This window comes from Heptranchias perlo, chromosome 20 (genome assembly GCF_035084215.1).
Source record: "Heptranchias perlo isolate sHepPer1 chromosome 20, sHepPer1.hap1, whole genome shotgun sequence".
NCBI classification, from domain to species: Eukaryota; Metazoa; Chordata; class Chondrichthyes; order Hexanchiformes; family Hexanchidae; genus Heptranchias; species Heptranchias perlo.
The window spans coordinates 14,927,412-15,063,295 of NC_090344.1; the positions used below are offsets into that span (position 1 = coordinate 14,927,412).

At 44.9% G+C, this 135,884-nt stretch overlaps 1 protein-coding gene and 18 non-coding genes across 19 annotated transcripts; 12 read left to right on the forward strand and 7 right to left on the reverse strand.

The window, feature by feature from the left end:
- Nucleotides 1–8,731: 8,731 nt before the first annotated feature.
- On the reverse strand, nt 8,732–8,823 carry trnar-ucu (transfer RNA arginine (anticodon UCU)). Its single transcript is given in 2 exon segments — nt 8,732–8,767; nt 8,787–8,823. It is a non-coding gene; the product is annotated as a tRNA-Arg (tRNA).
- A 2,621-nt stretch (nt 8,824–11,444) lies between these two features.
- trnar-acg (transfer RNA arginine (anticodon ACG)) lies at nt 11,445–11,517 on the forward strand. The gene has a single exon. It is a non-coding gene; the product is annotated as a tRNA-Arg (tRNA).
- Nucleotides 11,518–19,459: 7,942 nt separating this feature from the next.
- trnav-cac (transfer RNA valine (anticodon CAC)) lies at nt 19,460–19,532 on the forward strand. Its single transcript has one exon. It is a non-coding gene; the product is annotated as a tRNA-Val (tRNA).
- Nucleotides 19,533–27,875: 8,343 nt separating this feature from the next.
- On the forward strand, nt 27,876–27,949 carry trnat-ugu (transfer RNA threonine (anticodon UGU)). The gene has a single exon. It is a non-coding gene; the product is annotated as a tRNA-Thr (tRNA).
- A 3,387-nt stretch (nt 27,950–31,336) lies between these two features.
- trnas-gcu (transfer RNA serine (anticodon GCU)) lies at nt 31,337–31,418 on the forward strand. The gene has a single exon. It is a non-coding gene; the product is annotated as a tRNA-Ser (tRNA).
- A 9,342-nt stretch (nt 31,419–40,760) lies between these two features.
- On the forward strand, nt 40,761–40,834 carry trnat-cgu (transfer RNA threonine (anticodon CGU)). The gene has a single exon. It is a non-coding gene; the product is annotated as a tRNA-Thr (tRNA).
- Nucleotides 40,835–46,879: 6,045 nt separating this feature from the next.
- Nucleotides 46,880–46,961, reverse strand: trnas-cga (transfer RNA serine (anticodon CGA)). The gene has a single exon. It is a non-coding gene; the product is annotated as a tRNA-Ser (tRNA).
- A 4,217-nt stretch (nt 46,962–51,178) lies between these two features.
- On the reverse strand, nt 51,179–51,252 carry trnat-agu (transfer RNA threonine (anticodon AGU)). Its single transcript has one exon. It is a non-coding gene; the product is annotated as a tRNA-Thr (tRNA).
- Nucleotides 51,253–55,374: 4,122 nt separating this feature from the next.
- trnap-agg (transfer RNA proline (anticodon AGG)) lies at nt 55,375–55,463 on the forward strand. Its single transcript is given in 2 exon segments — nt 55,375–55,410; nt 55,428–55,463. It is a non-coding gene; the product is annotated as a tRNA-Pro (tRNA).
- Nucleotides 55,464–60,665: 5,202 nt separating this feature from the next.
- On the reverse strand, nt 60,666–60,747 carry trnan-guu (transfer RNA asparagine (anticodon GUU)). Its single transcript has one exon. It is a non-coding gene; the product is annotated as a tRNA-Asn (tRNA).
- Nucleotides 60,748–68,333: 7,586 nt separating this feature from the next.
- Nucleotides 68,334–68,404, forward strand: trnag-gcc (transfer RNA glycine (anticodon GCC)). The gene has a single exon. It is a non-coding gene; the product is annotated as a tRNA-Gly (tRNA).
- A 2,940-nt stretch (nt 68,405–71,344) lies between these two features.
- On the forward strand, nt 71,345–71,415 carry trnag-gcc (transfer RNA glycine (anticodon GCC)). Its single transcript has one exon. It is a non-coding gene; the product is annotated as a tRNA-Gly (tRNA).
- A 2,941-nt stretch (nt 71,416–74,356) lies between these two features.
- trnag-gcc (transfer RNA glycine (anticodon GCC)) lies at nt 74,357–74,427 on the forward strand. The gene has a single exon. It is a non-coding gene; the product is annotated as a tRNA-Gly (tRNA).
- Nucleotides 74,428–77,349: 2,922 nt separating this feature from the next.
- trnag-gcc (transfer RNA glycine (anticodon GCC)) lies at nt 77,350–77,420 on the forward strand. Its single transcript has one exon. It is a non-coding gene; the product is annotated as a tRNA-Gly (tRNA).
- An 8,422-nt stretch (nt 77,421–85,842) lies between these two features.
- trnar-acg (transfer RNA arginine (anticodon ACG)) lies at nt 85,843–85,915 on the forward strand. The gene has a single exon. It is a non-coding gene; the product is annotated as a tRNA-Arg (tRNA).
- A 7,312-nt stretch (nt 85,916–93,227) lies between these two features.
- On the reverse strand, nt 93,228–93,312 carry trnak-uuu (transfer RNA lysine (anticodon UUU)). Its single transcript is given in 2 exon segments — nt 93,228–93,263; nt 93,276–93,312. It is a non-coding gene; the product is annotated as a tRNA-Lys (tRNA).
- Nucleotides 93,313–98,211: 4,899 nt separating this feature from the next.
- Nucleotides 98,212–98,285, forward strand: trnat-agu (transfer RNA threonine (anticodon AGU)). The gene has a single exon. It is a non-coding gene; the product is annotated as a tRNA-Thr (tRNA).
- Nucleotides 98,286–101,209: 2,924 nt separating this feature from the next.
- trnas-cga (transfer RNA serine (anticodon CGA)) lies at nt 101,210–101,291 on the reverse strand. Its single transcript has one exon. It is a non-coding gene; the product is annotated as a tRNA-Ser (tRNA).
- A 13,509-nt stretch (nt 101,292–114,800) lies between these two features.
- On the reverse strand, nt 114,801–122,948 carry LOC137335936 (zinc finger protein 154-like). The gene is made up of 3 exons (XM_068001448.1): nt 122,863–122,948; nt 122,492–122,529; nt 114,801–116,723 (listed from the first exon to the last, which is right to left on the reverse strand). The coding sequence occupies exons 1-3, from the start codon at nt 122,946–122,948 to the stop codon at nt 115,948–115,950; spliced, it is 900 nt and encodes a 299-aa protein (XP_067857549.1). The 3' UTR covers nt 114,801–115,947.
- Nucleotides 122,949–135,884: the final 12,936 nt, after the last annotated feature.

Below are 135,884 nucleotides of genomic sequence, written 5' to 3' on the forward strand. Positions count from 1 at the left end.
ACTGCCCCGTTTTCAAACCTGTGGGCAGGACCCTGAGCTGCTGTGAAAATGATATCACCGCAACGTGATTCGATCACGCTGCGTTTTGACGTTGAGTCAGATGTCTGTCTGTCTATCTGTCTGTCTGATTATCCGTCTGATTGGGTCTCGGCCTTATTCTCAGGCCAGGCTTTTTGTTTGCTGGCTGCAGGCCTCGCTCCCCGACTGACTGAACAACTATCGGGCCGTGTGTCAGAATCAATGACTGTGACTGACTGTCTGCCCATTTATGGCCACATTTCTGAGTTCCTGCCTTCGCTTTGTGTCGCAGGCCTGTCTCTGTCCCTTCGGATCACAACACACCCACAAGCTTCACGACTGAACGCAGGTTTGGTCAGTCTGTCCTCGCAGGTCCTTCGGAAGCTAATGATTTTGAACTGAATTATTGTTCCTGAGTGACTTGTGAAGTTTGGTTCAGTGATATGTTTGCGAAAGAGAACGGAGGAAATAGTTAGTGTGCAACTCGACATTTCTCCACATCGGAATAGAAAACGTGATTGGATGGATAGAAGAGGTCTGAAAGGATGGCCGATCGGCTGTGGGTGGCACCGAATTATGCAGTGGCTGCAGTGGTTCATTACCGGTAATGAAAATGAGGTAATATACTACCACAAGCTGCCGGTGAAAATCATTCAATTTCCCAAACTTGACCCACCGAATCAAATGAAGCTGCTGGGAAAGCTACAAGACAACGCCGGTCTATCGGGCATCGTTTGAAGCAACTGGCAGTTTAAAGTAGCATCTACAGCCATGCAAGTACTGCCATGTGCCGCTGCGATCGCCGAGTGGTTGTAGCGTTAAATTCAAGATCAAATGGAGTTTGTGTTTATTTTTCACCAGCTGACAGGGTTTTTGAACGAATATTGAATAAACAACATCCCTTAAACATTGTTACTTGTTTCTCTGTATACTGTCGAGGATGTAGGTCAAAATTAACAAACAAAGAGCACTTTAATGTCACAAATTAAATTCCGATCAATATTATTTACTAACAATGAACAGCCCATCCATAAAACAGTGCCCCGCTTTCAAACCTGTGGGCAGGACCCTGAGCTGCTCTGAAAATGATATCACCTCAACGTGATTCGATCACGCTGCGTTTTGACGTTGAGTCAGATGTCTGTCTGTCTATCCGTCTGATTGGGTCTCTGCCTTATTCTCAGGCCAGGCTTTTGTTTGCTGGCTGCAGGCCTCGCTCCCCGACTGACTGAACAACTCCCGGGCCGTGTGTCAGAATCAATGACTGTGACTGACTGTCTGCCCATTTATGGCCACATTTCTGAGTTCCTGCCTTCGCTCTGTGTCGCAGGCCTGTCTCTGTCCCTTAGGATGACAACACACCCACAGGCTGCACGACTGAACGCAGGTTTGGTCAGTCTGTCCTCGCAGGTCCTTCGGAAGCTAATGATTTTGAACTGAATTATTTTTCCCGGGTGACTTGTGAAGTTTTGTTCAGTGATATGTTTGCGAAAGAGAACGGAGGAAATAGTTAGTGTGCAACTCGACATTTCTCTACATCGGAATAGAAAACGTGATTGGATGGACAGAAGAGGTCTTAAAGGATGGCCGATCGGCTGTGGGTGGCACCGAATTCTGCAATGGCTGCAGTGGTTCATTACCGGTGATATATTACCGGTGGCTCTTATTTTCGGGGTATAATTCTCGCTTTGGAATATTTGACGATTCATTCTGAGCGAGGTCCCGTTTCTTAATGTTGTTTAAAGCTCAAATAATTATGAACCAGATTTAACCAACAGCATTTCTCTCCTTCAAAGAGATATTTCAGCAGACGTGTTTAATTCGAGAGCCCAATGGTCTCTTAAAAAACCTTGAAAGGAAACTCTCCCGAGCTCCGTGTTAAATTCTTGCTCGTTTGCAGAACTTGACATTTGTTTCTTTACTTTAATCTGTCTCTTGACTCTCTGTGTTTTCCCCTCATGGACTTCTTAGGCTTTATTAAACGGCCAAGGATGATCGAAGCTGCAGAGAAGTGTAAAGATAGGAAGACGGAGAAGGTCAGAGAAGCAAAGGTGCAACCCAGCTGATGAATTCATAACGGAGGTCCACTAAAGTCTCTTCGCCGTCACAGTGAAAAAATCAGCAATTCGAGTACAGTATACTTTTGGTAGAGTGTATAATAGGCAGATGTTGAGACAGACGCCAATCGAACTGTTGCCGTGGCGATGAAAGCGCCAAATGCGAAACACTAGACCACAAGGTAACGCTGAACATTCTTTGCTGTGAACAAGCAGACAAACGCGGCCTTTCCCACTTGCCCCTTTGTAATTCCGGTCATTTTCGGGCCAGACAAGCTGCTCGCACAAAATAGCATTTTCTGTTCGAACTACTATTGGGACAGAAGTTGATGTTCAGGTAATAACAGCACCAAGTGCAAGTCGACATGTACATGAAATAGCAAATGAGGTGATATACTGCCACAAGCTGCCGGTGAAAATCATTCAATTTCCCAATATTGACCCACCGAATCAAATGTTGATCCTGGGAAAGCTGCAAGACAACGCAGTCGATCGGGCATCGTTTGAAGCAACTGCCAGTTGAAAGTGGCATCTCCTGCTGCTTCTGTGGGGAGTGAGAGGGAACTGAGCATCGATTTATTGGTTATTGGTGAGTTCGTGCCGCTTGAAAGCACTGTCGACGATATCTTCCATCACTTTGCTGACGATTGAGAGCAGACTGATGGTGCGGCAATTGGCCGGATTCGATTTGTCCTTCTTTTTGTGGACTGAATAACGGAACAGGCTCGATGGGCGAAATGGCCGAGTCCTGTTCCCGTGTTCCTCATTGGTTCAGAATGTAAAACGATCCTGCATTGGCCACGTATCAAGCTCGAGTCGCATGATAAGTCGGCGAGAATTCAACGCCACCACCACCAATCCTCGCATGGCCACTTGCTGCATGTGTCCATTTGGAATCCTGTTTGAAAGAATATGCAGTCTGGCGGAGGTACTGTGATAACCCTACGCAGTCACGCAGTCTGACCTACAGCTGTGCAAGAACTGCTGTGTGCAGCTGCGATGGCCCAGTGTTTGAAGCGTTAGACTCATAACCCACTGGGGTTTTCTTGCACCGGTTTGAATTATACTCGGTGAGTTACTGTTTAACGATCTGTTCAATGTCCAAATCTATAAAGTGGAGCTAATTGAACGCATTTACCCTTTTCAAAGCAGGAGAGACATTCCACCGTGGCGGGCGCCCAAAGTTCTCTTTCAAGTTTTCAAGACACGAGAAGGAATATCTCCCAATCAGCAATTTAAATTCTGCTAGTTTGCTGAACCTGGCATTTATACTCTTCGTTTATTTCCTTGCATCTCTCTATCTGTCACTGAATCTGTCTCTTGTCTCTCTGATATAATTCTCAGGCTTCCTTGAATGGCGAAGGCTGATCTAACCTGCAAGACAAGCAGGCTGAGATGGTCGGAAAAGTAAAGTTACAACCCAGCTGATGAATTCGTAGCCAATATCTCCACATTTATGTCGCTTCAGAGCAATTCATTCTGCAAAGTGTTGCAGGATAATGCAAGTCGTACATTCAAAACGAATTTGGTGAAGAAAGGCTGATATTGTTAACTCGAAATAATTAGTGTTGAATCTGATCTCGCTGTACATCATATTTTGTACAAGAAAACGAGATTGGATGGACATTCTATTCTGAAAGGATGGTTGATCGGCTGAGTGGCAGCGAAATTTTACATTGCCTGCACGGCTCTGTTGCCAGTTGCTCTTTGGATCTGATTCTCGCTCATGGAGTTTCACTGGTTCAAATCCTGGAGCTCTGATTCACTTTCACTGGATTTCCCACGAAAGCCAAATAAAGTTTCACTCTCTCCGGTCCTCCATAAATCCTGATGTCGCAGCCTCTCTCACTCCGGGAGCTGGGGAATAGCGGAAAACTGATGAGTTTGTTGTCCCATCTGGAATGCGGTTTTGAACTGTTGTTATTCGCCGAGACAGCGTTGCTGAAGCCTTTAATGATCTCTCACAAATCAGCTGAACACGGTCGGAATGTGCAAACCATGTTACTTTTCCGAAATAATGGAGTGACGTTCATTGTAGAAACACGGTAGAAGACTGCTCTCGCTCACTGCACAAATATCCATATCTGAATGAACCAGCTCTCCGGCAACCATTGAGTCCTCCCTTCGGACCTTGTCTGTGAAGAAGAATTCTGAGTTCCGTGCAGCCAATCTCGGATTTTTAAATATTTTTCATGTGCCTGCTATCGGACCGCAGGGTCACTGGTGGAATATCAGCCGTGCTCCGCTGGCAATTTTTACCCTGCATTTTCTTGCAGACAAAACACACATTGGAAACCTGGCGCTGTGAGGCAATGAATTCTGAGGTAAAAGATATCCAGGGCGGGCTGAAACCACCAACCTTTCAATTAAAAGCCGAACGCCCTGGCCGATTACACCACAGAGACACTATGTTCTTTATACTAAACCATTAATTCACCGCGCTAAAGTTTGAGTTTGCAGCGACCAATACAGCAGCTGTCCATCATCAGTTTACTTTTCTAAAATAAAAGGTGTGCAGCTTGCACGAGTGAATATTTTTGCTGTATTATTTCTGAGCATTAGGCTCATAACTGCCTGTATGTTTGAAGGCTCAGTCCGCAGTGGGAGAGAGAAGTGGTTTTTTGAACTGTTATTTGACCAGGTTCTATTTCAGTAAAATTCCCGTGACCAGAAAATGACATGAGATGAATCGAGCAGGTCCAACCTGCCGTTCTGTAACACGACACGGCATCTACAAAGTTGCCTCTTTGCACGAACAGTGAAGCGGAAGGCAGTTTTCACCCTAAAACCAGCAAGATAGTTGGCGCAGTAAATAGTGTCGATGGGAGCAGAAAGCAGCAAAGGGCCATTGATGATTAAATGTGAGGGCAAAACTGTGACAGATGGAGTTCAATGTGGGGAAGTTTGATATAATCCACTGAGAAACGAAGATAGATCAGAGTGTTTTCTAAATGGAGAGAAGTTAGGAACTGTCGAGGAGCGGAGATATTCAGGGGTCCAAGTACAGAAATCTTTGCGTCAACTGATTTTTTGCTGATCTGCTGGCTGGCAGCTGGTGTTTACGATATAATTGTTTCACTTTCATACTGCGGGTTCGATTCTCGGTCAAGGAAATCATTTTAACAAAACAATTATGAACATTACCAATTTAATACATGAAACCGATGATTCTCTGTGAAAGATGAATGTTTGTGATCGTCATTAATGAACCGATAACTTTCTGCTGCAGACCGGTGGAAATATTAACATGGTTAACGAGTGACAGCGAAACTTTGTGCTTTGCATGAGATGAACTTCCATCCATTCTCATTTCCCAGACAGTATTTTAAGAGTCTGGTTAAAAATGTTCAGTGTTTATGACACCATGACTGTGATAGAGCCGTTGTTAAATTGAACAGGAACAAACAATTGACGGCGCCTTTTCACAGGTGAATCTCAGCCCTGGAGGGTTATCAGGAGTAACTTCCCAAATAACGTTTCCGCCTCCGATCTAACCGGGGACTTTTCGCATGTGAGACGAACGTGACGACCGCTAAACTAGCGAAACCTTTGCTCAGTTCATAGCACTGTGTCGCTTCTCCGTTAGACAACATCACTTCTGTCCCACACTAAACGCCGCCAATCCTCTTCCGCTTTCCTTCACAAACATCTCAATGATCAAAACTTCACAAGTTACACAGGAAAAAATCTTCAAAATTTCAAAATCATTAAACTCCAGAAGGAACTAAGATGTTAATTCGTGGGATTTAGGTGTCGCTGGCAAGGCCAGCATTTATTGCCCATCCATAATTGCCCTTGAGAATGTGGTGGTGGGCCGCCTCCTTGAACCGCTGCATTCCGTGCGGTGAAGGTTCTCCCACAATGCTGTTGGATAGGGAGTTCCAGGATTTTGACCCAGCGACGATGAAGGAATGACGTCACCATTCCAAGTCGGGATGGTGTGTGACTTGGAACGGAACGTGCATGTGGTGTTGTTCCCATGTGCCTACAGCCCTTGTCCTTCTCGGTGTTGGAGGTCGCAGGCTTGGGAGGTGCTGTCGAAGAAGCCTTGGCGAGTTGGTGCAGTGCATCTTGTAGATGGTACACACTGCAGCAGAGTAAAGTTGCGTTCAGTCAAAGTCGGTGTGTGAATGTTGTGTGTGTATTGTCATCCTGAGAGACAGAGACAGGATTGTGACACAGAGCGAAGATATGAACTCAGAAATGTGGCCATTCAGGTTCATAAAAAGGAAGACGGTAAGTCAAAGTCATTCATTCTGACACACGGTCCGGTACTTGGTCATTCAGTCGGGGAGGGAGGCCTGCAGCCAGCAATCAAAAAGCCTGAGAATAAGGCAGAGACGCATTCAGACGGATATACAGGTAGACAGGCAGATGGACAAACAGACAGACAGGCAGAGAAGCAGACCGTGTCCTTTGCCTTTTATCCTGATTTGTCAGTAATAATTTTAAACAGCTTCTGGATCGGTCCATTCCTTTAATCCTGTGCAGCAGCAGTGAAAATAACTTTTTGGATTTGAGGGTTGAGCCGAATCCGAGTCCGTACCCCAGTCCCCAGGAGAAATTCCCTCATTCCTGGGCACTTTGTGTTAAGCAGAGGTGAGCAGCAAAAAGTGTTAATAATGGGAATAGTGGGACTGAGATTTGCTTAAACAGCCGGAACCCTGTAAAACAGAGCTCCAAGTATCGGTTTAAATAAAGTCCTGAACTGACAGAGGGGAGGGCAGATGAGGATTGAATTAAATCCCAATTCACTGAATCTAAACAAGGTTTAAAGAAGTGAATCTTTCAGGAGTTGGATTCCTGAGCCTGTGTGTGAGCTGAAACTGGATCGGTCCCGTTCAGTAAAAGAGACCGGCAGGCGGCTCCCAGACAGGGCTCAGGCCGGGACCGGGCAGCGGCTGGATGAGAGAGCGGGGCTCCTGCGCTGTTGCTGCGACTGCTTCCGCCTCTGAGAGTCCCTGCGGCGGCCGGTACTGATTTCCCTCTTATGGATCCGGCTCCAACCTTTCGTTGTGATCCTCGTGGCGCAACGGCAGCGCGTTTGATTCCAAATCCCAAAGATGCGTGTTCGAATTACGTTGGGGTTGTTACATTTTCACCACGTTTCAGTGTCACTCTGTTTTAACGCGGGCCAGTCTTTCAGGGATGGTCCATTCACTGCATGTAAAATAATATTGATCATAGAATGAACACACCACAGAAGGAGGCCATTCGACCCATCAATTCCTAACCTGCCTTTTGTAAGAACAATCCCATTGGTCCCATTCCCCGTCCCTTTCCCCGTGGCCCTGCGTTTTCCCCTTCAAGTATTTATCAAATTCCTTTATGAAAGCCACGATTGAATCTGCTTCCATCACCTTTTCAGGCAGCGCATTCCAGATCATAACCATTCGCTGCGTAAATAAAATTTTGCTCATGTCGTCTTTGGTTCTTTTGCAATCACCTCAAATCTGTGTCCTCTGGTTCTTGACAGTTCCGCCAACGGGAACAGCTTCTCTTTATTAACTTCATCTGAACCCTTCATGACTTTGAACACTTCTATCAAATCTCCTCTGAACCTTCTCTGCTCTCAGGAGAACAACCCCAGCACGGCGTAAATGCGGTCAATCAGCTCCAATTTATTTATTTGGGCATTAAACAAAACGTGAAAGACTGGCAAGGCGTTGTCCGAACAGAAGTCACTGCTTGAAGATAATAAATCCAATCGCTGCGTGGGCGCTGGGTTCAAATGCTACCACTGATAGAATTTCTGGCAATGTTCATTTTGACCTGTTCGCAGATGGAGCAGAGGATGTGAAAGAAACTTAAAGTGGAAGTGCCGATATTAGTTTCAACACAGTGACTGGACACGTTTCCACAGGTAAGGGCCCCTCACCTTCAGATGCTTTCCAGCAGAGTGGGACAGGTGATCAGAGTGACCGGGCTCTAGCGGCGCAATCGGTCAGTGCTCGGTCCTGACATGACAGTACAGGATCGGGAAATACCGAGGTTGTTAATTCGAGTCTCACCGAGATCAAACAATCATTTTGCTTGTGAACATTTCGACCGGAGTTAAAGGTACAATTGGTGTGTTCCAAAATGCATCCATTCATTTGTATTGCCACGTGGCTCCTCCGGACGACGCTGTTGTATTAGCAGATGAGATGTTCAGTATTACTTGTTTACAGGAGGGAGGCTGCGGTTTTGGAGACACAAACTATGATTTTGATCCATCGACAAATCGTGCGATTTAACTAGAGCTTTAAATCAGCGCCTTAGACCGCTCAGCCAGGATACTTTCCATCCGACACTTCTGGAGCTAGTTTTCCAGGAATAGAATTACTACAAGCAAGAATTCTACCCCTCAAGCACCAATGCTGCCACGGCAGCAGGATGCATGTGTCCAGTTAGAAACCTGTCTGAAGGAACATTCAGTCTGACAGAGCCGGAAGTCCAGCAGATTGACTTTCGGTCTGAGATGATGTTGAGTCTCCATCTTGAGAGTGTTTCGCCAATCCAGCTCAGAGTGGATTTAGAATCATAAATTCTGGTTTGACTGGAGCCACTTGTGTAAGATGAAGTGCAGGGAGCAGTTTCCCGTCCTTGACGGACATTAATGATCCTGTTGCGGTTTTGCTGCAAAATATCACTTCCCAGCTCCCGAAACTAAAACTCAACTCTGGTGGGACTCGAACCCACAACCTTTGAATACCTCCTCCAATCATTCAGTAGAAGTCCAACACGCTATCCATTGCGCCACAGAGTCAGTTATGCAACATGCGGGAGAGCGGGGGTCTTGTGCTGTGGTTGAGGCGGTCAGGCTGCTCCTGCTTCCGCTTCTCACATTCCGAGAGCCGCGGCGGCAGTCTGCACGGATCACTCTCCAATGGATCCGGCTCCAGCCGCTTGTTGTGGGCCTGGTGCAAGAACAGTCGCGTCTGACTCCAAATCAGAAGGCTGCGTGTTTTGAACCAGGTTGAAATCACAGCATTTTCACTGTGGCTCAGGGTCCTGCCGACTGATTTTAGATCGGGACCGTGTTTCATGGATGGGATGTTCAGTGTTTGTGCAACAATATCAAAATTAAGTTTGATACATTAATGAGCTTTTTTTCTGTTACTTTCTATTCACACCCTCTCCAGTTTTATGTAGAAACAGTTAACAATGTTTAAGGGATGTGGTGGGCAGTGTTTGTGGAATCAGTGTAATTAAATTGGATACTTTCATCAGTTCCTTCTCTAACCCAGACTCTTATCATTAGATTTGTAGCTTCACCCTGTTTAAAATAGGTTACTCAGTGATATAAATAAATCAGTTACAACCCCGAAACCTCAGTGGGTATATTTGTTCCAATGCTTTATGATGATCTCGATTTCCATTGAAATTTTCAATCAGCAAATCCAAACGGGTGTTTTGGGTTTGACAAACTAACTTTTTACTTGCCTGGTTCCTGGAAATGATCCAGTGGGGATTTGCTTACCCGTACAGATATAGAAATAAATACATTCCATCATTTCACAAATGACAGTTGTGTAAATAAATATACCGCGATATCCAACAAGGAAAAGCAGCTCTTCATGTTCTTAAACAAATTTCCTCATTTTATTTTATTAATCCACTTACGTTTCAATGTAAAACATATATTCAGAGCATCTCTCTAAACTTAAAGAATGGTAAAACAATTGCAGGTTTTACAAACACATAACATGCGATCGTATAAGTAAGATTAAGGCTGACTTTGTGAAACTTGTATTCTAATTGTCTTTCTGATGGTGCGCAAAATATTTCTAGATGTCCGTCCCCAACATAACAGAGAAACTAAGATGAAAACCAAAAGGATTTTTCAAAAACTATTTGGAGCGATTTGATCGGTTTCCCTTCTCCTTTCTCCTTTCTTTAATTGTTACCTTTTGATAATTGTTGATCTTGATCCGTTTGCTTCATTTTTTTCAGTCATTTATGGTGAATTTTCTATCCGTTAACGTTCTTAAATATTTGATTTGTTTGTTCCCTACCTCTTGACTTGTGATTTGTCGACCTTCAGGTAAAAATCTGAAACAGAAATGTGTTTATATGCAGGCGTGACTCTGAAGTGTGAGACCGAGAGGTGATGCCGGATGTGTGACCGAGAGAACAACTGCTGGAGGCAGAACTGTCTCCTAACATACCCCGTGTGGCATTGCTCATGGTAGGTCGGATGACAATGTTTTATATTGACTGAACGGCTATGTACATAACGCAGAACGGATTTTACTGCTGCTTTAACTCCACAAAATTTAATCACCATAAATGACCAAAGTCTCAGATCAGTAAGAATTGAATTACTGTTGGTGAGGGGAGTTTGTACATTGGAAGGAGTTTATACAATTACAGCTCCAGGTAAAACCTACAAACCTCCCTCGCCTGTTGGTGACGTCACTATGAGATGTCCAGCTTTCTTTGCGCTCCTGGACTTCTGAAGTGTGATTGAACCTTCCCAAAAGTTTCCTATAATTAGTGAGGAAGGAAGGTATCAGTGAAAATGGGAGATATAAACGTGGATATTTCACTGGGTACCATGGGAACCTGATACACTGCTCTTTCCAGTTATTTGTCCAGCAGGAAACAGAAATCATTCTCTTCAACTGTACTCGCCCGAAGGAAAAGGAAACAAACAAAACTGCTCAGTTCTTTGTTTTAGCTTCTTCTGTTGGTTTACGTTCACTCACCGAGAAAGTGACAGAGAGACTGAGAGACTGGATTGGCTTTTTCACTTTGTAATCGATTATACTTTGTACTTATTGTAAGAGACGGTTCCATCCCAATTGTCATGTGCCTGATATTCTCATTAATACTATGATGTGTTCAAAATGAGTTTCTGCTAATTTTACAAAAGCTGATGAGCGAAAACTGCTCTGAAACGAGTTTCGCTTCGCAAATTTAATGGAGATGGGTTGCTGGTTGTGAAATCAGCCTCTGGAACAGTATCCTCGAAACGTGTTTCGGAGACATTGTGTGAGAGCTCCATCTGTTCAATGAAGGAACACTTCCGCACTGCAGTTCTGGAATCCTTTCCTTGTTGACTCCGAAACTAATACAAATATTATTTTGTTAAAGATCATTTTGTTGTTGAACTCACAAATTGGGTAAATATCACATCGGAGGCTTAAGACAATAAAGGACCCGACGAAACAGGCCCTTTGAGCAGCGAAGCCACGGAGCCAAATCAAGCTGCAAATTCACCATCTCCTCTCACTGACACCTGTCAGATACTCGCCACTGTGTGTTGGATTTTGAGGCGGTTTGGTTCATTTCGATTTCGCTTGCACATTTCGCTGTTTTTATCTGTCAACCTGTCGGTTGATTCTGAATGAAAAGTGAAATAAAATACAACAACTCCCATGACTTGGGCCAGTGGCGCAATGGATAACGCGTCTGACTACGGATCAGAAGATTGTAGGTTCGACTCCTACCTGGCTCGGGTTCATGCAATTTTATCTCTGACACTGGGGAACGAAGAATCAAATTTCGTAATAAGATATTGTTTTTGGTGAAGCAGGAAAGAAAACATTCCATCTTGAAAGATTTAGGTTCAATTACAAAAAGAAACTGTGACCACAACGTTTACCAACAAGCCGCCTTTTAGTTTGATGTCAGACACACGAACATTGCAGCACGACGTGGAGGCACCGCGCTGATGACCTTCAGGTGTATCCGGGCCGTTCAGACACTTCGTGTGACACAAGAGCTTTCCAATCCCCGCCAGCTCCTGGACGCCGAGACGTTCGTTGAAAGCAGCATTCACCGACAGGACCGCTATTCCGCTCCCTTTGCCGGTCTGCAGGAAATCCGATGCTGAAAATACAAAGTAGGACGGACAGTATCTGGAAAACAGTTAAACTTTCAGTGTTCAGACATTGGTGAGAACCATAAACAGGACTTTGGATACATTTAAATTGGGTGTGGAGGAGGAGTACGCTGTTTTTTTATAAACTGTGGGAGTGTAGATATGAGTGTGATGTTTATATATGAACTGTGGGTGAGTATATATGAGTGCGATGTTTATAAATGAACTGTGAGTGTGTATATATGAGTGCGATGTTTATATATGAACTGTGGGTGTGTATATATTAGTGCGATGTGTATATATGAATTATGAGTGTGTATATATGAGTGCGATGTTTATAAATGAACTATGAGTGTGTATAAATGAGTGCGATGTTTATGTATGAACTGTGGGTGTGTATATATGAGTGCGATGTGTATAGATGAACTATGAGTTTGTATATATGAGTGCGATGTTTATATATGAATTATGGGTGTGTTTTTATGAGTGCGATGTTTATATATGAAGTGCGGAATGACCGGGAGGGGCAATTCCCCCTGGGGTTTTATGTTCTTCCAACATAAGGACACAAAGATCAATTAACAGTGGGGTGGAAATAGCTCAGTTGGGAGGGCGTTTGACTAAAGATCTCGGGTTTCGGCAGTTTGAGTTATTTGGTTTCTGCTTCTTTGAATCCTAGAATGGTTACAGCACGGAAGGAGGCCATTCGGCCAATCGAGTTCATGCCGGAACTTTGCTAGAGCAATCCAGCTCGTCACACTCCCCCGCAGTTTACCCGTAGCCCTGCATTTTTTCCCTTCAAGTACTTATCCAATTCCCTTTTGAAAGCCACAATTGAATCTGCCTCCAGCACTCACTCAGGCAGTGAATTCCAGATCTTAACCACTCGCTGTGTAAAAGCGTTTTTCCTCATGTCGACTTTCATTCTTTTGCGATCACCATAAATCTTTGTCCTCTGGTTCTTGACCCTTCCGCCTATGGGAGCAGTTTCTCTCTCTCTACTCTGTCTGGACCCTTCATGATTTTAAATACATCGATGAAATCTCCTCTCAACATTCTCTGCTCCATGGACAACAACCCCAGCTTCTCCAGTCTATCCACGTTACTGAAGCCCTTCATCCCTGGAACAATTCTAATAAATCTTTTCTGCAGCCTCTCTAAGGCCTTCACACCCGTCGCAAAGTGCGGTGCCCAGAACTGGACACAATACTGCAGTTGTGGCCGAACCAGTGTTTTACAAAAGCTCATCGTAACTTCCTTGTTTTTGTTCTCTTTGCCTCAATTTGTAAAGCACAGGATCCCATATGCTTTTTAAAACCGTTTTCTCTATCTGCCCTGCCACCTTTAAAGATTTGTTCACACAAACCCCCAGATTTCTCGGTTCCTGCAGCTCCTTTAGAATTAAACGCTTTAGTTTAATTCGCCTCTCCTCGTTTTTCCAACTAAAATGTATCGCTTCGCTTTTCTCCGCGTTAGATTTGATGTGCCATATGTTCGCCCATTCCACCAGCCTGTCTTTGTACTATCACTATCCTCTTCACTGTTCATTACACTTCCAAGCTTTGTGTCATCTGCAAATTTTGAAATTGTGCCCTGTACACCAAAGTCCAATTCATTAATATATATCTAGAAAAGCAGTGGTCCTAGTACCGACCCGTGGGGAACACGACTGTACACCTCCCTCCAGTCTGATAAACAACCGTTCACCACTGCTCTCTGTTTCCTGTCACTTAGCCAATTTCGTACTGCCACTGCCTCTTTTATTCCTTGGGCTTCAACTTTGATGACAAGCCTATTAAGCAACACTTCATCAAACGCCTTTTGGTAGTCCATATATACATGTCAACCACATTGCTCTCATCGAATATCTCTTACCTCAACAAAAAACTCAATCAAGTTCGTTAAAAACGATTTGCCTTCAACAAATCCGTGCTGCTTTCCTTAATTAATCCACACTTGTCCAAGTGACGATTAACTTTGTCTCGGATTATCGTTTCTAAAAGTTCCCCCTTCACCGAGGTTAAACTGACTGGCCTATAGTTCCTGGGATGATCCATACACGCCTTTTTGAACAAGGGTATAATATTTGCAATTATCCAGTCCTCTGGCACCACCCCCGTATCTAAGGATGATTGGAAGATTATGGCCAGTACCTCCACAATTTTCACCCCTAATTCCCTCAGAAAACTAGGATTCATACCATCCGGACCAGGTGACTGATCTATTTTAAACACAGCTGGAATTCCTAATAGCTCCTCTTTATTAATGTATATCCCATCTCGTATTTCAACTACTTCTTTTACTGTAACTTTGCAGCATATTCTTCCTTGGTAAAGACAAATGCAACGTACTCATTTATTACCACAGCCATGCCCTTTGCCTCCATGTGTAGCTCTCCTTTTTGGTCCCTAATCGGTCCCACCCCTCCTCTTCCTACCCGTTTACTGTTCATGTGCCAAAAGAAGACTTTTGGATTCCCTTTTATGTTAGCCACCAGTCTATCCTCATACTCTCTCCATGCCCCTTTTTTTCCATTTTCACTTCCCCTCTGAACTCTCTACATTCAGCCCGGTTCTCACTTGTATTATCAACCTGACATCTGTCCTACGCCTCTTTTTTCTGTTTCACCTTAATCTCTGTCTCTTTCGTCATCCAGGGAGCTCTGGCTTTATTTGCCCTACTTTTCCCCCTCGTGGGAATGTACCTAGACTGCACCTGAACCATCATTTCTTTAAAGGCCGCCCATTGTTCAGTTACAGTTTTCCATGTCAATCTTTGATTCTAATTTACCCTGGCCAGATGCGTTCTCAACCCATTGAAATTGGCCTTCCAGCAGGATTAAGCGAGAACCAGAGAGAGTGAAACTGCCTCACTGAGAAAATCGGGGTCAGTCAACTCGAGATTCTGGAGTCAGGATGAGCCAGCGGTTGAGGGCGCTGTATTCAGATCGCAGTTTCGCCTGGTGGTGTGGTTTTGAATCCTCAATCTTCACATTCAGTCCTTTGCTTGTACGAATTTTTTTCTTGTGCCTTAGGATGGAGGTGATTTTTCTGCCCAGTTGATTTGCTGCTTCCAGAAAACAAACCCGACATCCGTCCACGGCAGGTTTGTTTTTATTTGTTCTGAGAATGTGTCGTGCTTGGGGTCAGCAGAACACGGCCCGTGGAATCAATCCATTGTGTCTTTGACCAGTTGTTCCAATATCTTTGCCACGAGCCTCATCTGGCTAAATGGGAATCCAGATATGGCTAATTGCAATTGCGATTATTAATGCAAAATGAGTCATGGACACAGTCTTTAGGCCTGTGATCTCAATACTCATATTCGCATGTGGACTTTAAACTTTTTGTGAGTTGTTGATAAAATGGTGAAAAGCAGAGTGTCCGAATGTTTTTGATTGTTGTGAGTGCTTCACTTCCTAGGTTACTGAATGGTGGGAGATGTTTGTAAGGAAATATACACATGTGAAGTACACCTCACTGTATATTGTGTGTGTGCAAGATGTTTTCGTTCATGTGACTTAAACAATGCCACCATGGCCACACCTGCGGCTAGTCAGCAATTTCTCTTGGACAACACTGACATAGAGGATGGCCGAGTGCACTGAGCATGGACATTGATTCTTCAGGACTGTCAGGGTGGGATTCGATTTTCGTCTCTAACAAACTTTCCATAGCAACGGAAAGATTGGCGGCGGCCGCTGCATAAACATTACAGTCAAACAAACGCACACTCTTTGTATATACTCACTTGAGGTTGTACAAGAGTGGGGGGCACTAGTTAATGTACTTTAACTGAGGCGGCACTAGTTGGGGTTGTATGATAGAGTGGAGCAGACGTTGCCCTTCTGTCTTACTGAGGCGGGGAATTTAACAAAGGCTGCACCAGATAACTTGCATCACAAGCACGGAACATTTTTAACCAAGTCCTAAAATTCCGTCTGTAAAATGAGAACGGGTGACAATTCAACACAGGGAAAACACAACAAACTCATTAAAGTTTATACTGTCACTTGGTAACCAAGGTGGAAAGCCAACAAAGTGGAACATTGTGCAGGGATATCCTGCTCACAAAAGGCTGGACAAAGCCAATCCGGCAAATTACCACCCTATCAGTCTGCACTCTATCATCAGCAAAGTGATGGAAGTTTTCGTCGACAGTGCTATCAATCGGCACTTACTCACCAATAACCTGCTCATCGATGCTCCGTTTGGGTTTCGCCAGGACCACTCGGCTCCAGACATCATAACAGCCTGGGTCCAAACCTGGACAAAGAGCTAAATTCCGGAGGTGAGGTGAGGGTTACCGCCCTTGACATCAAGGCACCCTTTGACCGATGTGTCTTCAAGGAGCCCTAGGAAATTTGAAGTCAACGGGAATCAGGGGGAAAACTCTCCAGTGGCTGTAATCGTACCTGGCACCAAGGAAGAATGTAGTCGTTGTTGGAGGCAAATCGTCTCCGCCCCAGGACACCACTGCAGGAGTTCCTCGAGGCAGTGTCCGACGCCCAACCATCTTCAGCTGCTTTATCAATAGCCTTTCCTCCATCATAAGGTCAGAAATGGGGATGTTCGCTGATGATTGCACAGTGTACATTTCCATTCGCAATCCCTCAAATAATGAAGCAGTCCGTGCCCGTGTGCAGCAAAACCTGGACAACATTCAGCCTTGGGCTGATGAGTGACAAGTAACATTCAAGTGCCAGGCAATGACCAACTCTAACAAGAGAGAGTCTAACAACTCCTCTTGACATTCAACGGCATTACCATTGCCTAATTCCCCACCATCAACAGCCTGGGAGAGGCCACCATTGACCAGAAACGAACTGGACCAGCTGCATAAATACGGAGGCTACAAGAGGAGGTCAGAAGCTGGGTATTGTGCGGCGAGTGACTCATCTCCTGACTCCCCAAAGTCTTTCTACTATCGACAATGTACAAGTCAGGAGTGTGATGGAATACCCTTCACTTGCCTGGATGAGTGCAGCTCCAGCTTCAATCAAGAAGCTCGACACCATCCAGGACAAAGCAGCCCGCTTGATTGGCACCCCATCCACCACCCTAAACATTCACCCCCTTCACCACCAGCGCACCGTGGCTGCAGTGTGTACCATCCACAGGATGCACTGCAGCAATTCGCCGAGGCTTCATCGACAGCACCACCCAAACCCGCGACCTCTATCACCTAGAAAGTCAAGGGCATATGGCACATAGGAACAACACCACCTGAATGTTCCCCTCCAAGTCACACACCATCCTGTCTTGGAAATATATCGCCGTACCTTCATCATCGCTGGGTCAAAATCCTGGAACTCCCGACCTAACAGCACTGTGGGAGAACCTTCACCAGACGGACGTCAGCGGTTCAAGGAGGTGGCTCACCACCACCTTCTCAAGTACAATTAGGGATGGCCAATAAATGCTGGCCTTGCCAGCGACACTCACATATCATAGAAATCGTAGAAAGTTTACAGCACGGAAGGAGGCCATTCGGCTCCATGCAATCGTAATCCAGCTAGTCCCACTCTCCCGCCCTTTCCCTGTAGCCCTGCATTTTTTTTCCTTTCAAGCACTTATACAGTTGCCTTTGAATCTGCCTTCACCACCCCCTCGGGCAGTGCATTCCAGATCCCAACCATTCGCTGTTTAAAAAAGTTTTTCCTTATGTCACCTTTGGTTCTTTTGCCAATCACCTGAAATCTATGTCCTCTGGTTCTCGACCCTTCTACCATTGGGAACAGTTTCTCTCTATCTATTCTGTCTCGACTCATCATGATTTTGAATACCTCTCTCAAATCTCCCCGCAACCATCTCTGTTCCAACGACAACCAACCCCAGCTTCTCCAGACTGTCTAAGTAACTAAAATCCCTCATCCCTGCAATCATTCCAGTAAATCTCTCCTGCACCCTCTGTAAGGCCTTCACATCTTTCCTGAACTGCGGTGCACAGAACCGGACACAATAGTCCAGTTGTGGCCGAAACAGTGATTCATAAAGGTTCATCATGACTTCCATACTTTTTTACTCGATGCCTCTATTTATGAAGTCCAGGATCCCGTATACCTTTTCAACCGCTTTCGCAACCTGCTCTGAAGCCTTCACCGATTTGTGCACATAAACCACCAGATTTCTCTGGGCCTGTACCATTTTGGAGTTGTTCCCTCTAGTTTATATTGCCTCTCCTGGTTCTTCCTACCGAAATGTATCATTTCGCATTTTTTTTTGCGTTACATTTCATCTGCCACGTGTCCGCCCATGCCACCGGCCAATCTATAACTTCTTGAAGTCTGTCACCATCCTTCACACTGTTTACTACCGATCCAAGTTTTGTGTCATCTGCAAATTTTGAAATTGTGCCCTGTACACCCAAGTCCAAGTCATTAATATAAATCAAGAAAAGCAGTGGTCCCAGCGTTGACCCCTGGGGAACACCATTGTACACCTCCCTCCAGTCCAAAAAACAACCAATCACCACTACTCTCTGCTTCCTGTCCCTTAGCTAATTCTGCATCCATGTTTCTACTGCCCCCTTTAATCCATGGACCTCAATCTTACTGATAAGCCTACCGTGCTTCAATTTATCAAACACCTTTTGAAAGTCCAGATGCACCGCATCAACTGCGTTGCCTTCATCTACCCTCTCTGTTAACTCAACAAAAAACTCTATCATGTTCGTTAAACACGATTTGCCTTTAGCAAGCCCATGCCGGCTTTCCCGAATCAATCCACAGTCGTCCAAGCGTCTGTTAATTCTGTCCCGGATTATCGTTTCTAAAAGTTCCCCCCACCATTGAGGTTAAACTGACTGGCATATAGATGCTGGCTTTATCCTTACAACCTTTTTTGAACAAGAATGTAACGTTTGCAATTCTCCAGTCCTCTAGCACCACCCCCGTATCTGTGGATGTTTGTAAGATTATGGTCAGTACCTCCTGCTATTTCCACCCTTACTTCCCTCAGCAGCCTACGATGCATCCCATCCGGACCGGGTGACTTATCCACTTTAAGTACAGCTAGCCTTCCGAGTACCTCTTCTTTATCAATGTTTAGCCCATTCACTATCTCAACTGTATTTAACTTTACTGAAACTCTGGCAGCATCTTCTTCCTTGGTGAAGACGTATACAAAGTATTTATATAGGATCTCGGCCATCTCCTCTGCCTCCATGAATAGCTCTCCTTTATGGTCCTTTTTCAGAGTACGGCTCCTACTGCCCGTTTAATGTTTACATGCCAGTTTATGTTGGCCGCCAGTTTATTCTCACACTCTCTCTTTGCCCCTCATTTCCTTTTTCACTTCCCTTCTGAACTTTCTATATTCAGCCTGGTGAATGAATGAATGAAAAACATGTTGGGTTTCCGTCAGTCTGAAACAGAAAGTTATTGGTTGATATAATGGCGATTTGAACAACTATTCGTCTTTTTATTGAGTTTGATGAGTTTTGCAAAATTGATACAACAAACTATTTTGTAAAATTTAATTCCCTGAAGGGGACCCGGCCCCGTCTCCCAGCACTGAGAACATTTGTAGACGGCAACTATCTTCCGAGCATTTCCTACAAGCATTTGAACAGCAGAGTTTCCGTAGTGTAGTGGTTATCACGTTCGCCTCACACGCGAAAGGTCCCCGGTTCGAAACCGGGCGGAAACATTTTCAAAACGGAATCCACTAAAAATCAATAAATATGAAAAAACACAAGAATTCACTCTGTGGTGAAATATGAATAAAATACAGATCCGGTATATTTTCCTTTCTCTGTCCAGTTCTACACACACTCAAACATTACACGGATACCGAAAATGTCTCTCCCTCACTCCAGTTTCCTGCCCTGACTGTGCAGAAATCCCCTCTCAAAGCGACTCTTTGCAACTGGTTTTAGTTGATTTGTGAGAGATCATTGAAGGACCCTGAAGAGCTGCCTCGGTTAATAACGACAGTTCGAAACAGCGTTGCAGCCGCGGCAACAAACACATCCGTTTTTCGATGTTCGATATTCCCCAGTTCCCGGATTGAGTGAGGCCACGACAGCAACGACATTCAGGCCGCCTGTCCGGCCCCGCTCCCTCCAATCACAGGTTGCTGGCGGAAGGCCGCAAATGCCGCCTCAGACAGCGCAATACTGCCCATCCCTGGGAAACAATTTCCCACCGAAGCTTTGACAACACATCGCAGGCATCATCTGTCCCACAGTGTTCTTACTTCGCTGCAAACACAGAACTCGCCAGCTGTTTCAACGTTCATTGTCTGAACAAGGATTTGAATTCTGCACACTCAACTCACTGGCCACTTTAAGGAAGTCCAGTAGTCTACCGACTGAGCTACCCAGGCTCATCATTAAAAAGCGATCCATTATACAGATTTATGGTAGGACTCTGAATTATCCTTCGTAGACGTCGAACTGAGGTGAAGATCCCTTTTATAAATTTTTCAGTAACGTGTTGAGGAGAATCCTTGTTCCTGTTGAACATGATGCAAGAAACATGGGCAGTGAACTCGTGAGTTTACAATTCTTCTTGTTTTTGCCAAATGTCTTGTCATTCGTTAGCACCAATTAAAATAACACTTTACCCAGTGGCTCAAAAGCTAAACTTGTCCCACACGGGAGCTGGAAACGGCCTCTCGACATCTGTAAGCTGAATAATTTCACCCGTTACACAGTGACACCAGGCAGCAGATTTCCCTTCCAAATTTTCCCCACACTAAACTTCCACCCGATGAATATCTGCTAAACGAAAAAAAGAATTGTGTGTTTGGTTCTTTAGATTTCAAGATCTCGGACCGGGCCCTTTGGCACATCAACTGCCGCTTATAGCCCCCCTCTCCCACTATAAACAAGCAAACTGGCACCTGCTATTGCAAGATGGTAGGCCAGAGGAACCCAAGGGCCCACATGGGAACACTAAGAAGTAGATGCGTTATGGAACAGACCAGTTGTACCTTGAACTCCGGTCAAAATGTTCGGAGTAAAATGTTCGTCTGTTCTCGGTGAGGCTGAAACTCACAACCTGGGCATTTCTGAAGCTGATAAAGGTGCCGCACGCTGACCGCTTGCGCTTCAAGAGCTTCGTGATCTTTCTCCAATTTCTCCAAGAAGCCTCCAATCAAGATGCGCTTCGATAAATATCCGCAATGACCTTTAAAAGCCCTGGAATCTGAAAAAAAACCCCAGAAGATAAGAACTTTTAATTATATTTTTATTAACTTAGGGACAATTTTTGATGGAACTTTAAGGAGGACTTGGCGAAAGTGTGAGACGAAACTGGGAAACTCTCCCTGGGCTGTCGTTGATTGAAGAGATGGGCGTATTTCATTTGAAAACCGAGGCTCGGAACTTTCTGATGGAGAATTGTGACAGAAGATTGTGGTTCGTGACAGTTGCCGGTGAGATCGAGAGGAGAGGGAGAAAAGTCAATGTCACAGCTGTGACAGCTCAAGTGCTCTGCTTATCCGTAATATTTAAAAAGTAATGTACAATACGGGGCAAACCGATTTGGTATCGGTTATCAAAAATACTAAAAGACACGGGGTCAAACGTGGATTCGTAAAGAGGGAACGGATTTAACCGCCAGAGCGAAATAATTCTACATGAATCTGAAGTGTCTTGCGGAAAAGGGAAGTGCGAACTGTTATGTTCGTGTCATGACTTGAAAGACCCTCCAATTACCGACAGTATCTTTGAACGAGTTGTGTCAGCAAAACCGCGATTGAAGCCGCTTTGCATTTGTCAAACGTGCAGGTGACGATATTGGGATTGATAAAGGTCGATTTCAATTATTTGAAATATCACTGTACGTCATGACCCAAAAATCGACTGTAAAATCGAGTTTTTCCTGTAAGTCGTGAATTGAAGGGAAAGGCGCACCAATCAGATCAGGGAAACGAAGAGCAGAATACGTGAATGAAACTTGCACGATTGAAAATCTCTGTTTGTCGGAAGACTCAGTCCTCAGTGGTAGAGAGGATTGGTGTTTCGAGCAGTTATTCACCAGCCTCAATTTCAGTAATTTCCCGTTTCCTGACAATGAGATGAGTCGAAATGAGCAGGTCCAACGAGCCGGTCTGTAACACAGTCTCAGTGCAGCTCATGACCCAGTCACTGGGCTCTATTATAGCCGCTCCTGTCAGCAACACACAAAGAGAAATTGTAAATCTGAAACAGAAAGTGATAATGTATAAAACTTTGTATCAACCACCAGGTTTTCCATCTTTTCGGCTTTTAAAACAATCTGTTTCACAGTTTGTCAAACCCGAAACAGCCTCTGGGATTTGCTGATTGGAATTTCAATGGGAATTGGGACCGTCACTAATTATCGGAACAAATATACCCGCTGAGGTTTCGGGGTTGTTCCTGGTTTATTTATATCAGTGAGTGACCGATTTTAAACTCGCTGAGGGTCTGAACATAAGGTAAAAGCCTGGGATAGACAAGAGATTCTTCAATGTATCAAGTTAAATTACACTGATTCCACCAACACTGGACATCACATCCCTTAAACATTGTTACATGTTACTGTATAAAATTGGTGAGGGTGGAAATGGGAAATAACTGAAAAAACCTTCATTGTATCAAAGTTATTATTATTATTATTAGACAAACAATGTACAGCCTATACCTTCAAAAAGACTCAATGTAAAACCAGTCGCCAGTTCCAGAGCCGCTGTGCCGGTTGTGTGATTTGCATCCGATTCTGACTGACTTAGTATCAGACGCGCTCCCGTCCACAGTAAACGGATGGGGCCGGATCCATAAGAGAAAAATGAGGACCGACCTCCGCATAACCTGTCTTCATAATTTAACCATTTTAGCCCCGGTATCATTCTGGTGAATCTGCGCTGCACTCCCTCCAAGGCCAATATATCCTTCCTGAGATGTGGTGCCCAGAACTGAATGCAATACTTTAAATGGGGTCTCAGCAGAGATTTCTATCTTTAACATACTTCCCCCCTTTGAATACCAGCTTCCTTGAAATAAAGGCCAACATCCCATGAGACATTTAAATTAATTTTTCTCCCATTCCACTGGCTTTGAGCGATTTCTGTACTTGGACCCCTAAATTTCTATGCTCCTCCACAGTTCCTAGCTTCTCACCATTTAGAAAATACTCTGACCTGTCTTGCTTCAGTCCAAAGTAGATAAACTCACACTTCTCCATATTGAAAGTTTGAACAGACGAGGGCTTTTCTGTACAGAAAAGAGAAGGCTGAGCAGTGACCTGATATTGGACTTTAAGATTATCCAAGGGTTTGATAGGTTGGACGTAGATAAGTTGTTTGCATTTGTGGAGGTGCGGACTCCAAATCATTGAGGCAATGAATATAAGGTATTCACTATTTAATTCAATATGGCATTCAAGAGGAACACATTCACCCAGAGAGTGGTTAGAATGTTCAATTCGCTCCCACAAGGAGTAGTTTAGGCGAATAGCATGGATTCGTTTACAGCGAAGCTAGAAAAACAAATGGAGGAGAAAGGAATCTAAGGGGTTGCTCATAGGGTTAGATTAAATGGGGATGGCGGAGCCTTGTTTGCAGCATAAACACCGGCATTGTCTAGTTGGGCCGAATTGCCTGTTTCCGTGATGTACATTCTGTGTAATTCTATGTTACTCCATCTGCCACAGTTTTGCCAACTCTCTTAATTTATCAATTTCCCTTGGCAACTTTATGCTTCCATCTACACGACTCGCTGTGACACCTATGTTGTTGTCAGCGACACACTTGGATATACGGCTCTCTATTCCTTTGTCTACGTCATTTATATACCGGGACTCTGTCTCCCACCTTCTAACCAACTCCCTGCCCATTTCATTAGGTTGCCTCAAATTCTACGCACTGTCATTGTCGTTAACAGTCTCTTATATGGTACCTTATCGAATACCTCTGGAAGTCAATATCATTTAACAACCATGGATACTCCATTATCTACCACGTTCGTTACATCTTCATAAAGTTCAACTAGTTTTGTTAGACTTGACTTATCCTTTACAAATCCATGCTGGCTCTCTCTGATCAATTCATGTTTATCCAAGTGCTCAATCTTTCTTTCCCTAACAACGGATACTGGCAACTTCCCCACAACGGATGTCAGACTAATGGGTCTATAATTTCCAACATCATCTCTGCTACCCATCCCAAATAATGGAGTCATGATGTGGAGATGCCGGTGATGGACTGGGGTTGACAATTGTAAACAATTTTACAACACCAAGTTATAGTCCAGCAATTTTATTTTAAATTCACAAGCTTTCGGAGATTTTCTCCTTCCTCAGGCAAATGTTTCAAGATCTCCTTGAAGCCTACGCATTTATACATATTGAACAATAATAAATGGTGTTTACAGACTGCCTCTGCAACTGCCCGTTGCCAAGGCAATCACCGTGTTCAGACAGAGAGGTGTTACCTGCAGAACCTCCGAATACACATTCAATAAAAAAACAAACAGGGAAAAAAAAACAGAGAAAAAAAAACACAGAGAGAGGCAGAAACATCCGGAAGGCAGAGAGAGCCAGCAAATGACCCATTATATTAAAAACAGATAACATTTGTTCGCTGGTGGGGTAACGTGTAGCGTGACATGAACCCAAGATCCCGGTTGAGGCCGTCCTCATGGGTGCGGAACTTGGCTATCAATTTCTGCTCGACGATTTTGCGTTGTCGTGTGTCTCGAAGGCCGCCTTGGAGTACGCTTACCCGAAGGTCGGTGGATGAATGTCCATGACTGCTGAAGTGTTCCCCGACTGGGAGGGAACCCTCCTGTTTGGCGATTGTTGCGCGGTGTCCGTTCATCCGTTGTCGCAGCGTCTGCATGGTCTCGCCAATGTACCATGCTCTGGGGCATCCTTTCCTGCAACGTATGAGGTAGACAACGTTGGCTGAGTCACAGGAGTATGAACCATGCACCTGGTGGGTGGTGTCATCTCGTGTGATGGTGGTATCTGTGTCGATGATCTGGCATGTCTTGCAGAGGTTACCGTGGCAGGGTTGTGCGTTGTGCTCACCCGAGCACAACGCAACGCCATCAACGCTCTCAAGACCAACCGCGACATCGTCATCAAACCAGCGGACAAAGGAGGAGCCATAGTCATACAGAACAGAACAGACTATTGCAAAGAAGCATACCGACAACTGGACAACCAGGAACACTACAGACGGTTACCCGCAGATCCGACCAAAGAACACACCCACCAGCTCAACAAACTGATCAAGACCTTCGATCCAGACCTTCAAAGCATCCTACGCATTCTCATCCCACGTAATCCCCGCGTGGGAGACTTCTACTGCCTCCCAAAGATACACAAAGCCAACACACCCGGACGTCCCATCGTATCAGGCAACGGAACCCTGTGTGAGAACCTCTCTGGATACATCGAGGGCATCCTGAAACCCATCGTACAGGGAACCCCCAGCTTCTGTCGTGACACTACAGACTTCCTACAAAAACTCAGTACCCACGGACCAGTTGAACCAGGAACACTTCTCACCACGATGGACGTCTCGGCACTATACACCAGTATCCCCCACGATGACGGCATCGCTGCGACAGCATCAATACTCAACACCAACAACAGCCAATCTCCGGAAGCCATCCTACAACTCATCCGCTTCATCCTGGATCACAATGTCTTCACCTTCGATAACCAGTTCTTTACCCAAACACACGGAACAGCCATGGGGACCAAATTCGCACCCCAATACGCCAACATTTTCATGCACAAGTTCGAGCAGGACTTCTTCACTGCACAAGACCTCCAACCAACACTATACACCAGATACATCGACGACATTTTCTTTCTATGGACCCACGGCAAGGAATCACTAAAGAGACTACACGATAACATCAACAAGTTCCATCCCACCATCAAGCTCACCATGGACTACTCCTCAGAATCAGTTTCTTTCTTGGACACACGAATCTCCATCAAAGACGGGCACCTCAGCACCTCACTCTACCGCAAGCCCACGGACAACCTCACGATGCTCCACTTTTCCAGCTTCCACCCTAACCACGTCAAAGAGGCCATCCCCTATGGACAGGCCCTGCGAATACACAGGGTCTGCTCAGACGAGGAGGAACGCGATGGACACCTACAGACGCTGAAAGACGCCCTAGTAAGAACGGGATATGACGCTCGACTCATCGATCGACAGTTCCGACGGGCCACAGCAAAAAATCGCATAGACCTCCTCAGGAGACTAACACGGGACGCAACCAACAGAGTACCCTTTGTCGTCCAGTACTTCCCCGGAGCGGAGAAACTACGCCATGTTCTCCGCAGCCTTCAACATGTCATCAATGAGGACAAACACCTCGCTATGGCCATCCCCACACCTCCACTACTCGCCTTTAAACAGCCACCCAACCTCAAACAGACCATCGTTCGCAGCAAACTACCTAGCTTTCAAGAGAACAGCGTCCACGACGCCACACAACCCTGCCACGGTAACCTCTGCAAGACATGCCAGATCATCGACACAGATACCACCATCACACGAGATGACACCACCCACCAGGTGCATGGTTCATACTCCTGTGACTCAGCCAACGTTGTCTACCTCATACGTTGCAGGAAAGGATGCCCCAGAGCATGGTACATTGGCGAGACCATGCAGACGCTGCGACAACGGATGAACGGACACCGCGCAACAATCGCCAAACAGGAGGGTTCCCTCCCAGTCGGGGAACACTTCAGCAGTCATGGACATTCATCCACCGACCTTCGGGTAAGCGTACTCCAAGGCGGCCTTCGAGACACACGACAACGCAAAATCGTCGAGCAGAAATTGATAGCCAAGTTCCGCACCCATGAGGACGGCCTCAACCGGGATCTTGGGTTCATGTCACGCTACACGTTACCCCACCAGCGAACAAATGTTATCTGTTTTTAATATAATGGGTCATTTGCTGGCTCTCTCTGCCTTCCGGATGTTTCTGCCTCTCTCTGTGTTTTTTTTTCTCTGTTTTTTTTTCCCTGTTTGTTTTTTTATTGAATGTGTATTCGGAGGTTCTGCAGGTAACACCTCTCTGTCTGAACACGGTGATTGCCTTGGCAACGGGCAGTTGCAGAGGCAGTCTGTAAACACCATTTATTATTGTTCAATATGTATAAATGCGTAGGCTTCAAGGAGATCTTGAAACATTTGCCTGAGGAAGGAGAAAATCTCCGAAAGCTTGTGAATTTAAAATAAAATTGCTGGACTATAACTTGGTGTTGTAAAATTGTTTAAAATAATGGAGTGACATTGAAATTGTTTCCATCAAAGGAACAATTCCTGAATCAAGAGAGTTTGAACGATCATGACTAAAGCATGTACAATGTCCTCACCTCGTCCTCTCAGTCCCCTGGGATGGTCACCATCAGGTCCTGGAGATTTGTCTATCTTTAATCTAATTATTTTCTCCATTGTCATTATTTTACTTATACTGAATCCCCTTGATTTATTTATCGTTTTCCTCATATCTTTGATATGTTAGCCTCATTTATTTCTGTGAAGAACGAAGCAAAGTAAATATTTAGCAACTCTACATTTCATGATTTTCAATTACAATATCACCTCCATCTGTCTTTAAGCGGCCCACATTACTCTAAGCCTCCCTTCTTTCACTTAATATACTGGCAAAAATCTTGACTGTTGTCCTCATTTTCCCGAACAGGTTTTTCTCCTTTTCCCTGTTTGGACCTCTTACGGTTTTTTTATTTTCAGCACCAAAATAAACAATACTTTGCTGTAAAGTTCGTCTCAATAGTTCTTCACTTTCAGACCGAGAATTGTCCAAACCGGGAATTTATTTAATGTAACAAACATAAGTACACGGAATCATCCCTGTATCAACGCACTGATGGACACACAAAGAGAGATGCAGGCAGCATCGGGATGCACAGGTGAACGGACAAGCGAAACAGACAAAGATGAAACGGTCTGAACCCCAAACAGACAGTAACGTATCGCTGATAGATATTAGCGAGAGGAGGTAGGGCTAAGTTATCATGGCTGGGCGCTGTGGCTTAGTTGGTTAAAGCATCTGTCTTGTAAACAGAAGATCCTGGGTTCAACTCCCAGCAGTGCCTTATCCAACTAATTATTTTTACCTGATTTGTGGAATTCAGTGACAAAATGACACTTTGGAATTGGTATTTGTTCAGGTATGAGGAGGAAACGGATATCAGATTGACTCTTCTGAAGCGCCCTTTCATTGTGCAGTCAGACCTCTCATAGAATGTGTCTGTAACGGGTTAACTTGAAGACACGTTCTTGTTTCTGGGCTCGTTGGGGTCAGGGTACAATTCACGATATGAGGTTCAACCCGGAAGTCGTCCAAATTTGGACCGAGACTTGTGATCTTGACCTGCGCTGAAAATCTTTGCAAAGAGGAAAATGAAGTCCCCAAATCACTCCACCTGAATCTCCAGACCCCGAGGAAATATATCCCAGGCTGTTAACAGAAGCAAGGAAAGAAATAACAGAGGCTCTGACCATAATTTTCCAATCCTCCCTGGTTACAGGTGATATGCCGAAGGATTGGAGGACTGCTAAAGTTGTATTGTTGTCCAAAAAGGGAGAATAGGATAGATCAAGTAATTACAGGCCAGTCAGCCAAACCTTCGTCAGGCTGAAGGTATTCTATTAAATCTACTCTGCACTTCCTCCACGGCCAATACACGGAGGAGAGGACTCTTGACTGACAAGCCTCAGCTCTATCAGGAGAGGGAGACTGACCCACGCTCTCTCTTGCTTCTGGGATGTGCCACTTTTGAAAAAAAAAGGTGAATTTCTCTATATCTTTAAACGCTCTGACTCACTGCACATGATTTAAAGTGTATTGTGGGACGCTGTGAGTGTCTCTGTACCTGTATACTCTCTGACTCACTGCACGGATATTTAATGTGTACTGTAGGACAGTATGTGAGTATCTCTGGCTCTCTGCACGGGTATTGAAAGTGTATTGTAGGATGGTGTGTGTGTCTTCATGCCTTTATACTCTCTGTCTCTCTGCACAGCATTGACAGTGTATTGTAGGATGGTGTGTGTGTCTTCATGCCTTTATACTCTCTGTCTCTCTGCACAGCATTGACAGTGTATTGTAGGATGGTGTGAATGGGATGAGGGTCAGTGGGGCGAAGTGCAGCCGATTGGGAGCAGCGCCCGTTTGCGGGGTGTGAATTGCACGCTTGATTTTCTCGCTCCCTTCTATCTTTCTTTCTCTCTTTCTTTCTTTCACCTCCCTTTCTCCCATTCCTCTTCTTTCTTTCTTTTTCTTTCTGCCCCAGCACATTTGTCTGTATCCTGTTTTTGTTCTCACATGTGTCTCTGTTGGATGATCCGAAATTCAGACCCGCCGCTTCTTCCAGCTTTTCCTTACTTCCACAATCATGGTCTATTTCATTGAGACTTTACTGCGGCCTTGCCCACTCAAACATTCACTTTCACATTCTTACGCCTTTAAGTTTGCTCTCCATCGACTGCTGTTTCTCGGGGGCACATGTCCCGTTCGCATCAATGTTCATTTGTGACTTGAAACCAGTCGATACATTTTGATCTGCCTGTCTGCTCCAGAGACAAGCTCGAAGAAAGCAGGGCTGGCATTCGGAAGTACAGCGCATACTTTTCCGTGAAATTTCCATGGGGTATCTTGTGATACGGGGGATGTTAACTGAAGAACTGGGTTTTGTTTTCATGGACGTTGGTGCTTTTCCCCGAGCAGTTGATGTGCGGGAGAGACGGACGGCAGGACACAGCTGCGAATGACGGCTGAAAGGTGCACTTTTGGCAATTTTGGCGATGCAGTCAGGTCGGAAATGTTCCGCTTGATCTTAATGGGTCTGTGGAAATGTCCGATTGAAAAGGAATGAGGAGAAATGAGAAGAGCGGCAATGGTGAAAAGGTGTCGATTACAGGAGATTGACCGTGAGCGAAAGGTCCTTTGAAAGCTCGGCGCGGAGGAGATTTTGTTCGGAAACCACAGACTTTAAGCGCGTGAGGAAAGTGAAGTGCGAGCTGCGTCCGTGGGTCAAATTGGGTGTTTGCAGGAAAACAGCCATTGTGGAATCACAAAAATGAAAATAGAAAATGCTGAGCAGGTCAGGCAGCACCTGTGGCGAAAGAACCAGAGGAAACGTTTCAGCTCCATGACCTGAATCATCAGATCTGAATGGTTCAACATTTGCGTGAGTAATTGCGCTGTCTCAGATGCTGGCTTCCATCTCTGAATTATGTGGTTTCGAATCTCACTGCTGCTAGAATTTGTGCACCCTTTCATTTTGGCCGCCTCACCAAAAACCCTTCTTTGATAAGAAGTGCTTTTCCGCGTTGCTGGTTTAAAGCTGTTTGCACAATTCAGCAAAGTCTGGATTGCCACCCAACTGTTTCTTAGACGGAGGTGTTGGGAGTGTAAGGGGTGATCTCGGCGAAGTATCAATCAATGTGCACAATGGCGCCCTGGTGAACCGAGTACCTCTTATAGTCAGTATAATATAAAAGATATGGACCATAATTATGAATTTCTTCTTTGCATCACACTAGGATTTATTATCAGGGAATGGACATGAGCAGGTCGATTTACGTCACGCTCCGGTCGCTTCGCATCGCCTCCCACAAATAGAATAGAATCAAAGAAAGGTCACAGCACGAAAAGAGGCCATTCGGCACATCGAGTCCGTGCCGGCTCTCTGCAAGTGCAATCCAGACAGACCCACTCCCCCACCCTTTCCCTGTGGCCCTGTATTCTCTTTCGTTTCAAATACTTATTCAGTTCCTTATTGAAGACCATGATTGAATCTGCCTCCACCACCCCCTCGGGCGGTGTATTCCAGATCCTAAACACTCGCTGTGTAGAAAAGTTTTTCCTCATGTCACCTTTGGTTCTTTTGCCAAACACCTTAAATCTATGTTCTCTGCTCCTTGAACCTTCCGCCAATGGGAACAGTTTCTCTCTATCCACTCTGTCCAGATCCTTCATGATTTTGAATACCTCCATCAAATCTCCTCGTAACCGTCTCTGTTCCAAGCAGAACAACCCCAGCTTCTCCAATCTATCCATGAAACTTATACCCCTCATCCCTAGAATCTTTGCAGTAAATCTCTTCTGTGGGGATTTGGTATTAACATCGCCGAACCCCCACCATCAACATACTAGTGGTTATCATTAACCAGAAACATAACTGGACCAGCCACATACATACTGTGGTTACAAGAGCAGGTCAGATGCTGGATATTCTGAGCCAAGTCACTCACCTTCTAATTCCCTAATGCCGTTCAAACATCTACAAGGGGTACAAGTTGAGTGAGTTGGAATACTCATGTGATAGCCATCGACCTGAAACGTTAACTCTGTTTCCATGTCTTAAGATCCTGCCTGACCTGCTGAGGATAAACACATTTCCAGTTTTCACTTCAGGTTGGCAACATAGCCAGTATTTTCATTTTGAATAAAGGAGCTTTCGTTTATTTCAGCATGCGACGAGGTGGCCGAGAGGTTAAGGCGATGGACTGCTAATCCATTGTGCTCTGCACGCGTGGGTTCGAATCCCATCCTCGTCGTTATTTTGTTTAAGTTTTGTTTCTCTCATTCAGTCCACCCAGAAGATCTGGTCGAAGTCCCATCCTTCTGGAAACGGCAGACCGTGGGTATTGCATTGTTTGCTGAAATCAGCTGCAGTTCCTTCCAGGAAGGTGTTGAGATTGTATGGTCCCGAAGTATCAGATTGTACATTGGTGTCATTGTAAATAGAGTAAATCTTATGGTCAACGTAAGAGAAACTTATGGACCACAATGAAGATTTATGACCGGATCATTCCGTGTCTGTGTCCGTTAAAAAGGGACGTACTGTTTGTCCCGGATTATTCCGTATCTGTGTCTGTTTAAAAGGGGTGTGCTGTAAGTCCCGGATCATTCTGTGTGCGTTTTACCCGATTTTCTTGATACCTTTTTCCCTCTGAACTGAAATGACGATCCTCTCTCGAGAAGAAGATTCACCGCCTGCTTCGGGCAACTGGTAGGAAAAATAACAAAAACTGATGAGACCAAGTTCATTTTGCTGGGCTTCCATTCCAATCTTCGCACTCTATCCCCCATTCAGACCCACCCCCGCCTGGACATTATAATCTGCGGTATTCATAAGGGAATGGAGAAGCCGAATATCACGGTTACAATTTTCTTGGTTGCTCAACACTGAATAGCCTCAATTGCAATGATTCAGAAGGTAATCATAGAATCATAGAATCTTACAGCACAGAAGGAGGCCATTCGGCCGTCGTGCCAGTGTCGGCTTTTTCGAAGATCTGTCCAAATTAGACCCACACCCCAGATTTTTCCCCATAACCCTGCAAATTAGTCCTCTTCAATTATGTCCAATTGCCTTTTGAATGATCCTATGGAATCTGCTTCCACCACCCTTTCAGGAAGTGCGTTCCTGATCTTATCAACCGTCTGTGTGAAAAAAATTCTTCTCAATTCCCCTCCAGTTCTTTTCCCAATTATTTTCAATCTGTGATCTCCGGTTACCGACCCACTTACCAGAGGAAACAGTTTCTCCCTACTTGCTCTTTCAAAACCCCTCATTATTTTGAATATCTCTATTAGGTCTCCCGTTAACCATCTCTGTTGTAAGGAGAACAATCGCAGCTTCTCCAATCTCTCCACATAACTGAAGTCCCTCATCACTGGTGTCATCCAGGTCAACCTGCTCTGAATCCTCTTCAATGCCTTTTCATCCTAAAGTGTGGTGCCCAGATCTGTACAATATACTTCAGCTGAGGGCTAACCAATAATTTGTAAGGATTAGTATGATTTCACTTTTTAATGTATTCAATGCCCCTATTTACAAAGCCAATTATCCCATACGCTTTCTTAACTACCTTATCAACTTGCCCTGTTTACTGAATATGCTCCCCCAGGTCCCTCTGCTCTTGCAACCCCCCATAAATTGTTCCATTTAGATTATACTGCCTCTCCATGTTCTTCTTCCAAAAGTGCATCACTTCACACTGATCGGCGTTAAATCTGTCACGTGACTGCCCATTTCGCCAGTCTGCGTTGTCCTCCTGAAGTCTGCTGCTATCTTCCTCACTATTTACTACGTTACCAAGTTTTGTATCATCCGCAAACTTCGAAATTGTACTCCCTATTGCCACATCCAAGTCATTTATATATAACAAGAAAAGCAATAATCCTAATACCGACACCCGGGGGATCCCACTGCATATTTCTCTCCAGTCAGAAAGACATCCGTTCACCACTAATCTCTGCCTCCTATCCTTTAGCCAATTACTTGCCCACGTTACCACCGACCCTTTAATCCCACGTGCTTCTAGTTTTCGAATAAGTCTGTAATATGTTCATTTCTAAAATGTGTCCTCGAAATAAATATATCCCCATAATTTTATTGTTAAACAATGAGAATACACATATTAAATCGCGTGCTAGATCGGGTTCATTCCCATTATCCGCAGGTGACGGGACCCGAGGAGGGGGAATCCCATCTGGGTTTATTTTTTCCGAAAACGGAGACGGAAAATAGCAAATCTCATCCCGTCGAAATCCAACAATTGGACGAAGAACCGACAGCCTTTTCCCATCCCGGGTTTGCAGACCTGTCTGTTGAAGGAAGCCTGATAAGTCCATTAGGAATCAACAGCGAAAGTGAAGAAACGCAGACAGAGATAGATAGATACATGCAAAGAAAAATAGTATAAATCTCCAATTCTGTGATTGAGCAGAATTTAGGTGGCAGCTTAAAGGAAATTCGTCGCATGCCGTGAAATCTTAGACGTGTACATAGGGCTGGATTCTTCCATTATTTCTGAAAAAAGTAAACACTGCCTGGTAACTACAGCTCTTATTTATTTGACACTTTTATAGTGGCGGTGTGAAGTGATTTCGAATCTCAGTGAATTTCAAGACCATGCTTGACCCACTCGTTTGGTCACCCACAGGTAGCACGCGGTTGTAGACTGCGCAGGCTCATCACAGGAACTCTGCCAGACTGCATGTTCCAGACTTGTATCCAACGCTACACGTGCAGCCTGCAGCCCTGTGTGGATTGGTGGTTCAGTGTCGAATCCTCGCCTGCCGACGGGAAACCAGGGGTTTGGTTCCAGGCCAATGCAGCTTCCTTTACCTTTTGTATCTGTACCCATGAGATCGCCTGAATTGGGATAAATTCATGTGCCGGCTTCAATCTGCACAACTTCTTGAAAGATTATCTTCATTTCGTCTACGTGTGTTACGTGGACATACCCTCTGCATTCTCTCCTCTGGTGTTCAAACATGCTCGGCTGGAGATAAGTCAAACCTGCCTTCTGCACTTGCTTCAAAGATGTGAGAAGCCAATTGGTGGTTTTTGACGAAAAATGGGGAAGCAAGGGGGCTCATACCGGGATTTGAGCCAGTGAAACTCCCTGAGCGAGAATCAGATCCAAAGTCCAACTGGTAACAGAGCCGTGCAGCCACTGTAAAATTTCGCTGCCACGCAGCCGATCCGCCATCCTTTCAGAACACCATGGCCATCCAATCTCGCTTTCTTGTACGATATACGATGTAGAGCAATATCAGATTCTAAACTAATTATTTCAGATCAACACTATTCGTCTCTCTTTATCAAATTTGTTTTGAATGTACGACTTGTATTATCAAGTAACACTTTACAGAATGAATTGCTCTGAAACGACATTGTCGTCTGTCTCGGCATCGTCATAGTTTACACTCTACCAGAAGTACACTTTACTCAAATTGCTGCTTTCATTCACTATGAGAACGAAGAGCCACGAATGTGGAAACATTAGCTACGAATTTATCAGCTGGGTTGCACCTTTCCTTTTCCTACTTCCTCAGTCTTTTTTTTTCTTTACCCTTCTCTGCTATTGTTGCAGGATAGATCAGCCATCGCCGTTCAAGGAAGCCTGAGAAGTCCATTGTGGACAATACAGAGAGACAAGAGACGGAGACATGGAGAGATGGAGAGATGCATGCAAAGAAAATAAAGAGCATAAATGTCAGGTTTTGCAAACTAGCAGAATTTATGTTACAGATTGGGAGAGATTCCTTCTTGGGTCTTGAAATCTTGCAAGAGAAGATTGGACACAAGTTAAAATCATAGGCCTCGCTGAAGAATCTCTCATTCTGGGAGAGAGATAAATGCGGTCAATTAACTCCAATTAATCTATTTCAGCACTGAAGGGATCTTTAAACAGTAGCTCTGCGAGCAGAATTCAAACCTGGGCAGGAAAACCTCAATTGAATTTTGAGTCCAACGCTTTAAACACTCGGCCACCGCAGCTGTAAACGGCATGTTCGTTCAGATCGGATTCCAAATGGACACATGCTGCTGTTACAAACGCGCGCATTGATGGTGCTTGGGGTCGAATTCTTACTTGTTACGCTGGAGACCTTGGTTCGATTCCCAATCAATGCAGGATCATTCTGCAACAATGAGGAGCTGAAGAGCAAAAGTATACTATTTCGCCCCTCGAGCCTTATGCGCAATTCAGTGAGATCCTGGTTGACATGTAACCAAACTGCATATTATCGCCTTAGCCCCATGTCCCTTAATGCCTTTGGTTAACAAAAATCTATCAATTTAGTTTTAAAATTAACAATTCAGTTCGCATCAACTGCCGTTTGTGGAAGAGAATTCCAAATTTCTCCCTCCCTTTGCTTGCAGAGGTGTTTCCCAACTTCACTCCTGAAAGTCCTGACCCCAATGTTCAGGCTGCTTCCCCGAGTCCTCGACACGCTAACGGGCGGAAATCTTTTTTTTTTATTCACCCCATCAGTTCCCCTTAATATTTTGAAATGTTCGATCAAATCAGCACTTAATCTACTGAATTCGAGGCAAACGCGAGTTTACGTAATCTCTCCGCGGAATTTAAACTGTGGAGTCCAGGCAACATTCTAGTAAATAGACCCTGCACTCCCTTCATAGCCAATATATCCTTCCTGAGGTGCGTTGCCCAGAACTGAAGGCAATGCTCCAGGTCTGGTCTCACCAGAGCTTTGTATAACTGTATAATAATGCCTATCCCCTTGAATCTAGTCCTCTGGATATAAAGACCAACATTCCATTAACCTTTTTGATTATGTTTTGTACCTGTCCATGACATTTTAATGATGTGTGTTCATGGACCCCAAAGTCTTTTTTGGACCTCCACTGTTTCGAGCTTTTCACCATTTAGAAAGTACGCTGATTTATCCTTTTAGGTCCAAAGTGGATGACCTCACACTTGACGAAATTCATATCGATTTGCCACAATTTTACCCATTCATTTATTATATTAATGCCTCTCTGTAATTTTATGCTTTCATCTGCACTGCTCACAATGGTGTCATCGGCAAACTTGGATATGTGGCTTTCTATCCCGTCATCTAATATCCGCCTGAATTGGGAAAAATCCAAATTCAGTTTCAATCTCCTCATCATCTTGAGACATTTTATTTGCTTCATGTGTATTGCGCCGACGAAACTTCCGCATTCAGTCCACAAGAGCTCAAACATCCTCTGGACATAATTCAGTTCTCCCAACAGCAAAACTGAAAAGATGAGAGAAACCAATTGGTGACTTTTCACTAAAAGGCGAAACACATGCGGGCTCGTCTGGGAATTGAACCCGGGACCTCTCGCATATCACTCAATGAAACTCCCTAAGCGAGAATCATACCCCTAGACCAACGAGCCGCTGTTACTTTAGTTGTGCAGCCAGTGTAAAAGTTGGTTGCGTCTCACAGCCGATCGGCCATCCTTTCAGACCACTTCGATCCATTCAATCTCGTTTTCTGTTCGGGTGGACAGCAATATCAAGTTGTACACTAACTATTTCCATTCACCAATATTAGTCTCCCTTTACCAAATTGCTTTCGAGTGCACGACTTGAGTTATCAAGTAAGACGTTTCAGAATGAGTTGCTCTTAAAATACATTGCTTGTGAGGATACTCAGAGTCGTGTCGATTTATGGCACGCTCTGTTCCCTTTGCATTGCACCCTCCACGTAGAATTGAATCACAGAAAGCTTACAGCACGGAAAGAGGCCATTCGCGCCATCGAGTCCGTGCTAGCTCTCTGCAAGAGCAATCCAGCTAGAACCTATCCCCCGCCTGTCCCCGAAGCCCTGCATTTTTTTCCCTTTCAAGCACTTATCCAGCTCCCCTTTGAAGGCCATGATTGAATCTGCCTCCATCACACCCTCGGGCAGTGCATTGAGATCCGAACCTCTCGCTGTGTAAAAAAGTTTTTCCTCATGTCACCTTTGGTTATTTTGCCAATCACTTTAAATCTATGTCCTCTGGTTCTTGACCCTTCCGCCAATGGGAACAGTTTGTCTCCATCTTCCATGCCTCGATCCTTCATGATTTTGAATACCTCCATCAAACCTCTACAAAACCGTCTCTGTTCCAAGGAGAACAACCTCAGATTCTCCGGTCTATTCACGTAAGTAAAGTCCCTTATCCCTGGAATTATGATAGTATTTTTTTTCTGCACCCCCTCGAAGGCCTGCACATCTTTCCTGAAGTGCGGTGTCCAGAACCCCACACAAAATTTCAGTTGTGTTCGAACCAGTGTGTTATAAAGTTTCATCCTGATTTCTATACTTTTGTACTCGACACATCTATTTATAAAGCCCAGGATCCCGTATGCTTTTTAACCGCTTTCTCAACCTGCCCTGCCACATTCAACGATTTGTACACATAAACCCCTCTTTGTTCCTCTACCGCTTTTACATTTGTGTCCTGGAGTTTATTTTGCCTCTCCTCGTTTTTCCGACCGAAATGTATCACTTCGCATTTTTTTTGCGTTGAATTTCATCTGCCCCGTCTCCGCCCAAGCCACCAGCCTGTCTATATCCTTTGAAGTCCATCACTATCCTTATCATTGTTTACTACTGTTCCAAGTTTTGTTTCATCTGCAAATTTTGAAATTGTGCTCTGCGCACTCAAGTCCAAGTCATTAATATGTATCAAGAAAAGCAGTGGTCCCAGCACTGATCCCTGGGGAACGCCACTGTACACCTCTCGCCAGTTCAAAAAACAACAGTTCACCAGTAATCTCTGTTTCCTTCTGTTCGTCAATTCTGCATTTATGTTGTTTCTGCCCCGTTTATTCCATGGGCCGCAATCTTGATGAGAAGCCCACCATGTGGCACTTCAGCAAACACCTTTTGAAAGTCCTTATACACCACATCAACTGAATTGCCCTCATCTATCCTCTCTGTTACCTCACCAAAAAACTCTAACAGGTCAGTTAACCACGATTTGCCTTTAACAAATCCGTGCTGCCTTTCCCTAATCAATCCACCCTCGTCCAAGTGGCTGTTAATTCTATCCCGGGTTTTCGTTTCGAAACGTTTCCCCACCACTGAGGTTAAACTGACTGGCCTATAGTTGCTGGGTTTAATCGTACACCCTTTTTTGGACAAGGGTGTAACCTTTGCAATTTTCCAGTCCTCTGGCACCACACACATATCTAAGGATGTTGGTGGATTATGGCCAGTACCTCCGCAATTTGCACCCTTACTTCCCTCAGCAACCGAGCATGCATCCCATCCGGACGTGGTGGCTTATCTACTTTAAGTACAGCCAGCCGTTCAAGTGCCTCTTCTTTATCAATTTTTGGACCATCCAGTATCTCAACGATAACTTCCTTTGCTGAGACTCTGTCTTCTTGGTAAAGACAGATACAAAGTACTCATTTGTTACCAAGGAAATCCCCTCTGCCTCCATGAGTAGATCTCCTTTATCGTGCCGAATCGGCCTCACCCCTCCTCTGACTACCCGTTTACTGTTTGCATGCCTGTCGAAGTCTTTTGGATTCCCTTTTATGTTGGCCGTCAGTCAATAGTCATATTTCTCTTTGCCTCTCATTTCCTTTTTCACTTCACCTCTGAACTCCCAAAATTCTGCCTGGTGAATTAACGCATAAAAAAGTTAGCATTTCTTTCAGCCGGAAACAGAAAGTTACTGGTTGATCAATGGCGATTTGAACAAGTATTCGTCTTTTTTACAGAGTTGAATGAGTTTTGCGAAATTAATACAGTGAACTAATACAGTAAAGTTGAATTCCTGATCGGGAACCGCCTCAGACGGCTCATTACTGCCCATCCCTGGGAAACAAGATACGATCGAAACTTTGACAACACATCGCAGGTCCCGCTGCAAAGACACAGCTTGCCAGCTGTTCCGAAATTTGGAGCCTGGACAGGGAGTTAAACGCTGGACCTTCAGCTCACTGCCCACTTTGAAAGTCTGATACTCTACCGACTGAGCTACTCAGGCTCGATACTACATAAGCTCCCATCGTACATATTCATGGGAGGCCTCTGAATCATCCCTGCAGCCGGCGAGCAAGGGTGAGGTCCGTTTGATAAAATTCTCAGCAACGTGTTGAGGAGAATCCTTGTTCCTGTTGAACATGATGTAAGAAACATGGACAGTGAACTCGTGAGTTTACAATTCTTCTTGTATGTGCCAAATGTCTTGTCATTCGTTTGCACCAATTAAAATAACACTTTACCCAGCGGCTCAAATGCTGAACTTATCCCACACGGGAGTTGGAAAAGGCCTCTCGACCTTTCAGCGTATTAACATCTGGAAGCTGAATAATTTCTTCCGTTACACAGTGACACCAGGCAGCATATTTCCCTTCCAAATTTTGCCAACACGAAACTTCCAACCGATGAATATCGGCTTAACGAAAAGAATAATTGTTTGTTTCGTTCTTTAGATTTAAAGATCTTGTACCGGCCCCTTTGCCATATGAGCTGCCGCTAAAAGCCCCCTCTCCCCCTATGAACAAGTAAACTGGCACCTGCTATTGCAAGACGGCAGGCCGGAGGAACCCAAGAGCTCCCATGGGAACACTAAGAAGTAGATGCGTTATTGAACATACCAGTTGTACATTGAACTCCAGTCAAAATGTTCGGAGTAAAAGGTTTGATTGTTTTAGAAGACACTCGAACTCACACCCTGATCATTTCTGGAGTCCATACTGCTATAAATAAGTAACGCACGCTCAATAATTGTGCAACACGAGAGCAGCGAACAACCGACAGCATCAGCGCTCCTGCCAAGCAGCTTCATTTTCGGTCTCTCAATTATCACTTCGAGATCTTTCTCTAACAGAAGCCTCCAATCAAGATGCGCTTCATGAAATAACAATTCTTAAATCAAGAGAGTTTTGATCGATCATGACTAAAGCATGTACAATTTCCTCACTTGTTCCTTTCAATCCCCTGGGATGGTAAACATCAGGTCGTGGAGATTTGTCTATCTTTAGCCTAATTATTTTCTCCATTGCCATTATTTTACTAAAACGAAACCCCTTGATTTATTAACAGTTTTCCTCGTGTCTCTGGTATGTTAGCCTCATCCATTTCTGTGACGACCGATGCAAAGTAAAAATTTAGCAACTCTGCCATTTCCTGATTTTCAATTACAATATCACCTCCATCTGTCTTCAAGCGGCCCACATTACTCCAAGCCTCCCTTCGTTTTCTTAATATATTTGGAAAAACCTTGAGAGTTGTCCTCATTTTCCCTCACAAGTTTTTCTCCTTTTCCCTTTTTGCTCCTCTGACGCTTTTTTTTAGTTTCAGCACGACAATAAAGAACACTTCGCTGGAAGGTTCGGCTCAATCGTTCTCCAATGTCAGAGCGAGAATTGTCTGATCCCCGAATTTATTTAATGTAACAAATACAATCACACATAATCATCCGTGTATCAACGCACTGATGGATACACAAAGATAAACACAGCGAGAAATCCAGTCAGTGTCGGAATGCACAGGTGAACGGACAAGCGAAACAGACAAAGATAAAACGGCCTGAACCCCCAACAGTGAAGTGTCGCTGATAGATATTAATGAGAGGAGGTGGAAATAAAGTGTCATCAATTGGCGCTGTGGCTTAGTTGGTTAAAGCGTCTGTTTCGTAAACAGAAGATCCTGGGTTCAACTCCCAGCAGTGCCTTGTGCAGCTGGTTATTTTACCTAATTTGTGGAATTGAGCGACAAAATAACAATGTGGTGTTTGTTCAGGAGGAAACGGATAACCGAATGACTGTTCAAAAACGCCCTTTCATTGCACAGACAGACCTCTCATGGAATGTGTCTGTAACACGTTAATTTGAAGACACGTTCTTGTATTTGGGGTCGGGGTATATTTCGCGATTTGAGGTTCAAACACGGAAGTAGTCCTAATTTGGATCAAGACTTGTGATCTTGACCTGCGGTGCAAACGTTTGCAAAGAGGGAAAGGAAGTCACAAATCACTCCACCTGAATCGCCAGGCTCGGATGAAATACATCCCAGGCTGTTAACAGAAGCAAGGAAGGAAATAGCGGAGGCTCTGACCATCATTTTCCAATCCTCCCTGGCTGCAGGTGTGTTGCCGGAGGATTGGAGGACTGCTGAAGTTGTACCGTTGTTTAAAAAGGGAGAAAGGAATAGATCAGCCTAACCTCGGTATTGAGCACAATTCTGGGGGAAAGTATTAATCTTCATTTAGAAAGGGACGGATTAATGAAGGGCAGTCAGCATGGATTTGTTAAGGGAAGGTCGTTTGAATTGAATTTTTTTGGAGGTATCAAGGAAGGTGGATGAGTGTAGTGCGTTTTTTGTAGTCTACATAGATTTTCGCGAGGCTTTTGACAAAGTCCTACATGGCAGATTGGTCAAAAGTGTAAAAGCCCATTGGATCTAAGGGAAATTGGCAAGTTGATCCAAAATTGACTGAGTGGCAGGAAGCAATGGTCGACGGGTGTTTTTGTGACTGCAAGGCTGTCTCGAGTGGGGTTCCGCAGGGATCCGTACTAGGTCGCTGCTTTTCGTAGCACAGATCATTGATTTGGATTTAAATGTACGGGGTATTATTAACAATTTTGCAGAAGATGCAAAAATTGGTCGTGTGGTTGATGGTGAGGAGGGAAGCTGTGGACTGCAGGAAGATATCAGTGGAATGGACAGGTGGATAGAATAGTGGCAAATGCAATTCAATCTGGAGAATGAGGTAATGCATTTAGGGAGGGCAAACAAGGCAAGGGAATACACAACAAATATTGAAACTAATTTGCCATTTACACGCCCATTTTGCAAGTTTACTGACGTCTTCCTGTATTTTTCGCTTTGCATTAACTACAGCTCCCAATTATGTGCTGTCTGTCAATTTTGAAATTGTATTTCCGATTCCTATGACTAAATCATTCATGTAAATTGTGAACAACAGTGGTCCCATCACCGATAAATTGTGAACAACAGTTGTCCCAGCACCGATAAATTGTGAACAACAGTGGCCCCAGCGCCGATAAACTGTGAACAACAGTGGACCCAGCACCGATAAATTGTGAACAACAGTTGTCCCAGCACCGATAAATTGTGAACAACAGTGGACCCAGCACCGATAAATTGTGAACAACAGTGGCGCCAGCACCGACATATTGAGAACAACAGTGGTCCCAGCACCGATAAATTGTGAACAACTGTGAACCCAGCACCGATAAATTGTGAACAACCGTGAACCTGACGATACCGGATTTCTTTACCCTTAGTCTGGTTCAGCAATAACTGATGAGAATAACACTTGAAAGTTTAACACAATTTATTAGCTGCAGCTGACCTTATCTATAGAATTGATTTCAACTCTTGACAGAGTCTGGTCAATCTCATAGAGCAGGCAAAATTACATAGGCAGATCCACACAATTATACATTTTCAGAGTGGGGAGGGACATGAGTAGCAAGGGGTTAAAATCAATCATAAACTGAGTCTTGGCAAGCCATGCTAACTGACATAATGACCGATCACTCACAGGTAATACTTGTTCATGCGTGTGACAAGGAAAAGGGAGGCTACCTGATCTCTGGCTTGGGATGTTTTTTGACCTTGCCTGCAAAGGGAGATCCATTCAATAATGCAGCTGCATGACAACTCCTTATACTAGAATTCAACTTTATCATATCTCTTTGCTTGATTAACACAAGGCAGGCTTATACATAAAGAAAATTAATAACGTAAACAGGTGGTCAAAGAAGAAGCTCATTGTTTCTAATTCTAGCCAGCAAAATGGGCTACTTATATTAACCATTGGTTCACCACACTGCTACTTCGCTATGGAGGTATCTCACTATAAACCACTAAAAGCTTACCCCATATGCATTTTTATTAAAAGGGCGCCCCGTATGCATTCTCAAACCCAGCATTGATAAATTGTGAACAACAGTAATCCCAGCACCGATAAATTGTGAACAACAATGGTCGCAGCACCGATAAATTGTGAACAACAGTGGTCCCAGCACTGGTAAATTGCGAACAACAGTGGTCCCAGCACCGATAAATTGTGAACAACAATGGTCGCAGCACCGATAAATTGTGAACAACAGTGGTCCCAGCACTGGTAAATTGCGAACAACAATGGTCGCAGCACCGATAAATTGTGAACAACAGTGATCCCAGCACCGACAAATTGTGAACAACAGTGGTCCCAGCACTGGTAAATTGTGAACAACAGTGGTCCCAGCACTGGTAAATTGTGAACAACAGTGGTCCCAGCACTGGTAAATTGTGAACAACAGTGATCCCAGCACCGACAAATTGTGAACAACAGTGGTCCCAGCACCGATAAATTGTGAACAACAGTGGTCCCAGCACCGACAAATTGTGAACAACAGTGGTCCCAGCACCGATAAATTGTGAACAACAGTGGTCCCAGCACCGACAAATTGTGAACAACAGTAGTCCCAGCACTGGTAAATTGTGAACAACAGTGGTCCCAGCACTGGTAAATTGTGAACAACAGTGATCCCAGAACCGATAAATTGTGAACAACAATGGTCGCAGCACCGACAAATTGTAAACAACAGTGGTCCCAGCACTGGTAAATTGCGAACAACAATGGTCGCAGCACCGATAAATTGTGAACAACAGTGATCCCAGCACCGACAAATTGTGAACAACAGTGGTCCCAGCACTGGTAAATTGTGAACAACAGTGGTCCCAGCACTGGTAAATTGTGAACAATAGTGATCCCAGCACCGACAAATTGTGAACAACAGTGGTCCCAGCACCGATAAATTGTGAACAACAGTGGTCCCAGCACCGACAAATTGTGAACAACAGTGGTCCCAGCACCGATAAATTGTGAACAACAGTGGTCCCAGCACCGACAAATTGTGCACAACAGTGGTCCCAGCACTGGTAAATTGTGAACAACAGTGGTCGCAGCACTGGTAAATTGTGAACAACAGTGATCCCAGAACCGATAAATTGTGAACAACAATGGTCGCAGCACCGACAAATTGTAAACAACAGTGGTCCCAGCACTGGTAAATTGTAAACAACAGTGGTCCCAACACCGATAAATTGTAAACAACAGTGGTCCCAACACCGATAAATTGCGAACAACAGTGGTCCCAGCACCGGTAAATTGTGAACAACAGTGGTCCCAGGACTTTTGACCTTGAACTGCATTTGAAACTTCTGCATAAAATGAAATGAAGTCCCCAAATCGCCCCACGTGGCTCTCAAACGCAATGTGAAGAAGTTCAATGCGAACAATCAGGAATTTAAAGGCAACTCAACGGCCTGCACTTTCTTTGAATAAGTTTTGTTAGCCATTATATTTGACCGTGAAATCGCTCTCGGCTTTCATCTTGCTGAAGCAGAGTGTGGCCGCTTTGTATCTGCGAGCATGTCGGTGACGTGGTTAGCTTTGACACTGATCGCTTCCAATTTGTAAAATTTCACCAAGCGTCAGCGAAATGAAACCGAGAATCGAATTGTCCCTGTAAGTGATGAGTTGAAGGGATTGGTGCTCCAAGCAGATCTGGAAAATGCACAGTGCAATCGGTCAGGAGTTCGAAATCCACCCTCCAGCCACTCGCCAATCATATTAACTGAGCTTTACTCTGGCCCAGTGTCACCGCACTGAAAGCGAGTATTTCTCCGGCATGTTTTTCTTCATAGTTGCTGGTTTAAGAGTGAAGACCGGCTGTTTGGATTTTCACTCCTACAAGCTTCAACCATTCATTTTGGACTGACTGTAGACAGTTGTTATATTGGTCGCTGCAAACTCAAAGTTTAGCCCAATTAATTATTGGTTCAGCGGGTGACCTCTTCACCTGTCTAGTTGGTGCTGTCGGTTAGCACGGAAGTTTGATGGTTCGAGCTGTTATTTGATTTTTCCTCAGGATTCTTCGCCTCAAAGTTCCAGGGTTTCAATGTATTTTTTGGAAGCAAGAAAATTACAATTCTCCTTGGCAGACAAGCCCCCGAAAGGCCCGAAGGGAGGCCGCATCAGCTGCAGGAGAGCTGTTTCGCTGTGACATGGAGATTTCTGTCGTGAGCGAGACCAGACTGTTTCTATGTTCAGAAAATAAATGTCACACCCTTTATGTTGGAAAAGCAAAACGGTGGGGATTTTTGTATCAGATGTTCCTCGTTGCGTTACTTTCATCTTGATCGTAGAACCGGTTCGGGCGTTCTTGCAATAAAAGGCGACAATTTCCTATTCATTTTAAATTTAACAACAGCTGCACTGAGCTTTTAATCATACCCTTAAGATACAGTCTATAAAATGATGAAAATTGATCACCTGCAAAGCATAAAAATCTGATTAAAGTTTTGACTGTCTCTCGGTAACCACGTCAACATCTCCTTCAGTATGAAATAGAAAGTTATCGTTTGATTAATGGTGAATAAAACAGTCATTCATCTACCAACAGGGTTTAATTAGTTTCATGTAATTAATTTAATAACTTTTGCTAAAGTTAATTCGCTGACTTGGAATCGAACTCATTCGTTGGTGGGAGCATTAAATTCTCACCATCAGTCCATCGGGGAGCGCCCAAGATTGCGCACGGAACACAGCAGAACTGGTAAGATTTACTTTTCTTTCACTCTTCCGTGATTCATTCAGCTCTGTGTTTATTTTCAGGCCTCTTATCTCTCCCTTCTTTTCAGCTTCTGACTGCGGATATTCTTGTGGTTAAATAGGAATAATATAGAATATCTCACAGCCCCAGTATATGTGCTCCTTCTCTGTACAGTTCTGTACAAAATCAAACTGTACGTATATAACGACGGTGTCTCTCCTTCACCCCCGACAGAAGCAGGAGGAGATGCCACTTTAAACTGCCAGTTGCTTCAAATGATTCATGATGGACCTGCGTGGCCTTGCAGTTTTCCCAGGAGCTGCATTCAGGTTCGTGAATTTTGGAAATGGAAACATGTCCATCAGCAGCTTGAGGGAGTATTTTACCTCACTTTCCATTTCATGTACATGCCTACTTGCACTTGGTGCTGTCATTGCCTGAACATCACCTTCTGTCGCGATAGTGGTTTGAACAGAAAATGCCATTTTGTGCGAGCAGCTTGTCTGGCAGGAAAATTACCTGAATTACGAAGGGGCAAGTAGGAAAGGCCGCGTTGGTCTGCCTGTTCGCAGCAAAGAATTCTCAGCGTTTCCTTGTGGCCCAGTGTTTCGATTCGGTCATCACCATGGCAACGGATCGATTGGTGTCTGTCTCGACATCCGCATTTAAACACTCTACGATAAGTGCACTGTACTCAAATTGCTGATGTTTTCACTGTAAGGGCGAAAAGACATAAATGTGTGTATATTAGCTAAAAATTCATCAGCTGGGTTGCACCTTTGCTTCTCCCCCCGTCTCAGTCTTTCCATCTTTACCCTTCTCTGCTGGTGTTGCAGGTTCGATCATCCTTGGCCGTTCAAGAAAGCCTGAGAAGTCCATCAGGGGAAAACTCAGAGAGTCAAGAGACAGAGACAGGGAGAGATTAAAGTGTAGAAACAAATAGTATAAATATCAAGCTCTGCGAACGAGCAGAATTTAAGATGGAGCTTGGGAGAGATTCTTTCACGTGCCGTGCAACTTTGCAAGTGACCATTGGGCTCCGAAATCGAAGAGTTTGCCGCGCTGGAGCATCTCTCTGAGGGAGGGAACACGGTCCGTCAACTCCAGTTCATATTTATTTGAGCATTGAACAAATCTTTAAGAAATAGCGCTACGAGCAGGATTCGAACCTACGCAGGAGAACCCCATTGGATTTCGAGGCCAACGCCTTAACCACTCGGCCATCGCAGCTATGAAATGATCTGACAGCTACTGCTACCAAAAGGGTGCAACCAGTGCAGAATTCGGTGCCACCCACAGCCGATCGGCCATCTGACAATCCATCCGATCACTTTTTCTCTTCTGATGTGCAGCAATGTGAAGTTGTACACTAACTATTTCATATCAACAATATTAGGCTCTCCTTTCCACATTCGTTTTCAATGTGCGACTTGTAATGCCAAGTGAGACTTTGCAGAATTAATTGCTCTAAAGTTACATTGTTGTCTCCCTCGGCATCCGCAGATTATCCACTCTCCCACAAGTCTAACAGTGACTACACTTCAAAAATACTTCATTGGTTGTAAAGCACTTTGGGACGTCTTGAGGTCGTGAAAAGCGCTTTATAAATACAAGACTTTCTTTCTTTTTATAGTGGAATAAAATTACTGATGTTTACACTGTGAGGACGAAGATACATTAATGTGTAGACATTCGCTGCGAATTCATCATCTGGGTTAGATTTTTACTTTTCCTACCGTCTCAGTCATTCTATCTTGACCCTTCTCTGCTGGTGTCGCAGGTTCGATCAGCTATGGCCGTTCAAGGCTGCCTGAGAAGTCCATCAGGGGGAAACACAGAGAGACAAAGACAGAGAGAGATAGAGAGATAAAAGTACAGAAAAAAACTAACATCAAGTTAGCAGAATTTAAGATGGAGATTGGGAATCATAGAAGCGTCACTGCACAGATGGAGGCCATTCGGCCCATCGAGCCTGTGCCGGCTCTCTTTCAGTGCAATCCAGATCGTCCCATTCCCCCGTTCTTTCCACGTATACCTGCAAATATTTTCCCTTCAAATACTTATCCAATTCCTTTTAGAAACCACGATTAATTTTGCTTCCACCACCCTTTCAGCCGATGCATTCCAGATTATATCTACTCGCTAGTTTAAAAAAAATTTCCTCATATCGCCTTTGGTTCTTTTGTCAACCACCGTAAATCTGCGTCCTCTGGTTCTCGACCCTTCCGCCAACGGGAGCAGTTTCTCTTTATTTACTTTATCTAAACCCGTCATGATTTTGAACACTTCTATCAAATCTCCACTCAACCTTCTCTGCTCTAAGGGAACAACTTCAGCTTCTCCAGTCGACCCAAGTAACTGAAGACCTCATCCCTGGAACCATTCCAGTTAATGTTTCTGCACCCTGTCTGAGGCCTTCACATCCTTTATAAAGTGCGGTGCCCAGTTTTGGACAGTTGTGGAATATTGTGAAGTTCCCTTCACATATCTTGATATTTTGCAAGTGACCACTGGGCTCCCAGTTAAAATGATCTGCCGCGGTGGAGTATCTCTTTGAGGGAAGGAATTGCAGCCCGTTATCTCCAGATCATATTTATTTGAGCATTGAACAAAACTTTACACAATAGCGCCGATAGCACGATTCCAACTTCTGCCGGAATACCCCGTTGGGTTTCAGATCTAACGTCTGAACCACTCGACTACCGCAGCTGCGAGCGCCTTTGATGCACGGCTTTAAATCAGAATGCACAGGGTACTCACAGGAGATTTGTGAGACTATATGTTCTTTCAGACAGGTTTCCAACTGGACACATGCAGCCGCTACCGTCCGGACGTTGCTGTTTCACTGGTAGAATTCTCACCTGCCACCCGAGGAGACGGGGATTGATTCCCGGCCGATTAAGGAGCATTTTCTTTCTGCACCTATGAGATCGCCTGAAAAGGGATACATTCACATTCAGCTTCAATCTGCACACCACGTTGAGACATTTTCCTTTCCCGATGTGGTGTTGCGTCGACAAACCCTCTGCATTCGAGCCACTGAACGTCAAACATGCTCTAGAATTAAGTCAATCCTGTATTCTGCAACGCTGAAAAGATGTGGAAAACAAATGAATGAATCTCCACTGAAAATAGTGAAACAGGAGGGCACGTCCGGGATTTTGAACCGCGGACCTCTCACATATCAATCAGTGAAACGCCCAAGGTAAAAACCATAATGCTTGACCAACGAGCCGTCAGCAACACAGCCGTGCAACCAGTCGAAAGTTTCCCTGCTCCCCACAACCGATCGCCTATCCCATTGGACCGCTCTGTCCATCCAATCATCGAATCATGGAATGGTTACAGCACAGAAGGAAGTCAATTCGGCCCATCCAGACCGTGCTATCTCTTTGTAAGAGGAATCCAGTTAGCCTCATTCCCCCGCTCTTTCCACGTGGCCCTGCAAATTTTTCCCTCCAAGTAGTTATCCAATTCCTTTTTGAAAGCCACGATTGATTCTGCTTCCACCGTTTCAGGCAGCACCTTCCAGATTATAACCACTCGCTGCGTAAAAAAGTTTTACTCATTTCGCCTTTGTTTTTTTTTGCCAATCACCTTAAATCTGTGTCCTCTGGTTCTCAACCCTTCAGCCAATGGGAACAGGTTCTCTTTATTTACTTTTTCTAAACCCTTCATGATTTTGATCACTTCCATCAAATCTCCTCTCAACCGACTCAACCGACCACCTCATGAGTTCGATTCCAAGTCAAGGAATTAGTGCTGGGACCACTGTTGTTCTCAATTTATCAGTGCTGGGACCACTGTTGTTCTCAATTTATCAGTGCTGGGACCACTGTTGTTATCAATTTATCAGTGCTGGGACCACTGTTGTTCTCAATTTATCAGTGCTGGGACCACTGTTGTTCTCAATTTGTCGGTGCTGGGTCCACTGTTGTTCACAGTTTATCGGTGCTGGGTCCACTGTTGTTCACAATTTATCGGTGCTGGGACAACTGTTGTTCACAATTTATCGGTAATGGGACCACTGTTGTTCACAATTTTGTCAGTGCTGGGACCACTGTTGTTCACAATTTATCGGTGCTGGGACAACTGTTGTTCAAAATTTATCGGTGCTGGGACCACTGTTGTTCACAATTTATCGGTGATGGGACCATTGTTGTTCACAATTTACAAAAATGATTTAGTCATAGGAATCGGAAATACAATTTCAAAATTGACAGACAGCACATAATTGGGAGCTGTAGTTAATGCAAAGGAAAAATGCGAAAAATACAGGAAGACGTCAGTAAACTTGCAAAATGGGCGTGTAAATGGCAAATTAGTTTCAATATTTATTGTGTATTCCCTTGCCTTGTTTGCCCTCCCTAAATGCATTACCTCATTCTCCAGATTAAATTGCATTTGCCACTATTCTATCCACCTGTCCATTCCACTGATATCTTCCTGCAGTCTACAGCTTCCCTCCTCACCATCAACCACACGACCAATTTTTGCATCTTCTGCAAAATTGTTAATAATACCCCGTACATTTAAATCCAAATCAATGATCTGTGCTACGAAAAGCAGCGACCTAGTACGGATCCCTGCGGAACCCCACTCGAGACAGCCTTGCAGTCACAAAAACACCCATCGACCATTGCTTCCTGCCACTCAGTCAATTTTGGGTCAACTTGCCAATTTCCCTTGGATCCAATGGACTTTTACACTTTTGACCAATCTGCCATGTAGGACTTTGTCAAAAGCCTCGCGAAAATCTATGTAGACTACAAAAAACGCACTACCCTCATCCACCTTCCTTGATACCTCCAAAAAAATTCAATTCAAACGACCTTCCCTTAACAAATCCATGCTGACTGCCCTTCATTAATCCGTCCCTTTCTAAATGAAGATTAATACTTTCCCCCAGAATTGTGCTCAATACCGAGGTTAGGCTGACTGGCCTGCAATAATTCGATCTATTCCTTTCTCCCTTTTTAAACAACGGTACAACTTCAGCAGTCCTCCAATCCTCCGGCATCACACCTGCAGCCAGGGAGGATTGGAAAATGATGGTCAGAGCCTCCGCTATTTCCTTCCTTGCTTCTGTTAACAGCCTGGGATGTATTTCATCCGGGCCTGGCGATTCAGGTGGAGTGATTTGGGGACTTCCTTTCCCTCTTTGCAAACGTTTGCACCGCAGGTCAAGATCACAAGTCCAGGTCCAAATTAGGACCACTTCCGGGTTTGAACCACAAATCGTGAATTAAACCACGACCCCAACGAGCCCAGAAACAAGAACGTGTCTTTCAATTAACGTGTTTCAAACACATTCCATGAGAGGTCTGTCTGTCCAATGAAAGGGCGTTTTTGAACAGTCATTCGGTTGTCCGTTTCCTCCTGAACAAACACCACAGTGTTATTTTGTCGCTCAATTCCACAAATTAGGTAAAATAACCAGCTGCACAAGGCACTGCTGGGAGTTGAACCCAGGATCTTCTGTTTACTAGACAGACGCTTTAACCAGCTAAGCCACAGCGCCAATTGATGACACTTTATCTCCACCTCCTCTCATTAATATCTATCAGCGACACTTAACTGTTGGGGGTTCAGGCCGTTTTATCTTTGTCTGTTTCGCTTGTCCGTTCACCTGTGCATTCCAACACTGACTGGATTTCTCGCTGTGTTTATCTCTATGTATCCATCAGTGCGCTGTTACACGGATGATTATGTGTGATTGTATTTGTTACATTAAATAAATTCGGGGATCAGACAATTCTCGCTCTGACATTGGAGAACTATTGAGCCGAACTTTACAGCGGAGTGTTGTTTATTGTGGTGCTGAAACTAAAAAAAAAGCGTAAGAGGAGCAAAAAGGGAAAAGGAGAAAAACTTGTGAGGGAAAATGAGGACAACTCTCAAGGTTTTTCCGAATATATTAAGAGAACGAAGGGAGGCTTGGAGTAATGTGGGCCGCTTGAAGACAGATGGAGGTGATATTGTAATTGAAAATCAGGAAATGGCAGAGTTGCTAAATTTTTACTTTGCATCGGTCGTCACAAAAATGAATGAGGCTAAAAGCAGAGACACGAGGAAAACTGTTAATAAATCAAGGGGTTTCGTTTTAGTAAAATAATGGCAATGGAGAAAATAATTAGGCTAAATATAGACAAATCTCCACGACCTGAAGTTTACCATCCCAGGGGATTGAAAGGAACAAGTGAGGAAATTGTACATGCTTTCGTCATGATCGATCAAAACTCTCTTGATTTAAGAATTGTTATTTAATGAAGCGCATCTTGATTGGAGGCTTCTGTTTGAGAAAGATCTCGAAGTGATAATTGAGAGACCGAAAATGAAGCTGTTTGGCAGGAGCGCTGATGCTGTCGGTTGTTCGCTGCTCTCGTGTTGCACAATTATTGAGCGTGCGTTACTTATTTATAGCAGTATGGGCTCCAGAAATGAACAGGTTGTGAGTTCGAGCGTCTTCTAAAACAATCAAACCTTTTACTCCGTACATTTTGACTGGAGTTCAAGGTGCAACTGGTATGTTCAATAACGCATCTACTTCTTAGTGTTCCCATGGGAGCTCTTGGGTTCCTCCGGCCTGCCGTCTTGCAATAGCAGGTGCCAGTTTACTTGTTCATAGAGGGAGAGGGGACTTTTAGCGGCAGCTCATATGGCAAAGGGGCCGGTACGAGATCTTTAAATCTAAAGAACCAAACAAACAATTCTTCTTTTCGTTAAGCCGATATTCATCGGTTGGAAGTTTCGTGTTGGCAAAATTTTGAAGGGAAATATGCTGCCTGGTGTCACTGTGTAAAGGGAGAAATTATTCAGCTCACAGATGTTAATACGCTGAAAGGTCGAGAGGCATTTTCCAGCTCCCGTGTGGGACAAGTTCAGCTTTTGTGCCGCTGGGTAAAGTGTTATTTCAATTGGTGCTAACGAATGTCAAGACATTTGGCACAAACAAGAAGAATTGTAAACTCACGAGTTCACTGTCCATGTTTCTTACATCATGTTCAACAGGAACAAGGATTCTCCTCAACACGTTGCTGAGAATTTTATAAAACGGACCTCACCCTTGCTCGCCGGCTGCAGGGATGATTCAGAGGCCTCCCATGAATATGCACGATGGGAGCTTATGTAGTATCGAGCCTGGGTTAGCTGAAGGTCCAGCGTTTAACTCCCTGTCCAGGCTCCAAATTTCGGAATAGCTGGCAAGCTGTCACTTTGCAGCGGGACCTGCGATGTGTTGTCAAAGTTTCGGAAGTATCCTTTTTCCCAGTGTGGGCAGTAATGTGTTGTCTGAAGCGGTTCCCCATCAGGAATTCTAGTTCACTGTATTAATTTCGCAACACTCATTAAACTCTGTAAAAAAGACGAATGCTTGTTCAAATCGCCATTAATCAACCAGTAACTTTCTGTTTCGGGCTGAATGAAATGCTAACTTTTTTATGTTCTCATTCACCAGGCCGAAATTAGGGAGTTCAGAGGGGAAGAGAAAAAGGAAATGAGAGGCAAAGAGAAATATGACTATGGACTGACGGCCAAAATAAAAGGGAATCCAAAAGTCTTCTGCAGGCATGTAAACAGTAAACGGGTAGTAAGCGGAGGCGAGAGGCGGATTCGGCCCGATCAAGGAGATCTGCTCATGGAGGCAGAGGGGATGGCCGAGGGACCAGATGAGTACTTTGCATCTGTCTTTACCAAGGAAGAAGATGCTGCCAGAGTCTCAGCAAAGGAACTTATAGTTGAGATACTGGATGGTCTAAAAATTGATAAAGAAGAGGCACTTGAACGGCTGGCTGTACTTAAAGTAGGTAAATCACCTGTTCCGGATGGGATACATGCTAGGTTGCTGAGGGAAGTAAGGGTGGAAATTGCAGAGGTACTGGCCATAATCTATCAACATCCTTAGATATGTGGGTGGTGCCAGAGGACTGGAGAATTGCAAAGGTTGCACCCTTTTTCAGAAATGGGTGCACGGATAAACCCAGCAAATCTTGGCCAGTCAGTTTAACCTCAGTGGTGGGGAAACTTTTAGAAACGATAATCCGGGACAGAATTAACAGTCACTTGGTCGAGGGTGAATTGATTAGGGAAAGCCAGCACGGATTTGTTAAATACGAATCGTGCTTAACTAACCTGTAAGAGTTTTTGATGAGGTAACAGAGAGGATAGATGAAGGCAATTCAGTTGATGCGGTGTATATGGACTTTCAAATGGTCTTTGATAAAGTGGCGCATGGTAGGCTTATCATCAAGAAAGGGACAGGAAACAGAGATTACTGGGGAACGGTTCTTTTTCGAACTGGAGAGAGTTGTACAGTGGTGTTCCCCAGGGATCAGTGCTCGGACCACTGCTTTTCTTGATATATATCAATGACTTGGACTTTAGTGCACAGGGCACAATTTCAAAATTTGCAGATGAAACAAACCTTGGAAGGGTAGTAAACAGTGTTAAGGGCAGTGATAGACTTCAAATGACATAGACAGGCTGGTGGCATGGGCGGAGGCGTGGCAGATGAAATTTAACGCAGAAAAATGCAAAGTGATACATTTCGGTTGGAAGAACGAGGAGAGGCAATATAAACTCCAGGGCACAAATGTGAAAGCGGTAGAGGAACAAAGAGAGGTTTATGTGTACAAATAGTTGAATGTGGCAGGGCAGGTTGAGAAAGCGGTTAAAAAGCATTCGGGGTCCTGGGCTTTATAAATAGATGTATAGAGTACAAAAGTACAAAAGTATAGAAGTCAGGATGAAACTTTATAACACATTGGTTCGAACACAACTGAAGTATTGTGTCCGGTTCGGGACACCGCACTTCAGGAAAGATGTGAAGGCCTTGGAGGGGGTGCAGAAAAAAATTACCAGCATAATTGCAGGGATGAGGGACTTTAGTTACGTGGATAGACTGGAGAATCTGAGGTTGTTCTCCTCGGAACAGAGACGGTTTTGTAGCGATTTGATAGAGGTATTCAAAATCATGAAGGATCCAGACACAAAAGATGGAGATAAACTGCTCCCATTGGCGGAAGGGTCAAGAAGCAGAAGACATCGGTTTCAGGTGATTGGCAAAATAACCAAAGGTGACATGAGGAAAAACTTCTTCACACAGCAAGAGGCTCGGATCTGGAATGCACTGCCCGAGGTTGTGATGGAGGCAGATTCAATCATGGCTTTCAAAAGGGGAACTGGATAAGTACTTGAAAGGAAAAAAAATGCAGGGCTTCGGGGAAAGGCGGGGGAGTGTTTCTAGCTGGATTGCTTTTGCAGACAGCTAGCACGGACTCGATGGGCCGAATGGCCTCTTTCCGTGCTGCAACCTTTCCATGATTCAACTCAATGTGCATGAGGCGATGCAAAGGGAACAGAGCGTGCCGCAAATCGACACACCTCTCAGTATCCTCCCAAGCAATGTAGTTTAAGAGCAAATAATTCTGAAACGTCTCACTTGACAACTCAAGTCGTACACTCGAAACCAATTTGGTAAAGGGAGACTAATATTGGTGATTGGAAATATTTAGTGTGCAACTTGATATTGATGGACACCGGAGCAGAAAACGAGATTGGATGCACAGACCTGGTCCGAAAGGATGGCCGATCGGCTGTGGGAGGCTACGAACTTTTACACTGGCTGGAAAGCTGAAGTAAAAGCGGCTCGTTGGTCTAGGGGTATGATTCTCGCTTAGGGTGTTTCATTGAGTGATGTGCGAGAGGTCCCGGGTTCAAATCCCGGACGAGCCCTCCTTTTAGTGAAAAGTCACCAATTGGCTTCTGACATGTTTTCAGTGTTGCTGTTGGTGGAACTGAATTATATCCAGAGGATGTTTGAGCTCCAGTGGACTCAATGCCGGAGCATCGTCGGCGCAACACACGTGAAGGAAATAAAATGTCTCAAGATGATGAGGAGTTTGAAGCTAAATTTGGATTTTTTCCAATTCAGTCGGATATTAGATGACGGGATAGAAAGCCACATATCCAAGTTTGCCGATGACACCAAGATGGGCAGCATTGTCAGCAGTGCAGATGGAAACATCATATTACAGAGAGGTATTAATATCATAAATGAATGGGTAAAATTGTGGCAAATCGATATCAATTTAGTCAAGTGTGAGGTCATCCACTTTGGACCAAAAAAGATAGATCAGAATACTTTGTAAATGGTGAAAAGCTCGAAACAGTGGAGGTCCAAAAAGACTGATGTGTCCATCTACATACGTCATTAAAATGTCATTGACAGGTACAAAAAATAATCAAAAATGTTAATGGAATGTTGGTCTTTATATCTAGAGGACGAGAATACAAGGGGATAGGCATTATGATACAGCTATACAAAGCCCTGCTTAGACCACACCTGAAGTACTGTATTCAGTTCTGGGCAACGCACCTTAGGAAGGATATATCGGCTGTGGAGCGAGTGCAGCTTCGGTTTACTGGAATGAGACCTGGACCCCAAGGGTTAAATTACGCGGAGAGATTACACAAACTAGGGTTTACCTCGAATTTAGTAGATTAAGAGCTGATTTGATCGAACTTTTCAATGTATTAAGGGGAACTGATGGAGTAGATAGAGAAAAAACTATTTCCGCCGGTTGGGATGTCGAGGACTTGGGGACATCGCCTAAATATTAGTGTCAGGACTTTCAGGAGTGAAGTTGGGAAACACCTCTGCAAGCAAAGGGAGGGAGAAGTTTGGAACTCTCTTCCGCAAACGGTAGTTGATGCGAACTGAATTGTTAATTTTATACCTGAGATTGATCGATTTTTGTTAACTGAAGTTATTAAGCGATACGGGGCTCAAGCGATTATATGGAGTTCGGTCATATATCAGCCATGATCTGTTTGAATTGCGGAACAGGCTCGAGGGGCGAAATGGCATACTTATATTCCTCAGCTCCTCAATGGTGAGAATGATTCTGCATTGGCCGGAAATCGAACCAAAGTCTCCCGCATAAGAGGTGAGAATTCGACCCCTGAACCTGCAATGCGCGCGTTCTTAATAGCGGCAAGTGTCCATTTGGAATCCGATCTGAACGAACATGCCGTTTACAGCTGCGGTGGCCGAGTGTTTAAAGCGTTGGACTCAAAATTCAATTGAGGTTTTCCTGCGCAGGTTTGAATTCTGCTCGCAGAGCAACTGTTTAAAGATCGCTTCAGTGCTGAAATAGATTAATTGGAGTTAATTGACCGCATTTATCTCTCTCCCAGAATGAGAGATTCGACAGCGTGGCCGGTGCTTTTAATGAGTGTCAGATCTTCTGTTGCAAGATTTCAAGATCCGAGAAGGAATCTCTCCCAATCTGTAACTTAAATTCTGCTAGTTTGCAAAACCTGACATTTATACTCTTTATTTTCATTGCCTGCATCTCTCTATTTCTCCATGGCTCTGTCTCCTGTCTCTCTGTGTTGTCTCCGATGGACTTCTCAGGCTTCCTTGAACGGCGAGAGCTGAACTCACCGGCAACAATAGCAGAGAATGTGAATGGAAAAAAAGACTGAGACAGTAGGAAAAGGAAAGGTGCAATCCAGCTGATAAATTCGTAGCTAATGTATCCACATTCATGGATCTTCGCTCTCATAGTGAATGGAAGCAGCAATTTGAGTAACGTGTACTTATGGTAGAGTGTAAATTATGACGATGGGGAGACAGACGACAATGTCGTTTCAGAGTAATTCATTCTGTAAAGTGTTACTTGATAATACAAGTCGTACATTCAGAACAAATTTGATATTGTTGTTATGATATAATGAGTGTAAAACCTGACATTATTCTACATTGTGTATCGTACAAGAAAGCGGGATTGTATGGCCAGAGAGTACTGAAAGGATGGCGGATCGGCTGCGTGGTACCGAAGTTTTCCAGGGGCTACACGGCTCTTTTGCCAGTTGGTCTTTGGGGCTGATTCTCGCTGAAGGAGTTTCATTGGTTCAAATCCCGGATGAGACCCGTTGTGTTCCCATTTTTAGTCAAAAATCACCAATTGGCTTCTCACATCTTTTCAGCGGTGCAGAAGGCAGGTTTGACTTATCTCCAGCAGAGCATGTTTGAGCACCAGAGGACAGAATGCAAAGGGTTTGTCCACGCAACACACGGAGACGAAATGAAGATAATCTTTCAAGAAGTTGTACAGATTGAAGCCGGCACATGAATTTATCCCAATTCAGGCGATCTCATGGGCACAGCATACAAAAGGTAACGGATGCTGCATTGTCCTGAAAACAAACTCATGGTTTACCGCCGGTAGGCAAGGGTTACACACTGAACCACCAATGCACACACGGCTGCCGACTGCACGTGTAGCGTTGGATAAATGCCTCGAACATGCAGTCTGGCAGAGTTCCCCTTTGTCCATCTCTAAGATTTCACGAATTGCCTTTAAGCTGTACCTTAAATTCTGCTCAATCACAGAATTTGGAGAATTATACTATTTTTGTTTGCATGTCTCTCACTCTCTGTCTGCGTTTCTTCTCTCTCTCTGTGTTTCCCCCTGATGGACTTATCCGTCTTCTTTTAACGGCCAGGTCTGGAAACCGGGCGTTCGAGAAGGGTTTCTGGAACGCCCGGGTTTCCAGAATGTCGGATCTTCAGTCCAATTGTTGGATTTCGACGGGATGAGCTTTGCTATATTCCGTCTCCGTTTTTGGAAAATATAAACCCAGATGGGTTTTCACCTCCTCGGGTCCCGTCACCTTCGGGTAATGCAAATGAACCCAATCCATCATTCGGTCTTAATATCTGTATTCTCATTGCTTAAGAATAAAATTACGGGGTTACAGTTATTTTGAGGACACATTTTAGAAATTAACACATAACAGACTTATTCGAAAACTAGAAGCACGTGGGATCAAAGGACCGGTGTTAACGTGAGCACGTAATTAGCTATAGGATAGGAGGCAGAGAGTCGTGGTGAACGGATGTTTTTCTGACTGGAGAGAAATATGCAGTGGGATCCCCCAGGGGTCGGTATTAGGAGTATTGCTTTTCTTGTTATATATACATGACTTGTATGTAGGAATAGAGAGTACAGTTTCGAAGTTTGGGGATGATACAAAACTTGGCAACGTGGAAAATAGTGAGGAAGATAGTAGCAGACTTCAGGAGAACATGGACAGACTGGTGAAATGGGCAGTCACGTGACAGATTTAACGCCGATCAGTGTGAAGTGATGCACTTTTGGAAGAAGAACAAGAAGAGGCAGTATAATCTAAATGGAACAATTTATGCGGGGTTGCAAGAGCAGAGGGACTTGGGGGAGCATATTCACAAAACAGGGCAAGTTGATAAGGTAGTTAAAAAAGCGTATGGGATATTTGGCTTTGTAAATGGGGGCATTGAATTTAAATACAAGGAATTCACACTAAACCTTTACAAATCACTGGTTAGGCCTCAGCTGGAATGTATTGTACAGTTCTGGGCACCATACTATACGAAGGATGAAAAGGGATTGAAGGGGATTCAGAGCAGGTTGACCTGGATGATACCAGGGATGAGGGACTTCAGTTATTTGGAGAGATTGGAGAAGCTGGGATTATTCTCCTTACAGCAGAGATGGTTAACGGGAGACCTAATTGAGGTATTCAAAATAATGAGGGGTTTTCAAAGTACAAGTAGGGAGAAATTGTTTCCTCTGGCAACTGGGTCGGTAACCAAAGGTCACAGATTTAAAATAATTGGGAAAATAACTAGAGAGGAATGTAAGAGATTTTTTTTCACACGGAGGGTTTGTTAAGATCAGGAACGCACTTCCTGAAAGGGTGGTGGAAGCAGATTCCACAGGAGCATTCAAAAGGCAATTGGACATGTACTTGAAGAGGACTAATTTGCAGGGTTATGGGGAAAATCTGGGGTGTGGGTCTAATTTGGACAGGTCTTCGAAAAATAGCCGGCACAGGTACGATGGCCGAATGGCCTCCTTCTATGCTGTAAGATTCTATGATTCTATGATTACCTTCTGAATCGTTGGAATTGATAATATTCGGTGTTGTGGAGCCAAAAATATTATAACCGTGATATTCGGCTTCTCCATTCCCTTATGAATATCGCAGATTATAATGTCCAGGCGGGGTGGGACTGAATGTGCGGAGATTGGAATGGAAGCCCAGCAGAATGAATTTGATCTCAACAGCAGGCGATGAACCTTCTTCTCCAGAGAGGATCGTCATTTCAGTTCAGAAGGAAAAAGGTATCAAGAATATCGGTTGAAACAGATACGGAATGATCCGGGACTTCCAGCACATTCCTTTTAAACAGATGGAGACTCGGAAGGATCCAGGACTGACAGCACATCACTTTTAAACAGACACAGACACGGAATGATCCGGGACATACAGCACATCCCTTTTAAACAGACACAGACACGGAATGATCCGGGACTTCCAGCACATCCCTTTTAATCAGACACAGACACGGAATGATCCGGGACTTACAGCACATCCCTTTTAAACAGACACAGACACGGAATGATCCGGGACTTATAGCACATCCCTTTTAAACAGACACAGACACGGAATGATCCGGGACTGACAGCACATCCCCTTTAAACAGACACAGATACGGAATGATCCGGGACTGACAGCACCTCCCTTTTAAACAGACACAGACACGGAATGATCCGGGACTGACAGCACATCCCCTTTAAACAGACACAGATACGGAATGATCCGGGACTGACAGCACCTCCCTTTTAAACAGACACAGACTCGGAATGATCCGGACATAAATCGTAATTATGGTACATAAGTTTCTCTTACGTTGACCATAAGATTTACTCGTTTTGCAATGACACCACTGTGCACTGTGATTATTCGCGACCTTGCAATCTCAACACCTTCTTGGAAGGAACTGTTGCTGATTTCAACGCAAAAACCTCCGTCTGCCGTTTCGAGAAGGAAGGGACCCGACTTTCTGGATGGACTGAATGAAAGAAACAAGGTTAAACACAAAATCGACGACGATGAAACTCGAACCCACGCGTGCAGAGCACAATGGATTAACAGTCCATCGCCTTAACCACTCGGCCACCTCGTCGCATGCGCAAATTCGCGAAAGCTCCTTTCTTCAAAATTAAAATACTGGCTATGTTGCCAAGCTGAAATAAAAACACGAAATGCTGCACATCCTCAGCAGGTCAGGCAGAATCTTTAGATTATAGATACAGAGTTAACATTTCATGTAGATGACCATCACATGATATTCTATTACAATCCTGACTTGCGCCTTGCAGATGGTGGGACGGTTTTGGGGAGTCAGGAGGTGAGTTGCTCGGCGCAGAATGTCCAGCCTCTTACCTGCTCTTGTCGCACCAGCATTTATGTGGCTGGTCCAGTTAACTTTCTGGTTCATGGTGATCACCAGGATGTTGATGGTGGGTGATTCCTGGAAAGATTCCAGGAATGAGGGGCTTTAGTTTCATGGATAGACTGGAGAAGCTGGGGTTGTTCTCTTTGGAATAGAGACGGTTGCGAGGAGATTTAATAGAGGTATTCAAAATATTGAAGGATCTGGACAGAGGAGATAGAGAGAAACTGTTCCCATTGGCGGAAGGGTCAAGAACCAGAGGACATAGATTGAAGGTGTTTGGCAAAAGAGCCAAAGGTGACATGAGGGAAAACCTTTTTACACAGCGAGTGTTTAGGATCTGGAATGCACTGCCCGAGGGGGTGGTGGAGGCAGATTCAATCATGGCCTTCAATAAGGAACTGGATAAGTATTTGAAACGAAAAAAAAAATACAGGGCTACAGGGAAAGGGCGGGGTGGGGCGGTGGGGTGTTGCTGGATTGCTCTTGCAGAGAGCCGGTACGGACTCGATGTGCCGAATGGCCTCTTTCCATGCTGTGACCTTTCTATGATTCTATTCTATGTGCAGGGGGCGATGCAAAGCGACCGGAGCATGACGTAAATCGACCTGCTCATGTCCATTCCCTGATAATAAATCCTAGTGTGATGCAAAGAAGAAATACATAATTATGGTCCATATCTTTCATCTTATGCTCACCATAAGAGATATCTCGTTTACCAGGGAACCATTGCGCACTTTGATTGATATTTCACCGAGATCACCCCTTACACTCCCAACACATCCGTGCAAGAAACATTGTGGGTGGCAATTCAGACTTTGCTGATTTGTGCAAACAGATGTCAGCCAGCAATGCGGAAACGCGCTTCTTTGGAAAGAAGATTTTGAGGTGAGGCGGCCAAAATAAACAGCTTTATTAATTGTGGCAGAGATGAGATTCGAACCCACATAATCGAAAAATTGACTCCAGCATCTTAGACAGTTAAGCTAATCTCCGACATAGTAGGCAACTGATTTCTGATGAAAAAGTTCAGAGGGCTGAAACCTTACCAGCATTTTCTGTTTTCATTTTTGTGAATTCACAATGGCTGTTTTCCTGAAAACACCCAGTTTGAGCCAAGGACAAAGCTCGCACTTCACTTTCCCCACACGCTTTAAAGTCTGTCGTTTCTGAACAAAATCCCCTCCGCGCCGGACATTCAAAGGACCTTTCGCTCACGGCCAACCTCCTGTCATCGACACTTTTTCACCATTCCCGCGCTTCTCATTTCACCTCATTCCTTTTCAATCGGACATTTCCACAGACCTATTAAGATCAAGCGGAACATTTCCGGTCTTACTGTACCGCCCAGACTGACAAAAGTGCACCTTTCAGCTGTCATTCGCAGCTATGTCGCGCCGCCCGTCTCTCCCGCACATCAACTGCTCGGGCAAAAGCGCCAACGACCATGAAAACAAAACCCAGTTCTTCAGTTAACATCCCCCGTGTCACAAGATACCCCATGGAAATTTCACGGAAAAGTATGCCGCTGTCCTTCCGAATGCCAGCCCTGCTTTCTTAGTGCTTGTCTCTGGAACAGTCACGCAGATCGAAATGTATCGATTGGTTTCAAGGCACAAATGAACATTGGTGCGAGCGGGACATGTGCCCCCGAGAAACAGCGGTCGATGTGGAGCAAACTTAAAGGCGTAAGAATGTGAAAGTGAATGTTACAGTTGGCAAGGCCGCAGGAAAGTCTCAATGAAATGGACGATGATTGTGGAAGGAAGAAAATGCTGGAAGAAGCGACAGGTCTGAATTTTGGATCATCCAGCAGAGACACATGAGAGAACAATAACAGGATACAGACAAAGGTGCTGGAGGCAGAAAGAAAAAGCACGAAATAAGAGGAATGAAAAGAGAGTGACTTAGTGGAGCGCGAAGAGATACAGTAGCATAGTGGTTATGTTAAGTGGCTAATAAGCCAGAGACCTGAACTCAGAATCCGGGGTCACGAGTTCATAATCCCGCCATGACAGCTGGAGAAATTCAATTCATGAAAAATAAAAGTTGGAATTAAAATACCAGTATCAGTAATGGTGGCCATGAAACAACCGGATTGTTGTAAAAACCCATCCGGTTTACTCATGCCCTTCAGGGAAGGAAACCTGCCTTCCTTACCCAGTCTGGCCTCTATGTGACTCCAGACCCACAGCGACCAATGTGGTTCATTCCTAATTGCCCTCTAAAATGGCCTGGCAAACCACTCAGTTGTAAAATCTCGATTAACAAAAAAGTCTTAATAAAACCGGACGGGCCACCAGGCACCGCACACGACAAAGGCTCAAACCAAGCCCAGTCGAGTCTGCAAAGTCCTCCTCACGAACATCTGGGGACTTGTGCCAAAATTGGGAGAGCTGTCCCACAGACTTGTCAAGCAACAGCCTGACATAGCCACACTCACAGAATCATACTTTTCAGCCAAAGTCCGCAGACTCTTCCATCACCATCCCTGGGTATGTCCTGTCCCACCGGCAGGACAGACCGACCAGACAGTGGCGGTAGAGTGATTTGCAGTCAGGATGGGAGTGTTCAACATTGACTGTGGACCTCATGGCATCAGGTCAAACATGGGCAAGTGAAACCACCTATTGACAAGCCCTCAGCAGCTGATATCAGTCCTCCTCAATGTTGAACACCAATTGGAGGAAGCACTGAGGGTAGCTGGGGGATTTCAATGTTCATCACCAAAGGTGGCTCGGTAGCACCACTAATCGCGGAGACCTGAAGGGCATTGCTGCAAGATTGGGCCGACGGCAGATGGTGAATGAACCAACACGAGGGAAAAACCAACTTGACCTCGTCCTCACAAATCTTCCTGTCGCAAATGCATCTGTCCATGACAGTATTGGTAGGAGTGACCACTGCATATTCCTCTTGGAGACGAAGTCCTGTCATCGCACTGAGGATACCATCCAACGTGTTGTGTGGCACTACCACCGTGCTAAATGGGATAGATTCATAACAGATCCAGCAGCTCAAAACAGGGCATTCCATGAGGTGCAGTGTGGCCATCCTGCAGCAGCACAATTGTATTCCAGCACAATCTGTAACTTCATGGCCCGGCATATTCCTCACTCTACCAACAAGCCAGGGTATCAACCCTGGTTCAATGAGGAGTGTAGAAGAGCATGCCAGTAACAGCACTAGGTGTACCTCAAAATGAGGTGCCAACCTGGTCAAGCTACAACTCAGGAGTAAATGCATGCTGAACAGCGGAAACAACATGCTATAGATTAGAGCTAAGCGATTCTACAACCAATGGATCAGATCAAAGCTCTGCACTCCTGCCACAATCAATCGTGAATGGTGGTGGACAATGAAACAACTAACGGGAGGAGGAGGCTCGGCAAACTCTGTAAATTTCACCATCCTTAAATGATGGCAGAGTGCAGCACGTGAGTGCAAAAGACAAGGCTGTATGCGTTTGCAGCCAGAAGTGTCAGTGGATGAATCCATCACGGCCTCCTCCCCATATTCATAGCAGCCAGTCTTCAGCTAATTCGATTGACTCCACGTGTTATCAAGAAACGGCTAAGTGCACTGGATACAGCAAAGGCTGTGGGCCCCGACAACATTCCGGCTGCAGTACTGAAGTCTTGTGCTCCAGAACTAGCTGCGCCTCTCGCCAAGCTGTTCCAGTACAGCGACAACACTGGCATCTAACTGACAACGTGGAAAATTGCCCAAATATGTCCTGTCCAAAACAGCGGGACAAATCCAATCCGGCCAATTACCGCCCCACCAGTCTCCTCTCAATCATCAGCAAAGTGATGGAAGGTGTCGTTGACAGTCCTATCGAGCGGAACTTACTCACCAATAACCTGTTCAACGATGCTCAGTTTGGGTTCCGCCAGGTCCTCTCGGCTCCAGACCTCATTACAGCCTGGGTCCAAACATGGATAAAAGAGCTGAATTCCAGAGGTGAGGTGAGAGTGAATAACCTTGACATCAAGAGAGCATCCGACCGAGTGTGACACCAAGGAGCCCTCGTAAAATTGAAGTCAATGGGAATCAGGGGGAAAACTCTCCAGTGGCTGGAGTCACACCTAACACAAAGGAAGATGATAATGGTTGTTGGAGGCCAATCATCTCAGCCCCAGGTCATTGCTGCAGGAGTTCCTCAGGGCAGTATCCTGGGCCCAACCATCTTCAGCTGCTTCATCAATGACCTTCCCTCCATCATAAGGTCAGAAATGGGGATGTTTGCTGATGATTGCACAGTGTTCAATTCCATTCGCAACCCCTCAAATAATGAAGTAGTCCGAGCCCGCATGCAGCAAGACCTGGCCAACATCCATGCTTGGGCTCATAAGTGGCAAGTAATATTCACGCCAGACAAGTGCCAGGCAATGACCATCTCCAACAAGAGAGCGTCTAGCCACCTCCCCTTGACATTCAACGGCATTACCAGCGCCGAATCCGCCACCATTAACATCCTGGGGGTCAACATTGACCAGAAAATTAACTGGACCAGCCATATAAATACTGTGGATACGAGGGCAGATCAGCTGCTGGGTATTCTGCGGCGGGTTTCTCACCTCCTGACTCCCCAAAGCCTTTCCACCATCTGCAAGGCACAAGTCAGGAGTGTGATGGAATACTCTCCCCTTGCCTGGATGAGTGCAGCTCCAACAACACTCAAGAAGCTCGACACCATCCAGGAAAATGCAACCCGCTTGATTGGCACCCTATCCTCCACCCCAAACATTCACTCCGTTCACCACCTGCGCACAGTGGCTGCAGTGTGTACCATTCACAGGATGCACTGCAGCAACCCGCCAAGGCTTCTTCGACAGCACCTCCAAAACCCACACCCTCTACCACCGAGAAGGACAAAAACAGTAGGCACATGGGAACAACACAACCTGCACGTTCCCCTCCAAGTCACACACCATCTCGACTTGGAAATATATCGCCGTTACTTCATCGTCGCTTGGTCAAAATCCTGGAACTCCCTTCCTAACAACACTGTGGAAAACCTTAACCACACGGACTGCAGCGGTTCAAGAAGGCGGCTCACCACCAGCTTCTCAAGAGCAATTAGGGATGAGCAATAAATGGCGGCCTCGCCAGCGACGCCCACATCCCATGAACGAATAAAACATTAATGTGAAGACATTGGCTGCAGCAGCGGGGTTGCACCTTTACTTTTCCTACTGTATCAATCTTTCTTTTACCTTCTCTGCTGGTGTTGCAGGTTCGATCAGGCATCGCCGTTTAAGGAAGCCTGAGAAGTCCATCAGTGGACAATACGAGAGACAGAGACAGGGAAAGATAGAGAAATGCATGCAAAGAAAATAAAGAGAATGCATCGAATCATACAATTATGAAATGGGTACAACACAGAAGGAGGCTATTCGGTCCATCGATCCCGTGCTGGCTCATTGTAAGAGCGATCCAGTCCGTCCCACTCACCCACTCACCCGCTCCTTCACGTGTATTGCGCCTTGGAAATTTCCGCACCCTGTCCTCTGGAGCTCAAACATTCTCTGGATATAATTCAATTCTCCCAACAGCAACACCGAAAAGATGTCGGAAGCTAATTGCTGATTTTTCACGAAAAGCATTGAGACAGGAGAGGTCGTGCGGGCTTTGAAGCTGAGATCTCGCGTGTATCATTTAACGCAAACCTCTAAGCGAGAATCATACCCCGAGACCCACGAACCGCTGCCAGTGCAGTCGTGCCTCCCACTGCCGATCGGCCATCCTTTCAGACCTCTTCTGTCCATCCAATCTCGTTTTCTGTTCTGGTGTACAGCAATATCAAGTTGTACATTAACTATTTCCAGTGACCAATATCAGCATCCCATTACCAAATTGGTTTCGACTGTACGACTTGAATTAAGAAGTAAGACGTTTCAGAATTAGTTGCTCTGAAACTACATTGCTTGGGAGGAGACTGAGAGATGCAGATGAACATCGGAACGTTGGAGTGCATGTCCACAGATTCCAGAAGGTAGCAGAACAGGTAGATAATGTGGTTGAGAAGTCATAACGGTTTCTCTGCATTATTAGCAGAGGCATAAAATATAAGAGCAGGCGTGTTATGTTAGAAATTTATAAAACAATAGTTATGCCACAGCAAGAATACTGCATACAGTTGTGGTCACCACATTACAGGAAAGGTGTGATTGCACTCGAGATGGGACAGAGGAGATTTACGACAATGTTGCCAGAACTGGAGAATTTTAGCTATGAGGATAGATTGGATAGGCTGGGGTTGTTCGCTTTGGAACTGATGAGGCTGTCGGGAGATTTAATTTAGGTGTATAAAATTATGACGGGCCTGGATAGAGTGCATAGCAAGAACCTATTTCCCTTAGCAGGGAGGTCAATAATCAGGGTACATGGATCTAAGATAATTGGTCGAAGAATTAGAGGGCAGCGGAAGATATATTTCCCACCCAGTGGGCGGTGGGGGTCGGGAAATCACTGCCTGAAAGTGTGGGAGAGGCGCATTGAAAAATAAAAACTTCAGTATGCACCTGAAGATCCGTAACCTACAAGATTAGGGACCAAACGCTGGAAAGTGAGATGAGGCTCGGTACCGATTTTTCGGCCGGCACAGGCACGATGTGCAGAATGCCTTCCTTCAGTGGCCTAACTTTCTCGGATTCTACGATATGATTGCCGTCTGTCTCGGCATCGTGATAACATACACTCTAACATAAGTATACTTTAATCAAATTGGTGCTTTGTTTCATTGTGAGAGCGAAGAGACATAAGTGTATAAGCATTAGCTGCAGCAGCTGGGTTGCACCTTTACTTTACCTACCGTCTCAGTCCCTTTTTTTACCCTCTTCTGCTGGTGTTGCAGGGTAGATCAGCCTTCGCCGTTCAAGGAAGCCTGAGAAGCCATCAGGGGTCAAAAAGAGAGACAAGAGACAGAGACAGTGATGCATGCAAAGAAAATAAAGAGTATAAATGTCAGGTTTTGCAAGCTAGCAGAATTTAAGTTACAGTTTGGGAGATATTGCTTCTCGGTCTTGAAATCTTGGAAGAGAAGATTGGACGCCCAATTAAAAGCACCGGCCACGTTGAAGTATCTCTCATGCTGGGAGAGAGGTGAATGTGTTCAATTAATTCCAATTAATGTATTTGAGCATTGAAGAGATCTTCAAGCCGCAGCACTGCGAGCCGAATTCAAACCTGAGCAGGAAAACTCCATTGGAGTTTTGAGACAACAGCTTCAACCACTCGTCCATCGCAGCTGGAAACGGCATGTTCGTTCAGACAGGATTCCATTTAGAAACATGTAGACTTTGCACAAGCCAGCATTGGTGGTTCAGGGGTAGAATTCTCGCCTGCCACGCGGGAGACCCGGGTTCGATTCCCGGCCAATGCACGACCATTTTGCATTCTGCACCAAGGAGGAACTTCGGAACAGGATTCCGGTGTTTGGTCCTTCCAGCCTGTTCCGCAACTCAATGAGATCATGGCTGAGTTGTGACCGAACTCCCTGTCCCCGCCCTCGTCCCATAGTTCTAAATACCTTTGGTTGACAAAAATCTTTCAATCACGGGTTTGAAATTAACAATTGTGCTCGCATCAAACTGCCGTTTGTGGAAGAGATTTCCACACTTCTACCTCCCTTTGCTTGTGGAAGTGTGTCCTAACTTCACTCCTGAAAGTCCTGAATCTAATGTTTAGGCTATGCCCCCAAGTCCTAGACACCCCAAAGAGCGGAAATAGTTTTTTTGTAACTACCCCAACAGTTCCTCGTAATATCTTGATAATTTCGATCACATCAGCCCTTAATTAACTAAATTGCAGGGAATACAACCATAGTTTGTGTAATCTCTCCTCGTAATTTAACGCTTAGAGTCCAGGTATCATTCCAGTAAATCTACACTGCACTCCCTCCAAGGACAATATACCCTTCCGAAGGTGCGGTGTCCAGAACTGAACACAATACTCCAGGTGTCGTGCAACCAGAGCTTTGTGCAGCTCTAGAATTTTGTCTATTCTCGTCCTCTAAATATATAGGCCACCATTCCATTCGCCTTTTTGATTATTTCTGGTCCCTGTCCATGATATGTTATTGATCGATGTACATGGACACCTAAGTTCCTTTGGAACTCCACAGTTTCGAATTTTTCACTTTTTATAAAGTATTCTGATCTATCTTTGTGAAGTCCAAAGTGGATGACCTCACACTTGCCAAAATTGAAATCCATTTGCCACGGTTTTGGCCATTCATTTATTATATTAATGTTTCTCTGGAATGTTGTGCGTTCATCTACACTGCTTACAACGCTACCCATTTTGGGGCTATCGGCAAACTTCGATGTGTCGTTCTCTATCCCGTCATCTAATATCAATGAAACCGCCTTGACATGGGGGAAATTCCAATTCAGCATCAATCTCTTCATCATCTTGAGACATTTTATTTACTTTACATGTGTTGCGCCTTGGGAACCTCAGCACTCTGTCCTCTGGAGCTCAAACATGATCTGCATGTAATTCAATCCTACCAAATGCAATTGTGAGAAGATGTCAGAAGCCAGTTGGTGTCTTTTAACTCAAAGTAGTGGCACAGAAAGGCTCATCGGGGACTTGAACCCGGAACTTCTCGGATATTAATCAACTAAAGTCCCGAAGCGAGAATCATGCATCGAGATCAACCAGGCGCTGTTACTTGCTTCGTGCAGCCAGTGTGAAGTTCCGCTGTCTTCCAAAGTCGATCGGCCATCCTTTCAGACCTCTTCTATCCATCCAATCTCGATTTCTATTCCGGTGTGCGGTAATATCAAGTTGTACACTAACTATTTCCTGTTGCCAATATTAGTTTCCCTTTACTGAATTGGTTTCGTCTGTCCGACTTGTATTATCAAGTAAGACGTTTCAGAATTAGTTGCTCTGAAACAACATTGCTTTGGAGGATACCGAGAGGTGTAACTGAAAAGAGGGACCTTGGAGTGCATGTCCACAGATCCCAGAATGTAAGAGGACAGGTAGTTAACGTGGTTACAAATGCATACAGGATACTTTCCTTTATTAACCGAGGCAGAGAATGTAAGAGCAGGGAGGTTATGGCAGAAATTTTAAAACAATAGTTAGGCCACAGCAAAAATACTGCATACAGTTGTGGTCACCACATTACAGCACAGATGTGATTGCACTAGAGATGGTACAGAGGAGATTTACGACACTGTTGTCAGAACATGAGAATTCTAGCTATGAGATTAGATTGGATAGGATGAGGTTGTTTGCACTGGAGGTGAGGAGGCTGTTGTCAGATTTTATTGAGGTGTATACAATTATGACGGGCCTAGATAGAGTGGCTAGCAAGGATCTATTTCCCTTAGCAGGGAGGTCAATAATCAGGGTACATAGATCTAAGGTGATTGGTAGAAGGATTAGAGGGGAGAGGAAGTTTTTTTTTCCACCCAGTGGGCGGTGGGGGTCGGGAAATCACTGCCGAAAAGGGTGGGAGATGCAGAAACCCTCATCGCATTGACAAAATAAAAACTTTAATATGCATGTTAAGATCCGTAACCAATAGGATTAGGTATCAAACGCTGGAAAGTGAGATGAGGCTCGGTACCGATTTTTCGGCCGGCACAGGCACGATGTGCAGTATGGTTTCCGACTGTGGCCTAACTTTCTCGGATTCTATGATATGATTGCCGTCTGCCTTGGCATCGTGATAACATACACTCTACCATAAGGATACTTTAATCAAATTGGTGCTTTGTTTCATTGTGAGAGCGAAGAGACATAAGTGTAGAAGCATTAGCTACAGCAGCTGGGTTGCACCTTTACTTTACCTACCGTCTCAGTCCCTTTTTTGCCCTCCTCTGCTGGTGTTGCAGGTTAGATCAGCCTTCGCCGTTCAAGGAAGCCTGAGAAGTCCATCAGGGGTCACACAGAGAGACAAGAGACAGAGACAGGGAAAGATAGAGAGATGCATGCAAAGAAAATAAAGAGTATAAATGTCAGGTTTTGCAATCTAGCAGAATTTAAGTTACAGATTGGGAGATATTGCTTCTCGGTCTTGAAATCTTGGAAGAGAAGATTGGACGCCCAATTAAAAGCACCGGCCACGTTGAAGTATCTCTCATGCTGGGAGAGAGGTGAATGTGTTCAATTAATTCCAATTAATGTATTTGAGCATTGAAGAGATCTTCAAGCCGCAGCACTGCGAGCCGAATTCAAACCTGAGCAGGAAAACTCCATTGGAGTTTTGAGACAACAGCTTTCACCACTCGTCCATCGCAGCTGGAAACGGCATGTTCGTTCAGACAGGATTCCATTTAGAAACATGGAGACTTTGCACAAGCCAGCATTGGTGGTTCAGGGGTAGAATTCTCGCCTGCCACGCGGGAGACCCGGGTTCGATTCCCGGCCAATGCACGACCACTTTGCATTCTGCACCAAGGAGGAACTTCGGAACAGGATTCCGGTGTTTGGTCCTTCCAGCCGATTCACGCAACTCAATGAGATCATGGCTGAGTTGTGACCGAACTCCTTGTCCCCGCCCTCGTCCCATATCTCTAAATACCTTTGGTTAACAAAAATCTTTCAATCACGGGTTTGAAATTAACAATTGTGCTCGCATCAAACTGCCGTTTGTGGAAGAGACTTCCACACTTCTACCTCCCTTTGCTTGTCGACGTGTGTCCTAACTTCACTCCTGAAAGTCCTGACTCTAATGTTTAGGCTATGCCCCCAAGTCCGAGACACCCCAAAGAGCGGAAACAGTTTTTTTGTAACTACCCCAACAGTTCCTCGTAATATCTTGATAATTTCGATCACATCAGCCCTTAATCTACTAAATTGCAGGGAATACAACCATAGTTTGTGTAATCTCTCCTCGTAATTTAACGCTTAGAGTCCAGGTATCATTCCAGTAAATCTACACTGCACTCCCTCCAAGGACAATATACCCTTCCGAAGGTGCGGTGTCCAGAACTGAACACAATACTCCAGGTGTGGTCCAACCAGAGCTTTGCGCAGCTCTAGAATTTTGTCTATTCTCGTCCTCTAAATATATAGGCCACCATTCCATTATCCTTTTTGATTATTTCTTGTCCCTGTCCATGATATGTTATTGATCTATGTACATGGACACCTAAGTTCCTTTGGAACTCCACAGTTTCGAATTTTTCACTTTTTATAAAGTATTCTGATCTATCTTTGTGAAGTCCAAAGTGGATGACCTCACACTTGCCAAAATTGAAATCCATTTGCCACGGTTTTGGCCATTCATTTATTATATTAATATCTCTCTGGAATGTTGTGCGTTCATCTACACTGCTTACAACGCTACCCATTTTGGGGCTATCGGCAAACTTCGATGTGTCGTTCTCTATCCCGTCATCTAATTTCAATGAAACCGCCTTGACATGGGGGAAATTCCAATTCAGCATCAATCTCTTCATCATCTTGAGACATTTTATTTACTTTACATGTGTTGCGCCTTGGGAACCTCAGCACTCTTTCCTCTGTAGCTCAAACATGATCTGCATGTAATTCAATCCTACCAAATGCAATTCTGAGAAGATGTCAGAAGCCAGTTGGTATCTTTTCACTCAAAGTAGTGGCATAGCAAGGCTCATCCGGGACTTGAACCCTGAACTTCTCGGATATTAATCAACTAAAGTCCCGAAGCGAGAATCATGCATCGAGATCAACCAGGCGCTGTTACTTGCTTCGTGCAGCCAGTGTGAAGTTTCGCTGTCTTCCAAAGCCGATCGGCCATCCTTTCAGACCTCTTCTATCCATCCAATCTCGATTTCTATTCCGGTGTGCGGTAATATCAAGTTGTACACTAACTATTTCCTGTCGCCAATATTCGTTTCCCTTTACTGAATTGGTTTCGTCTGTACGACTTGTATTATCAAGTAAGACGTTTCAGAATTAGTTGCTCTGAAACAACATTGCTTTGGAGGATACCGAGAGGTGTAAATGAAAAGAGGAACCTTGGAGTGCATGTCCACAGATCCCAGAATGAAAGAGGACAGACAGTTAACGTGGTTACAAATGCATACAGGATACTTTCCTTTATTAACCGAGGCAGAGAATGTAAGAGCAGGGAGGTTATGGCAGAAATTTTAAAACAATAGTTAGGTCACAGCAAGAATACTGCATACAGTTGTGGTCACCACATTACAGCATAGATGTGATTGCACTAGAGATGGTACAGAGGAGATTTACGACACTGTTGTCAGAACATGAGAATTCTAGCTATGAGATTAGATTGGATAGGATGAAGTTGTTTGCACTGGAGGTGAGGAGGCTGTTGGCAGATTTTATTGAGGTGTATAAAATTATGACGGGCCTAGATAGAGTGGATAGCAAGGATCTATTTCCCTTAGCTGGGAGGTCAATAATCAGGGTACATAGATCTAAGGTGATTGGTAGAAGGATTAGAGGGGAGCGGAAGATTTTTTTTCCAACCAGTGGGCGGTGGAGGTCGGGAAATCACTGCCGAAAAGGGTGGGAGATGCAGAAACCCTCATCGCATTGACAAAATAAAAACTTTAATATGCATGTTAAGATCCGTAACCAACAGGATTCGGTATCAAACGCTGGAAAGTGAGATGAGGCTCGGTACCGATTATTCGGCGGGCACAGGCACGATGTGCAGAATGGTTTCCTTCTGTGGCCTAACTTTCTCGGATTCTATGATATGATTGCCGTCTGTCTCGGCATCGCGATAACATACACTCGACCATAAGTATACTTTAATCAAATTGGTGCTTTGTTTCATTGTGAGAGCGAAGAGACATAAGTGTAGAAGCATTAGCTACAGCAGCTGGGTTGCACCTTTACCTTACCTACCGTCTCAGTCCCTTTTTTGCCCTCATCTGCTGGTGTTGCAGGTTAGATCAGCCTTCGCCGTTCAATGAAGCCTGAGTAGTCCATCAGGGGTCACACAGAGAGACAAGAGACAGAGACAGGGAAAGATAGAGAGATGCATGCAAAGAAAATAAAGAGTATAAATGTCAGGTTTTGCAAGCTAGCAGAATTTAAGTTACAGATTGGGAGATATTGCTTCTCGGTCTTGAAATCTTGGAAGAGATGATTGGACGCCCAATTAAAAGCACCGGCCACGTTGAAGTATCTCTCATGCTGGGAGAGAGGTGAATGTGTTCAATTAATTCCAATTAATGTATTTGAGCATTGAAGAGATCTTCAAGCCGCAGCACTGCGAGCCGAATTCAAACCTGAGTAGGAAAACTCCATTGGAGTTTTGAGACAACAGCTTGAACCACTCGTCCATCGCAGCTGGAAACGGCATGTTCGTTCAGACAGGATTCCATTTAGAAACATGGAGACTTTGCACAAGCCAGCATTGGTGGTTCAGGGGTAGAATTCTCGCCTGCCACGCGGGAGACCCGGGTTCGATTCCCGGCCAATGCACGACCACTTTGCATTCTGCACCAGGGAAGAACTTCGGAACAGGATTCCGGTGTTTGGTCCTTCCAGCCGATTCCGCAACTCAATGATATCATGGCTGAGTTGTGACCGAACTCCTCGTCCCATATCTCTAAATACCTTTGGTTAACAAAAATCTTTCAATCACGGGTTTGAAATTAACAATTGTGCTCGCATCAAACTGCCGTTTGTGGAAGAGACTTCCACACTTCTACCTCCCTTTGCTTGTCGACGTGTGTCCGAACTTCACTCCTGAAAGTCCTGACTCTAATGTTTAGGCTATGCCCCCAAGTCCTGGACACCCCAAAGAGCGGAAACAGTTTTTTTGTAACTACCCCAACAGTTCCTCGTAATATCTTGATAATTTCGATCACATCAGCCCTTAATCTACTAAATTGCAGGGAATACAACCATAGTTTGTGTAATCTCTCCTCGTAATTTAACGCTTGGAGTCCAGGTATCATTCCAGTAAATCTACACTGCACTCCCTCCAAGGACAATATACCCTTCCGAAGGTGCGGTGTCCAGAACTGAACACAATACTCCAGGTGTGGTCCAACCAGAGCTTTGTGCAGCTCTAGAATTTTGTCTATTCTCGTCCTCTAAATATATAGGCCACCATTCCATTAGCCTTTTTGATTATTTCTTGTCCCTGTCCATGATATGTTATTGATCTATGTACATGGACACCTAAGTTCCTTTGGAACTCCACAGTTTCGAATTTTTCACTTTTTATAAAGTATTCTGATCTATCTTTGTGAAGTCCAAAGTGGATGACCTCACACTTGCCAAAATTGAAATCCATTTGCCACGGTTTTGGCCATTCATTTATTATATTAATATCTCTCTGGAATGTTGTGCGTTCATCTACACTGCTTACAACGCTACCCATTTTGGGGCTATCGGCAAACTTCGATGTGTCGTTCTCTATCCCGTCATCTAATATCAATGAAACCGCCTTGACATGGGGGAAATTCCAATTCAGCATCAATCTCTTCATCATCTTGAGACATTTTATTTACTTGACATGTGTTGCGCCTTGGGAACCTCAGCACTCTGTCCTCTGGAGCTCAAACATGATCTGCATGTAATTCAATCCAACCAAATGCAATTGTGAGAAGATGTCAGAAGCCAGTTGGTGTCTTTTCACTCAAAGTAGTGGCATAGCAAGGCTCATCCGGGACTTGAACCCTGAACTTCTCGGATATTAATCAACTGAAGTCCCGAAGCGAGAATCATGCATCGAGATCAACCAGGCGCTGTTACTTGCTTCGTGCAGCCAGTGTGAAGTTTCGATGTCTTCCAAAGCCGATCGGCCATCCTTTCAGACCTCTTCTATCCATCCAATCTCGATTTCTATTCCGGTGTGCGGTAATATCAAGTTGTACACTAACTATTTCCTGTCGCCAATATTCGTTTCCCTTTACTGAATTGGTTTCGTCTGTACGACTTGTATTATCAAGTAAGACGTTTCAGAATTAGTTGCTCTGAAACAACATTGCTTTGGAGGATACCGAGAGGTGTAAATGAAAAGAGGAACCTTGGAGTGCATGTCCACAGATCCCAGAATGTAAGAGGACAGATAGTTAACGTGGTTACAAATGCATACAGGATACTTTCCTTTATTAACCGAGGCAGAGAATGTAAGAGCAGGGAGGTTATGGCAGAAATTTTAAAACAATAGTTAGGTCACAGCAAGAATACTGCATACAGTTGTGGTCACCACATTACAGCATAGATGTGATTGCACTGGAGATGGTACAGAGGAGATTTACGACACTGTTGTCAGAACATGAGAATTCTAGCTATGAGATTAGATTGGATAGGATAAGGTTGTTTGCACTGGAGGTGAGGAGGCTGTTGGCAGATTTTATTGAGGTGTATAAAATTATGACGGGCCTAGATAGAGTGGATAGCAAGGATCTATTTCCCTTAGCTGGGAGGTCAATAATCAGGGTACATAGATCTAACGTAATTGGTAGAAGGATTAGAGGGGAGAGGATGATTTTTTTCCACCCAGCAGGTGGTGGGGTCGGGAAATCACTGCCGAAAAGGGTGGGAGATGCAGAAACCCTCAGCGCATTGGCAAAATAAAAACTTCAATATGCAAGTTAAGATCCGTAACAAACAGGATTAGGTATCAAACGCTGGAAAGTGAGATGAGGCTCGGTACCGATTTTTCGGCGGCACAGGCACGATGTGCAGAATGTTTTCCTTCTGTGGCCGAACTTTCTCGGATTCTATGATATGATTGCCGTCTGTCTCGGCATCGTGATAACATACACTCTACCATAAGGATACTTTAATCAAATTGGTGCTTTGTTTCATTGTGAGAGCGAAGAGACATAAGTGTACAAGCGTTAGCTACAGCAGCTGGGTTGCACCTTTACTTTACCTACCGTCTCAGTCCCTTTTTTGCCCTCCTCTGCTGGTGTTGCAATTTAGATCAGCCTTCGCCGTTCAAGGAAGCCTGAGAAGCCATCAGGGGTCAAACAGAGACAAGAGACAGAGACAGGGAAAGATACAGAGGTGCGTGCAAAGAAAATAAAGAGTATAAATTTTAAGTTTTGCAAGCTAGCAGAATTTAAGTTACAGATTGGGAGATATTGCTTCTCGGTCTTGAAATCTTGGAAGAGAAGATTGGACGCCCATTTAAAAGCACCGGCCACGTTGAAGTATCTCTCATGCTGGGAGAGAGGTAAATGCGGTCAATTAATTCCAATTAATGTATTTGAGCATTGAAGAGATCTTTAAGCCGTAGCACTGCGAGCCGACTTCAAACCTGAGCAGGAAAACCCCATTGGAGTTTTGAGACAACAGCTTTCACCACTCGTCCATCGCAGCTGTGAACAGCATGTTCGTTCAGACAGGATTCCATTTGGAAACATGGACACTTTGCCCTAGTCAGCATTGGTGGTTCAGGGGTAGAATTCTCGCCTGCCACGCGGGCGACCCGGGTTCGATTCCCGGCTAATGCCCGACCATTTTGCATTCTGCACCAAGGAGGAACTTCGGAACAGGATTCCGGGATTTGGTCCTTCCAGCCTGTTCCGCAACTCAATGAGATCATGGCTGAGTTGTGACTGAACTCCCTGCACCCGACTTAGTCCCATATCTCTGAATACCTTTGGTTAACAAAAATCTTTAATCACGGGTTTAAAATAAACAATTGTGCTCACATCAAACTGCCGTTTGTGGAAGAGACTTCCTGTCTTTGCTTGTCGAAATGTATCCTAACTTCACTCCTGAAAGTCCTGACTCTAATGTTTGGGCTATGCCCCCAAGTCCAAGACACCCCAACGAGCGGAAATAGTTTCTTTGTAACGACCCCATCAGTTCCTCTTAATAGCTTGATAATTTCGATCACATCAGCCCTTAATCTACTAAATTGCAGGGAATACAACCATAGTTTGTGTAATCTCTCCTCGTAATTTAACGCTTAGAGTCCAGGTATCATTCTAGTAAATCTCCACTGCACTCCCTCCAAGGACAGTATATCCTTCCTAAGGTGCGCTGTCCAGAACTGAACACAATACTCCAGGTGTGGTCCAACCTGAGCTTTGTGTTGCTCTGGAACAATGTCTATTCCCTTGTATTTTCGTCCTCTAAATATATAGTCCACCATTCCATTCGCCTTTTTGATTATTTCCAGTACCTGTCCATGACCTGTTTTTGATCTATGTACATGGACACCTAAGTTCCTTTGGAACTCCACAGTTTCGAATTTTTCACCTTTTGGAAAGTATCCTCATCTATCATTGTGAAGTCCAAAGTGGATGACCTCACACTTGCCGAAATTGAAATCCATTTGGCACGGTTTTGGCCATTCATTTATTATGTTAATGTCTCTCTGGAATGTTATGCTTTCATCTTCACTGCTTACAACGTGCCCATTGGCAAACTTCGATATCTCGTTCTCTATCCCGTCATCCAATATCAATGAGACCGCCTGCCCTGGGGGAAATTCACATTCAGCATCATTCTCTTCATCATCTTGAGACATTTTATTTACTTTACATGTGTTGCCGAGGCATCGAATGTAAGAGCAGGGAGCTTATTCTAGGAATGAATAATTCACTAGTTTGGCCACAGCTGGAGTATTGCGGACAGTTGTGGTCACCACATTACAGGAAAGATGTGACTGCACTAGAAATGGTACAGATGTGATTTACGACGATGTTTGGAGGACTGGAGAATTTTAGCTATGAGGATAGATTGGATAGGCTGAGTGTGTTTTCTCTGGAACAAGGGAGGCAGAGGGGAGATTTATTTGAGGTGTACAAAATTATTACAGGCCTCGATTGAGTGGAAAGGAAGGACCTGTTTCACTTAGCAGGGAGGTCAATAAAAAGGGGGCAGAGATTTAAGGTAATTGGTAGAGGATTAGAATGGAGCAGAGGGATTTTTTTTCCACCCAGCGGGTGGTGGGGGTCTGGAACTCGCTGCCTGAAAGGGTGGGAGAAGCAGAAATCCTCATCGGATTTAAAAAGCACTTCAATATGCACTTGAAGAGCCATAACCGACAAGACTACGGACCAAACGCTGGGAAGTCGGGCGATGCTGGATACCTCTTTTCCGGCCGGTACAAACAAGATGGGCGCAATGGCCTCCGCTGGCGTAAATTTTTAAGATTGTCTGATTCTCTGATATGTTTGCCGTCTGTCTCGGCATGGCGATAACATACACTCTACCATAAGAATACTTTAATCACATTGGTGATTTGTTTCACTGTGAGAGCGACGAGACATGTATGTGTAGACATTGGCTGCAGCAGCTGGGATGCACCTTTACTTTTCCTACCGTCTCAGTCTTTCTTTAACCTTCTCTGGTCGTTGCAGGTTCGATCAGCCGTCGCCGTTCAAGGAAGCCTGAGAAGTCCATCAGAGGACAACACAAGAGACAGAGACAGGGAAAGATAGAGAAATGCATGCAAAGAAAATAAAGGTTATGAATAGAATCATACAATCATAAAATGGTTGCAGAACAGAAGGAGACTATTCGGCCCATCGAGCCCGTGCCGGGTCATTTTAAGAGCAATCCAGTTAGTCCCATTCCCCCGCTCCTTCCGGTAGCTCGAAATTTTTATGCCTTCAAGTATTTATCGAATTCCTTTTTAAAACCCACGATTGAATCTGCTTCCACTATCCTTTCAGGCAGCGCATTCCAGATTATAACTACTCGCCGGGTAAAAAAGTGTTTCCTCATATCGCCTTTGGTTCTTTTGCCAATCACCGTAAATCTGTGTCCTCTGGTTCTCAACCTTTCCGCCAATGGGAACAGTTTCTCTTTATTTACTTTATCTAAGCCCTTCATGATTTTTAACACTTCTATCAATTCTCCTCTTAACGTTCTCTGCTCAAAGGAGAACAACTCCAGCACGGGGTAAATGCGATCAATTAGCCTCAATTCATTAATTTGAGCATTAAACAGCTCTTTAAATGTTACTGTGAAATTATGGTAGCGTGGCCTCGCGGTCTAATGTGTTAAATTTAATTTCTTTCGATGTGTAGGTTTGAATCCCGCTGCTTTTAGAATTTCTGCCAATGTTTATTTTGTTCTGTTCACAGAAATCCCGATTGTAGTGCGATGGAGCAGAGGATGTGAAAGGAGCTGAAAGTGTAACTGCAGATATTATTTTCTTCACGGGGACAGGACACGTTTCCACAGGTAAGGGCCTCTCACCTTAATATTATTTCCAGCAGAGTGGGACAGGTGATCAGAGTGACCGGGCTCTCGCGGCGCAGTCAGTGCACGCTCCTTATCTGACAGTACAGGGTCGGGAAATGCCGAGGTTGTTGGTTGAGTCTCACCAAGATCAACGAATCCTTTTCCTTGTGAACATTTCGAACGGAGCTGAACGTATAATTGAGTGATCCAAAATGCATCAATTAGTTGTATCGCTACGTGGTTCCTCTTCTTGCAATAGTGATGAGATATTCAGCGTTATTAGTTTACAGGAGGGAGGCTGCGGTATTGGAACCATAAACTATGATTTTGATCAATCTACTAATTTTGGGATTTAGCTTGAGCTTTAAACCAGCGCGTTCGAACGCTCAGCCACGATACTTTCCATATTGCGATCATCAGGAGCTACTTTTACAGGAATTGAATTACTGCAAGCAAGAATTATACCCCTCAAGCACCAATGCTCGAAAAGCAGCAGGATGAATGTGTCCAGTTAGAAACCAGTCTGAAGGAACATGCAGTCTGACAGAGCCGGAAGTCCAGCAGATTGACTTTTGCGGTGAGCAGATGATCAGCCTCCTTCTTGAGAGTGTTTCGCCAATCCAGCTCAGAGTCGATTAAGCATTATAAATTCGGGTGGGACTGGAGCCACTTGTGTAAGATGAAGTGCAGGGAGTTGTTTCCCTTCCTTGACGGGCATTAATGATCCTGTTGTAGTTTTGCTGCAAAATTTCACTTCCCAGCGCCGAAATCACCGAACCCTGAGCTAAAATTCAACGATGGTGAGATTCGGACACACAACCTTTGCAGTGATTAGAAGTCCCACGTGCTACTCATGGCATCACAAATCGGCTATCGATTAGGTTATTTCACGATACCCATATGCTGCCTTGGAACTTTTGCTGCGGTGCAGTAAATGGTTCGAAAGCTCAGTGGGGATTCAAAGCGCTGCTGAGAAATCGACACAGCGATGGTATGTGCAATGCAGAGTGCTCTCTCCATCCCATTCTGGAGGACTGCATTCAGTTCTGGGCGCCCCACCTCAGGAAGGATGTCTGAAACTGGAGGCTCGAGCTGCTGAATGGCCTACTCCTGTTGCTATGTTCCAATGAATGGAAAAATAATTCAAGTACAGGGACTCTAATGTATCAGGATGTGTGAGTGAAGAATGTTTTCTGTTTGAAGTACTGATTTCCTTCGTGTTCCAGTTCAGTGCAGTCCAGTCCAGACAAGCTGCTCGCACAAAGAGGCATTTTCTGTGAGAACGCGAAAAACAGTACCGAGTGCGGGTCGGCCTGCGCGTGAAATGGAAAGTGAGGTGAAATACTCCCACATGTAGTTGATGTCTCTGTTTCCATTTCCAAAACGCACGCACGCACGGGCCGAATCGATGCAGAGAAAGCTACGAGGCGAAGCAGGACTGCCGTGCATCATTTGAAGCAACTGGAACACACAAGATTCGGCCCGTTTCACGTGGCATCTCCTGTTTCTGAATCTTCTTACCCTCCTGCTTCCTCTACTCCTCCAGCTGCCAATTGAATTAGATGCCTGATGCAAATACAGCCAATACATGAAACCTATCTTGACATGGTCAGCAGGGAGAGAGAGGGCAAGAACGGTGCTGACCATTGAGAAGGGATGGATTTTGCACATGCCGGGAAAGGTCTCATCTCCCTGCTTCTTCGCTTTGCGGAATATCTTATTGTACAGGAGATGATCTCACTGCCCCCCAGGCCCATGATCCCCACTCACACTCTCCTTCCAATCTCACACACCTTTGCTTAGGTTTGAAATCGTGTATGTTTTCGCACTTGGATTAAATTTGAAGAAAGCGATGCTGTGATAACCCGGGACTATTGAGGAGATGCAGTGCAAGAAGATACTTAAAAGCGTAATGATAACAGTGACTGTTCTGACACTGTGAGCGACAGTTAAAGGCTGAACACATTTAAAGTCTCATGCAGCAGGTCCAGGTCCAAATTTTTCACGTGGCATCTCCTTCTGCTTCTGTCACTCCTTTTCCTCCACGTAGAGTTCACTTGGAATTCCTGTGCGGCTGCGTTGCGCATTTTCCAGATCTGCTTCGACCGCAATTCGCTCCAGTTCATCAATTGCAGATACTAGTTTCATCAAGACACATTTTCACAGAAAAGGGCTGTTCATCCTTTTGTTTTTCAAGCACAGTAGGGCAGATGATTAAAGTAACCGGATTGGGTGAACTGTCTGTGCAGGTGCCTGGTGGACTCGTGGTTATGATTCGGCGTTCACACCGATGTAATTAATTACATGAAACCAAATAAACTCTACGAAAAGATGAATATTTCTGTAAACACCATTAACCAACCTATTATTTTCTGTTGCAGACTGAAAGAGACGCTAACGTGGTTACCGACTGACACTCACAAGTTTAATAATGATTTGTTTTGCATGTGAAACGCTTTTCAGACTGCATTTTAGAAATGGTCAGTGTATATGACACCAGGAGTTTGGTGCAGCCGTTGTTAAATTGAACAGGAACAGCCGATTGTCGACCTATCAACACAGGAGAAGAAACTCGCCCCTGAAGGTACATATCGAGCAAGTTCCAATATAATGAAGAAAATCTGCCCGGGATCCAATTGGGGGCTTTTTGCATGTGAGGTGAACGTGCTAACCGCTATAATACAGAAACCGCAACACGGTAAGTAATTGTAAAAATGTTCAGTGCAACCGCTGTTCAATTTCACAGGACCGGTGTTTTGCATCAAACAGAAGTTAGCAGCAAAAAGTGTTATTAATGGGAATAGTGGGACTGAGAAATGTTTAAACAGCCGGCACCCTGTAAAACAGAACTCCAAGTATCGGTTTAAATAAAGTCCTGAACTGACAGAGCGGAGGGCAATTAAAGATTGAATTATATCGTAATTCACCGAATCTAAACAACGTTTAAAGAAGTGAATCTGTCAGGAGTGGGATTCCTGCGCTTTTGGTGAGGAAGTGTGGTGGGCTGCTGCTTCCGTCTCCCGCACTCCGAGAGGCGCGGTGGCGGTCAGTACCGATCTCCATCCTATGTATCCGGGTCCACACGTTTCCTGTGGAGCTGGTGGCAGAACTGCAGCGTCTGACTCCAGATCCCAAGACTACGTGTTTGAATTACGTTGGGTCCCAGCATTTTCACTCCGGCTCAGGGCTCTGCGACTGATTCAAAATTGGGACAGTGTTTTGGGGATTGGCTGTTCAGCGTTTGCGCAGTAATAACAAAATTACATTTCATACATCAATGTTCTTTTTTCTGTTACTTTCTATTTACACCCTCTCCAGTTTTATACAGAAACAGATATCAATGTTTACGGGGTGTGCTGTCCAATGTTTGTGGAATCAGTGTAATTCAATTTGATACATTGAATGGCTTTTTCTGTAACTTTCTATTTAGACCCTCTCCAGTTTAACATAGAAATAGGTCTCAATTTTTAAGGGCTGTGGTGTGCAATGTTTGTGGTATCAGTGAAATTCAATCTGCTACTTTAGTCTATTCCTTCTCCAACCCAAACTCTTGTCGTTAGATTTGCAACATCACCTAGTTCAAAATGGGATAGTCAGTGATATAAATAAATCAGTAACAGCCCCGAAATCTCAGCGGGTATATTTGTTCCAATACTTAGTGACCATCTCGATTTCCATTGAAAATTTCAATCAGCAAATCCCAGCGGGTATTTTGGGTTTGATAAACTAATTTAATTGCTTGACTGTTTCCTGGAAATGATACAGTTGGGATTTCCTTACCCGTACCGGCAATTGAATCAATACATTCGTTCATTTCGCAAATGACAGTTGCAGAAATAAATAAATCTCGACATGTAACATGGAAAAGCAACTCTTCCTGTCATTAAAAACAAATTACGCATTTTTTTTATTTGCTTACGTTTAAATGTAGAACATACATTCAGAACTGCCCTCTAAACTTAAAAAATGGTAAAACAATCCCAGATTTCAAACACAGAGCATGATGCTCATGTATAAGTAAGATTAATCATTACTTTGTGAAATTTGCATTCTAATTGTCTTTATGATGTTACGGAAAATATTTCTAGATGTCCGTCCCCAACTTAACGGAGATACGAAGATGAAAACCGAAAGGATTTTTCAAAAACTATTTGGAGCGATTTGATGGGTTCCCCATCTCCTTTCTTTAATTGATACCTTTTGCTAATTGCTCATCTTGATCCGTTTGCTTCATTTTTTCCTCAGTTATTTATGGTTAATTTTCTACCTGTTAACGTTGTTAAATATTTGATTTGTTTGTTCCCTCCTTCTTGACTTGTGATTTGTTGACCTCCAGGTAAAAGTCTGAAACAGAAATGTGTTTATATTCAGGAGTGACTCTGAAGTGTGAGACCGAGAGGTGATGCCGGATGTGTGACCGAGAGAACAACTGCTGGAGGCAGAACTGTCCGTAACCCAACATACCCTGTGTGGCATTGCTCATGGTACGTCGGATGACAATGTTTTATATTGAATGAACGGCTACGTGCATAACACACACCGGATTCTACTGCTGCTTTAACTCCACAAAGTATAATCACCATAAATGACCAAAGTCTCAGATCAGTTAGAATTGAATTGCTGTTGGTGAGGGGAGTTTGTACATTGGAAGGAGTTTATACATTTACAGCTCCAGGTAAACCTGCAAACCTCTCTCGCCTGCAGGTTACGTCACCATGAGGTGTCCACCTTCCTTTGTGCTTCTGGACTTCTGAAGTGTGATTGAACCTTACCAAAAGTTTCCTATAATTAGTAACGAAGGAAGGTATCAGTGTAAATGGGAGATATAAACGTGGTTGTTTCACTGGGTACCAAGGGAACCGGATACACAGCTCATTCCAGTTATTTGTTCAGCAGGAAACATAAATCATTCTCTTCAACTGTACTCGCCCGAAGGAAAAGGAAACAAACAAAACTGCTCAGTACTTTGTTTTCTCTTCTTCTGCTGGTTTACATTCACTCACCGAGAAAGTGACAGATAAAGAGACTGAGAGATTGGATTGGCCTTTTCACTTTGTAATCGATTGCACTTTGTACTTATTGTAAGAGACGGTTCCACCCAAACTATCCTGTGCCTGATATTCTCATTAATACCAAGATGTGTTCAAAATGAGTTTCTACCAATTTTACAAAAGCTGTGCAGCGAAAACTACTTTGAAACGAGTTTCGCTTCGCAACCTTTAATAGAGATGGGCTACTGGTTGCAAGTGAAGAAGGTTGTACACACAGGCCTTTGGATCAATATCCTCGAAACGTGTTTCGGACACATTGTATGAGAGGTCCGTCTGCACAGTGAAGGAACATTTCCGCATTGAAGCTCTGGAATCCTTTCCTTGTTGGCTCCGGAATTAATACAAATACCGCCCTTTGTTATTTTGTTGCTGAATTCACAAATTGGGTAAATATCACATTGGAGACTTAAGACAAAAAAGGCCCTGACCAAACGGGCACTTTGAGCAGCTTCGCCACGGAGCCAAATCAAGCTGCAACTTCACGACCTCCCCTCACTGATACCTGTCAGATACCCTCCACTGTCTGTTGGAGTTTTTGGCCGTTTTGTACTTTTCTGTTTGTCGCGTCGATTTCGCTGTGTTCACCAACACCGTTTGTGTCTCTCGCTCCGTTAAGCTCGCTGTGGCAATGTGTGGATTGATTCTGAATGAAAAATGAAATAAAAGGTCTTAATTATCAGGTGGGCCAGTGGCGCAATGGATAACGCGTCTGACTACGGATCAGAAGATTGTAGGTTCGACTCCTACCTGGTTCGGTTTTATGGAATTTTCCCCGTGACACTGGGGAATGAATGAGTCAGACATAAAAATTAGGTATTGTTTATGGTGAAGCAGCAAATAAAACAAACATTCCATTTTGAATGGTTTAGTTTCAGTAATGTAAAAAAAAAACTTTGACCACAACGTGATTCCAACAAGCCGCCTATTCGGTTGATGTCAGACACACTAACATTGCAGCACGAGGTGTCGCCACCGCGCAAATGGCCTTCATGTGTTTACGGGCCTTTCAGACACTTCGTGTGACACAAGAGCTTTCCAATCCCCGCCACCTCCTGAACATCGAGGCGTCCGGCAGAAGCAGCATTCACCGCCAGCACCGATATCGCGCTGCCTTTGCCGTTCTGCAGGAAATCCGATGCTGAAAATACAAAGCAGGACGGACAGTATCTGGAAAACAGTTAAACTTTCAGTGTTCAGACTTTGGTGAGAACTATAAGCAGGAATTTGGGTAGATATTAACTGGGTGTGTAGTCGGAGTGCGCTGTTCTTTTATAAACTGTGGGAGCGTAGATATCAGTGCGATGTCTATATATGAATTGTGGGTGTGTGTATATGAGTGAGATGTTTATATATTAATTGTGGGTGTGTCTTTCCGAGTGTGATGTTTATATATGAATTATGGGTGTGCATATATGAGTGCGCGAGTTTTCATATGAAATGTGGGTGTGTATATATGAGTGCGATGTTTATATATGAACTGAGGGTGTGTATATCTCAGTGTGATGTTCATATATGAACTGTGGGTGTGTATATATGAGTGTGATGTTCATATATGAAATGAGGGTGTGTATATATGAGTGCGATGTTCATATATGAAATGAGGGTGTGTATATATGAGTGCGATGTTTATACATCAAGTGCGGAATGACCTGAAGGGACAATTCCACCCGGGGTTATCTGTTGTTCCAACGAATGACACAAAGTTCAATTAACATTAGTCGCAAATCACTCAGTTGGGCGGGCGTTGGTCTAAAGATCTGAAGATCTCGGGTTTCTGCAATTTTAGTTATTTACCCGTAGCCCTTCATGTTTTTCCCTTCACGTACTTATCCAATTCCCCTTTGAAAGTCACGATTGAATCTGCCTCCAGCACTCACTCAGGCAGTGAATTCCAAATCTTAACCACTCGCGGCACAAAAGCGTTTTTCCTCATATCGCCTTTGATTCTTTTACAATCACCTTAAATCTTTGTCCTCTGGTTCTTGACCTTTCTGACAATGGGAGCAGCTACTCTGACTGGACCCTTCAAGATTTTATCCACTTTCCCCTTAAATGCATCTATGTGATTTGCCTCAACTACTCCTTGTGGTAGCACGCTCCACATTCCGACCAATCTTTGGGTAAAGAAGTTGATCCTGAATTCCCTATTGGATTTATTCGTGACTATCTCATACTTATGACCTCTGGTTTTGGACTCGCCCACAAGGCAAGTGAAACCATTTTCTCTATGTCGACCCTATCAAACCCATTCATTATCTTAAAGACTTCTATCAGGTCACCCCTCGGCCTTCTCTTTTCCAGAGAAAAAAATCGTAGCCTATTCGTCCTTTCCTGATAAGTCTCTCCTCTCAGTTCTTGTATCACCCTTGTGAATCTTTTCCACCTTCCCCAATGTCCCTATATCCTTCTTATAATATGGAGACCCGAACTTTGCCCAGTGCTCCAAGTTTTGTCCAACCAAGGTTCACTACGAGTTTAATATAACTTCTTTGCTTTTCAATTCTATCCCTCTAGAAATGAACACCAGTGTTTAGTTTGTTTTCACGTGGCCTTATCAACCAATGTCGCGACTTTTAGTGATTTGTGTATCTGTGTCCTTAGATCCCTTTGCTCCTCTATCCCATTTAGACTCTTATTATCCAAGCCGTATGTGGCCCACTTATTCTTCCGACCAAAATGCACCACCTCACACTAAGCTATATTTAAATTAATTTGTCATTTACTCGCCCATACTGTAAGGTTACGAATGATTGCCTGTATTTTTCGCATTTTTCCTTTGTATTAATTGGAACTCCCAATTAGGCGCCGTCCGTAAATTTTCAAAATGCACTTCCGATTCCCGTGTCCAAATCAATAATGTAAATTTTGAACAACAACGGCCCCAGTACCGATAAATTTTGAACAATAGAGATCCAAGCACCGATCAATTGTGAACAACAATGGTCCCAGCACCGATAACTTGTGAATAACGGTGATCCCAGCACCGACCAATTGTGAACAACAGTGATCCCAGCACCGATCAATTGTGAACAACAGTGGTCCCAGCACCACTAAATTTTGAACAACAGTGGTCCCTGCACCAATAAATTGTGAACAACAATGGTCCCAACATTAATTAGTTGTGAACAACAGTGAACCCAGCACCGATCAATTGTGAACAACAGTGGTCCCAGCACCGATAAATTGTGAACAACAGTGGTCCCATCACCAATAAATTGTGAACAGTGATCCCAGCCCCGATCAATTGTGAACAACACTGGTCCCAGCACCAATAAATTGTGAACAACAGTGGTCCCAGGACTTTTGATCTTGAACTACAGTTGAAACTTCTGCAGGAAATGAAAAGAAGCGCCCAAATCGCTCCACGTGAATCTCAAGCACGTGGGGAAGAAGTTCAGTGCAAACAATCAGGAATTTAAAGGCACTTCAATGACCTGCACTTTCTTTGAATAAGTTTTGTTCGACATTGCATTCGAACCGGAAATCGCACTCGGCTTTCATATCACCGAAGCACAGTGTCGCCGCTTTGTATCTGTCTGCCTGTAAGTGACGAGGTTGGACTAGGCACGGTCTGATCCAATTTTTGAAATCTCACCAAGCGCCAGGGAAATGAAACTTAGAGTCGAACTGTCCCTGTAAGTGATCAGGTGAGGGGAATGTCGCTCCAAACAGATCGGGATAGAGCGCAGTGCAGCCACACAGGAGCTCCAAATCCACCCTCTCGCCAGTCGGCAATTACAAATTTTAACCGAAATATCCATTGGCCCAGAGTCACCCACTGAAATGGAGTTTTTCCCGGACACATTTTTTTCTTAACATTGGTTTAAAAGTGAAAACTGCGGTCCACTTCACTGCACGTGCAAGAAGGAACATTGTGGACGCTGCCCGCGTGCAGCAAGATCTGGACAACATTCAGGCTTGGGCTGATAAATAGCAAGTAGCATTCGCGCCAGACGAGTGCCAGGCAATGACCATCTCCAACAAGAGAGAGTCTAACCACATACTCTTGACAATCAACAGCACTACCATCGCCGAATCTCCCACCATTAACAACCTGGGGGTTACCATGGACCACAAACTTAACTGGACCATCCATATAAATATTGTGCTATAAGAGCAGGCCAGAGGCTGAGTATTCTGCGGCGAGTGACTCACCTCGTGCGTACCCAAAGCCTTTCTACCATCTACAAGGCACAAGTCAGGAGTGTGATGGAATACCCTTCACTTGCCTGGATGAGTGCAGCTACAACATCAGTCAACAAGCTTGGCACAATCCCGAACAAAGCAGCCCGCTTGATTGGCACCCCAGCCACCACCCTAAACATTCACTCCCTTCACCACCGGCGCACCGTGGCTGCAGTGTGCACCATCCACAGGATGCACTGCAGCAACCCGCCAAGTCTTCTTCGACAACATCACCCAAACCGACGACCTCTACCACCTAGAAGGACAAGGGCAGCAGGCGCTAGGTAACACGGCCACCTGCACGTTCCCCTTCATCGTCGCTGGATCAAAATCCTGGAACTCCCTACCTAACAGCACTGTGGGAGAACATTCAGCACACGTGTTGCAGAGGTTCAAGAAGGCGGCTCAACTCCAACTTCTCAAGGGCCATTTGGGATGGGCAATAAATGCCGGCCTTGCCAGCAACGCCCACATCCCATGAAAATATACAAATTGTCGAAAGGTTACAGCATGGGTGGAGGCCATTCGGCTCTATCAAGAGCAATCCAGGTAATCCCACTCCATCACCCTTTCCCAGTAGCGCAGCATTTTTTTCCTTTCATGTCCTTATCCAATTCCCTTTTGAAGGCCATGGTTGATTCTGCCTCCATCACATCCTCGGGCGATGCATTACTGATCCTAACAACTCGCTGTGTAAAAAAGTTTTTCCTCATGTCACCTTTGGTTCTTTTGCCAATTACTTAAAATCTATGTCCTCTGGTTCTTGAACCTTCCGCCAATGAGAACAGTTTCTCTCTATCTACTCTGTCTCGGCCCTTCATGATTTTGAATACCTCTATCAAATCTCCTCGCAACCGCCTCTGTTCCAAGGAGAACAATCCCAGCTTCTCCAGTCTATCCACGTAACTAAAGTCCCTCATTCCTGGAATCATTCTAATAAATCTCTTCTGCACCCTCTCTAAGGCCTTCACATCTTTCCTAAAGTGCGGTGCCCAGAACTGGACTCAATACTCCAGTTGTGGCCGAACCAGTGTTTTATTGAAGTTGATCATGACTTCCATACTTCTGTACTCTATGCCTCTTTATATAAAGCCCAGGATCCCGTCTGCTTTTTTAATGATTTTCTCAACGTGCTCTGCCACCTTCAACGATTTGTGCACATAAACCCCCAGATCTCTCTGTTCCTGTACCCCTTTACAGTTGTGCCCTCTAATTTATATTGCCTCTCCTCGTTCTTCACAGCAAAATTTATCTCTTCGCATTTTTAGCGTTAAATTGCATCTGCCACTTGTCGGCCCATGCCACCAGCCTGTCTATAACCTCTTGAAGTCTATGACCATCCTCCTCACTGTTTATTTCCCTTCCAAGTTCTGTATCATGTCCAAATTTTGAAATTGTGTCCTGCACACCCAAGTCCAAGTCATCACTTTATATCAAGAAAAGCAATGGTCCCAGCACTGACCGCTGGGAACACCACTGTGCACCTCCCTCCAGTCAAAAAAATATCACCATCACTCTCTGTTTCATGTCCCTCAGCCAATTCTGCATCTGTTGCGACTGACCCCTTTATTCCATTTGCTGCAATCTTAATGATAAGCCTACCGTGTGGCACTTTATCAATCGCCTTTTGAAAGTCCATATACACCACATCAACTGCATTACCCTCAACGACCCTCTCTGTTGCGTCATCAAAAAAACTCTATCAGGTTAGCTAAACACGGCTTTCCCTAATCAATCCACACGCGTCCAAGTGACTGTTAATTCTATCCTGGATTACCGTTTCTAAAAGTTTCCCCACAACTGAGGTCAAACTGACTGGCCTATTGTTGTTGGGTTAATCCTTACAACCTTTTTTGAAGAACGGTGTAACATTGCAATTCTCCAGTTCTCAGGCACCACCCCCGTATCTATGGATGTTTGGAAGATTATGGCCAGAAGCTCCGTAACTTCCACCCTTACTTCCCTCAGCAAATTGGGTTGCATCCCACCAGGACCGGGTGATTATCTAATTTAAGTGCAGCTGGAATTTCAAATACCTCTTCTTTATTATTTTTTAGCCCATCAGTAATTCAACTATATCTTCCTTTACTGAGACTCTGGCAGTATCTTCTTCCTTGGTAAACACATGCACAAAGTCCTTTTATTTTATTCGTTCATGGGATGTGGGCGTCGATGGCGAGGCCGCCATTTATTGCCCATCGCTAATTGCCCTCATTTAGGATCTCGGCCATCTCCTCTGCCTCCATGAGTAGATCTCCTTTATGGTCCCTAATCGGCCACACCCCTCCTCATACTACCCGTTTAACGTTTACATGTCTGTAGAAGACTTTTGAATTCCCTTATATGTTGGACGCCAGTCTATTCTCATACTCTCTCTTTGTCCCTCTTATTTCCTTTTTCACTTCCCCTCTGAGCTTTCAATATTCTGCCTGGTGAATGAATGAATAAAAAAAAACATGTTAGGATTTCCTTCAGTCTGAAACAGGAAGTTACTGGTTGATTAATCGCGATTTGAACAAGCATTCGTCTTTTTTACAGAGCTAATGAGTTTTGCGTAATTGATAAAGTGAATCATTTTGTAAAAGTTAATTCCCTCAACGGGAACCGGAGCCGTCTCCCGCACTGAGAGCATTTGCAGAAGGCAGCTCTCTTCTGCGATTTTCCTGTAACAGCTCCATCGGTAGAGTTTCCGTAGTGTCGTGGTCATCACGTTCAGCTAACCCGCGAAATGTCCCCGATACACAACCAAACGGAAATATTGTGGAAAAAGTAGTGCACTCAGAATCACTAAATATAAAAAACGAAGAATTCACTCTGTGTTTAGATATGAATAAAATGCAACGCCTCACAGAACCGGTAGAGTTTCCTTCCTCTGCCCAGTTCCACACAGACTCAAGCACTACACATATACCGACAGTATCTCTCCCTCACTCCCGTTTCCTGCCCTGACGGTACAGGAAGCCCCTCTCAAAGCTGCACATTGCGACTGGTTTCAGTTGATTTGTGAAAGATCATTAAATGATCCTGCAGCGCTGCCTCGGTTAATAACTACAGTCATAAACAACATTGCAGCCGCGGCAACAAACACATCAGTTTTTCGATGTTCGATGTTCCCGAGCTCCTGGATTGAGTGAGGCCACGACAGCAACTACATTCAGGCTGCCTGTCCGGCCTCGCTCTCTCCACTCACACGTTAGACCAAGAGAGATAGGAGCAGGTCTAGGCTATTCGGCCCCTCGAGCCTGCTCCGCCATTTAATGAGATCATGGCTGATCTGATTTTTACCACAGCTCCACTTTCCCGCCCTTTCCCCATATCCCTTAACTCCCTCACTGATCAAAAAAATTGTCTCACTCAGCCTTGAATGTATTCAATGACTCGGCCTCCACAGCATTTTGAGGTAAAAATTCCAAACATTCACAACCCTCTTGGAGAAGAAATTCCTCATCATTTCCGTCTTAAACGGGCGACCCCTTATTCTGAGACGATGCCCCATAGTTTTAGATTCCTCCATGATGGGTAACATCCTTTCAGCATCGACCCTATCGAGTCCCCTCAGAATCTTGTATGTTTCATAAGATCTCCTCTCATTCTTCTAAATTCCAATGAGTACAAACCCAACTGTTCAATCTTTCCTCACAAGACAACCCTTCAATACTCGGAATCAACCCAGTGAACCTTCTCTGAACTGCCTCCAATGCAAATATGTCATTGTTGCTGGTGGAAATCAGAAAATTCCGCTTCAGACAAAGCATTACTGCCCATCCCTGGGAAACAAGATGCCACGGAAGCTTTGACAACACATCGCAGGCATCGTTTGACCCGCAGTTGTTGCTCCGATGCAAAGCAGAACTTTGTGAAGCCAGCTGTTTCAAAATTTATAGCCTGAACAGGGACTTGAACCCTGGACCCTCAGATCACTACCCACATTAAAAGTCTGATGCTCTACCGACTGAGCTACTCAGACGCTATATTCAAAAAGCTTCTATTATACAGATCCATGGTGGGACTCTGACTTATCCCTCGGAGACGTCGAACCATGGTGAAGATCCGATTTATAAAATTCTCAGTAATGTGTTGAACATGACGTAAGAAACATGGACTCCGAACTTGTGATTTATAATTCTTTTTTCTGCCAAATGTCTTGTTATTAGTAAGCACCAATTAAAAAAAACACTTTACCCAGTGGCTCAAAAGCTAAATTGTCCCACACGGGAGATGGAAAATGCCTCTCGACCTTTCACCGTATGAACATCTGTGAGCTGAACAATTTCTTCCGTTATACATTGACACCAGGCAGCAAATTTCCCTTCCAAATTTTCCTTACACGAAACTTCCAACCGATGAATAACCTCTTAACGAAAAGAAAAATTGTGTGTTTGGTTCTTTTGATTTAAAGATCTCGTACGGCCCCGTTGTCATATCAGCTGCCCCTCTCCCTCAAAAAACAAGTAAACTCGCACCTGCTATTGCAAGACGGTAGGCCAGAGGAACCCAACTGCCCAGATGGGAACACTAAGAAGTTGATGCAACATGGAACAGACCAGTTGTATCTTGAACTCCGGTCAAAATGTTTGAAGCGAAAAGTTCGACTTTTATCGGTGAGGTTCGAACTCACAACCTGAGCATTTCTGGAGCACCAAAAACGTTTCGCGAACTGTTCGATTGCGCGACAAGATCACAAAAGCGTTTAACTTTCGGTCTCTCGATTATCGTTTCGTGACAAACAGAAGCCTCCAATCAAGATGCGCTTCGTTCAACATCCGCAGTAAACTTTAAAAGCCGTGGAATCTGAAACAAAACCCCAGAAGATAAGAACTTTTAATTATATTATTATTATTAACTTAAGGACAATTTTTGATGGTACTTTAAGAAAGATTTGGAGAAAATGTGAGATGAAACTAACAAACTCTCTCTGGGCTGTCGGTGACTGAAGAGATGAGCGTTATTTGACTTGGAAACTGAGGTTCGGAACTTTCTGATGGAGAAGTGTGACAGAAGATTGTGGTTAGTGGCAGTTACCGGGGAGATCGAGAGGAGAGGGAGAAAAGTCAAAGTCACAGCTGTGACAGCTCAAGTGCTCCGCTTATCTGTAATATTTAAAAAGTAATGTACAGTACGGGGCAAACCGATTTGGTATCAGTTATCAAAAATATTAAAAGACACGGGGTCAAACGCGGATTTGTGAAGAGGGAACGGATTTAACCGCCAGACCGAAATCATTCCACATGAATCTGAAGCGTCTTGGGGAAAACGGCAGTGCGAACTGTTATGTTCGTGTCATGATTTGAAAGACCCTCCAATTACCGACAGTATCTTTGAACGAGTTGTGCAGCAAAACCGCGATTGAAGCCGCTTTGTATTTGTCAAACGTGCAGGTGATGATATTGGGGTTGATAAGGGTCGATTTCAATTTAATGAAATCTAACCATATGACCCGAAAATCGAATGTAAAATCGAGTTTTTCCTTTAAGTCGTGAATTGAAGTGAAAGGCGCATCGAACAGACCAGGGAAATGAAGAGCAGAATACGTGGATGGAACTTTCACGAGTGAAAATCCCTCTTTGTCGGAAGACTCAATCCCCAGTTGCGGAAAGGATTGACATTTCGAGCTTTTATTCACCAGCCTCAACTTCAGCAATTTCCTGTTTGCTGACAATGATATGAGTCGAAATGAGCATGTCCAACGAGCCGGTCTGCAACACAGGCCAATGACTCAGTTCAACTCGTTAACCAGTCACTGGGCTCCGTTATAGTCGCTCCAGTCAGTAACACACACAGATGAATCTGAAACAGAAAGAGATAATTTTGAACACTTTATATCAACCACCGGCGTTTCCCTCTTTCCTGCTTTCTGAACAATCTGTTTCACAGTTTGTCAAACCTGAAACAGCCTCTGGGATTTGCTGATTGAGAATTTCAGTAGAAATTGGGACCGTCACTATGTATTGGAACAAACATTCCCGCTGAGGTTTCGGGGATGTTACTGGTTTATTTATATCAGTGAGTGACCGGTTTTAAACTAGGTGAGGATCTAAAGCTGAGGTAAGAGCCGGGGATAGACAAGAGATTCTTCAATGTATCAAGTTAAATTACACTGATTCCACCAACACTGGACATCACATCCCTTAAACATTGTTACCTGTTACTATATAAAACTGCTGAGGGTGGAAATGGAAAATAACTGAAGAAACCTTCATTGTATCAAACTTAATTCTGATCATTATTATTATACAAACATTGCACAGCTTATTCCTTAAAAAAGACCCAATAAAAAAACAGTCGCCAGTCCCCGAGCCGCTGTGCCTGTGGTATGATTTGCACCCGCTTCTGCCTGACTTGAGATCAGACGCACTCCCGTCAAAAGTAAACAGATGGAGCCGGATTCATAACAGAAAAATGAGGACCGACCTCCGCGGTTCTCCCAGAGTGCGGGAGGCGGAATAACAGCAGCACACAGAGCGATCTCTCTAAACCAGCCGCTGCCGCCGGAGAGAAGCGAGTCCCGTTCCGAGCCGTGTCTGCTAGGCGCCTGCCGACCCTCTCTTCACTGAAGGGGACCGATTCAGCATCAACTCACACACCATTGGATCATTTAATCACCTTCAACACCTGAATTACATCACCACTTAATCTTCTGTACATAAGGAAATTCAAGCCTTGTCCACGCAACCTGTCCTCATAATGTAACCATTTTAGCCCCGTTATCATTCCGGTCTTTCTGCGCTGCACCTCCCGCAAGGCCAATATATCCTTCCTGAGGTCTGGTGCCCAGAACTAAATGCCGTACTCTAAATTTGGTCTCAACAGAGTTTATACAATTGGAACATAACTTCCACCCGTTTGAATTCCTGCTCCCTTGAGATAAAGGCCGACATTCCATTAGCCATTTTAATTATTTTCGCACCTGTCTGCCAACTCTTCTTGATTTCCCAAAATATCTCTGCTCACCAACAGTTCCTAGCTTCTCACCATTTCGGAAATACTCTGATTTATCTTCCTTAGGGCCAAAGTGGATGGCCTCACATTTCCCCATATTGAAACTTTGAACAGTCTGGGGCTCTTTTTTTATAGAAAATAGAAGGCTGAGGGTGACCTGATATCGGACTTTAAGATTATTCAAGGGTTTGATAGGTCAGATGTAGATTTGGCGTTTGTACTTTTGGGAGTGGGGATGTCAAAACTTAGGGCCATGAATATAATAGTCATCAATAAATCCAATATCGCATTCAAGAGAAACATATTTATCCGGAGAGTCGTTAGAATGTTCAATTCGCTACCACAAGGAGTAGTTAAGACAAATAGCATGGATACATTTACGGGGAAGCTCGATAAGCACATGGAGGAGAAAGGAATATTCGGGTTTGCTCATCGGGTTAGATGAAGAGAGGTTGGAGGAGGCTCGTCTGCAGCATTAACACCGGCATAGTTTGGTTGTGCCGAATTGCCTGTTTCTGTGATGTACATTCTATGTAATTCTATGTAAGCTCCATCTGCCACAGTTTTATCAACTCACCTAATCTGTTAATTTCCCTTTACAACTTTATGCTCCCATCGACACTACTCACTGTGTCACCTAACTTGGTGTCGTCGACAAATGTGGATATACCGCTCTCTATTCCTTTATCTCCCTCATTTATACAAAAAATAAAAAGATGATTCGCCGGTACAGATCCCTGGGGGACACCACTACTCAAATCCTGTCAATTTGTGTACATACCCATTAACCCGACTCTCTGTCTCCTACCTCCGAACGAACTCGCTCCCCATGGTAATGGGTTGCTTTGAATTCCACATGTTCTCATTTCTGTTAACAGTCTCTGATGCTAAACCTTATCGAATGGCTCTGGAAGTCAATATGCATATAACACCCATAGACACTCCATTATTTACTACGTTAGTTACATCTTCAAAAAGTTCAACTAGTTTCGTTAGACTTGACTTACACTTTACAAATCCATGCTGGCTCTCTCTGATCAATTCATGTTTATCCAAGTGCTCAGTTATTCTTTCCCTAATGACAGATAGTGGTAACTCCCCCACAAGAGACGTCAGACTAATAGGTCTATAATTTCCTGCGTTATCTCTCCTACCCTTCGTATATAATGGAATGACATTTGAAATTTTTCAATCCGTGGAACAATTCCTGAATCAAGAGAGTTTTGAAAGATCATGACGAAAGCATGTACAATGTCCTCACCGATTCCTTTTAATCCCCTAGGGTGGTAAACATTATGTCCTGGAGATTTGTTTATCTTCAGTCTAATTATTTTCTCCATTACCATTATTTTACTTACACTGAATCTCCTTGATTTATTTTCAGTTTTCCTCTGTCTGTGGTATATTGTCCTCATGTCTTTCTGTGAGTATCAGCAAGTCTGCCATTTCCTGATTTTCAATTACAATATAACCTCCATCTGTCTTTAAGGGGCCCACATTACTCTTAGTCACCCTTCTGTCTCTTAATATACGTGTAAAAACCTTGAAAGTTGTCCTTAATTTCAATCACAAGTTTTTCTCGTTTTCCCTCTTTGCACCTTTTGCGATTTTTTTTAGTTGCAGCACCACAATAAACAACACTTCGCTGTGAAATTTGCTTAATTAGTTCTTCTGTGTCAGAGCGAGAATTGTCCATCACTAATTTTTATTTAAAGTAACAAACAAACACAAGCACACATATTCATTCGTGTATCAAAGCACTGATGGACACAGAAAGGCAAACACAGCTTGAAATGCAGGCAGTATCGGGATTCACAGGTGAACTGGCAAGCGAAATCGACAAAGAGAAAACAGTCTGAACCCACAACAGAATGTGACGTGTCGCTGATAGATATTAATGAGGAGGTGGGAAACAGTCCCATGAATTGGCACCGTGGCTTAGTTGGTTAAAGCGCTTGTCTAGTAAACAGGAGATCCTGGGTTCAACACCCAGCGGTGCCTTTTTTTGTAATTCATGGTGTTTCGTGAATTTGAGAAGCATGCAGTGCTGTGTTTTGTTCAGGAGCAAACACGGAACTGATCAGCAAGTCTCTTCAGAAATGCCGTTTCATCATACGGATAGCCCTCACAGAGAATGTGTCCGTGACACGTTCTTGTTTCTGCGCTCGTTAAGGTCGCGGTATAATTATTGATTCGATGGTTCATACCCCGGAGAAACCCTAATTTAGCCCTAGATTTTGGATCTTGAGCTGCGGTTCAAACTTTTGCAAAGAGGGAAAAGGAGTCCCCAAATCACTCCACCTGAATCTCAAACGCTTTCGGAAGAAGTTCAGTTCAAACAATCAGGACTTTAAAGGCACCTCAATGACCTGCACTTTCATTGAACGAGCTTTGCTTACAATTGCATTCGACCCTGAAACCGCTCTGGGCTTTCATCTCACTGAAGCAGAGTGTGGACACTTTGTATCTGTGAGCATGTCGGTGACGAGGTTAGCTTTGATATTGGTCGCTTTCAATTTTTAAGATCTCTCCAAGCTCAGGGAAAAGAAACCGAGAATCGAATTGTCCCTGTCAGTGATGAAGTGAAGGGATTGGTGCTCCAAGCGGATCTGGAAATTGCGCAGTGCGGTCGCTCAGGAATTCAAAATCCACCATCCAGCCACTCGGTGATCATATTAACTGAGCTTTCCTCTGGCCCAGTGTCACCGCGCTGAAATCGAGTATTTCTCCGGCACGTTTCTCTTAACTTCATAGTTGCTGGTTTAAGAGTGAAGAGCGGCTCGTTGGATTTTCACTCTTGCAAGCTTCAACTATTGATTTTGCAAAAGTGAACTGACATTGACAGCTGTTATATCGGCTGTTGCCGCCTCAAGGTTTAGCTCAGTGAATGACGCATTTAACAGAGGGCTTTTCCGTCTGTTTCAGTGGTGCGAAAGTTTGATGTTTGAGTCCTTATTTTCTTTTTCCTCATCGCCTCAAAATTCCAAGGTTTCAATGTGTGTTTGTCTGCAAGAAAATGTACCGTGATCATTGCCAGCTGAGCAGGGCTGATAGTCCGCCATTTACCCTGCGGTCGGAAATCAGGCACATGAATCATATAAAGGAATGGAACATTGGCTTCACGGAAATCACAATTCATCTTGAGAGACAAGCCCGCGAAAGGCCGGAAGGGAGGCCGCACTAGCTGCAGGAGAGACGGTTCGTTGTGACATAGAGATTTCTGTGATGAGCGAGACCAGACTCTTTCTATGTTCAGAGAAGAAATGTCACACCCTTTATTTTGGAAAAGGAAAACGGTGGGGATTTTTGTCATAGCCCGATGCCTCTCCTGTTGTATCAGAAGTTCCTTGTTGCGTTACTTTCATCTTGATTGTAGAACCAGTTCGGGCGGTCCTGTGATAAGCGGCGACAATTGCCTGTTCATTTGAAATTTAACAACGGCTGCACTGAGCTTATAATCGCACTCTTAAGATTCAGTCTATAAAATGATGAAATTTCATCGCATGCAAAGCACAAAAATCTTATTAAAGGTTTGACTGTCTCTCGGTAATCACGTCAGCATCTCCTTCAGCCTGAAATAGAAAGTTATCGGTTGATTAATGGTGATTAAAACAGTCATTCAACTACGAACAGGGTTTAATTAGCTTCATGTGGTTAATTTAATAAGTTCATAACTCTTGTTGAAGTTAATTCCCTGATTGGGAATGGAACCACGCGGCGGTGGGAGCACTGAATTTTAACCACCAGTCCATCGGGGAGCTCCCAGGATTGCGCACGAGATAAAGTGGAACTGATGAAATTTTTTTTTCACACTTCCGTGATTCATTCAGCTCTGTGTTTATCCTCAGGCCGCTTATCTCTCCCTTCTTTTCAGCTTCTGGTTGCGGATATTCCTGTCGTTAAATATGAATAATATAGAATATCTCACAGCCCCGGTATATTTGCTCTTTCTCTGTACAGTTCTGTACAAAATCAAACTGTACGCAGGTACCGACAGTGTCTCTCCCTCACCCCCGACAGAAGCAGCAGGAAATGCCACTTTAAACTGCCAGTTGCTTCAAATGATGCACGATGGACCTGCGTTGCCTTGTAGTTTTTCCATTGATTCGGTTCGTGAATTTTGGAAATGGAAACATGTCCATCAGCAGCTTGTGGGAGTATTTTATCTCATTTCCATTTCATGTACATGCCTACTTGCACTTTGTGCTGTCATTGCCTGAACATCACCTTCTGTCCCGATAGTCCTTCGAACAGAAAATGCCATTTTGTGCGAGCAGCTTGTCTGACACAAAAATGACCTGAATTACAAAGGGGCAAGTGGGAAAGGCCGCGTTGGTCTGCTTGTTCGCAGCAAAGAATTTTCATGCGTTTCCTTGCAGTCCAGTGTTTAGGATTCGGCGCTTTCATCACCACAGCAACGGTTTGATTGTCTGTCTCAACATCCGCATATTATACACTCTACCATAAGTGTACTGTACTCAAATTGCTGATTTTTCACTGTGAGGGCGAAGAGACATAAATGTGTGGACATTAGTTCCGAATTCATCAGCTGGGTTGCACCTTTGCTTCTCCCCCCCGTCGCAGTCTTTCCATCTTTCCCCTTCACCTGTTCCAGGTTCAATCATCCGTGGCCGTTCAAGGAAGCCTGTCATGTCATGAGAGGAAAACACAGAGAGTCAGAGACAGGGACAATGTGAGATCAAAGTATAGGAAGAAATCGTATAAATGTCAAGTTCTGCGAACGGGCTGAATTTAAGATGGAGCTTGGGAGAGATTCCTTCACGTGTCTTGCAATTTTGCAAGAGACCATTGGGGTCCCAATTAAAAGCATGTGCCGTGCTGAAGCATCTCTCTGAGAGAGGGAATGTTGTTCGTCAACTCCAGTTCATATTTATTTGTGCAGTGAACATAACTTTAAGAAATAGCGCTACGAGCAGGATTCGAACCTGCGCAGGAAAATCCCATTGGATTTCGAGTCCAACGCCTTAACCACTCGGCCATCGCAGCCACAAACAGATGTAGTGCACGGCTGTAATGCGTGGGTTTATCACAAGCGATCTGTGATACGATGCTCTCTCCGACAGGTTTCCAACTTGATTGTTGCAGCTTGTTAACGCGCGGGCATTGCTGTTTTTGTGATGGAATCCTCCTCTGTCACGTGGTGAGGTCGGGCTTCGATTCCCGCTCAATTCAGGATTATTTTCATTCTCCATTCATAAAATCGCGTGAATTGGGATCTATTCGCACTGAGCTTCAATCTGATCACCATTCTGAAATATTTTCTTTTCTCCACGTGTGTTGCGTCGAAGCTGGGTAGGAAAATCACATTGCGAGTCCAACGCCTTAATCTTTGGGTCATCGCAGCTTCAAACGACGAAGCCTGCACGGCTTCAGATCAGAATGCGTAAGGTTATCGCAGGAGATCTATGAGAATGTATGTTCTTGCAGAGCGGTTTCCAGCTGGACACATGCAGCCGACTCCTGTGCGGGCATTGCTGTTTCAGGGGTAAAATTCTCGCCTGCCATGCGGGATGTTCGCGTTTCTTTACCGGCCAATGGAGGAGCATTTTCATTCTCCATTCATGAGGTCACGTGAATTGGGATACATTTACATTCAGCTTCAATCTGAACACCATCTTGAGACATTTTCCTTTCTCCATGTGTGTTGTCGTCGACAGAACCTCTGCATTCTGTCCTCCTCCATGCACTGGAATTAAGACAATCCTGCCGACTACACTGCTGACAAGACGTGAGAAGCCAATTAGTGATTTTGCACTAAAAATGGTAACACGGCAGGGCTCGTCCGGGTTCTCTCATATGTCAATCAGCAAATACTCAAAGCGAGAATCATCCCAAGATCAATGAACCACTGATAACAGAGGGGTGCAACCAACCCAGAATTCGGTGGCACCCACAGCCGACCGGTCCATCTGATCAGGTTTTCTATTCCGATGTACAGCAATGTCTAGTTGTATTCTATTTCATATCAACAATATTAGCCTCTCTTTATCACATTCGTTTTGAATGTGCGACTTGTATTATCAAGTGAGACTTTACAGAATTAATTGCTCTAAAGCTACATTGTTGTCTCCCTCGGCATCCGCAGATTATCCACTCGACCACAAGTATAACAGTGACTACACTTCAAAAATACTTCATGGGCTGTAAAGCACTTTGGGACGTCTTGAGGTCGTGAAAAGCGCTTTATAAATACAAGACTGTCTTTCCTTTTATACTGGGCTAAAATTACGGATGTTTTTACTGTGAGGACAAAGAGTCATGAATGCGTAGACGTTAGCTACGAATTCCTCTTCCGGGTTGGACCTTTACTTTTCCTACCGTCTCAGTCTTTCTATCTTTACCCTTCTCCGCTGCTGTCGCTGGTTCGATCAGCCTTAACCGTTCAAGGAAGCCTGAGGAGTCCATCAGGGGAAAACACAGAGATAGACAGAGACAGAGAGATAAAAGTATGGAAAAAATAACCTCAATATCAAGTGAGCAGAATTTAAGATGGAGCTTGGGAGAGATAAAATCATAGAATCATAGAATCGCTTTAGCACAGAAGGAGGTCATTTGGCCCATGGAGCCTGTGCCGTCTCTTTGTAAGAACAATCCAGTTAGTCCCATTCCCCCGTTCTTTCCGCGTAGACCCGCAAATATTTTCCCTTCAAATATTTTTGAAAGCCACGATGGAATCTGCTTCAACCCCCCTTTCTGGCAGCGCATTCCAGTTTATAACTACTCGCTCAGTAAAAAAAGGTTTTCCTCATATCGCCTTTGGTTCTTCTGTCAACCACCATAAATCTGTGTCCTCTGGTTCTGGACCTTTCTGCCAATCGGAACAGTTTCTCTTTATTTACTTTATCTAAACACGTCATGATTTTGAACACTTCTATCAAATCTCCCCTCAACCTTCTCTGCTCTAAGGAGAACAATCTCAGCTTCTCCAGTCTACCCATACTCCAATTGTGGATTATTGTGAAGTTTCCTTCACGCATCTTGAAATTTTGCAAGAGACCACTGTGCTCCCAATTAAAAGGCTCTGCCGCGGTGGAGGATCTCTCTGATAGAAGGAAATGCGGCCCATTATCTCCAGTTCATATTTATTTGAGCATTGAACAAAACTTATATAAAATAGCACCGGTAGCACGATTCCAAATTTGTCTAACGACCTACTACACGGCAACGGCAGTTGCAAGCGTTTCCACTGCAGGGATGTAAATCAGAATGTGCAGGGTAAGCAGGAGATTTGTGAGACTAAATGTTCTTTCAGACAGGTTTCCAACTGGACACATGCAGCCCGCTAATGTGTGGACGGAGCTGTTTCACTGGTAGAATTCTCACCTGCCACCCGAGGAAACGGAAATTGATTCCCGGCCAATTAAAGGAGCATTTTCATTCTGCACCTATGAGATCGCCTGAATTGTGATAAACTCACCTTCCGCTTCAATCTATACACCGCCGTGAGACATTTCAGCGCTGCAGAAAACAGGATTGACTTAATTCTAGAGCATGTTTGACGTTTAGGGGCCAGAACGCAGAGGGTTTGTCGACGCAACACACATGGAGCTGTGCTCCAGTGTTTTATAAAGGTTCAACATAACTTTCTTGATTTTGTTCTCTATGCCGCTATTTACAAAGCCCAGGGACCCGTTTGCTTTTTTAACCACTTTCTCAACCTGTCCTGCAACCTTCAACGATTTGTGCACACATACCCCCTGTTCCTGCACCCCCTTTAGAATTGTGCCATTCTTCCTGTCAAGACCTATCACTTTGCACTTCTCTGCGTTTAATTTCATCTGTCCGCCCATTCCACCAGCCTCTTGAAGTCTATTACTATCCTCCTCACTGTTTACTGCATTTACAAGGTTTGTGTCATGTGCAAATTTTGAAATTGTGCCTGCACACCCAAGTCCAAGTTATTAATATAGATGAAAAAAGCAGTGATCCGAGTGCCGAGCACTGGGGAACACCGCTGTATACCTTCTTCCAGTCCGAAAACCAAAAGATCACCACTGCTCTGTTCCCTGTCACGAAGCCAATTTCATATCCATGCTTTTATTCCATGGGCTTCAATTTTGCTGACAAGCCTCTTCTTTGGCATTTTATCAAACGACTTTTGAAAGTCCACATACACATCAACCTTCACACGGTCCGGGAGGTTAGACGGTCAGTCTGGGATGGAGGCCTGCAGCCCGCAAACAAAAAGCCCGAGAATAAGGCAGAGGCGCAATCAGACGGATGAACAGACAGATAGACAGATAGACAGACAGACAGAAATCTGACAACACGTCAAAACGAAGCGTGATAGAATCATGTTGGGGTGATATCATTCTCACAGTAGCTCAGGGTCCTGCCCTCGGGTTTTATAGCGTGGCAGAGTTTGGGGGATGGGCTGTTCATTGTTAGTAAAATAATATTTATCAGAATTTAATTCTTTACAGTAACGTGCTCTTTATCTGTTAATTTTGATTTACACCATGGTTAGTTTTATACAGAAAGAAGTAACAATGTTTACCGGATGTGGTTTATTCAATGTTTGTGCAATAACCCTATCACCCTGTGCAAAAAATAAAACACAGACCACCCAAAACACGTGGCTAAGCCCATGACCATGGCACTCCATCCATGGCCGGTTAGCTCAGTTGGTTGAAGCGTGATGTTAATAACACCATGGTCGCGGGCTTGATCCTTGTATGGGCCGTGAGATTTCTCTTATGTTGTTTTGGTAACTTTTCAAAGTTTGGTAGACTTTACAAACGAGCAAATCCAAACAAAAAGTCATAAGGAGTATTTTTTGAATAACATCCATTACAATGTTTGACATGTCTTTGCCCTTGGGGCGGAGAAAGACATCTTATTTTTCTTTTCACCTTCTTTCCCCACTCACCTTTCTGTGTCTCCATCCCTTTCTATCTGTCTCTTTTCTCTCTTTTTCTATCTCTCTATTTCTTTCCATTTCCACAATCATTTCTCCGGTTATGTTCATTGACACACATTACAATCTGTGTCACTCAGTATCCGGGTATGTTTACTGACACACATTACAATCTGTGTCACTGAGTATCCGGGTATGTTCACTGACACACATTACAATCTGTATCACTCAGTATCCGGGTATGTTTACTGACACACATTACAATCTGTGTCACTCAGTATCCGGGTATGTTCACTGAAACACATTACAATCTGTGTCACTCAGTATCCGGGTATGTTTACTGACACACATTACAATCTGTGTCACTCAGTATCCGGGTATGTTCACTGACACACATTACAATCTGTGTCACTCAGTATCCGGGTATGTTTACTGACACACATTACAATCTGTGTCACTGAGTATCCGGGTATGTTTACTGAAACCCATTACAATCTGTGTCACTCAGTATCCGGGTATGTTTACTGACACACATTACAATCCGTGTCACTCAGTATCCGGGTATGTTCACTGAAACACATTACAATCTGTGTCACTCAGTATCCGGGTATGTTTACTGACACACATTACAATCTGTGTCACTCAGTATCCGGGTATGTTTACTGACACACATTACAATCTGTGTCACTCAGTATCCGGGTATGTTCACTGAAACACATTACAATCTGTGTCACTCAGTATCCGGGTATGTTTACTGACACACATTACAATCTGTGTCACTCAGTATCCGGGTATGTTTACTGACACACATTACAATCTGTGTCACTCAGTATCCGGGTATGTTTACTGACACACATTACAATCTGTGTCACTCAGTATCCGGGTATGTTTACTGACGCACATTACAATCTGTGTCACTCAGTATCCGGGTATGTTCACTGACACACATTACAATCTGTGTCACTCAGTATCCGGGTATGTTCACTGAAACACATTACAATCTGTGTCACTCAGTATCCGGGTATGTTTACTGACACACATTACAATCTGTGTCACTCAGTATCCGGGTATGTTTACTGACACACATTACAATCTGTGCCACTCAGTATCCGGGTATGTTTACTGACACACATTACAATCTGTGTCACTCAGTATCCGGGTATGTTTACTGACACACATTACAATCTGTGTCACTCAGTATCCGGGTATGTTTACTGACACACATTACAATCTGTGTCACTCAGTATCCGGGTATGTTTACTGACACACATTACAATCTGTGTCACTCAGTCCACACCGTTCACCTGACGAAGGAGGAAGCCTCCGAAAGCTTGTGGAATTTAAAATAAATTTGTTGGACTATAACTTGGTGTTGTAAAATTGTTTACAATACTCAGTATCCGGGTATGTCTACTGACACACATTACAATCTGTATCACTGAGTATCTAACAATGTGAGGCATCGAGTTTTATTCCCGCTGTGTTATCTCTCTGTCGATTTGCTGATAGACGTTTAACTCGGGGCCTGTTCCCTTTAATGGTCACAAGGAGGAACAAACAGACAGAGCGTGTCTGACCGCTCCGAGATGTGGAAAAGGCATCCGTTTTGGAATCAAATGCTTCAAATCAAATGTTCGCCTGGCACCGAAAGGCAAAAAACAGAGAATAATGCAGAAGGAAATAGAGAAAAAAAGCTAAATAAAGATGCTATCAGTATTTCTCATCCTTGATGCTTCTCTATTACTTCCCCAAGCCTCCAGTGCCGGTTAAAGTTTCAGTGTAAATAAATGCGAGTTTAAACCAGAAGGACGAAAGCAAAACAACCAAATATTGCGGAAATTCGGAATTGAAACGGGGACTTTTAGATTTTCGCATTCCCAATTTCGGCTCCATCGCAAGTGGGAGTTTTTGGCATCGCCTTGGAAGAAAATATAAACCGGGCGGAATTGCCTCTCCCGCTCATTCCTTACTTCGGGGGAATGGGACTCGACCAGATCTCGGAGCTCAGGTTATGTTCATGTTCTGCTGAGGATATCTTAATATTATCTTGTGTTTGGCCACTTTTAACCAGGTTTGTGGACACGTTCTTTCATCATCCCGTCTCCCACATCGCGCCTCTCTCAATCATTCTTTCCTCCATTCAATCCATCAGGGAGCGGGAATCAGAGCTCACCCTCAAACCCCCTACACACAAACCCCCGGTCAATAATTTACACTCTTTATAAACACAAAATATTCATACACCAGGGGAGACTTCACAGTTTTGGACACGGAACGAAATACACTGAAGTGTTTATAAACACAGAAAGTGGACACACCAGGGGAGGACTCACAATATTGGACGTGGAGTGAAAAATACTGAAGTGTTTATGAAAAGTTGAAGAAACATTATGTGTGTAAAGTTTCCCTTGTTTTCTCTGCACTGATGGGCTGTGAAGGGAGAGACGGGCCCGAAGACCCTCTGATGGGCTGTGAAGGGAGAGACGGGCCCGAAGACCCTCTGATGGGCTGTGAAGGGAGAGACGGTCCCGAAGACCCTCTGATGGGCTGTGAAGGGAGAGACGGTCCCGAAGACCCTCTGATGGGCTGTGAAGGGAGAGACGGGCCCGAAGACCCTCTGATGGGCTGTGAAGGGAGAGACGGTCCCGAAGACCCTCTGATGGGCTGTGAAGGGAGAGACGGGCCCGAAGACCCTCTGATGGGCTGTGAAGGGAGAGACGGTCCCGAAGACCCTCTGATGGGCTGTGAAGGGAGAGACGGGCCCGAAGACCCTCTGATCCGCACTGACCCCGAGCTGCAGGTGAATTGAAATAAAGTTCAATCTGCAGCAGCGAGCGGTTGGAGAGAGATCAAGGTCCAGAATCAAGGAGGACATTTATAATACTGCCCTTGAATCTAATTTATATCAAATACTCCTTGAACTCTCTGCCTTGGGAATTTCGAACTGGGGATCGCCTGTGAAATCAGCCTAAAAATTAAAACACAAACCACCCAAAGTGGGGCTCGAACCCACGAGCCTGAGAACAGCTAACTCCGCACAGGCCTGGGACTGAGCCTGGGCGTTTCCTGCTTTCTGATGCTTGATACCACTCCGGGTGAGATCAGGTAGCGCACCCCAGACCAGAAACTGTGCTTTTCCTGTTCCGTGTGGAGCAGGTGAACGTCCTCTCCCCGGTGTGACTGCGTCGATGAGTTTCGAGCTCAGAGAGTAATTGAGTCCCTTCCCACAGTCCCCACATTTCCACGGTTTCTCCGTGGTGCGGGTGTCCTTGTGTCTCTCCAGTTGAAGCCTCGTCCACACACAGAAAAACGTGTACGGTTTCTCCCCGCTGTGAATGGTGCAATGTTTTTTCAGGCTGTGTAACTGGTTAAAGCTCTTTCCACAGTCAGTGCACTGGAACACTCTCACTCGGGTGTGTGTGTCTCGGTGATTTTCCACTCACACCGATGTTTGCAAATCGTCACCTTCTCATACCCTGGAAAAGGAGTTTACAAAAGTCATCACTGTAAATACAGGATAGAAATTCAGAACAGAAAATTCTAGTTTTTATGGAACATCCTTTCCTCTCTTGTTCCTCCAAAGCTGTAAATCCCCGTCCCACACACTCTCCCTCCTCCCTGTGCTGAAATCCAAACCCATCCCACCATCTCCAATATTTCTTCCCTCCACTCCCAGTTTTCTCCCTCCCTCTCCTCTGGTTAGGTTCAGTTCTAAACCCGCTGTGGGCAGAGTGAGAATAAAATAAATGAGGCACTGGGACCCTGAAGCCCCGCCCACTCTTTGTTCCTGGTCACTGGGACCCTGAAGCCCCGCCCACTCTTTGTTCCCGATCACTGGGACCCTGAAGCCCCGCCCACTCTTTGTTCCTGGTCACTGGGACCCTGAAGCCCCGCCCACTCTTTGTTCCTGGTCACTGGGACCCTGAAGCCCCGCCCACTCTTTGTTCCCGGTCACTGGGACCCTGAAGCCCCGCCCACTCTTTGTTCCCGGTCACTGGGACCCTGAAGCCCCGCCCACTCTTTGTTCACGGTCACTGGGACCCTGAAGCCCCGCCCACTCTTTGTTCCCGGTCACTGGGACCCTGAAGCCCCGCCCACTCTTTGTTCCTGGTCACTGGGACCCTGAAGCCCCGCCCACTCTTTGTTCCTGGTCACTGGGACCCTGAAGCCCCGCCCACTCTTTGTTCCCGGTCACTGGGACCCTGAAGCCCCGCCCACTCTTTGTTCCCGATCACTGGGACCCTGAAGCCCCGCCCACTCTTTGTTCCCGATCACTGGGACCCTGAAGCCCCGCCCACTCTTTGTTCTCGGTCACCGAGACCCTGAAGCCCCGCCCACTCTTTGTTCTCGGTCACCGAGACCCTTAAGCCCCGCCCACTTTTTGTTCCCGGTCACTGGGACGCTGAAGCCCCGCCCACTCTTTGTTGCCTGTCGCTGGGACCCTGAAGCCCCGCCCACTCTTTGTTCCCGGTCACTGGGACCCTGAAGCCCCGCCCACTCTTTGTTCCCGGTCACTGGGACGCTGAAGCCCCGCCCACTCTTTGTTGCCTGTCACTGGGGCCCTGAAGCCCCGCCCACTCTTTGTTCCTGGTCACTGGGACCGTGAAGCCCCGCCCACTCTTTGATCACGGTCACTGGGACCGTGAAGCCCCGCCTACTCTTTGTTCACGGTCACTGGGACACTGAAGCCCCACCCACTCTTTGTTCCCGGTCACTGGGATCTTGAAGCCCCGCCCACTTTTTGTTCCTTGTCACTGGGACCCTGAAGGCCCGCCCACTCTTTCTTCCTGGTCACTGGGACCCTGAAGCCCCGCCCACTCTTTGTTCCCGGTCACTGAGACACTGAAGCCCCGCCCACTCTTTGTTCCTGGTCACTGGGACACTGAAGCCCCGCCCACTCTTTTCCTGGCCACTGGGAATCTGAAGCCCCGCCCACTCTTTGTTCCTGGTCACTGGGACCCTTAAGCCCCGCCCACTCTTTGTTACCGGTCACTGGGACCCTGAAGCCCCGCCCACTCTTTGTTACCGGTCACTGGGACCATGAAGCCCCGCCCACTCTTTGTTCCCGGTCACTGGGACCCTGAAGCCCCGCCCACTCTTTGTGACCGGTCACTGGGACCCTGAAGCCCCGCCCACTCTTTGTTCCGTACCAAGATGGCCGCGCATGCGCCATAATTCCACCATGACTTCCTCTCCCAAGATGGCGGCCAGTCACACTGCTCATCCGGGCGGCCGCCTGACAGGCCTGTCACCGAAGTGCAAACACGGGGCCTTTTTACTCTTTTTCGTTGCCTCAAGCCGCCCCCAGGTGTTTGTGAAACTTCCCCGCCCACCCACAGATCCAATTCCTCCCCCGCCTCCGACTCGCCTGTTTCCACTCAGTGTATCTCCACCACTCGCACTGCGCATGCTCAGAGCAGGGCCCGGTCCTGCACCTGCGCACTGGTCTCCTGTCGTCATTGATAGGGCACATTCTGAACCGCGGGGGATTCTGGGGAAATGCTCCGCCATTGCAAGCTGGAATTAGTGAACAGAAAATTAATTATTGTCATCCCATCGAGGTCTGTGCCAGGGAGGCAATGAACAAAATAAATAAATAAATAATACAGAAACCCGAGTGCTCGGGCCCTCCCCCGTGGTGCCGCCACTTTTCAGTTGCTAATTCGCACCTCAGGCCCGCCCCGCCCAGTCTGGTTTAATTGCGAAATGTTCTCCAACTAGAATTCAGACCTGTCATTCTCAGGGAAACTTAGGAGGTCAAATTTTTTCTGTGCCCTACCGAGAGCCGGTTAATGGCATTAATAAGCTGGCAACAATTTTTATAAAGGTGGAAAGAGGAGAAAAATGCCACGAGCGATGCCTCAAAACACAAGGGACCACTTACACTGTGACACCAAATCCAGGGACCACTTACACTGGGACACCAAATCCGAGGACCAATTACACTGGGACACCAGATCTGGGGACCAATTACACTGGGACACCAAATCTGGGGACCAATTACACTGGGACACCAAATCCAGGGACCACTTACACTGGGACACCAAATCCAGGGACCAATTACACTGGGACACCAAATCTGGGGACCAATTACACTGGGACACCAAATCCGGGGACCAATTACACTGGGACACCAAATCCCGGGACCACTTGCACTGAGACACCAAATCCCGGGACCACTTACACTGAGACACCAAATCCGGCGACCACTCACACTGGGACACCAAATCCTGGGACCACTTACACTGGGACACAAAATCCCGGGACCACTTGCACTGGGACACCAAATCCCAGGACCACTTGCACTGGGACACCAAATCCCGGGACCACTTGCACTGAGACACCAAATCCGGCGACCACTTACACTGGGACACCAAATCCGGCGACCACTTGCACTGGGACATCAAATCCCGGGACCACTTGCACTGGGACACCAAATCCAGGGACCACTTGCACTGGGACACCAAATCCAGGGGCAACTTGCACTGGGACATCAAATCCCGGGACCACTTACACTGGGACACCAAATCCAGGGACCACTGACACTGGGACACCAAATCCCGGGACCACTTACACTGGGACACCAAATCCCGGGACCACTTGCACTGGGACACCAAATCCAGGGACCACTTGCACTGGGACACCAAATCCAGGGGCAACTTGCACTGGGACATCAAATCCCGGGACCACTTGCACTGGGACACCAAATCCAGGGACCACGAGCACTGGGACATCAAATCCCGGGACCACTTGCACTGGGACACAAAATCCAGGGACCACGAGCACTGGGACACCAAATCCGGCGACCACTTGCACCGGGACACCAAATCCCAGGACCACTTGCACTGGGACACCAAATCCAGGGACCACTTACACTGAGACACCAAATCCCGGGACCACTTGCACTGGGACACCAAATCCAGGGACCACTTACACTGAGACACCAAATCCCGGGACCACTTGCACTGGGACACCAAATTAAGGGACCACTTACACTGAGACACCAAATCCAGGGACCACTTACACTAGGACACCAAATCCAGGGACCACTTACACTGGGACACCAAATCCAGGGACCACTTACACTGAGACACCAAATCCAGGGACCACTTACACTGAGACACCAAATCCAGGGGCAACTTCCATTGGGACACCAAGTACAGGGAAAACTTATATGGTGACATCCATTTGAATCCTTTTTTTGCACCTTCTCCAGTATCTCCATATCCTTTTTATAATATGGAGACCAAAACTTTTCACAGTACACCAAGTGCAGTCTAATCAAGGTTCTCTACAAGTTGAACATAACTTCTCTGCTTTTCAATTCTATCCCTCGAGAAATGAACCCCAGTGCTTGGTTTGCTTTTTTGTGGCCTTTTCAACCTGCGTCACAACTTTTAGTGATTTGTGTATCTGTGGCCCTCGAACCCTTTGCTCTTCTAACCCCCTTTTAGACTTATTATCCATGCATTATGTGGCCTCCTTGTTCTTGTTACCAAAATGCTCGACTTCACACTCATCTTTTCAAAATTCCTTTGCCAATTACATCCCCATTCTGCAAGTTTATTAATGTCTTCTTTTATTTTGTCTTAGTCTTCATCAGTATTAATTATACCCACCCCTCCAATCAGGTGTCATCTGTAAATTTTAAATTGTACATCCGATTCCCGAGTCCAAATCGTTTATATAAATTGTGATCATTGTGCAACACCAACTTCCACCTTTTACCAGTCTGAGTAGAGCAGTGATCAAGAGAAACTTCTTAACAGAGGGAGTTGTGAGACTGTGGAATTCACTTCCAAAGTTCTGTCGTGACAAGTTCTCCTCGTGTTTTTATCCAAAACAGGCCTCAGCCCAGTCATTTACTCCAAATGTTGATGGAATGATTCAAGCTAAGAGGTGCCAGGTATCGGGAGCAGCAGCAGCTGTAAATAAAATCTAAATGTAATTAAGTACCACTATAGTTCATCATCATCTATTTCTAGTTTAATAACTTTTGCTGAATGTAGCCCAGGCCAAGTGCCAGGATATCGGGTCAGGTTCACCATAGAAAATGAGTTTGACACCCCTGAGATAAACAATGTGAACCAGATTACCCTCATACACAAACCCAGCAACTTCTTCAAAAAACTCAAGCAAGTTTGAAAGACACAAACTTCTTTTCCAGAAGCCGTGTGGAGCATCTCGAATGGTCCCTTTTCTTTCCCTGTGATCATAAACAGCATCTCTTAGGATCCATTCAAGCATCTTCCCTCTGATCGAGGTCACACTGAAGGGCCTGTCATTCCCCGGCTCTGACTTATCCCCTTTCTTGAAAATGGGAACTACGTGAGCTACCTTACAATCTCAGGGGACAATCCCTGACTCTATTGAGCAGTTGAAGATACAGGCATGGGGCTCACAGAGCACCTGTCCCATCTCTTTAAACACCCGTGGGTGGATATCATCTGGATCTGGAGCACAAAGTATTTTGAGATTTCATATTTTATCCAAGATGACATCCCTTTCTATTTTAATATTTATGATGTTATTGTCGACAGCACATCCAACAGCTGGAATCCTAGCCTCATCCACAGGAGTGTAGGCTGATGAGAAATAGTCATTTAACATCTCTGCCATAGCCCGGGAATCTGTCCTGAACTGTCTCTCAGTGGCCCTAAAACCATCTTTAATGGTCTTCTGAATCCTGACGTAGCTGGAAAGGCGTTTGCTATTATTCCCACAATTGTGCACCATCTTCTTTTCCAAAGATCTCTGAGTTTCTCTAATGGCTGCTTGTGTCTCCCTCGATTGTGGGTGGTATTTGTCCCAATTCTCCTGTAAACTGAATTCATCCTGATCCGTTCTGGGTTAAATGTAAGACAGTTCGGGGAGTCAGGAATCATTCACCGCTAGACCCACACTGACAGGTAAAATCCCAGACGGTTCCTTAGTAAGGATTCCTCTGGTTCCTCGGCATATATTTATCAGGATACTGAAACCCAGCTTTCTTACAGTCCACTCCTGGAGGCCCCACTCCCTGAGCCTGCAACCTTGAGCAGGGTCAGTGGTGGAGTTCTGCAGTGGGAGTGATCACAGAGTAACTGTCGGGATCGCCCCCACCCTGTGGATGGTCAGGGTTGTGTATTTTTAGTGATCCTGGTGTCCAACACGCACACAGCAATAAAACCATGAATTCTGGAAACACACTGCAGGTCCTTCTTTATCTGGAGATCGAATGACTGTTGTATAATTGTACCAGCAGTTAACAGGCTCCTGTGAACTCCTCCCTCTGCTATTTTAATGCAGACTTTAACATTTATTTTTAACGGGTTTATTTTAAATGAGTTAACGCCTGCCTTAAATGGTAGACTCAGGACTGTCACACAAACAGTTGAAATCTCCATAGAATAATTACCACAGTCATTTTTAGACTAGACGCCGCACAGTGACTTTGCTGTCAGTGAAGAGAGACCAGAAAGACCAAAGTGCCGTTTGCCCCTCTCAGTGTGGCCCTGAAGGACTGTGTCCAGGCTGAAGTTCTGTTCCCACCGGACGATCCTCCCCCCAGATTGTCCTTTCTGAGCTCCAGTCAGGTGATGCTAAACACTCAGGTGGGAAAGACCAAAATCTACAACAAGGGTTTAAAATAAAGCTGATTTATTTTGCAGATATCCAGAATATTAAACTCCAGCCCAGTTATCGCAGTTATTAACATCAGCAGAAACAAACCCCAACTGTCAGAATGAACATGGTTCAGTCCTGGATGGGATTAACAGCAGAATCCAACCCCTGCAGTCAAATGTGAACTCGCTGGTGTCTCAGCACGTGTGATGACTGAGTGAATCCCTTCCCACACACGGAGCAGGTGAACAGTCTCTCAACCAATGGTCGTGAGTTGATGTGTCAGCAGTTCATTTCTGCTTTCAAAGCTCTTCTCACAGTCAGTGAATTAACAGGTCACTCAATAGTGTGAACAAGTTGATGTCTCAGAAGGTGGGATGAATTAGTGAATCTCTTCCCACACACAGAGCAGGTGAACAGTCTCTCCCCAGTGTGAGTGTGTTGGTGTTTCAGCAGATCATTTGTGCTTTTAAAACACTTCTCACAGTCAGAACATTTAAAGGTGTTTCCCCAGGGTGAGTACGTTGGTGTGTCAGAAGATGGGATGACCGAGTGAATCTCTTCTTACACACGGAGCAGATGAACGGCCTCTCCCCAGTGTGAGTGCGTTGGTGTCTCAGCAGTTCGTTTCTGCTTTTAAACCTCTTCTCACAGTCAGAACATTTAAAAGGTCTCTCATCAGAGTGAACTCGCTGGTGTGACAGAAGATGGGATGACTGAGTGAATCTCTTCTTACACACGGAGCAGCAGAATGGTCTCTCCCCAGTGTGAGTGCGTCGATGTCTCAGCAGTTCGTTTCTGCTTATAAACCTCTTCTCACAGTCAGAACATTTAAAAGGTCTCTCTTCAGAGTTAACTCGCTGGTGTGTCAGCAGGGTGGATGACCGAGTGAATCTCTTCCCAAACACGGAGCAGGTGAACGGCCTCTCCCCAGTGTGGGTGCGTTGGTGTGTCAGCAGATTAACTTTGCTTTTAAACCTCTTCTCACAGTCAGAACATTTAAAAGGTCTCTCATCAGTGTGAACTTGTTGGTGTCTCAGTAGGTGGGATGACCGAGTGAATCTCTTCTTACACACGGAGCAGGTGAACGGTCTCTCCCCAGTGTGAGTGCGTTGGTGTCTCCACAGTTCGTTTCTGCTTTTAAAGCTTTTCTTACAGTCAGAACATTTAAAATGTCTCTCTTCAGAGTGAACTCGCTGGTGTGTCAGCAGGGTGGATGACCGAGTGAATCTCTTCCTTATGCTGAGAGCGGGTGAACGGCCTCTCCCCAGTGTGAGTGCGTTGGTGTTTCAGCAGTTCGTTTCTGATTTTAAATCTCTTCCCACAGTCAGAACATTTAAAAGGCCTCTCCCCAGTGTGAAATCGGTGGTGCAACAGCAGTTCAGATGAAATAGTGAATCCCTTCCCGCACACAGAGCAGGTGAACGGCCTCTCCCCAGTGTGAGTGTGTTGGTGTGTCAGCAGATTCCTTTTGCTTTTAAAACTCTTCCCACAGTCAGAACATTTAAAAGGTCTCTCAACAGAGTGAACTCGCTGGTGTATTAGCAGGGTGGATGACTGAGTGAAGCTCTTCTTACACACAGAGCAGGTGAAGGGCCTCTCCCCAGTGTGAACTCGCTGGTGTGTCAGAAGGCTGGATAACTGAGTGAATCTCTTCCCACACACAGAGCAGGAGAACGGCCTCTCCCCAGTGTGAACTCGTTGGTGTGACAGCATATCGTTTCTGCTTTTAAATCTCTTCCCACAGTCAGAGCATTTAAAAGGTCTCTCCCCAGTGTGAACTCGCTGGTGTGTCAGCAGCGTGGATGAATGAGTGAATCCCTTCCCACACACGGAGCAGGTGAACGGTCTCTCCCCGGTGTGACTGCGTCGATGAGTTTCCAGCTCTGACGGGTAATTGAATCCCTTCCCACAGTCCCCACATTTCCACGGTTTCTCCGTGGTCCGGGTGTCCTTGTGTCTCTCCAGGTTGGATGATCAGTTGAAGCCTCGTCCACACACAGAACACGTGGACGGTTTCTCCCCGCTGTGAATGATGTGATGTTTTTTCAGGCTGTGTCACTGGTTAAAGCTCTTTCCACAGTCAGTGCATTGGAACACTCTCACTCGGGTGTTTGAAATCTTCTCCCAGAGACAGAACAGATGAACATTTCTCCTTCCACATTCAAAGGCCGATGATATTCAGGTCCTGATGATTCGAATGACTCTGTCAGATCTTGACATGAAGAGGTTTAAAAGTCATCACTGTAAATACAGGATCAAAATTCAGAACAGGCTATGTTAGTGTCTACGGAACATTCTTTCCTCTCTTGTTCCCTCAAAGCTGCAAATCCCCCATCCCGCGCACTCTCCCTCCTCCCTGTACAGAACTCAAAAACCCATCGCATCATCTTTCAGTGGTCCTAAACCATGAGTGAAAGGGTGAGAGAGTGAATGTGAGAGGGTGAATGTGAGAGGGTGAATGTGAGAGGGTGAATGTGAGAGGGTGAATGTGAGAGGGTGAATGTGAGAGAGCGAATGTGAGAGAGTGAATGTGAGAGAGCGAATGTGAGAGAGCGAATGTGTGAGAGAGCGAATGTGAGAGAGTGAATGTCACATTCACCCTCTCACGCTCTCTCACATTCACTCTCTCACATTCACTCTCTCACATTCACTCTCTCACATTCACTCTCTCACATTCACCCTCTCACATTCACCCTCTCACATTCACCCTCTCACATTCACTCTCTCACATTCACTCTCTCCGTTATTTCATTGAAGAACTCAATCAAATTAAATGATTTTACTTTTAACAGATCTACTTTTTACAAATCTATTAATTTTGTCCCGGATTCTGGTCTCTCGAAGTTTCCCACCACCGACGTTAGGCTGACTGGCCTGTAATTGCCGGGTTTATCCCTCTCCCACATTTTTGAACAGGGGTGTGACACTTGCAATCCTCCAGTCCTCAGACACCACTCCCATATCCAAGGAGGATTGGAAGATTGTGGTCAGAGCCTCCGCTATCTGCACCCTTACTTCCCTCAGTAATCTAGGAGGCATCCCATCTGGACCGAAAGACTTTTTTACTTTGAGCACTGCCAGTCTTTTAAGTACCTCCTCTTTATCTATTTTTATCGTCTCCAATATCACTACTACCTCCTCCTTTACTGTACAATGGCAGAATCCTCTTCTCTTGTGAAGACGGATGTAAAGTATTCATATAGTGCCTCAGCCATGCCCTCTGCCTCCACAAGAAGATCTCCTTTTTTGTCCCGAATAAACCCCACCCTTCCTCTGACTCCCCTTTTACTGTTTGTATGTTTATAAAAGACTTTTGGATTCCCTTTTATGTTAACCACCAATCAATTCTCATACTCTCTCTTTGCACCTCTTATTCCCTTTTTTAGATCTCCTCTGTACTTTCTTTGTTCAGCCTGGTTCACGACTATATTATGAACCTTACATTCGTCATAAACCTCCTTTTTCTGTTTCATTTTAATCTCTATCTCTTTAGTCATCCAGGGAGCTCTAGCTTTGGATGCCCTTCCTTTCTCCCCCGTGGGGATCTGTCTGCTCTGTACCTGAACCAACTCCTCCTTCAAGGCCTCCCATTGTTCAATTACTGTTTTGTTGCCAATTTTTGATTCCAATCCACCTGGACAAGATCCCTTTTTAACTCACTGAAATTAGCCCTCCTCCAGTTAAGTATTTTCATATTTGTTTGTTCCTTGTCCTTTTCCATAACTATTCTAAACCTAATGAGATTATGATCACTGCTGCCCCACTGAAACATGCTCCACCTGCCCCACTTCATTCTCCACATCGAGCCCACTGCTGTACTCACATTCACCCTCTCACATTCGCTCTCCCACATTCGCTCTCCCACATTCGCTCTCTCACGGAGAGGGTAGTGACTCGATGTTGTGTACATGGACATTTAAAAGGCGTTTGGTAAAGTGCCACCTAATGGACCTGTTGGTAAAATTGAAGCCCATGGGAGCATGGATACAAAATTGGCGGAGAGACATAATGCAGAGAGCAGTGGTGAACCATTGTTTTACAGACTGGAAGGAAGTATACAGTGGTGCTCTGCAGGGGTTGGTATTAGGACCATGACTCTTTTTGTTATATATTGATGACCTGGGCGTGTAACTAGTGGGGTGCCGCAAGGATCAGTGCTTGGGCCTCAGCTATTTACCATATATATCAATAACTTAGATGATGGGACCGAGTGTAATGTATCCAAGTTTGCTGACGACATGAAGCTAGATGGGAAAGTAAACTGTGAGGAGGACACAAAGAGTCTGCAAAGGGATATAGACAGGTTAAGTGAGTGGGCAAGAAGGTGGCAGATAGAGTATAATGTGGGGAAATGTGAGGTTATTCACTTTGGTAGGAAAAAAAGAAAAACAGAATTTTTTAAATGGTGAGAAACTATTAAATGTTGGTGTTCAGAGAGATTTGGGTGTCCTCGTACAAGAAACACCGAAAGATAACATGCAGGTACAGCAAGCAATTCGGAAGGTAAATGGAATGTTGGAATTTATTGCAAGGGGGTTGGAGTAGAAGAATAAGGAAGTCTTGTTGCAATTGGACAGGGCTTTGGTGAGACCACACCTGGAGTACTGTGTACAGTTGTGCTCTCCTTATCTAAGGAAGGGTATATGCAGCGAAGGTTCACAGGATTGATTCCTGGGATGAGACAGTTGTCCTATGAGGAGAGATTGAATAGAATGGGCCTATACTCTCTGGAGTTTAGAAGAATGTTAGATATTTTATCAGTACATTGAGAACAAGAGGATAGCTCAGGAAAAGGTGGGACCTATCAGGGATGATAAGGGTAACTTGTGTGTAGAAGCAGAACATGTGGGTAGGGTTTTAAATGAATATTTTTTCTCTGTATTCACAAAGGAACAGGATGATCCAGACGTAGTAGTTAAAGAGGACAGTTGTGAAATATTGGATAAGGTAAACATAACGAGAGAGGAAGTACCAGAGGGACTGGAATCCTTGAAAGTTGATAAATCACCAGGGCCGGATGGATTGTTTCCTAGGCTATTAGAGGAAGCCAGGGAGGAAACAGCGGATGCTCTGAGGATCATTTTCCAATCCTCATTAGATACAGGGGAGGTACAGGAGGACTGGAAGACTGCAAACATCAGACCATTGTTTAAAAAGGTTACAAGGGAAAGACCGAACAATTATAGGCCGGTCAGTCTTACCTCGGTGGTGGGAAAACTATTACAATCAATACTGAGAGATAGGATAAACTGTCACTTGGAAAGGCATGGTTTAATCAGGGATAGTCAGCATGGATTTGTTCAGGTAAGGTCATGCCTTACAAATCTGATTGAATTATTTGAGGAAGTGACAAGGAGGATTGATGAGGGTAGTGCTGTTGGATGTTGTCTACATGGATTGTAGTAAGGCATTTGACAAGGTCCCACGTGGCAGACTGGTCAGAAAGGTAAAAGCCCATGGGATACAGGGAAATGTGGTGAATTAGATCCAAAATTGGCTCAGTAACAGGAAGCAAAGGGTAAAAGTCGATGGATATCTTTGCGAATGGAAATCTGTTTCCAGTGGTGTGCCATAGGGCTCAGTGTTGGGTCCCTTGCTGTTTGTGGTATATCTTAATGATTTGGACTTGAATGTCGGGAGCATGACACAATGGGCCGAATGGCCCTCTTCTGTGCTGTATCTTTTCTATGGTTCTAAGAATGAGAAGTGATCTCATTGAAACTTGTAAGATTCTGAGAGGGCTTGAGAGGGTACATACTGAGAGGATGTTTCCCCTGGCTGGAGAGTGTCAAAGTACTAGCATTGTCTCAGGATAAGGGGTCGGCCATTTAAGACTGAGATGAGGAGGAATTTCATCACTGAGAGGGTTATAAATCTTTGGAATTCTCTACCTCAGAGGGCTGTGGATGCACAGTCGTTGAGTATATGCAAGGCTGAGATTGATAGATTTTTGGACACTAAGGGAATCAAGGGATATGGGGATTGCTCCCTGACCGATCACCATTTCTCCTTCATCTTCAGACGCCCCCTGACCTTCACCATTTCTCCTGCATATACAGAAGCTCCCTGACCGATCACCATTTCTCATTCATCGACAGACTCCCCCGACCATCACCATTTCTCTTTCATTTACAGACGCTCCCTGATCTGTCATCATTTATCGTCTATTTGCAGATGCTCCCTGACCGATCACCACTTATCCTTCATTTACAGACTCTCCCTGACCGATCACCATTTCTCCTTCATTTACAGATACTCCCTGACCGATCACCATTTCTCCTTCATTTACAGATACTCCCTGACCGATCATCATTTCTCCTTCATTGACAGATACTTCCTGACCAATCACCATTACTTCATCATTTACAGACGCTCCCTGACCAATCACCATTTCTCCTTCATTTACAGACGCTCCCTGACCGATCACCATTTCTCCTTCATTAACAGACGCTCCCTGACCGATCACCATTTCTCCTTCATTTACAGACGCTCCCTGACCCATCACCATTTCTCCTTCATTTACAGACGCTCCCTGACCGATCACCATTTCTCCATCATTTACAGACGCTCCCTGATTCGATGAGTCACGAGGTTTGACGCTGACTCTGCGCATGCTCGGAGGCCGCGGGCCGTGTGTTGAGTTTCGGGTCTGATCTAAACCGGAGCCCCCGGAGTGTAGAGAGAGAGAGGAGAATGTTCACTGTTTGATATTCGGGCCCGGGGCCGCACTCGGGGTTTGTGAAGCCCCCGCCCCCGCCCCCGCCCCCTCCCCCGGGGTTTATTAACCCGCTCCCCCCGCCCATCTCTCACCTGTTGCGGACACGATCTCGGCCTCACTCCCCGCCCGCCGCGCATGCTCAGCTCACACTGCCCGGGTGATTGACGGGAGCTCCGGACCAATAGGAAGAGCGGAGAGGGACTGGAGGACCGAGCGGGCGGTTGGTCCTCCAACCAATAGGAGTGTGTGAGGGGCGGGACTTGCGGCACCGAGTGGGCGGGGCTGAGCCCGGATCTCCCTCATTGGCTGAAACTCTGCCTCATTTTGAAAGCTGATTGGTGTGAAACTCTTGGGGAAAACTGGCCCTTTGTGTTGTGGAGAAAAACCGATGGAACCGAGTGGGTGGAGCAAAGATTTCAACATTGGGAATGAAATGGATTAATTCAGGACAGACAGCAGGGATTATTGGAGGGAATAACACAGTGTGGGGATAAAATGCAATGGAGGTTGTGAAGATGGATTGTTAAAAAGTGTTTGAGAAGATGCCGGACAGGAGGCTTGTTGATCAGATTCAAGCTCACGGTATTAAAGGGAGTGGGTCAGTGTGGATGGGAAGTTGGAGAAAGGGCAGAGTGGTGGTTAATGGATGTTTTTCAGACTGTGGGGATGTAAACAGTGGTGTCCCCCAGGGGCAGTTACAGCGGTTATTAACATCATCAGAAACAAATCCCAACTGCCAGAATGAAGTTCTGCTGCTGAAACCCTCATCCGTGCCTTTGTTTACCTCTCGACTCGACTATTCCAATGCTCTCCAGGCCCGGCCTTCCACTTTACACCATCCAGTAAACTTGAACCCACAATCTCCAGATCAATAATCAGTCACATTATTCATTGTGTCACTGGCCCAGGCTGTGGAGAACACGGAGCAGCTCCCACTCCCACAGCACTGCGGTATGAGCAGGTACCGAGTCAGCCTCAGTCATGAGCACTGGAATCCATTTTTGCCTCTTTCCTTCGATAACTCAGCTGGTCGAGCGACAAGACTGTTGTGGAAAATAAGACAAAGTCATCCTTACATCATTTGTTCAATTCCGGCTCAAAAGAGTACGCGTACTTTTGCAATAAGCAGCAATTAGTTCAAGGTCGCTCTCTTAACTTTACAGGCAACTTACAGATTAACATGTTGCCATGAACGCACAGGACGCCTCTTTTGCTTTCTCAAACCTTGAAGCTTTCTGTGTCTGCCCGAGCATCGCTGTTTCACTCGAGCATTTCCCTCTGCTCACCAGCAGGGAGTGCCTTTGAGCAGCAACATTTCAAATCGCCCTCAATTTCATGTAAAAAGGTTTTCGATCAGTCAGTCAGTCAGGGCTCACGCTGCTCCCTCAAGCTCGGGCAGCTGTTGCTTTCCGGTGACCTCGTCTTCCTTCCACAGGCTCGGACTCTTCTCAGCATCATTCATGATTACTGTGGCTTCCCGTTCTGCTGTTCCTCACTTGCTGATGCTCGATAACACCGATTTTAGCAAATTTTTAATATATTCAAGGAGCGGCAACCCAAGGCAAGATTTCTCTGCTGGTCGTGGAGCAGCTTGGAGGCGAGTGTGAGGCGGGAACTGTGAAGGGCGATTTACAAACAGCAAACGAGGAATTAGCTCAACTGGTAGAGCGCTCACTTGGCATGTGAGAAGTAGTGGGATCGTTGATTATATTCTCCACTCACCGATTGTCTTGCTGCAATTATACAGAAACAAGAGCGTTGTCAGCGAGTCCATAGCCCATGAACTTCCTAAACTTCACTGTGTGTTTGGGTACAGAGAGGTCAAGGGGCAGCACATCTTTTGATGTGCTGCAGTCAGCAAAAGTTCTTGATTTTGCTCTGCAGCAAAGATGGAAAGATGAGGTGAGAGATGGAAAAAAAGCTTCGTAATCCCTGATGCCTTCTCTGAAGTTTGAATTCAGGACCCTCAGATTATGACACTGATGCACTGCTTGCTGCACTGAGATGGCACTTACCAGGTATGGAGCCAGGCAGCACCACCAAGTAGGACAGCTTGCAAGGTATTGAAGGCCATAAAATAATGCACAAGTTAAAAAAAATTCAGAGCCAGGTAGGAGTCAAACCTACAGTCTTCTAATCCGTAGTCAGATGTGTTATCCATTGCGTCACTGGCCCGTGTTATACTGAGGAAACAGCAGCAGGAGGCAGTGGGCATGGCGGAGGTACTAAATAAATACTTTGCATCTGTCTTTACCAAGAAGATGCTGCCAGAGTGTCAGTAAAGGAAGATGTAGTTGAGATACTGGATTGGCTAAAAATTCATAAAAAGGAGGTACTTGAATGGCTGGCTGTACTTAAAGTAGATACGTAACCTGGTCCGGATGGGATGCATCCTAGGTTTCTGAGGGAAGTAACAGTGGAAATTGCAGAGGTACTGGCCATAATCTTCCAAACATCCTTAGATATGGGGGTGATGCCAGAGGACTGGAGAATTGCAAATGTTACACCCCTGTTCAAGAAAGGGTGAGAGATAAAACCCAGCAGCTACTGACCAGTCAGTTTAACCTCGGTAGTGGGGAAAGTTCCAGCAATGATAATCCGGGATAGAATTAGCAGCCACTTGGACAAGGATTAGGGAAAGCCAGCACGGATTTGTTAAAGGCAAATTGTGTTTAACTAACTTGATACAGTTTTTTGATCAGGTAACAGAGAGGGTCGATGAGCAGCATTGATACAGAATTGGCTAAATAACAGCAAACAGAGTGTAGTGATGAATGGTTGTTTTTCAGAGAGGAGGGAGGTATACTGTGGTGTTCCCCAGGGGTCGGTGCTGGGACCACTGCTTTTCTTGATATACATTAATGACTTGGACTTGGGTATACAGGGCACAATTTCCAAATTCCTGCTACCAGGATGCTCCATTTCACTGTCATCTGCATTAAAATTCATTGGCCAATTATGCACCCATTTTACAAGTTTATTAATGTATTTTGTATTTGGTCGCAAACTTCATCAATATTATGTAAACTCCACCCCACCCCGCCAATCTGGTGTCATCTGTTAATTTTGAAATTGTACTTCCGATTCCCGAGTCCAAATCGTTTATGTGAATTGTGAACAGTGGTCCCAGAACCAATCCTTGTGGAACATCACTTTCCACCTTATACAGTGTGAGTCGCTACAATTAACCCCTGCTATCTGTTTTAGAGCAGTAGTCAAGAGAAACTTCTTTACATAGGGAGTAGGCAGTCTGTGGAATTCACTTCCACGGTTAGTGTTTGGGGCACACAGTTCTGTAATGACAAGTGGTCCTCATGTTTTTATCCAAGACAGGCCTCAGCCCAGTCATTTACTCCAAATGTTGGTGCAACAGTTCAAGCTCAGAGGCTTGAAGGGATCCTAAGAGATTCTGTTTATGATCACGAGGAAACAGAAGGGACCATTAGAGATACTCAACACGGCTTCCGGGAAAGAAGATCAGCTATCAGGAGCAGCAGTAGCAGCAAACAACATCGAAATGTACGTAAGTAACAATATAGTTTATCTTCATCTGTTTCCAGTTTAATAACTTTTGCTGAATGTGGTCCAGGCCAAGTGTCATGATATCGGGTCAGGCTCACCATAGGAAATTAGTTTGACACCCCTGAGATAGACAATGTGAACCGGATTACCCTCATCCACTAACCCAGCAACTTCTTCAAAAAACTCAAGCAAGTTTGTAAGACAGCATTTTCTTTCCCAGAAGCAGTGTTGAGTATCTCTAATGGTTCCTTCTCTTTCCCCGTGATCATAAACAGCATCTCTTAGGATCCCTTCAAGCATCTTCCCTCAGATCGAGGTCACACTGATGGGCCTGTCATACCCCGGCTCTGATTTGTCCCCTTTAATGAAAATGGGAACTACATGAGCTACCTTCCAATCTCAGGGAACAATCCCTGACTCTATTGAGCTGTTGAAGATACAGGCAAGGGGCTCACAGAGCACCCGTCCCATCTCTTTAAACACCCGTGGGTGAATATCATCTGGACCTGGAGCACAATGCATTTTGAGAGTTCACATTTTATCCAAAGTGACATCCCATTCTATTTTAATATTTATGATGTTATTGTTGACAGCACATCCCACAGCTGGAATCTGAGCATCATCCACAGGAGTGTAGACTGATGTGAAATAATCATTCAACAGCTCTGCCATAGCCCGGGAATCTGTCCTGAACTGTCTTTCAGTGGCCCTAAAGTATCTTTAATGGTCTTCTGACTCCTGACGTAGCTGAAAAAACATTTGCTATTATTCTCAGAATTGTGCACCATTTTCTTTTCCAAAGATCTCTGAGCTTCTCTAAAGGCTGCTTGTGTCTCCCTCGATTGTGGGTGATATTTGACCCAATTCTCCGGTAAACTGAATTCATCCTGATCTGATCTGGGTTAAATGTAAGACAGTTCGGGGACTCAGGAATCATTCACCGCTCGACCCACACTGACAGGTAAAATCCCAGACGGTTCCTTAGTAAGGATTCCTCTGGTACCTCAGCATATATTTGTCAGCTATCTTACAGTCCACCCCTGGAGGCCCCACTCCCTGAGCCTGCAACCTTCAGCAGGTTCAGTGGTGGAGTTCCGCAGTGGGAGTGATCCCAGAGTAACTGTCGGGATCGCCCCCACCCTGTGGATGGTCCGGGTCGTGTATTTTTAGTGATCCTGGTGTCTAACACGCACACATCAATAAAACCGTGAATTCTGGAAACACACTGCAGGTCCTTCTTTATCTGGAGATCAAATGACTGTTGAATAATTGTACCAGCAGTTAACAGGCTCCTGTGAACTCCTCCCTCTGCTACTTCAATTCAGACTTCAACTCATTTATTTTTAACGGGTTTATTTTAAATGAGTTAACGCTTGCCTTAAATGGTAGACTCAGGACTGTCACTCAAACAGGTGAAATCTTCATGGAATAATTACCACAGTCATTTTCAGACTGGATGTCATACAGTGACTTTGCTGTCAGTGAAGAGAGACGAGAAAGGCCAAAGTGCCGTTTGCCCCTCTCAGTGTGGCCCTGAAGGACTGTGTCCAGGCTGAAGTTCTGCTCCCCCCGGACGATCCTCCCCCCAGATTGTCCTTTCTGAGCTCCAGTCAGGTGATGCTAAACACTCAGGTGGGAAAAACCAAAATCGACAACAAGGTGTTTAAAACAAAGCTGATTTATTTAACAGATATTCTGAATATTAAACTCCAGCCCAGTTATAGGGGTTATTAACATCAGAAGAAACAAACCCCAACTGTCAGAATGAATATGGTTCAGTCCTGGATGTGATTAACAGCAGAATCCAACCCCTGCAGTCATATGTGAACTCGCTGGTGTCTCAGCACGTGTGATGACTGAGTGAATCCCTTCCCAAACACGGAGCAGGTGAACAGTCTCTCCCCAATGGGCATGTGTTGATGTGTCAGCAGTTCATTTCTGATTTTAAAGCTCTTCTCACAGTCACTGAGTTAAAAGGTCACTCAATAGTGTGAACAAGTTGATGTTTCAGAAGGTGGGATGAATTAGTGAATCTCTTCCCACACACGGAGCAGGTGAACAGTCTCTCCCCAGTGTGAGTGTGTTGGTGTTTCAGGAGATCATTTCTGATTTTAAATCTCTTCTCACAGTCAGAACATTTAACGGTCTCTCCCCAGTGTGAACTCGCTGGTGTGACAGAAGGTGGGATGACCGAGTGAATCTCTTCTTACACACGGAGCAGGTGAACGGCCTCTTCCCAGTGTGAGTGCGTTGGTGTGTCAGCAGAATACTTTTGCTTTTAAAGCTCTTCTCACAGTCAGAACATTTAAAAGGTCTCTCATCGGAGTGAGTTCGCTGGTGTCTCAGCAGGGTGGATGAACGAGTGAATCCCTTCCCACACACGGAGCAGGTGAACGGCCTCTCCCCAGTGTGATTGTGTCCATGCATTTCCAGCTGTGACGGGTAATTGAATCCCTTCCCACAGTCCCCACATTTCCACGGTTTCTCCGTGGTCCGGGTGTCCTTGTGTCTCTCCAGGTTGGACGATCAGTTGAAGCCTCGTCCACACAGAACACGTGTACGGTGTCTCCCCGCTGTGAATGGTGTGATATTTTTTCAGGCTGTGTAACTGGTTAAAGCTCTTTCCACAGTCAGTGCACTGGAACACTCTCACTCGGGTGTGTGTGTCTCGGTGATTTTCCACTCACACTGCTGTTTGAAATCTTCTCCCAGAGATAGAACAGACAAACATTTCTCCTTCCACATTCAAAGGCCGATGATATTCAGGTCCTGATGAATTGAGTGACTCTATCAGGTCTTGACGTGATCTTTGGTTTGAATTTCCCTCTGCAAATCCTCCCCTTCTAATACCCTGTAAAAGGAGTTTATAAAAGTTATCAATGTAAGTACAGGATAGAAATTCAGATCAGATAACTCTACTTTCTATGGAACATTATTTCCTCTCTCATTCCTCAAAGCTGTAAATCCCCACCCCACACACTCTCCCTCCTCGCTGTGCTGAAATCCAAACCCATCGCATCATCTTTCAGTGGCCCTAAACCATGAGTGAAAGGGTGAGAGAGGAATGTGAGAGTGAGTGTGAGAGAGTGAGTGTGAGAGTGAGTGTGAGTGTGAGAGAGTGAGTGTGAGGACAGCAGTGGGCTCGGTGTGGAGAATGAAGTGGGACAGGTGGAGCATGTTTCAGTGGGGCAGCAGTGATCATAATCTAATTAGATTTAGAATAGTTATGGAAAAGGACAAGGGACAGTCAAATGTGAAAATTCTTAACTGGAGGAGGGCGAATTTCATGAGTTAAAAAGGGATCTTGTCCAGGTGGATTGGAATCAAAAATTGGCAACAAAACAGTATTTGAACAATGGGAGGCCTTCAAGGAGGAGTGTGTTTGGGTTGAGAGTGGACAGATTCCCACGAGGAGGAATCGAACGGCCTCCAAAGCTGGAGCTCCCTGGATGACAAAAGATACAGAGATCACGATTTCTCCTTCATTTACAGACGCTCCCTGACCGATCACCATTTCTCCTTCATTTACAGACGCTCCCTGACCGATCACCATTTCTCCTCCATTTACAGACGCTCCCTGACCGATCACCATTTCTCCTTCATTTACAGACGCTCCCTGACCGATCACCATTTCTCCTCCATTTAGAGACGCTCCCTGACCGATCACCATTTCTCCTTCATTTACAGACGCTCCCTGAGAATTCCCAGTTTACACCGCGCATGCGCGGGGCCGCGGCCTTTTGTTCAGAGTTGGTCCGGAGCGAAACGGGAGAAACCGGAAACCGGCGGGTAGTGAGGGGGGATAATGTTCACTGTTTTATATTCGGGTCTGGGGCCGCACTCGGGGTTTGTGAAGCCTGAGCCTGGGCCTGAGCCCGGACCCGGGCCCCGGGGTTTATTGATCCTCTTGCTCCGATCCTCTCACCTGCACCGAACGCGCTCCTCCCGCAGCCTCGACTGACCGCGCATGCTCAGGACTCACTGCCCGATAATGAGTCAGACTGCGCCTGCGCGCTGTGTTCCACTGATTCAGATAGGGCACAATCTGTACCGTGCTGCATGCTGGGTGATGCAGCCGCCATTAATGATCTTAATATCAGGCCGAAAAGCAAAGACATTGGATGCAGAGAGAACGCGTATGGATCAAGAATAATAAAATAAACTGAAACCCCAGCTCTTTGTGCCATTTAAACCGGCACAAACACACAGTGTAGACGCACCACCACTTTGGTGAACTCCAGAAAATATTTTTTAAGGTAACTTTTATTAATTTCGTGTTATTAAATGTTGCAACTGACGGGTTCAATTAATGTTTATTTTCGAACTGCACCTGAGGATGTCACTCTCAACACTAATCCCGCCCTGGTGATTAAGGAGAGTTCCAGACCAAAAGGAGGAGCGGAAATTGACTGGAGGGGTGAGGGGTGAGTTGAACCTCCAACCAATCGGAGTGTGTGAGGGGTGGGAGTTGCGGCACCGAATGGGCGGTCTCAGCCCAGACGTCCCTCATTGTCTGAAACATAATTTTTAAAACCTAATTTATCTTAAACTCCAGGAGACAACTCGACCTTTCTGTTGCGTCTTGAAACAGATGAAACCAGATGAGGTGGAGCAAACATTTCAACATTTGTTAGAAAAACACATTAATTAAGAACAGCCAACATGGATCATTTGAGATCACTCAAGTCTGCTGATGAAGGAAATGCAGTGAATGTTGTGCCCATTGATTGCGAAAGGGTGTTTGGTGAGATGACGGACAGGAGGCTTGTTGATAAAATTAATACTTACCGTATTAAAGGGAATGAGGCAATTTGGATCGGAAGTTGTGTAAAGGACAGAAAACAGAGAGTAGTGGTTAATGGATGTTCTTCAGACTGGTGGGATGTAAACAGTGCTGTCCCCCAGGGTTAGTTTTGGGACCATTGCTCTTCTCAATATAGAGAATGTTCTGAGCTTGGGTATGTGGGACACAAGGTGACAATTTCTAGATGACGCCAAAATTGAGGCAACTGTGAAGGAGTGTCAGTGACTTCATTGTGACGTCCACGGGATAGTGAATGGGCCAGGTGGAATGTAATGCAGAGAAATGTGACGTTATGCGTTTTGAGAGGAAGAAAAATGAGATGAAATGTGCACTAAATGGTCAAAGTTTAAAAGTAGAGGAGCGGGGAGACTGAGGGTGGAAGGTTCAAACTAATGCATTGTCTTATTAATTAACAAGTCTGAGAGTCAGCAACATTAAAGCCTCATTAAGAAATATATGAGCAAACTCTCTTCCCTCGACCATACCAGAGAAAACATGCAAATCCCCCGTGGAGACGAGATCAGTCCTCTGGATGGAACCACGGACGCCATGAGCTTGATCTCCGGTGTCTCCAGTCCCAACTGCCCCTTACATCAGTATCCCCTCACTTTTACACCCTGTTGTGATCCATCTCTGTCAGTGAAGCTGGAACTTCCCTAATCTGTGGTTTAAAAAGACACATTGCTTGGTTCCCAGCAGTTACTTTTCTTCAGTCGTGTTCTCATGAACCCTAAACTACCCTGTTTACTGTTAATTAGAATCATAGAATCATAGAAAATTTATGGCACAGAACGAGGCCATTTGGCCTTACGTGTCTGCGCCAGCCGAAAATGAGCCACCCAGCCGAATCCCACTTTCCAGCACTTGGTCCATAACCTTGTAGGTCACGGCACGTCAGGTGCATATCCGGGTACCTTTTAAATGAGTTGAGGATTTCTGCCTCGACCACCCTTTCAGGCAGTGACTTCCAGACACCAACCACCCTCTGGGTGAAAAATGTTTTCATCAGCTCCTCAATAATCCTTCTACCAATCATTTTAAATCTATGCCCTGCCCCTTGTTTACTGACCTCTCTGCTAAGGGAAATCAATCCTTCTTATCCACTCTATCTCGGCCATACATAAATTTGTACACCTCAATTAAATCACTCCTCAGCCTCCTCTGTTTCAAAGAGAACAATCGCAGCCTATAAATCTTTCTTCATAGCTAAAATTATCCAGTCCTGGCAACCTCCTCGTAAATCTCCCCTGTACCCTCTCCAGTGAAATTAAACCCTTCCTGTATTGTGGTGACCAGAACTCTACACAGTACTCAAGTTGTGGACTAAACATTGTTTAATACAGTTCCAGCATAACCTCCCTGGTCTTATATTCTCTGCCGTGGCTAATAAAGGAACGTATTCCACATGCCTTCTTAACCACCATATCTACCTGTCATGCTACCTTCAGGGATCTGTGCACATGCATTCCAAGGTCCCTCACGTCTTCTACACCGTTCAGTATCCTCCCATTTATTTGTGCTCCCTTGCCTTATTTGCCGGCCCCAAATGCATTACCTCACACTTCTCCGGATTGAATTCCATTTACCACTTTTCTGCCTCCCTGACCAGTCCATTGATATCTTCCTTCACTTTCCTCCTCACTATCAACCATCCGGCCAATTTTGTATCATCTGCAAACTTCTTGATCAAGCCCCCTACATTTAAGTCCAAATCATTAATAAACATCACAAAAAGCAAGGGACCGAGTACTGAGCTCTGCGGAACCCCACTGGAAACAGCCTTCCAGTCATAAAAACACCAGTCGATCATCACCCTTTTCTTCCTGCCACTGAGACAATTTTGGATCCAACTTGCAACTTTGCCTTGGATCCCATGAGATTGTACTTTTTTGACCAGTCTGCCATGTGCAATCTTGTCAAAACTCTTGCTAAAATCCATGGAGACTATATCAAATACATTACCCTCATCGACTCTCCTTGTTACCTCCTCAAAAAATTCAATCAAGTTAGTCAGACACGACCTTCCCACAACAAATCCACGCTGACTGTTCCTTGATTACTCCGTGCCTTTCTAAGTGATGGTTTATCATGTCCCTCAGAATTGATTCTTAAACTTGCCCACCAACGAAGTTAGACTGACTGGCCTGTAATTACTCGATCTGTCCCTCGGTCTCTTTTTAAACAATAGTACAACATTAGCAGTCCTCCAATCCTCCAGCACCACGCCTGTATCCACTCAGAATTGGAAAATGATGGTTAGAGCCTCCGTTATTTCCTCCCTTGCTTCTTTTAACACTCTGCGATACATTTCATCCCTCTCTGATGATTTATCTACTTTCAAAGATGCTGAACCCCTCAATGCTGCTTCTCTCACTAAGTTTATCGCATCCAATATTTCACACTCCTTCTCCTTAACTACAACGTCTGCACCATCCCTCTCTTTTGTGAAGACGGAAGCAAAGTGTTCATTAAGAACCATACCTACATCATCCGCCTCCACACATAGGTTCCTTTCTTGGTCTCTAAAAGTCCCTACTCTTCCCTTCATTATCCTCTTGTTCTTAATGTATTTATTAAACATCTTTGGATTTTCCTTGATTTAATTTGCCAATATTTTTTGATTCCCTCTCTTTGGTTTCCTAATTTCCTTTTTAATTTCACCCCTGCACTTTTTATACTCCTCTAGGCTTTCTGTATTATTGAGCTCTCGGTGTCTGACATGAGCTTTCCTTTTCTGCCTTACCTTACCCTGTATGATGCTTGACATCAGGAGATAAAATTTTATATTCATTAAATAAGCATCACACATTACAATCTGATCTACTATATTGCTCACTCTGGTTTAGGTTTACATTATGGTTAATAACAGAAAAAGTCCTGTTCCTTCCCCTTATCGGATTAGAGATTCCAACCAGCCGATTGTGTGGAATGGAATGGCTGATTAGTGTTGCCATGACGACCTGCCTGCAGTCAAGCGCCTGTTTGAGTTTCTAACTCAGATTAAACTTCTCTTTCCCATCATACACATTATATCAGACATTTAATGTCAATGTATTTTAGCCATGTTATGTTAATATTTCTAAAGCCTGCAAAGTGTTCAGATACACAAACCTTTAAAAGTGGGAGGTCAAGTTGATCAAGTGGTTGAAAAAATTCATGTGATCCTCGGTTTTACAAATAGGGGTATAGAGTACAAAAGGACAGAGGCCATGTAAACCTGTACAAGTTATTGGTTAGGCTGCGGTTAGAATATTGTGTCAAGTTTTGGGGATCTTACACGAGGGAAAATGTCAAGGCCATGGAGAGAGCGCAGAAGAGATTCACTGAAATGTGAAATATCAGTGACGAGAGACTTTAGTTATGAGGAGAGACTGGAGAAACTGGGACTCTTTTCATAGATCAAAGAACGGTAAGGGGAGATCTCAGGGTAGTGTTCAAAATTTGATTATGGGCATTGTCTAAATGTGTTAGGGACACTCAATGTCTCCTAATGTCTGTGTACAGGCGAGGAGCAGATGGGTTTATCTTATCATCTTCTGGTTAAATGTTGTTCTCATCGAGGTGAGCACCCAGTGTTAACACTCTCCAGTCAGGTACAGCATGGGTTGGATACCGACTAAAGATCCTCTACACTGTACCATCAAACACTCCCAGGACAGGTACAGCACGGGTTACATACAGAGTAAAGCTCCCTCTACACCGTACCATCAAACCCTCCCAGGACAGGTACAGCACTAGTTAGATACAAAGTTGAGATCCTCTCTACTTTGCCTACTTTGCCATTAAACACTCCGAGGGCAGGTACAGCAGGGGTTACATATACTGTACCACAAAACCCTCATAGGGCAAGTACAGCACGGGTTAGATACAAAATAAAGCTCCCTCTACTTTGTCCCATCAAACACTCCTGGGGCAGGTACAGCACGGGTAAGATACAGAGTAAAGCTCCCTCAGCACTGCCCTATCAAACACACCCAGGATAACGACAGCACAGGTGAGACACAGAGTAATGCTCCCTCTACACTGTCGCATCAAACTCTCCCAAGGCAGGGACAGCGCGGGTTAGATACAGAGTAAAGCTCTCTCCACACCCTCTACACTGTCCCATCCAACACTCACAGACCTCACTGAGCAGGGTTTCTAGGCATTGCAGTGATGTCTTAAACCAGTGCCATTCAGCCCATCTGGTCCTGTCCGTGTCCCTTTTAAGGTGGAGAGCTGGGACATCCTTTCTCAAAACAAATCCCACCGGTTCACAGTGAGAATCCCAGGGGAAGGGTCAAGGTCCAGAGTGTGGAATGCCTGTACAAAATGCCGGCTTTTTTTAAAGTCATGACGCTGATCAAAGTCTGCGTGAAGTTTTCTTGCCATTTGTGTCAAGATTTGGAAAAGACCTGCTGCCTGACACTTTAAATATTGCACAGCGTTAACAGTAGCTCACAGTGTCCGAAGAGGCAGAGATATCATTAGGTTTTTATGTATCTCCTTGTGCTCCATCTCCTTAACAACACTAGCTGATCACAGCAATGTTTTCATCAAATGGAATCCCAGTGTGAAAAATTGCACAATTTCACAGCGAAGCAACATAGGCAAGATTGGTGGGAGATGCGACTGGAGATAATGGGCCTGGGGCAGTGAGAACATCTCTTTGCATTAAGATATTCAGTATCCGAAGATGCAGGGAGATGAGGCCGTTGTGTCTATTTATCCTGGTGTCTGCAAAATCCATCGTCTCTCAACACCCAGCATCATTCTTCCCCTCTCCTGCTTTCCAGTTAAGGTTTTTTTCTCGTTAAGTCGCAGTATTTGCTTTGAACATCTAATTCACCGGCATCTGGAGGAACAGAGGAAGCTGGAGATAAAGTAATGACAGAAACAGAAGGAGATGGCTCGTGATGGCAGAATCTTGTGTGTGTCATTTGCTTCAAGTGAGACATGACAGTCCTGCGTTGCCTTGCACCTTTCCCAGGAGCTGCACTGATTCGGTGCGTGCGTTTTGGAAATGGAAACAGTTCCACCAGCAGCTTGTGGTAATATTTCCCCTCACTGTCCATTTCATGTACCTGCCTACCCGCACTTGGTGCTGTCGTTGTCTGAACAAGTCTTTCATGTTCTAACAGCAAATTCCATTTTGTGCGAGCAACTTGTCTGGGACGAAAGTGACGTGAGTTTCAAAGGTACAAGTCGGAAAGGCAGCGTTGGTCTGCTTGCTTGAATGAAAATTGCAGCGGATTCGCTGGTGGTCCAGTGCTGAGGACTCGGCGCTCTCACCGCCGCGGCACCATGTTTGATTTCCGATCAGGGAACTTGACTTTCCTGGTGTTGTTCAAAATAGCACCAACCAAATTCCCCCGACTGAGCACAAAGCTCGGTCCTGATCAGCATGAGCAATTTCACCGCTCCTGCCTGAACATCCAGCAGCCCATCATTCTTCAATTTTAAAATGCCTCCTGTTCGAAAGTCGTGCCGCTCATCAAAGTGTGCATGAAGTTTTCTTGCCATTTCTGTCATGATTTGGAAAAGATCTGCTGCCTGACACTTTAAATGTTGGCGACCTTTAACTGTAGCTCACAGTGTTCGAACAGTCACTGTTATCATTAGCCTTTTATGTATCTTCTTTTACTCCATTTCCTGAACAACTCCAGCTGATCACAGCATCGCTTTCTTCAAGTTGAATCCCAGTGTGAAAAAATGAACAATTTCAAAGCTAAGCAACGTGTGCAAGATTGGAAGGAGAGTGCCAGTGGAGATAATTGGCTTGGATCAGTGATCTCTTGAGCATTCAGACATTCATTATCTGAAAGAAGCACGGAGATGATATTTTTGTCTAGATTTATCAGTGTGGAAAAGAAGCAGGGAGTTGAGATCCGTTTGTCCATTCATCCTGCTATCTACAAAATCCTTCGCCTCTCAATGCCCAGCATCTTTCTTTCCAACTCCTTGCTCTGCAGGGAAGTCTTGGTTTCATTAATTCTCAGTGCTTGCAGCAAACATCAAATTCACCTGGCAGATCTGGCCGTGTCTTCCAGTCATAATACGTCCCATCGTGCTGACATCATGTTAGCAACTCAA

Bases quoted from the DNA above. Each gene is read 5' to 3' on its own strand.
- LOC137335936 (XM_068001448.1), bottom strand. From the start codon at position 122,948: ATGAATGATGCTGAGAAGAGTCCGAGCCTGTGGAAGGAAGACGAGGTC. The intron at 122,530-122,862 runs GTGAGCCCTGAC...TTTCCACAACAG, and splicing joins CCCGAGCTTGAGGGAGCAGC to TCTTGTCGCTCGACCAGCTG. The intron at 116,724-122,491 runs GCAAAAATGGAT...ACCTGGAGAGAC, and splicing joins TGAGTTATCGAAGGAAAGAG to ACAAGGACACCCGGACCACG.